Below are 107,982 nucleotides of genomic sequence, written 5' to 3'. Positions count from 1 at the left end.
TTCCTTAGTAAGATGATTCCATCTGTGCTTATACAGGGACTCTTTATTTTTAGGACAGTTATTGCTATGGTTACTGTGAACCACAGAGTTGGCCTTCAGTACTGTGTCCCTGAACAGTTAGTATTTTCCACAGAAATTCTGTAGCAACAGAATAAATGAAATAAACTGTATCATACATACGGTGCAAAAAAGCTATCATCACAAAACATTCACTTGATTGTGTGATTCATTTGAATGCGTAATGCAAAGATTTAAAAGAATCTCTTTGCTCTTCTACAATAAGGTAAACAATGTCTGACCAATGCATTTAAAACAAATGCATTTAATTCAGAGCCATTTTTTTATTAACCAAAATAGGAAATAATCTGAATGTCCATTAACAATAGACTCAGTGTGTACATTGTGATATATTTGACAATAAAATACTGTGTATCTATGAGAAAGAAACTAGTTATGGGCCTAATCAGGCATCTTGCAAATGTAACATTGAATAAAAGAGGAAACTCATCCAAAAAAAAAAACAAAAATAACCAAAAAACTAAAATAAATGCATTTAGAAAGATGTTTGATTAATTACCAAACGAGCAGGAGAATGTAAGTTGAATGTTGTTATTATTTCCAAATCCAGATTGGGAATTGAGCAATTAAAATTAAAAGACATGGGAGTTCCCATTGTGGCTCAGCAGAAAAGAACCTTACTAGTATCCATGAGGATGCAGGTTCAATGCCTGGTCTTGTTCAGTGAGTTAAGGATCCGGTGCTGCTGTGAGCTGTGGTGTAGGTGGGAAACGTGGCTTGGATCTGATGTTGCTGTGCCTGTGGCATAGGCTGGCAGCTGTAGCTCCTATTTGACCCATAGCCTGGTAACCTCCATATGCCGTGGTTACAGCCCTAAAAAGACAAAAAATAATAATAAAATAATAATAATAAAATTAAAGTATATAGAACATTTGCAGGGGATACTGAATGCTTTATTCATAATGATATTTAATTAATGATGTATGAGTACTATAATTGGTAAAAATATAAAAGAAAATTTTTCTTTTAAGCCATAATTTGCCTTGCAGAGCACTGTTTGGAACATTATTAAGAATTATTATTTCAGTTTTCAAACACAAAGTAAAATGTATGACTTTTCCAAATGTCACAGAACCTTCTGACTTACGTCATAACCACATATAATAATGTTCTTATTTTGCAATGGATTTCCAGAAACATAAGTCTTTAGCAATAACCACAATCCTTTTTAGTTAGTTTCATAATTTGGGGCCACATTTCAAAAGAATTACTTTAAAGTAAAACTCTTTGCCCCAGATCCTTTCAAATAGAGTCATTGGCAGGTAATGCAATTTTCACTAGGTGGTCTAGTTTCTGAGTTCCAAAGCTGATTTTCAGCCCCAAAACAAAAATAAAGACAAAAGGGGAAAAACCCTGTTTCCCTCTGCAAACTGGGTTATGGAGGTAAGTCAGGATTCACATGGAGGATTCTACTCTCAGTAGTACAACTGCTTCAAGTGAATAACTTGAAACTCTAGAGATCCTGAGAACTCATGAGGATTATATCAAATTTTGAAACTCATCTTGCCAACTGAGTAAGAGGCCATTATGAAGCAACATTTAATTTTTGTTGCTAAAACTAGCTGGAAGTTCCTATTGCAGCTTAAGAAGCTGACGGATTTTCTGTGAGGATGTGGTTTCCATCCCTGGCCTTGCTCAGCGGGTTAAGGATCTGGTGTTGCTGCAAGCTGCAGCATAGGTCACAGATGCACTTGGATCCAGTGTTGCTATAGGCTGGCAGCTGCAGCTCCTATTCAAACCCTAGCCCAGGAACTTCCATATGCCACAAGTGTGGCCATAAAAAGCAAAAAAAAAAAAAAAGTATAATTAAAAAAAAGAAAAAAATACACTTTAAAAATCTGGTGAGTCTTTTGTTTTCTTTATTTTATTTTATTTTAATTGGAGTATAGTGGATTTACAGTTTTGTGTTAGTTTCAGGTTTACAGCAATGATTCAGTTATACATATATATATATATATATATATATTCATTCTTTTTCAGATTCTTTTCCTATATAAGTCTGATGAGTCCTATGAATGTTTTTTTTTTTTTTTTTTTTGGCCATGCCTGTGGCATGCAGAAGTTCCCAGGTCAGGTATTGAACCTGTGCCACAGTAGTGACCCTAGCCACAGCTGTGACAATGTTCGATCCTTAACCTGCTGAGCCATCAGGGAACTCCAAATGCTATTGAATACTTTGAGGAGAAAGTACATTCAATCCCCATCCTTAACATTTTATATGTAATATATAAATATATCATCTACATTAAGTACACAAATATAGAAATTAAGGGTAATACAAAAATTAAACATAACTTTCAATGTTTTCCTAATCATGATGACTACATGCCATTTTTTCATTAATATATCAGATTTATACTCTCTTAAGACAATACAGGTGCATTACACTGATAGTGGATCCAAGTCTATATTTTAGTCTTTTTTTTTTTTTGGTTGAATATTTTCATGGTTAGATAACTGTATTTACCTGGTAATGTTGCTGACAAAGAGTTCATATTTTATTTTCTTCTTGTTTTTTTGCTCTTGCATATCAGTATTAGCTCCAATCAGCAGTTTCTTTGTAAAAGTCTTTTTAAGGCACTTAATCCACTCCACAAAAGTTAGTTAAAGCAAATTCCACAAACCCAAATACATATAAATTACAATCTGTAGCAGTTCACTGAAAAGTCCCTTTGTTCTCATCTTTGGAGGGTGGAACTCCTGCTTTCCCCTGAGGACACCTTAGTTACCAAAAATTCTATGTGATCATTTGGTATGCACCAAATAAAGGAAAACTCTGCTATCTATACATTAAACATTAGGGCAACTGAATTCATTTTTTTCTTTTTCTTTTTGTCTTTTTAGGCCCGCACCCACAGCATATGGAGGTTCCCAGGCTAGGGGTCAAATTGAAGCTATAGCTGCCAGCCTACACCACAGCCACAGCAATGCTGGATCCAAGGCACATCTGTGACCTACACCACATTTCACAGCAATGCTGGATCCTTAAGCCACTGAGCAATGCCAGGGACTGAACCTGCATCCTCATGGATGCTAGTTAGATTTGTTTCCTCTGAGCCATGATGGGAACTTCAAATTCATTTTTATTAAACATGAAGATATGTTGAAATATCCTCTATTCTCACATCAGTGCATGGTCTGCACATCACCTGTGTTGTGTGTATCTGGGATACCACCATGCTAGAAAATGAACCTATTCTCTGATATCCAAATTTACTTATTTATTTTTGACCTTGCCCAGCATCCTGAAGTTCTTACACCAGGGGTCAAACTCCTGTTGCAGCAGCAACCAGAACCATAGCAGTGACAATGCTGGATCCTTTCTCACTGAGCCATCAAGGAACTCCTCTGATATTCAAATTTTAAAAAAAGAAAAAGAAAAATGGCAAATATGATCAGGAATAGGAAAGAGAAAGGGAATGATGAAGGGTAAGACTATTTCTACTGAAATAGTTCAATTTTTTTTTTTTGTCTTTTTGCTATTTCTTGGGCCGCTCCCGCGGCATATGGAGGTTCCCAGGCTAGGGGTCTAATTGGATCTGTAGCTGCCAGCCTACGCCAGAGCCACAGCAACGCAGGATCTGAGCCACGTCTGCAACCTACACCACAGCTCACGGCAACACCGGATCCTTAACCCACTGAGCAGGGATCGAACCCGCAACCTCATGGTTCCTAGTCAGATTCGTTAACCACTGAGCCACGACGGGAACTCCTGAAATAGTTCAATTTTGTCCCCAATCATACAGGCCTTGCCAATGTCCTCTCTCTCCGAAGTTTAACAAATTTATGTTAATGTGCAGACTGACTGTTAAAACCCAGTATAAAGTGTCTTCCTTTCCACAGTATCACTGAGGTCTATATTTAATTGAAGCAGCAAGTGGATGATTGCAAATACATCCTATTGTGTAAATTCGGCTCTTCTCTGCTGCTTCATCACATCCATGTCCTGCAACCCTTCTCTTCCTTTGTCATTTTCTCCTCATTGGTCTCTTCCACCATATTAACAGTCCACATGGATAAATTCCAATTCTTCCCATGTTTTGGTCTTTGTATATTTTTTTCTGTGCCAAGCTGTTCCCCCAGTGTGCTCACGTTACCTTTTTTTTTTTTAAGGGCCGCACATGTGGCATATGGAAGTTCCCAGGCTAGGAATCTAATCAGAGCTACAGCTGCCAGCCTACACCACAGCCACAGCCACCAGGATCTGAACTGCATCCGCCACCTACACCACAGCTCATGGCAATGCCGGATACTTAACCCACTGATAAGGCCAGGGATGGAACCCGCATCCTGATGGATACTAGTCATGTTCACTACCCCTGAGGCACGAGAACTCCCCTCATGTTACTTTAAAATGTCTCAATTTGTTCCACTAGATATATCAAAACAGAATTCTCTCCAGAGCATAATAAAGTGGCTATATTCATTATTCCTGCTTTTAAAAAACAAAATATTACTTGCCATACTTTAATTTTTTTTTTGTCTTTTTGCCTTTTCTAGGGTCACTCCGACAGCATATGGAGGTCCCCTGGCTAGGGGTCTAATCGGAGCTGTAGCCAGCGACCTATGCTAGAGCCACAGCAACATGGGATCTGAGCTGCGTCTGCATCCTTCACCACAGCTCACAGCGACGCTGGATCCTTAACCCACTGAGCAAGGGCAGGAACCAAACCCGCAACCTCATAGTTCCTAGTTGGATTCGTTAACCATTGCGCCACAGGGGAACTCCATACATACTTTAAAATTTTTAAAAATTCCTATTTGCTTCACATATAGTTAGAAAGTAGCTCTAAGATCCAAAAGGATAATTTTATAATACCTATCATATACAGCATGGTAAGTAATGTAATATAGTTACACTGGTTTTCTATGTGCTGTGGAGTCTGCCCTGGATTTTAGGAAGCTAAAACTCACTAGCTATGCCATCTTAGGCTTTGTTACTTTACTATGGACTTGGACAACATAAAAAATGGGGTTAATGATACTTTCTTATTTTTTTGTTAAATACATTTAATAATCATCTACAGTGCTTATTCATGAGGCTAGCAGATACATATATAGTATTATTTCCAAATGTACTTTGGTCATCCGTTTTAAGAATTAGTATCACATTTAATTGGTTCTAGTTCAAGTAATGGCAACAGCTAAAATGAGAGTGGTCTGTATGCTTTGCAGCTCCTAAGGAATTCAGGCAATAAATTTCAAATTAAAATATAAGGAAAGAAGTTCCCTGTTGGCCTGGAGGTTAAGAATATATGATCCTACTTATATGACGTACTCAGTCAAAAATCAGAGACAGAAAGTAGAATGATGGTTAGCAGAGGCTGGAGGGCATGGAAAATGAGGGGCCATTAATTAATGGGCATAGACTTTCAGTTTTAAAAGATGAAGATTTATGGAGATGGATGGTGGTGATGGTAGCACTACATTATGAATGTACTCAACGTCACTGTTCACTTAAAAACAAGACGGTAAAATTTACAATTTAAAAATTAAAAAAAAAAACTTACTAGAACATATCCATTTGTTCAAATACATGTTGGTTATCTGCTATATGCACAATGTACTGCTGCCAGTACTCAACCCCTCCCTGTTTTCTAAAGCAAATCCAACATGGCTCAAGATACTTTTTAAATTTTATTATTATCTTTATTTTATTTTATTTTACTTTATTTTATGTTGCATTTTAGGGCCATACCTGTGGCATATGAAGTTTCCCAGGCTAGGAGTCCAATTGGAGCTACAACTGCTGACCTACACCACAGCCACAGCAACGCAGGTTCTGAGCTGCGTCTGAGACCTACACGACAGCTCATGGCAAAATTGGATCCTTAACCCACTAAGTAAGGACAGGGATCGAACCTGCAACCTCATGGTAGCTATTCAGATTCATTTCCGCTGCACCATGACGGGAACTTCAAGACACTTTTTTTAAAAGAATGACAAAGCAGACTGATACAACGTGTATTCTTATTTTATTAAATCTTACTAGTATTCTTTAAGGAACAAACACACAGGCGAGTAGGCTACAACGAAGAAATCTTTCCATAAGAGACTTAAGAAAACATTAAAAGATACTTCCAGATGTTATCTTCAGTGATGCTTCTTATCTTTGTTCTGGGACTCCAGGTAATATTCAGCCCCTACAGCTACCACAAATGCAGCAAACCCCCATTTGAATCCTTTTAATAATGCACCAACAAAGGAAACATTGTTTGCAAAGCCACCAGAGTATCTCCAAGCTTCATTGCTGGAGGAAAAAAAGGGAAAAATTATAATCACATATGACTTAATGTACATTCACTGAGTAAAATCTATTTGATTTTCATCTTTCTAACAGACTTAAATTCAACCTTATATAAGATAATCTAAGTGGATCACAATAGGAATCTTCCTGGGGCATGACGTAATTAGGTCTATATGACCACATTTCATACATGAAATACAAGAAAAAAACACGATGATTTCATATTTCACAGTCATAATAGTCAGGATTTTACAGACTTCTCAAATGCAAGACTCATTTTGGCCTGTCAGAGGTCAGCCGTGTAGCTTTGCCCATACTAGTCATTACAGCTTCATGGAAAGAGGAAGCTAAGAAGTTGGGTATTAATCTTTGCTTTGCCGCTTATACTCGATACACAACCTTTTGGGCTGGGCAAGTTACTTAACCTGCCAGGGCTTGTTTCCTCGTCTACAATGATTACTATCTACCTACCTTATAGTGTTATTATAAAAATTACACAGGGTAACGTACAATGTATTTTGGCACAAAGAGTATGTAAACACTTGATAATACCATTACTATTCAAGACGATCATTGCTTTTTCCTGTCATAAAAGTCTGGACTTTAGAAGACTAACTTCCTGCTCTGGCAATCATTCTTCTGAGAATCCTGAACAGAGGAGGAAACAGAAATCTGAGAGCTCTAGGGAAAAAAAAGTCTCCTCTCATGGGTAAGGAGGATAAATGAGTGGAAAAAAAATGTAATAAAGAGAAAAACCCACTTAACTTTGAAAATCTGACTTATGAGAGCTAATCAAATCTATTTTAAGATACCAACAATAAAGATGTTAGAAGAAAACTACAGATTAATATTCCTCGTGAATACAGATGCAAATATTCCTAACAAAATTTTAGAAAACTGAATCTAGCAATACTTAAAAGCATAATATATCATGAAGTAGGGTTTGTCTCAGGAATACAAGATTAGTATAATATTTGAAAATCAATAAAATTTACTCACCATACTACAGAATAAAAAAAACTATGTGAGCATCTTAATAGATGTAGAAAAAGGATTTAACAAAATTCAACACCCATTAGTAACAGTAACAATAATAATAGTAACTCACAATAATCCATGAATAGAAGAGAAATTCCTCAACTTGATGAAAGGCATTTATGACCATCCTACAACTAATATTACACCTAATGACGCTAGACTGAATGCTTTCCCCAATTAGAGACAAAGCTAGCATGTATGCTTACACCACTTTTATTCAACATTATGTTAATAGTGTTAGCTAGTGTAATAATGCAAGAAAAAGAAATTGAGGAGTTCCCGTGGTGGCGCAGTGGTTAATGAATCCGACTAGGAACCATGAGGTTGCGGGTTCGATCCCTGCCCTTGCTCAGTGGGTTAAGGGTCCAGCGTTGCCGTGAGCTGTGGTGTAGGTTGCAGACGTGGCTCGGATCCTGCACTGCTGTGGCTCTGGTGTAGGCCAGCAGCTATAGCTGTGATTCGACTTCTAGCCTGGGAATCTCCATATGCCGCAGGAGCGGCCCAAGAAATGGCAAAAAGACCAAAAAAAAAAAAGAAATTGAGTATATTTAGCAAGGTAACAAGATAAATAGTCAATATATAAAAAACAATCATATTTTTATATATTAGCAATGAACAGTTGGAATTTGAAGTTTAAAACTACCATTTACAATAGCATTGGAGTTCCTTTGTGACTCAGTGGGTTAAGGATCTGGTGTTGTTGCTGCAGCAGCTAGGGTCACTGCTGTGGCACAGGTTCGATCTCTGGTCGGGAACTGTCACATGCTGCATGTGTGGCCAAAAAAAAATTTTTTTTTTAATACCATTTACAATAGTATAAAAAATATGGAAATTTTCAGGATAAATTTACCAAAATATGTACTAGACTGTATATGAAGCAATAAAACACTGCTGAGAAAATTAAAGAGGATCTAACTTGTCCATGGACTATAAGACTCAGTATTGTTAAGACATCAATTATCCCCAATTGAACTAAAAATTCAAGGTGATCCCAGTTAAAATCCAAACAGGCTTTTTGTAGAAACTGAAAAGCTCATCCAAAATTTAAACATAAGTGCAAAGAACCTAGAATAGCTAAGACAATTAAAAATAAAAAAGTTGGACATCTATTTTACACCTGATTTGAAGACAGTGGGGTACTGACATAAGGATAGACATATTGATCACAGTAACAGAATTGTATCCAGAGATAAGCCCTGTGGATATTGTCAATTGATTTTTGACAATGGTATCAAGGTAAATTAATGGGGAAAGGTGGTCTTTTAATATACAGTGCTGGAACAACTGGAATAACTGGATGTCCACGTGCAAAAACACTAGCCTCCATCCTTATCTTATATGACAAAAAATTAACTCAAAAAATGGATCATATGCCTAAATGTGAGAAAGAATACATTAAAAGCTCCCAGAAGAGACATTAGGAGAAAATCTTACAAAAAGCACAAACCATAGAAGGAAACAAATGGTAAACTGAGACTTAATCAAAATTTAAAACTGTTTGAAAGATATTGTTAAGAAAATGAAAAGATAAGCCACACTCTGGGAAAAAATCTGCAAAACATATCTGATGAAGGACTTATATTAAAAATATACAGAGAACTCTTACAGTTCAATTAAATAAAATGGGCAAAGATCTGAACAGACATTTCACCCAAGAAAATACATAAATGACAAATAAGCAGGCACATGAAAAGATTCTCATGATCTTCACTCTTCATGGACAAAAAACCTAAAGAAGTATCACTATCCTACTAGAATGGCTAAAATTAAAAGGCTGATAAAACCAAGTATGGATGAGGAACATGGAGCAACTGAAATTCTCATGCATTATTGATGGGAATGCAAAATGATACAGCCACTTTGGAAAACAGCTTGGCAGTATTTAATTAAAAAAAATATATATATATATACTTTTCTAATGATTCAGAAATCTCACTGTTAGATATTTACCCAAGAGAAATAAAAACATATGTTTACACAGACTTGTACTTGAAAGATTAAAGCAACTACCCATGAATAGCCAAAAAGTGGAAACAACACAATGGTCATTAACTCGTGAAGAGTAAACAAAATGAGGTATGTGCATACAAGGGAATATTATTCACCAATAAAAAAGAAAGGAACTATGGATACAAGTTAACAATGTGCATAAATCTCAAAAGCATTATGTTAGCTGGAAGTGGCCAGAACAAAAGACCACATACAATATGATTCCAATTGTACAGAATTCTAGAAAAAGCAGATCAAGAGTGGCCGAGATCTAAGTGTAGGACAGCAAAGGGTCATGAGGGAACTTCCTGGTATGACAGAAATATTCTGTATTATGATTGTGGGTGGTGGTGGTCACAAAACTGCCTACATCTGTCAGCACTCATGGAATGATACACCTAATGGGGTGAATTTTACTTTGTGTAAATGATATTTCAATAAAGCTGATTTAAAAACTTACATGGAAAACTACTTTCAATGATTTTTTAAAAAAGGGAATACATTGAAAAGGCACATAAGAGACTGCTTCTCTAGGCTAAATTCTATTTTATTTCATTATTCTTACCGGCCCCATGGATCCCTTAGTCCTCGTGCAGCCAGCTTCTCCTGGACAGTTTCTAATGGTGTCCCTTCTATCTTCCACTGTTTATAATCTGGAAGTTCCATTTTACTATGACCATGTTCATGTCCATGTCCATGGGCCATGTCTATAGGAAAACTTTAGTTTAGGGAGAAATACATAGATTGTAGGTATCAAAGAACCAAGTTTACTATTTATATTTTAAGGTGAAACATTTAAAATTAACATTTTAAAAAGAGAGCCAAATATAAAATCAAAAGTTCTAAGTTAAGAAATTTTGTAAAACTGTCTTATTATATAACTAGTTCATGTTTGCAGTTAGGAGATATACATATGTAAAACATAAAAAAGAAAAATAGGAGTTCCCGTCGTGGCGCAGTGGTTAACGAATCCGACTAGGAACCATGAGGTTGCGGGTTCGGTCCCTGCCCTTGCTCAGTGGGTTAACGATCCGGCGTTGCCGTGAGCTGTGGTGCAGGTTGCAGACGCGGCTCGGATCCCGAGTTGCTGTGGCTCTGGCGTAGGCCGGTGGCTATGGCTCCGATTCGACCCCTGGCCTGGGAACCTCCATATGCCGCGGGAGCGGCCCAAGAAATAGCAACAACAACAACAACAACAAAAAGAAAGAAAGAAAAATAATCAGTTAACCCCACCGCTAAAAGATAACCATTTATTGGAGTTCCCATTGTGGCGCAATGGTTAGCAAATCCGAGTAGGAACCATGAAGTTGCCGGTTCGATCCCTGGCCTTGCTCAGTGGGTTAAGGATCTGGCGTTGCTGTGAGCCGTTAGGTTGCAGATGCGGCTCAGATCCCAAGTTGCTGTGCCTGTGGCATTGGCCAGTGGCTACAGCTCCGATTAGACCCCTAGCCTGGGAACCTCCATATGCCACAGGAAGCAGCCCTAGAAAAAGCAAAAAGACAAAAAAAAAAAAAAAAAGAAAAAAAGAAAGAAAGAAAAGAAGAAAAAAAGATAACCATTTATTATTCAGTTGCTTTCTTTTTTATAATAATAGCAAACCTTCATCATGCCCTATGTGCCAGATGCACTATGTTAAAGTGCTTTAACTATCTTGACTCTGTTATTCCTAAAACAACTCTTTGAACTTAAATTGACAATGAAACTCCAAGAAGGTAAGTAACTTCTGAAAGTAACACAAATAGTTCATGGTACAATTGGGTTCTAAACCTTGCAGTTTCATTTCAGAGCCCTTGCTCCTAACTTTTAAGCAATACTGTTTCCTTCTTTTGTATCCTTTCATAATGCGTGAATATGTAAAACAAAAATGTTGTACATACTGTTGTTACCTGCTTTCTTCAGGTGATTCTTTTATTATGTAGTACTACTGTGGTTAATACATACGGATCGCATGAACTTTCTGTAAAGAGCCAGATAAGGAAGTAAATATTTTAAGCTTTGTGGGCCAAGAGATACAACCAAAGACATCATGTAGGTACTTATAATAAAGGGAGAGAAAACAAATCTCCAAAAGTATTTTACTGAAAAAATTCAAAATATAGTAATTGAGTATACTTTTTTGTAATATAGGTCTTTTTAAAATGATTTTTTCAAAGTTTTATTTAATTTTAATTTTTGGCTCTGCCGCGGCATGAAGAAGTTCCAGGGCCAGGGATCGAACCCATGCCACAGCAGTGACAACGCCAGATCCTTAACCTGCTGAGCCACCAGGAAATTCCTGTAATATAAGTCTTCTGATGGAAAAAATGCAATTCCCTGCTTGAGGGATAACATTTCGGTTACCTGGGGCTCAAAGTTTAGTATGAAATTGATTGAAAATATTCATCTTTAAAAATTCTTCTTGGAAGATCCTTTGTGGCACAGCAGGTTAAGAACTCACAGTCTGCAACTGTGACTTGGGTATAATCCCTAGCCCTGGCCCTGGAACTTCCATATGCTGGAAGTAAGTGGGGGGTGGGGTGGGGGGGTGGACCACCACTACTGAAAACCCTTCTTAGGAGTTCCCGTCATGGTGCAGCAGAAACGAATATGAATAGGAACCATGAGGTTTGGTGTTCGATCCCTGGCCCCTCTCAGTGGATTAAGGATCTGGTGTTGCCATGAGCTGTGGCTCTGATTCCACCCCTAGCCTGGGAACCTCCATATGCCGAGGGTGCAGCCCTAAAAAGCAACAACAAAACAAAACAAAACCTCTTTAGCTCACTGGCCACATAAAAACAGGCAATGGACTGAATCTGGCCAGCAGGCTACAGTTTGCTGATTCCCGAACTAGATCAAAAGAGATCTTAGGTCCCCTCTTTAGGCGATAAGTTTGCTTAAATAAAATATGTCCTCAGTAGGTACATAAAGATTTCAGTTTTGAGAGTTCCCATTGTGGCAAAGGGAAATGAATCCGACTAGGAACGATGAGGTTATGGGTTCGATCCCTGTCCTTGCTCAGTGGGTTAAGAAGCCAATGTTGCCGTAAATTGTGGTGTAGGTTGAAGACTCGGATCTGGCGTTGTTGTGGCTCTGGCATAGGCTGGCAGCTACAGCTCTGATTAGACCCCAGCCTGGGGACCTCCATATGCTGCAGGTGGGGCCCTAAAAAGACAAAAAATAAAAAAGATTTCAGTTTTGCAGTGTTCCTGTTTTTGTTCCCTTTTTTTATGGCCACACCCAAGGCATATGGGCCTGGGATTGAATCCCAGCCACAGCTGCGATCTGCCACAGTTGTGGCAGCGCCAGATCCTTTAAACCATTGTGCCAGAGACTGAACCCGGCCTCTGCAAGGAACGGAGCCGCTGTAATCAGATTCTTAACCCACTGCACCACGGCAGCACCTCCTCTAGTTTTGTTTTTGTTTTTTTTCCCTAGGGCTGCACCCGCGGCATATGGAGGTTTCCAGGCTAGGGGTCTAATCGGAGCTGTAGCCGCCGGCCTACGCCAGAGCCACAGCAAGGGATCCAAGCCACATCTGCGACCTACACCACAGCCCACGGCAACGCTGGATCCCTAACCCACTGAGCAAGGCCAGGGATCAAACCCGCAACCTCATGGTTCCTAGTCAGATTCGTTAACCACTGAGCCACGACGGGAACTCTTCATCTAGTGTTATTTTAACAGATAACACAAAAATAAACTTTAGCTCAATCCCCAGTTAAATTGTTATGAATTTCAAATTATGAGTGTATGAATTAATAATGCTATACTGTAATTTGTATAAGGTTAGCAGCAGCAATTCTATAGTCACTGCTTTCCAGAAATAAAACCAAACTCAATAATTATTACCATTTTGTCTGCATTTATAACTATAAACAAGTCCAATAATAAAGCAGATTTCTACACTGCATTTCAGAAGACAGAGATAAATCATCAGTGTATGCTAAAGATAAATTATGTGAAGTGCTCATTTCATCAAACAATATTTCCCAGAATACTGCTCATAGTAATTTTGACAAACTAGCCAACACTTAAGTATTTTTATTTTAGACACGTTAAGATATCACAAAACATTATATCGATGATTTTCACATATAAAAGAGAATACAAATCAATACTCGCTAAAAAAGTTAAAACTACAACATTCACAACTTTGAAGGAAACATATAATCCATTATTTCATTACTATTTGGTGGATTTAATATTATAAAGGAAATAAATTATGGTTTCAGAGTTCAGTCTGACTTGAGATTCAATATACTATCACAGAAGATTTTTAGAAGCATTTAATTATAATGATAAAGTGTTGACCTCTTCAAACTGTTTTCAAAAAAATTTTTTTTAAGTAATGCTTAATTCCAAAATTTTTAGATTACTAAACAAACTCTGGAGTTCCCGTCATGGCTCAGTGGTTAACGAATCCGACTAGGAACCATGAGGTTTTGGGTTAGATCCCTGGCCTCGCTCAGTGGGCTAAGGATCCGGCATTGCCATGAGCTGCTGTGGCTGTGGTGTAGGCCAGCGGCAACAGCTCCGATTTGACCCCTAGCCTGGGAACCTCCATATGCCACGGGAGTGGCCCAAGAAATGGCAAAAAGACAAAAAAAAAAAAAAAGATTACAAGACAAATTTATTTTGACAAATGTCAAGTCTAGAATACTAAACCTACTGGAGTATCAATGTACTTGGAAGAGAATACAAATTTTTTTATTAAATAGTTTGATATTTAAAATGAAAACTGAAATATTACCATGGTATGAAGGCTATCTCAAAGTTACAATATTACTATGCTCAAAATATTAACTAATTTGGAAGATGAATCTTTGGAAAAAAACACAAAAGTATACATACATCCATTTCTCCTAAACAAATGTCCTTCAATAAATTCAATGTATTTTCTTTTCTATCTAATTAAAATATGTCAGAAAGGGCTCCTGTATATTTACTAAATATAATATTTCAATGACTTTTCAAAAAGAAAAAAGTTGAACATCATTTTTAGGGAGTCTTCGTTTTCTTTTGAAAATTATTTCTACTTCAGTATAGCCATTAATCAAACAATGCTATGATGATCACTGGAAGGAGGAGTTTGGAATTCTATGTAAGTGCAGACTTTGATGCTGTACAGATCTGGCATCAAACCCTGCATGCACCATTTTTAGCTGTAAAATCCTGGGCAAATCATTTTAATCTCTCTGAACTTCTGTTTCTTCATATAGCATGAGGTTAAAACTACTTTGCAAGACTGTGAAAACTGGAGAAAACACATTGTGATGATATGCCTTCCACTTTTACACCCAGGTGGTGAGAATGTGATTTAGCACAACCACTGTAAAAAAAAAAAAAAAAAATGTTTGGCATGACCTAGAAAAGTTGAATAGCTGAAATACTTTACGGTCTAACAATTCCAGTCAGAGGTACTGTATATATACTCTAGATCGGTACTATCTAGTATGGTAGCCATTAGCACCTGAAATGGGGCCTGTGCAACTAAGGAACTGAGAATTTGCGTTTAATTCTAATTAATTTAAATTTCAAAACAGATTTTCAAACCAGTTATGGGAAAATTTTAATGTGTGTTTGGAACAAACTGGGCATCCAAATCTAGTTTATCAACTGTAAATTTTGTGAAATATAAATACAGATTAAGTTTATATTTATGAAAATTTAGCATAGTCTGTAAGTGTAAAATATACCAATTGAAGACAGCATGAAGAAAATGTAAAATATTTCATTGATAACTTTTAATACTGGCTATATCTTGAAAATATACCTTTTTTTTTTTCTTTTTAGGGCCACACCTGCGGCACATGGACATTTCCAGGCTAGGGGTCGAATCAGAGCTGCAGCTGCCAGCCTACCCCACAGCCACAGCAGTAAGGGATCTGAGCCACATCTGTAACCTACACCACAGTTCATGGCAATGCTGGATCCTTAACCCACCAAGTGAGGTCAGGGATCAAACCATATCCTCACCGATGCTAGTTACAGTCGTAACCTGCTGAGCCACACAGGAACTCCCTTGAAACTCTTAATATTTTGAATATACGTACTGAGTTAGATGAAATACATTATTAAAATTAATTCTGTTTCTTTTTACCTTTTTAACATGGCTACCAGAAAATTTTAAACTACGAATGTGGTTTGTATTATATTTCCATTGGACAGCACTGCTCTAGAGAAACTCACCCATCTGTATAACAAGAGATATTTTATAAGAACATTTTTAGCCATATTATTTATGCCAGCCCCAAACTTTAAACAACTCAAATGTCCAACAGTAGAATGGATTAATTGTAGAATATTACACATTGAAAACCACGTGCAAAAGCATGAATGAATTTCACAAATATAACAATGAAAAAGGGGTGAATAGAAATGGAAAAACCCAACAATCCATTTTCTAGGAATGCATCATAGAAGGAAAAATTTAAGTGAAACAAGTAAATGATTATCACAAATTAGGATAGTGGTTACCTCTTGGCGGAGGAGATGGAATCAGAAACTCATACAGGGAGCTCCTAAGGCAGTGTTTTTTCAATGTATTGTAATTACCATACAGGGGCTTTCTGAGACATTTCTTTTCCCTACCACGTTCTCACCCTACCCCACCCTCCATGAAATTTTAATACCACAGTTTATGTACTATGGCTCTTTGGAGGATTTCAAACCATTATATCATCCAAGGGATTTTTTTTTTTTTTTTGCTCTCTCACCCCATCTCCACAAGAAACAACTTTTACCTCCTTGAAGGCCAATCACCTCTGTTGAGAATACATGTTTAAGTTTTTGCCAATGCTTTATTTTCTAACCTGAGGGGTAGTGACCAAGTGTTTGTTTAATTATAATTCTTAAAAATGTACTTATGTTTTATACACCCTTCTGTTATGCATATTTCACAATAAAAACTAAAATTAGATAAAGTGACTTAAATTGTGCCAAGGACTTAAGAAGAGGTGATTATTTCAGTTTCAGAGCTGTTCAAATAAGAACAGCAAGGAAATTAGTTCAACAGGAAAAGAACATGTAATCACGATTTTTTTTCACCTAATTCTATCTAAAAGTTTGGTGGAGATCAACTTTCACTAAATAAGGCTGGCATACTTTGCCTAGAAAGGAAATAAAAAGAGTAATTCCACTTACACTATAAGTATTTTCGCAGTTTGCTAAAGACTTTGAAGTATATATCCTAACTTCCCCTCACTTTAAAAACTGTGAATACGGGGAGTTCCCGTCGTGGCGCAGTGGTTAACGAATCCGACTAGGAACCATGAGGTAGCGGGTTCGGTCCCTGCCCTTGCTCAGTGGGTTAACGATCCGGCGTTGCTATGAGCTGTGGTGTAGGTTGCAGACGCGACTCGGATCCCGCTTGCTGTGGCTCTGGCGTAGGCCGGCGGCTACAGCTCCGATTCGACCTCTAGCCTGGGAACCTCCATATGCCGCGGGAGCGGCCCTAGAAATGGCAAAAAAGACAAAAAAAAAAAAAAAAAACAAATAAACAAAAAACAAAACAAAACTGCGAATACGGTAGTAACATTAGAAAACAAAAGACAAATTATCTATTTTCACATGTGATGTCTCTTCCAGCCCCTTTATCTGCATATATGCAATTTAAAAATAGTAATCACTGTAGTTCCCGTCTTGGCTCCGTGGAAACAATCCGACTAGGAACCATGAGGTCGCAGGCTCAATCCCTGGCCTCGCTCAGCAGGGTTAAGGATCTCGTGTTGCCATGAGCTGTGGTGTACGTCGCAGACGAGGCTTGGATCTGGCATTGCGGTGGCTCTGGCCTAGGCTGGCAGCAACAGCTCCGATTAGACCCCTAGCCTAGGAACCTCCATATGCCACGGGTGCGGCCCTCAAAAGACTAAATAAACAAACAAATAAATAAAAATAGTAATCACTACAAAAATTGATGTGGTTTTGTACCCTTTTTTTTCACTTTAACATTATGTCATAAACATTCATACCAGAAAAATCTTAATCAAATCTATACTATACATGACGGTAAGGCAGGTATTACAGTTATTCCTATTTTACAAATATTCAATTTGAGAGCTGGTAAACCAAAAAACATGGGGCAAGGGGGTACTGCAAGTGGCAGAAGTGGAAAAATAGCATCTGTACCTAGCAACCACAAGGATTCTCACTACATCCTTCTACAATCACCTCTCACAACTCAAGGACTTCATAGTTCTCCGCTGCTAGTTCTTCGATCTCCTTCCATTTTGAGTTACATATTCTCATCATTTCCTCATTTAGTCTCTCCTTTTTGACAGTTCCCAGGATAGAGTCTCATTCTTATTCTCGATCAACAGATCTCCCACCAAATCCCCAATTTACCTGACAGCAATCTGACCTCTCAGGACACTCAACATTCAACCCTCCAGCGGGAGGCAACCGGAAACGGAAGTTGTCACCTCGAGTACCTCACGGCAGGAAAGCAGAGGAGAATTTTAATACTCTGGTCCTGGGGGCACAGATTCCTGGTCCAGGTGGAGATGACAAGAAGACGGCTGGAAGTGGGAAATTTCCCCGCATATCTGTGCATCTGGAGTCTGACTGATGTAAGAGAAACAGTGGAGGACCCAAGGGCGGGGAAGAGGCAACGAGTCTTTGTTGGGAGACCGGAATCTTTAGACACTGCACAAAGGGAGGGCCGCGGCCATTTTTCTCCAATCAACGGAGCGGTTGTTGGAGCGTGGACCCACCCAATGGGAGGGCCGGTTGTTGCGCTGCAGTTGGCAGGCTGCTGCGGGAGGCGGTGGCGGTAAGAAGCCGGAGGCAGCGGGGTGACAGGTAGGCGGCGGCGCTGTCTTTAGGGGACACGGAGTACCAGAAAAGAGGGATTTTCTTTTTCTCTGGCTGCAGGGAGTATAGAGAGGATCTAACGTGGGTGGTTCGGGAAGGGCGGTAGCTGGAGTGTTTGTGGTTCCGGAACCTTTCAGAGACCAGGTAGCAGCTTGGGAGGGTCGTGAGGAAGAGAAGGCAGCCGAGGCGGGTGGAGGCTGAGCCCAGTGGCGATGTGGGGGCCTCGGGCGTGGGGGGCTGCGGAGGCGCCGGCGGAGACCGGAAAGAGGCGGGAGCAAAACGGTTTAATGAGGGCTGGAGGACTCCTTGCATGAAGCTCCAAGAGAGAAGAGGACGCGGCATTGCAGGCACCTGAGAGAAATCCTAGGGCTTGCTTCGTAGGGCCATTTCTCCGGGTGGGGACGGAGGGAGCGGAGAAGAAATATTTACTGGCGGTCAGATCCTTGAAACTCTTCATAGCTGTGCATTATGTAATCCATGGCTGTTATTTACCCAAACAAGTAGGTTGCCCTCCTGGAAGAAGAGATCTTGCAACCTATTGATATGTCAGAATAGTTTTTTTCACTGCTTTGACTGTTTTCTACCCTGGCAGGCTCTGTGGGCGAGGAAGCATGAAGGATAGAGTAGTCACGAAGAGCTCATCCCAAATATGGACTTGGGCTGAGAGATAATGTTTGTTTGAGATGAGCGTGGCCAGGTTCACGTTTTGTAGTTCGTGAATTTGTTTTGAGGGTCAAGGCTAATTAAAAAAAATTTTTTTAAATCTTCAGGAAAGTGGAGAGCCTCAAGAACTTATATATACTACGAGGTAAGTGCAAGTTGGAAAATGACTAGATAATTAGTTGGTAGATTTTTTTTTTTTTTTACCCCCTAAATATTATGAAAGTTAGAGACTGAAAATAAGGTGGTGGTCTGAATTCGTTTGGTTTTTTGTTTCTGTTTTTTTTTTTTTTTGCCGGGGGAATCACCTTTTTAAGTAATTTGCTCTGTAAGTTGAGAAGCTATTTATGAATTATTTATTTCTTGGGTTTAAAAAGTATGTTCTTTGTATCTCTCCAGTAGAGGTAAAATGCATTTATAGACGTAATTACTTGTACATCATCGTGGGTTTTTTTTTTTTTTAGTTTTTTAATTCATTTTTTGCACAATGAAATGTAGAATTAAAATAGGAATTCCATTCAGTGTGTATTATGAAGTGACAGACTATGAAAAACTTGATTTTATAGCTCACTGACTGTTTTAAAGGAAGCATTATAAATGTCTAAAATGTAAGCTGATTGAAAAGTTGCTTTTAGCTTGGAAGATAAAGACTAATGTAGTATTAGCAAGTGTATCATTTTCCTGAGCTTACTTTAATACTGCATGTCAGAAAAACTTTCTAAGATGTGATTTTTTTCTCTTACTAATAAATTATATTAATATAACCCAGAAACTAAATCTAAAAATGCCTTTATGAATGTCATTTAATAAAGAAGTGGATCATTAGAATTTGTTTTTAAATGTTTAGAGTGCTGAGATATTTATCAGTGTTTCAGATAATAATTTTGACACTTGGTGTTTTCATTCTTTGTCTTTTTATCTTTTGGCAAGAACAGTACTCTCAGTCACAGAATAGTTCTGTTTCCATTTTAGGTATAGGTCTTTAGTGTGAGTATATGTGAATAAATCTCTGCTTTTATGCTGTGTGGTATGTATGTGTGTCTCTATGTGTGTATGTGTTTCTTCTGATTATGTAACCAGCCTACTAGAGCTGTCTTAGAGAACTAATGGTTGATTTTGAATGGCCAGTAGGTGTCATTGTGGAATGTAATAAAGTTGAACATTGAGTAGGAAATTACTAAGTGGTTTAAGGAACACTAGTCCAAATTAGAACATAATAATGATTGGCTGATTATTTATACATCATTAGAAATCCTCTTTTCTGGTGCATTCCAGTATTGGAGTTGATTATAAGGAATTTGAAACAAAGGCTGTAAAGAAGTATAGTTGTTTGCTCTAAAATGGACCTTGAAAGTTTTTAAATCTAACTCTTAAGCTATCTTGACATGCAGTATGGATTTAGGATTGTTTGATTGTTTTTTTTTTATATAGTTTTGGCATCTTATTGTAGTTTATTAGGTTCTAGAATGATTAAAATTTTCAGCTTGACTGAATTTTATAAGAGAAAAACCAGTGCTACATAATGAAATTCTAAAATGATAAGATAGGGGCAAAAAGTCTTCAAACAAGTTATCAGCTGCACCAAATAGTACTTTATTATTGTTCTTTTAACGTAAGAATAAAAGAGTATTTTTCTTTTTCTGTGGCTTATTTTTGTTGTCCAAAATAGCTTTTTACATTTTTATCTGACTAGTAGACTGTGTGCTTTTCTCAGGATGATGAACTGAACATTCGTCATTGACTAAAATGTAATATAATGGATTCTGGAGGGAGCTGGCACAGAAAGCTCTAAAGGTAGCTTATAGCTGCTGTTAGTACATCCCTTGACCTGCAGAGCTTTCTGCTGTGCTCTTGTCACTTTGTAGCTCAGTTTCTTTTGCCTGCTATTGATAGCAATGTTAAAAAATAGAATTGGACCTGATTCAGGAATTCTCCATGAAAGTGGAGAATTACATATATATCAGAATAATCTGAGTATTTTTTAAAAGGCACACATACATATCCATTATATCATCTCCACTTCTCTGCAGAATAGGGGGAATATGAAAAGAGGTAGATATATTTTGAAGGACAAAAAAAATCCCCTAGATAATATGGTCCACCATGGCCTGCCACTTGAAAATCATTGATCTAACTCAAGGCTCTCATACTGTAATGTGAACTAGAATAGTAGTTTTAGCTTGAGAAAAAGGGCTTCTAAATCGATCAATATTTTTATAGCTCAATAACATTTCATCATTTAATGTCATAGCTAGGATGGATTTTCTAGCCAGGAGCTAAAGTTGCCAGAAATAAAAATTGTGCTGAATGTTTTGGTTGGGATTGGTTTTTACTTGGCACTTAGCTGAATTACATAAACCAAACTAAATTTCTTTCATGATTCAGACCTTTGCTTTGCACAGATATTTACTCACATCTTGTTCTTTTAATGTCTTTGAAAGCTATCTAGATCTAGATTAAACTAGAATTGGAAATTAAGAAATTTTCATGATAAAAGTTTTTCTTAAATAATATTGCTGTGATATGGAGTTCCTGTCGTGCCTCAGCAGAAAAGAATCTGACTAGTATCCATGAGGACGAAGGTTTGATCCCTGGCCTCACACAATGGGTTAAGGATCTGGTGTTGCCATGAGCTGTGGTGTAGGTCACAGACATGGCTTGGATCCCCTGTTGCCTTGGCTGTGGCTGATTCCACCCCTAGCCTGGGAACCTTCATGTGCCACAGGTGGGGCCCTTAAAAAAAAAAAAAAAAGAAAAGAAAAAAAGGCAAAAAAAATACTGTTGGTGATATGTTGAAGATAAACATTTATCTTTTGAAAACAAATAATATATATGAAAACTTTTGTGAAAGTGTTGACACAGGCTCTGTTTAGAAAATCAGAGTTCATCTTTATGAATTCTAGATTTCTGTTTGGGTATCAGTCTGTCATAGAGACAAGTATGAGAAGAAGTGTGAATGAGTAGACTTCAATTTTGGAGAAAGGAATAAAACTCAATTGTGTAATGTATTGAGATGTGACTTGATTATTTATAGAATTACAGTTCTTCCCTGAGGAGTTCCCTGGTGGCCTAGCAGTTAAGGACTTGGTATGGTCAGTGCTGTGGTTCGGGTTTGATCCTTGGTCCAGGAACTTTCATGTGCCCCTGGAGTAGCCAAAAGAAAAAAAAAGAATTATAGTTCTAAGTGTAAAATGCAACTGCCAAAAATGTAGGCATAAAATATGGTAAGTGACACTTAAAATGTTAAGTGGTAAAGCATGAGTTAAAAAATAGTTATTTTCTTCAATCATTAAGATACTGAACTCCAAAAAAGATTAGAATCAAACTTATTTAGCAGCTTTGTCATTATGGATCCTTGATTTTTTTAACTCAAGTATAATTGACATAATCCCTTGGCTCTTGGTAGTGCTTGATTGTTAATTAATACAGACTTTTGTTAGCTACTAAGATTCATCAGTTTAACTCCTTAAATTCCTTTCCGTGTGTGTTTCTTTAAAAAATTAGTGGAAGGAGTTAGATGCTGAGTGCAGAGTGAAACTTATATATGCTTTTTATATATTCTTTTGTATGGAGGCTTAAATTTTTCTTTTCTTTTTTTTAACTAGACTTTACTTTTTAGAGCAGTTTTAGGGTCACTGCAAAATTGAATGGAAGGCACAGAGATTGCCCATGCACCTCAACACATATACATAGTCTCCCCCATTATCAGTATCCTTCACAGAAGTGTACATTTGTGACACATTACCACCCAAAGTCTGTAGTTTACATTAGGTTTCAATTTTGATATTTTATACTGTATGGGTTTGGACAAATGTCTCATGACATATATTTACTGTATAGTATCATACAGAGTGATATTAAGGCTTTTTAAACATTTTTTATTTAATTTTTTTTTTTTAATGACACCCACAGCACATGGAAGTTCCCAGGCCAGGAATTAAATCTTAGTCCCAGAAGCAACATTAGTTGCAGCTGCAGCAACAGACCTTTTAACCCACCTCCCTGGGCCAGGGACCAGATCCGAGCTTCCATAGCAACAGTTGGATTCTTAAGCTACTGCACCACAGTGGGAGCTTCATAGTAATATTAAGGCTTTTTTATTTTTCTTCTTTTTACAATCAGCCACAAAAACTGGTGAAGTTCCTAGGCTAGGGGTTGAATTGGAGCTGCAGCTGCCAGCCCACGCCACAGCAACACCAGATCCAAGTCACATCTGCGACCTACTCCAGAGCTTGCAGCAACGCCAGATGCAGGGATCAAACCTGCATCCTCACAGATACTGTGTTGGGTTCTTAAGCTGCCGAGCCACAACGGGAACTCCAAGACTTTTTATTTATTTATTTATTTTTAGTTGTATAATGATCATAACAATCTAATTTCGCAGGATCCAAGACTTTTTAATCCGCATGTATTCCTTTTGTAGTTCTTTCTTTTTAAGTGAAAAAGGAAGTAGGGAGGAGAGAGTATACTACTGTCTTTTCTACTTTATGATTGTAAAACTCACATAACATGAAGTACTATAAAATCTAAACTTAACATGAATTTGCAGCCTGTCACAGTACATACTGTTTTGTGTGTGGGAAAAAAACTGGAGGAAATGAATGTTTCTATTCTTCAGGGCTCTGTTGTCAAATATCTTGTCATTCGGTACCCAGTCCCTCTGATGTTATTTATTCAACTAGCATCTAGATGTGGTGATTTTCAAATCTCTGTCCCTAGACCAGAGATTTTTTTGATCTCTGGCTGTTAATCCTATAAATCTAATTGCTGCTAGGCGATGATGACTTGCAGATCCCTCTAATAGAGTATATCTAAAAGTGAATTCATATTTTATCATCTACCTAATATGCTAAAGCTAGAACCTGGTGTTGTCTTTGACACTGTTCTTATACCCCTTATCTGAGCTTGCTGGAGTCTGTTGATTCTTCCTTCTATTTCTTTAATTCCATTCACTTCTCTCAATTTGTACAACCACTAGAAACAATATGAAGAATTAGGATCTAGAAGCAGATAAGCTGGATTAGAATCCTAGCTCCACCATTAATAGCTTCAGTTTCTTTATCTTTAAAAACAGAGTCGTACAGGAGTTCTCTGTGGTACAGTGGGTTAAGGATCGGGTATTGTCACTGCAGCAGCTTGGGTCACTGCTGGGGCATGGGTTCAGTCCGTGGCCCAGGAACTTCCACATGCCACAGGCACAGCACAAAAACAAAACAGAATTGTACAGTCCAGCAGTTGCACTTTTAAACATTTATTCCAGAGAAATTGAAACTTAAATTCAGGAGTTCCCGTCGTGGCTCAGTGGTTAACAAATCCAACTAGGAACCATGAGGCTGCGGGTTCGATCCCTGGCCTCACTCAGTGGGTTAAGGATCCAGTGTTGCCATGAGCTGTGGTGTAGGTCGCAGACATGACTCGGATCTGGCATTGCTATGGCTGTGGCATAGACTGGCAACTGTATCTCCGATTCGACCCCTAGCCTAGGAACCTTCATATGCCTTGGGTGTGGCCCTAGAAAAGACAAAAAGACCAAAAAAATAAAAATAAAAATAAATTAAAAAAAGAAACTTACAGTCACACAAGAACCTTCAGAGCAGTTTTAGCCAAAAGCTGGAAACAACCCAAATGTGCTTCAACAGGTGAATGGTTAAACAAACCGTGGCACATTTATACTAAACAGCAGTAAAAGAGTGAGCTATTGATACATGCAACAACTAGGATGGGTCTCAAGTGATAAAAGCAACTCTCAAAAAGTTAAATATTCCTTTTGATTCCCCTTATATAGCATTCTTAAAATGTCAAAATTATATAGTTGAAGAGCAGAGTACTGTCTGCCAGAGGTTAGGGATTAGGGTGAAGGAAGTAGGTGACTACAGGGGAGCCTCTTGGTTATAGAACAGTTCTGTGTCTTAATTGTGGTAGAAGTTATGCAAATCTACATCTGTTATAAAATTGTATAAAACTACATACATACACACACACGGAGACACATGAGTGCTTATAAAACTTGTGGTATCTGAATAATCCTCTGTGGACTATACCAAGGTCAGCTTCCTGGCCTTGCTATTTTACTGTAGTTATGCAGGTGTGTTACCATTGAGGGAAACTAGGCAAAGGGTACGTGGGACCTTCTGGTACATAGTTTGGGAACTGCTTATGAGTGTATAATTATTTCAAAATAAGATGTTTAAAGGGTCGTATTAAGGATTAAATGAGTAAATACATATAAAGTTCTTATTGTAGTACTTGGTGCATCATAAAATATATAACGTATATAATAGTAGTAGTAGCAGCAGCAGTAGTGATAGTAAAGGCCCCTAACCTCTTACTGGACCTCTCACTAAGGACCATTCCAACAGTATTCTTATTGGTCACCCTGCCCTCCTTCTGGTCCATTCTACAATTTCTAAATTGCCTATTACATATTACTCATTTCATACAAAATCCTTTAATGGCTCCCCATTGTATTTTCATACATTAATTTATTTTTTTTAATTGGTTGTGGAGTGAAGCATTGGAATCAGCATGCCTTACAGGTCCCTATAATAGGTGAATTAAAGATAAAAATAGAAAAATCTCAAGTAATTTCTCTCAACTTAAGTATTGTTATCAAAGTTTATTTGGTATTACTGCCTAAAACACTCCCTAAAGTTTAATGACTCAGAACAAAAAGATTATTATTTTTCATGATTCTGTAGGTTGGCTAGACTGTTCTTTTGGTTTCACTTGGCTCTCTCATGCAGCTAAATGCACCAGGAGGGTAGATTGAGTTAGAAGGACCTTGATGTGTTTGCACATGGTGCTAGCTGTCCATTAAAGTGCTACAGTTCTTCCCAGCGTGGCTTTTCAGCCTCTAGTAGGCTAGTCTGGTATCCTTACACAGCATTTCTTTTTTTTTTTTTTTTTAGGGCTGCACTCTTGGCATATGGAGGTTCCCAGCCTACCCACAGCCACAGATCCAAGCTGAGTCTGTGGCACATACTAAAGCTCATGGCAATGCCAGATCCTTAACCCACTGAGCAAGGCCAGGGATTGAACCCTCAACCTCATGGTTTCTAGTCAGATTCATCTTCACTGTGCCATGATGGGAATTCCCTTACATAGCATTCTTTGGTTAGCCTTCTAGCAAGGTGAAGGTGGAAGCTATAAAGTTGCAGGGCATCTCTGAGGATTAAGCTTTGGAATTTATATAATGGCCCTTCCACCACATTTGTTGGTCAGAGCAGCTCACCAGGCTAACCCCAACTCAAGGGAATAGAGAAATAGAAAGGGACCTTTCTATTGTCTCAGTCAGTTCAGGCTGCTGTACCACAGACTGAGTGGTTTAAACAACAAACATTTATTTTTCACGGTTCCTAGAACTTGGGATGTCCAAGATCAAGGTGCCAGCAAATTTTGTGTCAGCTGAAGATCCACTTTCTGTTTCTGAGATGGCTGTCTTCCTACTGTGTTATAACATGAGAACTCTCTGGGGCTCTTTTATAAGGGCACTGATGCCATTCATGAGAGCTCCGCCCTCATGACTTCGTCACCTCCCAAAGGTCCTACCTCTTAATACCATCACATTGGGGGTTAGTATTTCAATATATGAATTTGGTGAAGACAAAAATTCAGTCCACAGAGAAATCAGATTATTTTCTATTTTCTTTCTTTCTTTTTTTTTTTTTTTGGTCTTTTTGCCTTTTTCTAGGGCTGCACGTGTGGCATATGGAGGTTCCCAGGCTAGGTGTCGAATTGGAGCTACAGCTGCCAGCCTACACCACAGCCACAGCAACTGGGGATCAGAGCCATGTCTGCGACCTACACCACAGCTCACAGCAACGCCGGATCCTTAATCCACTGAACAAGGCCAGGGATCGAACCCGTAACCTCATGGTTCCTGGTTGGATTCGTTAACCACTGAGCCACAACGGGAACTCCTGTTTTCTATTTTCTTAATGTAAGGATGAAAAACAGTCTGAAAAATGACATGATCACTGTAAGAATTTGAAAAATTTTGGTGAGATGTAACAAAAATAAAAACACAAGTACCAAAGACATTAAATGGCAAGCCAAGAAGGACAGGTTCCAAATCTTTATGAAGTATACTACTTAGCCATAAAAAAGAATAAAATAATGCCATTTGCAGCAATACGGATGCCGCTAGAGATTATCATACTAAGTGAAGTAAGTCAGAAAGAGAAAGACAAATACCATATGATAGCACATATATGTGGAATCTAAGACATGGCATGGGTGAGCCCATCTACAAAACAGAAACAGACTCACAGACATAGAGATGTGGTTGCCAAGGGGGAGGGGGGAGGGAGTGGGATGGACTGGGAGTTTGGGGTTAGAGGCAAATTGTTATATTTAAAATGGATAAGCAGGAGTTCCTGTTGTGACTCAACAGAGAGGAATCTGACGAATATCCATGAGGGACTAGTATCCATGAGGATGCGGGTTTGATCCCTGGCCTTGCTCAGTCGGTCGTGGATCTGGCATTGCTGTGAGCTGTGATGTAAGTCACAGACTCTGCTCAGATCCTGCATTGCTGTGGCTGTGGGGAAGACTGCCAGCTGTAGCTCCAATTCGACACCTAGCCTGGGAACCTTCATATGCCATGGGTGCAGCCCTAAAGGCAAAAAATAAAATAGTCTACTACAGCACAAGGAACTTTATCCAGTCTCTTGGGATATTCCATGATGGAAGATAATATAAGAAAGGGAATGATGGGTCACTTAGCTGTACAGCAGAAATTGGCACAATGTTGTAAATCAAGTATAATAAAAAATTTTTCTAATTTTAAAAATCTTTATGAAGTAGAATAGTGTGCATAATGTGGGAGAATCAGCCTTATCTAACTGTTGTGCTACATTAGTGTTACTTGCAAGCTTAAAGGAGGTTAATCTGTAGAAAATTCACTGTTTCTTTATTTGAACACATTTTATTTTATTTTATTTATTTGCTTTCTTAGGGCCGTACCCACGGCATATGGAGGTTCACAGGCTAGGGATCAAATCAGAGCTGTAGCTGCTGGCTTACACCGTAGCCACAGTAACACCAGATCCAAGCTGCATCTGCGACCTACACCACAGCTCTTGGCAACACTGGATCCTTAACCCACTGAGCAAGGCCACAGATTGAACCTGCGCCCTCATGGATCCTAGTCAGATTTGTTTCTACTGCACCATGACAGGAATTTCTGAACAGGTTTTAAACAGCTGATTTAACATCTCTTATTAAAATGTTTATTTTTTCCTTCTTATTTTCATATAATTTGGTTTTGGCCAGTCACAGTTTATAAGCCACATTACTTTTCTAGAACATAACTCCCAAATGTTGGCAAGAAATTATAGTACTGTGTTAGTAAATCTTGTCAGTGTACTAAACTCCTGTAACCACGCCTCTACCTGAACTATATTGGTGATTGATGTACCTTCACAGAGTATAGATTCTTCATTCAGTTTTACTTTCTACACCTCCCCCCATCCTACAAATTTCAGTGAAAGTATCTTAAACACTTTATCAGCATTCAGTTGAAGCATAGGTGAAATGACTTGTTGATTTCTTAGACCATAGATTTGTTGCTAGAGTCTCTTTCTTACCTTATCAGGTAGGAATTATGTTTGGCTGCTAGAAACAGAAAAGAAATAATGATTGTGAATTTCCTGTTGTGGCTCCTCAGGTTAAGAACCATATCCATGAGGATGCGGGTTTGATCCCTGGGTTCTCTCAGTGGGTTAGGGATCTGGCCTTGCCTCAAGCTGCTGCTTGTATCTTGCTGTGGCTGTGGCATAGGCCGTGGCCTACAGCTCTGATTCTGCCCCTAGCCTGGGAATTTCCATATGCCGCAGGTGCGGCCTGAAAAAAAAAAGACAATAAAAAGCAAAAGAAATAACCATTGTTATAAGATAGTACATTTCTTGGTCTTATAAAAAAATTCAGAAATGGTAGTCTAGAACTAATATGGAAACTCCATAGACTTTTCAATTACCCAGCCTCCTTCTCTTTTTCCTCTGCCATCCCTAGCATGTGGCTTCTGTTCTCACAGAATGGTTGCTGGCTATCTAGCCATTACATCCATGATCTAGGCTGAAGAAAGGAGGAAGAAAGGCAGAAGACAAAAGGGGACATACCTTTCATCTTTTAAGAAACCTTTCTAGAATTCCCTACACAGTATTTCCTCTGATCTCATTGACCAGAACTTAGTCATTTGGTCATACTTGTCTACTACGTAAGGTTCAGAAATGGCTTTAGATGAGCATATAGACTAGATCAGTGGAGGCGTGCATCTGTATTGGATGGGAACTAGTAGTCTTTGCCTCTGCTAAGTCTGCCGTTGACTGCTTTTTTGCTGTTAAGCCCTTCAATGATCATGAACTAAGTGCTAACTATGTGCAGGGCCCTGTCAGGAACTGGAAGTACAAATACATCTGAGACGTACTCCCTACCCTAGAGAAGTTATGGACCTTATAGCTTTCCTGCCCCAGCCCCCAGGCCAAGCAGTCAGATCTCTCCCGAGGTGTTGGGCTATCCTATTGTTGATATCTTCTTCTGGTCTCTGGCTTGACTTTTCACTCTCTGAAATGTCTTTTGATGACAAGTTTAATACAGTCCAATTTATCTTTGTTGTTATGGTTAGTGCTTTCTGTGTTTGCTTAAAAAATACTTGCCTGCTCTAAAAGACACAAAGATGTTTTGGCTGTGGTTTTTTGTTGTTGTTTGTTTTTTACTTTCACATTTAGATCTACATTCTTTTTGGAATTTACTTTGTGAGTTATGTAAGGTTAAAGATCATGATACATTATTTTCCGTAGGAATATCCAGTTGACCCAGTGTCTTTTATTTAAAAGATCGTCTTTTCCCTATTACACTGCTGTTTGCCTTTGTCACAAATCAAATAGTCCTATTTGTGTGTGACTATTTCTAGGCGTATTGTTTTCATTGGTAAGTTTTAGTTTCTATTCTTGTATAGTTTAATTACTATGGCTTTCTAACAAGTCAATATTTTGGAGCATAACCCTCCAGTTTCTGTTGTTTTTCAAGACTGCTTTAGTTATTCTTGGCTCCTTGCATTTCCATAGGGATTTCAGAATCAGCTTGTCAGTTGCCTTTCAAAAGGAGATGAGTGGGATTTTGATTAATTGTTTTGAAACTAGAAATAAATTGGGGGAGAATTGACATTTTTTACCTTGAATCTCCAACCTGTGAACATGGTATATATCCTTCAATGTATTTAAACCTTTAAATTTTCTTAAAATGTTTTCTAGTTTTCAGTGTGATGGTCTTGCACATCTTCTGTTAGATTTCTGTCTTTAAAATGCTGTTGGAAGTTGTGTTTTTTGTTTTGTTTTGTTTTGTTTTTGTCTTTTTGCCTTTTCTAGGGCCGCTCCCTCGGCATATGGACGTTCCCAGGCTAGGGGTCTAATTGGAGCTGTAGCTGTCGGCCTACACCACAGCTCACCGCAACGCCAGATCCTTAACCCACTGAGCAAGGACAGGGATCGAACCTGCAACTTCATGGTTCCTAGTCGGATTTGTTAACCACTGTGCCATGACAGGAACTCCTGGAAGTTGTGTTTTTTAAAAACACTGGTTTACAGAAATATAACTGATCTTTATATGTTAGCCTTATATCTAGAAACCTAGATAAATTCACTTATTAATTTGTAGAATCTTTTGAATTTTCTTGATACATGTTCATATTGTCTATTAATAATCATATCATAAGTAAATAATGACATTTCTTCTTCTCTAGTTATAATTCTTATATCTTTTTCTTGACTTTCTGTACTAGCTAGACCCTCCAGTACAATGTTGTTGAACAGAAGTGCTGATAATGATCATCTCTTTCTTGTTTTCAACCTCAGAAAATAAGTTTTCAGTATTTTACCATTGACTGTGACACTTTGTATAGGCTCTCTATTGATACCCTTTATGAGTTTTCTAGTAGGTTTTATCATGAATGGGTATTGAATTTTGTCAGATGGTTCTTATTTTTAATGTCTCATATATGGTGCTAAATTTCATTTGCTAATACATTGGTATAATTTTTGCGTCTGTGTTCATGAGAACAGTTAGTCTATGATTTTCCTTCCTTGTAATGTCTGTCAGTTTTTGACATCAAGTTTTTGACATTCCAGTTCTTGGAAAGAATTGGGAAGTCTTCTATTATTTTCAGTTCTTCTGAAGACTTTGTACAAGCTTGGTTTGTTTCCTCCTTAATTGTTTGAAAGAATCCGATAGTGAAACCATCTGCAATTGAGATTTTCTTTATGGAAAGAGTCTTACTAATAGATTACATTTCTTTTACAGCTATGAGGTTATTTGGATATTCTGTTTCTTTTAGTATTTTTCAAGAAATATATTCATTTCATGCTAAGTATCACATTTATTGGAAGGAAGTTGATCTTATCCTCTTTTTGATGTCTAAAATTTCATAGTAATTTTTGTTTTCTCTAATCATTATTACTAGGGGTATGTCAGATTTTATTAATCTTTTCAAAGAACTAACTTTTGGGTTTGTTGATTATTTTCTCTGTTGTATGCATTTGCTCTTCTATCTGGCTTCTTGAGATAGATATCTATCAGTAGTTAAAACCATTGATTTTTTTTGCAGCCTCTTTGCTAGTGTAGGCATTCTTAGCTTTGCAAGGTACCAGGTTAACTGAAACTTTTAAATGCATATAAGAACTATGTCTTTGCTTTATACATGAGAGTGAGAACTTCCTGTATATGCCATTAGAGCCATAGCTACACCCCACAAGTTTTAATATGTTATATCTTTCTTAGCATTGAATTTGGCGCTTTTACTAATTTTTGTTTTAATACCTTCTTTGATCCATAAATTACTTAAAAGTATAATTTAAAATTTCCAGGTAGTTGGGGTTTGTCTAGGTTTTTATTTACTGTTGTTAATGATCTCCAGGTTAATTTTGTTGTGGTTCAGGAACACACTTTGAATGGCTCAGCTTTCCTATCATTTGCCCTGTTGGATTATCTTGGGGATTTTTGTTTTTTGTTTTCTTCAGATTGAGAGCCTGTTGAGTATCTAGCCTTAGCCCCCAAAGATTGTCAGAGACCTGTCTCTGAGAGGTTCCCAGCATAACTCTCAAGTCTGCCTGCCTGCCTTCACTGTCTGCCTTCACTGCTTCGCAATCTGGCAGTTATTTTGGTGGTTCAAAATTCCCAAGGTACAAAGAAACACTCCCCTTGTCATCAAGTGCCCCTTTCCAAAGTATTACCAGTTCCTTGTGTATCTTTCCAGAGATATTCTGTTAGTACTTTTCAAGTTTTTTCCCCATGGCAGAACTTCCCATGGAATAAAAGACTAATGTGATAGACCAGTATATGAGACAGAAGTCAGCTGCTATGGTTGAAGTAGCAGGTCCTGATACATCTTCAGTTTGAAAAACATTGGAGACTTGACTAGTTAATGTAATTTAACTCCAAGAGAATTTTATTGCATATTCTTTGTATTAAAAGTTTTTTTTTGTTGTTTTTTTTTTTTTTTTTTTTTGCTTTTTAGGGCCACACCCTTGGCATATGGAGGTTCCCAGGGTAGGGTTCTAATTGGAGCTATAGCTGCTGGTCTGTGCCACAACCACAGCAGTGCAGGATCCGAGCCGCCTCTGCGACCTACACCACAGCTCACAGCAAGGTTGGATCTTTAACCCACTGAGCAAGGCCAGGAGTCGAACCGGCAACCTCATGGTTCCTAGTTGGATCCGTTTCCACTGCGTCATGACAAGAACTCCTACAAGAAAATTTGTTAATGAACATATTTTAAAATGTTAATTTTCTTTTGGTGTTTTTGATTTTAAAGTTGTGATACAGTTTTGAATCAAAGAGGTAGAACATGATGTGATTAGCAACTACATAATAATAGTTATTACTTTATGAGAAAAGTATACTTTTAGCAATTGGAAAATGATTCTCTCTGATGAAAAAACTTTTAATATGTTTCTGTTCAAGTAATAGCATTTTCTGTGTTCTTTCCCCAAATGATAAAATATTCAGTTCTGTGAAACTCAGCCAGAATCATAATGTAGTCATTGGTACTTATTATTTAAGCTTGGTCTTATACTGCATATTACAATTTTAATGATGTGTATGTGAGAGAGAGATCATTGTAATGTGTTTCAGAAGTTTATAGTGGAGTTCTCTAGTAGCCTTGTGGTTAAGGATCTGGCATTGCCACTGTTGTGGCTCAGGTCATTGCTGTAGTGCAGGTTTGACCCTTGGCCTGAGAACTTCCAAATGCTGTGGGCATAGCCAAAACAAAACAAAGAAAGTTGGAATCAGGATTTTGGACTGGAAAGTACTTATTTTTATAGACTATTCAGATGAGCCTCCAGAAAAATGTAAATAATATATTCAAAGTCTTTACAGATATTTAATGGCAGTTTTGAAACTAAAATTCAGACTTCTTTTCTCCAAATCTAATTTTCGTTTTTGTTTTTATTTTGTCTTTTTGCCTTTCCTAGGGCTGCTTCCCTCGGCACATGGAGGTTCCCAAGCTAGGGGTCGAATCAGCTGTAGCCGCCAGCCTACACCAGAGCCATAGCAACCCGGGATCCAAGCCGTGTCTGCAGCCTACACCACAACTCACTGCAATACCAGATCCTTAACCCACTGAGCAAGGCCAGGGATTGAACCCACAACCTCATGGTTCCTAGTTGGAGTTGTTAACCACCAAGCCATGACGGGAACTCCCAAATCTAATGTTTTTTAGTTTAGATTTGAAAATGGTGTGTAAGTATATCCTAGCTATTATAGAAATTTAGAAGTAATTCTAATTATTTTTATATTAGGTAAACTATTATAAATCAAAATTGTTCTTTCTCCTTTACATTATATTCTTGAGAATAATATCTCTCAATATTTCACAGGTTTTCATTTTCATTTTTTATAGAATTGGAAAATATTTGTCTCAACAAATGAATTCCACACTTGAACTCTGCTGCATTCCTGTGCCACCTCCTCCATTAGAACACTGATCTTAGAACAGAGGTAAAATTACAGAATTTAACTTTTTAAAGGGTAAAGAATGAACCTCTCATTTAGTTAGACATGTTAGAAATATTGGTAACTTTTGGTGGGTAGCTTCTATTTATTAAGCAATTTTACTTTGGAGACTTGAAATAATCACATCTTAATTATTGCCTTTAAATTTTACTTTTGAAAGTGTTTCCTTTTTAACAGATGTATCTTTTAACTTTTTTGTTATCTAGATAGTACAGCTATTGAATTATTGAATTTACTCAGCATTTTATTTCCTAGTTACATCTAGATTAGTCCATTTCTTAGAATTTCTTTGATAATGTCTTGTGTTCTACATCTCTGCTGTCCAATACGGGAGACACTAGCCACATGCAGCTACTAAGCACTTGAAAGGTGCAACTAAAGAATGCAACTAAGGAATTTAATCTTTGAATTTTATTTTATTTTAATTAACTAAAATTAACTGGACACTACAGTCCTAGGCTTTTCCTTAGGGAAATTTGGTATTTATAATAACAGTATGTGTTACGTGCTTTGTTTCAGACTTATATACCTTGAAATATCTTCAGAGTTGTTGACCTGAAAGTTTGCAGTAGTAAAACCATTTTTTACTATCATGTATCACCCTGGTAATGGTATAACTTTGCTTATACAACAATATTGGTCCATTAGAAACCCTTGAGAGCAGTTATCAGTTAGTTTTGCTTGCTGATGTATTAACTTATTTAATCTTTTAAAAAAAACAACAACATAACTTTGGAATGGATACTTTTAGGGCTGCACCTGGAGCATGTGGAAGTTCCCCAGGCTAGCGGTTGAATTGGAGCTGTAGCTACTGGCCTACACCACAGCTCATGGCAATGCCAGATCCTTAGCCCACTAAATGAGACCAGGGACTGAACCTTTGTCCTCATGGATCCTAGTCGGGTTCATTACCATTGAACCACGATGGGAATTCTCATAGGTACTTCTATTATCCTCATTTTATAAATGAGGAATTTTAGGTTACAGATTAGTTAAGTAATTTTCCCAAGGAGACATAACTTGTAGGTCATGTAGCTGGAATTCAGACTCAGGCAGACTAGATCAAGAGCCCATACTCTTTAATCATTAGGCCATACTGCCTGTTATATTCTGATTCTCCATAAATCAACAATTCCTAGAAAAGATTTATGCTGACTATCAGCTAAGATATAATTTCTATCTGTGTAAGAAATGGAGAGCTTATTACTTGAGCAAGTACTGTGAGTTTGCTTCCTGGCAAGTTATTATTGACCTCTTTCAGATCATGACCTAACACTTTATTATTTTGTTCATTGTATTTTATTCAGGGCTTGCTAATAAAGGTTGCCATTACCATAGTCACCAAAAAATAATCATTTTCTGTGATATCCTCTTTTCTTTGTTTTCTACTCTGGCAGTAAGGCAATATGGGCCTTGATTGCTGGAATATCAACTTTAATTTTGTTTTTAAATATAGCTTTGATATACCAGGTGATGGGATGGGTATAAATTTACGTAGAAGAAATGATTTTCAGAATTCTGTATTGTCTATTTGAATAAAAAGAGAACTTGGAAGGGAGTTCTCTTGTGGCACAGCGGGTTAAGGATCTGGCATTACTGCTGCAGTGGCTCGGGTTTGATCCCTGGCCCAGGAACTTCCACATGCCACGAGTGTGGCTAAAAAAAGAAAGAGAGGGAGATGGAGTTCCCATCGTGGCGCAACAGAAATGAATTCAACCAGGAAGCATGAGGTTGTGGGTTTGATCCCTGACCTCACTCAGTGGGTTAAGGATCTGGCGTTGCTGTGGCTGTGGCGTAGGCTGGCAGCAACAACTCTGATTAGACCCCTAGCCTGGGAAGCTCCATGTGCCATGGGTGCAGCCCTAAAAAGACAAAAAAAAAAAAAGAGAGAACTTTCAGTATATTCATAGATACCTCTAAATACTAAAATATGCCAAATTTAGTTAGGAAACATATATTTTAAAAATTTCTCTGTAACCAGTACTGTTCTGTTTTCCAAATGAAAGTACTAAAATATATTTATTAGATTTTAGATTTAGAAAGTAGCTTATCATTGTAGAAACCTGAAGCCCAAAGGGTTTGAGTGATTTGTCCAAGGTCACGTAAGCTATGTGGTTCATTGATTCAACAAATATACATTAAGTACCTGTTATACATACCATAATATACTTGTTAGCTTTGAGTCCATAGTGAGCACTCAGATGTGAGTAAAACAGAAAAGGAACCTGTTCTCATGTAATTTATCATCTTTTTTTTTCTTTTTAATGATTTTTATTTTTTTCCATGATAGCTAGTTTACAGTGTTCTGTCAATTTTCTACTCTACAGCAAAGTGACCCAGTCACGTATGCATGTATACATTCTTTTTTCTCACATTATCATACTCCATCATAAGTGACCAGGTATGATTCCCAATGCTGTACAGCAGGATCTCATTGCTTAGCCATTCCAAAGGCAATAGTTTGCATCTATTAACCCCAAATTCCTAGTCCATCCTACCCCCTTCCCCTCCTCCTTGGCAACCACAAGCCTGTTCTACGTGTCCATGATTTTCTTTTCTGTGGAAAGGTTCATTTGTGCCATATATTAGATTCCAGATATAAGTGATATCATATGGTATTTGTCTTTGTTTTTCTGACTTACTTCACTTAGTATGAGAGTCTCTAGTTCCATCCATGTTGCAGCAAATGGCATTATTTTGCCCTTTTTTATGGCTGAATAGTATTCCATTGTGTATATATACCACATCTTCTTAATCCATTCATCTGTGGATGGACATTTAGGTTGTTTCCATGTCATGGCTATTGTCAATAGTGCTGCATACGGGTGCATGTGTCTTTTTCAAGGTAAGTTTTGTCTGGATATATGCCCAGGAGTGGGATTGCTGGGTCATATGGTAGTTCTATATATAGTTTCCTAAGGTGTCTCCCTACTTTTTCCCCTAGTGGTTGTACCAATTTACATTCCCACCAACAGTGTAGGAGGGTTCCCTTTTCTCCACATCCTCTCCAGCATTTGTTATTTGTGAACTTCTTAATGATGGCCATTCTGACTGGTGTGAGGTGGTACCTCATTGTAGTTTTGATTTGCATTTCTCTAATAATCAGTGATATTGAGCATCTTTACATATGCTTGTTGGCCATCTGTATATCTTCTTTGGAGAAATGTCTACTCAGATCTTTTGCCCATTTTTCAATTGGGTTGTTGGCTTTTTTGCTGTTGAGTTGTATAAGTTGTTTGTATATTTTAGAGATTAAGCGTTGCATTGTTTGAAACTATTTTCTCCCATTCTGTCAGTAGTCTTTTTTTTTTTTTTTTTTTTTAGTGGTTTCCTTTGCTTTGTAAAAGCTTGTCAGTTTGATTGGGTTCCATTGGTTTATTTTTGCTTTTATTTTTGTTGCCTTGGGAGACTGACCTTTGTGCAGTTTATGTCAGAGAATGTTTTTTCTATGTTCTTTTCTAGGAGTTTGATGGTATCTCATCTTACGTTTGTCTTTAAATCATTTTGAGTTTATTTTTGTGCATCATGTGAGGTTAGATTCCAGGTTCATGATTTACATGTGGCTGTCCAGTTTTCCCAACAGCACTTGCTGAAGAGACTGTCTTTTTCCCATTTTATATTCTTGCCTCCTTTGTCAAAGATTAATTAACCGTAGGTGTCTGGGTTTATTTCTGGGTTCTCTGTTCTGTTTCATTGGTCTGTATGTCTGTTTTGGTACCAGTACCACACTGTCTTCATGACTGCGGCTTTGTAATATTGCCTGAAGTCTGTGAGAGTTATGCCTCCTGCTTGGTTTTTGTTCCTCGTCATTTACAATCTGATGGGAAAGGTAGTAAGTAATAAGTTCTACTAAAGTATAAAATCCAAAGCTTTAGAAAGGAAATGAATCATTTGTTGGAGTGGAAAATATTGGAGAAGGGAGGGTTCCTATTTAGATAAAGTGGTCAAGAAAGGCCTGCTGAGACTAATAGGATTGGAAGGAGCCAGTTACCTAAGTAGTAGTTATAGAACAGCATTCCAGGCTGGAACAGCTCACACTGGATCCCTGGGATGAAGATGTGCATGAAGTTATACAGAGAAATTGAAAAGAGAGTATGGCCAGAACATACAGACACATCGGGGGAGAAGTATGAGCCATGAGAAAGGAACCACATTACATTTTTTTTTTTTTAGGGCCGCACTGGTGGCACATGGAGGTTCCCAGCTAGGGGTCGAATTGGAGCTATAGCTGCCGGCCTACACCACAGCCACAGCAGCACAGGATCCTTAACCCACTGAGCGAGGCCAGGGATCGAACCCGAAACCTCATGGTTCCTAGTTGGATTCATGCAACCCCAACACATTACATTTTTCAACCATAGATTTTAGAGTAGGCATTAAATTCACGTTCCAGCTTTGCTACTTAAACTGTGTTACCATGTGTGGGTCCCTTAAACTTTACATTTTAATTTTCTTATCTATTAGATGAGGATAACAGCAGCTATTTTATAGTATGTAGTATCCTGAAGATACTGAAGATTAATTATATAATACTTGTAGCAAACACTTATGTAGTGTTTACCCTGTGACAAGAACTATTCTAAGTACGCAATAACTATATGAAGTAAGTGCTGCTATTACCTCTTCTTTTGTTTTTTTTTTAAATTAGGTGAATTTTATTATATTTATAGTTGTACAGTCATCATCACAACCTAATTTTAGAACCTTTCCACCCCAAACCCCCCAGCCCCTCCCTTCCTCCCCCGCCCCCCTCCCCACCCCAACCTGTCTCCTTTGGTGACCATACGTTTTTCAAAGTCTGAGTCTGTTTCTGTTCTGCAAATAAGTTCATTGCATCCTTTTTTAAGATTCCACATGTGATAGCATGTGATGTTTGTGTCTCACTATCTAACTTTACTTAGAATAATTTCTAAGTCCATCCATGTTGCTTCAAATGCCATTATTTCATTCCTTTTTATGGCTGAGAAATATTCCACTGTGTATATGTACCACATCTTCTTTATCCACTCCTCTGTTGATGGACATTTAGGTTGCTTCCATGTCTTGGCTATTGTATATAGTGCTGGAATGAACATTGGGATACGTGTATCTTTTTGAGTAACAGTTTTCTCTGAATAGATGCCCAGGAGTGAAATTGCTGGATCATATGGTAATTCTGTTTTTAGTCTTTTAAGGAATCTCCATACATTTTCCATAGTGGTTGCACCAATTTACATTACCACCAACAGTGTAAGAGGGCTCTTTTCATTTGTTTTTCAATTCATTATTATTTCATTTATTTTATTTTACATCTCTGCTTATTTAATCTTTAATCTATTTCTTTGTTCATTATTTCTTATAAATTATCAATCTTTGCCTCCAGTTTATTTCCAAGATCTTGAATCATCTTTACCATCATTAAAGTCTTTTTCATGAAGATTGGTAATCTCCAGATCACTTAGCTATTTTTCTGAGCTTTTTTCTTTTTCTTGTTTCTTTATCTGAGTCATAATTCTCTGCCTTTTCATTTTGTATGGATTTTTGGTCTGGTCTATTTTTTGCAGATGTTAGGGTTGTAGCCTCTCTTCTTTTGATGTCTGGCCCCCTTGTGGCTGAAGTTGGTACAGGGGCTTGCTGCAGGCTTCCTGACTGGTGCCTGCCCACTGAAGGTGGAGATGATTCTTATCCCACTGGTAGGTGGGGCTTTGTCTCTGGGTGTGATTAGAGGCTAGACTGTGTGCCCGGGAGGTCTTTAGGCAGCCTGTTTGCTGATGGGTGGGGCTGTGTTTCCACCCAGTTTATTGTTTGGCCTGGGGCTTCTCAGCCCTGATGGGTGGAGCCAGATTTTTCCAAAATGGTCACCTCCTGGAGAGTTCGCCTTGATGATTATTCTCTAGACCTTTGCCTCTGCCTCCAATGTCCTTCCCCCACAATGAGCCACAGTTGCCCCCTGTTTTTCCCAGAAGATCCTCCAAGATCCCCAGACAGGTCTGACCCAGATTCCTCTTTGAGTCTCTGCTTTGCTCTGGGACCCAGTGCAAACTCCTGCACACAAGTCCTGCTGGCCCTCAACGCCAGATGCTGCAGGGCCTCTTCCGAGGCGTATGGCGGTTCCCAGGCTAGGTCCCAGGCTGGGGTCGAATCAGAGCTACAGCTGCCAGCCTACGCCACAGCCACCGCAACACCAGATCCGAACCGAGTCTGCAACTTACACCACAGCTCATGGCAATGCTGGATCCTTAACCCACTGAGCAAGGCCAAGGATAGAATCCTCATGGGTCCTACTCAGATTCGTTAACTGCTAAGCCACAACGGGTACTCCCCTCCTACCATCTTGATGTGGCCTCCTCTTTGTCTTTTGGTGTAGGATACCTTTTTTTGGTAGTTTCCAGTCTATTTTGTTGATGGTTGTTCAGTGGTTGGTTGTGATTTTGTTGTTTTCATGAGAGAAGGTGAGCTCCAGTCCTTCTCTACTTCACCATCTTAATCCCGTCTCCTCCCTATTATCTTTTTGAAATGAGAGAAATGAAGCACAGAAGGTTTAAGTATGGCTAGAAAGGGGGTAAGAGGATGTACAAACTTCCAGCTCTAAGACAAATAGGTCACAGGTGTGTGATGTACACATAGGGAATATAGTCAAAATCAAAGGATCTCTCTTGTGATGCAGTGGGTTAAGGATCCAGCATTGTCACTGCAGTGGCTTGGGTTGCTGTTATGGTGCAGGTTCAATCCCTGAGCTGGGAAATTCCACATGCCATGGGTGAGGCCAGAAAAAAAAAAGTGCATTAAAAAGCCACAGTAATTAAAATATTATAGTCCTGGAGTTCCCATTGTGGCTCAGCGGGTTCAGAACCCAGCTATTATCCATGAGGATGCAGATTCAATCCCCGGCCTCGCTCAGTGGGTTAAGGATCCCACGTTGCTGCAAGCTGCAGCAGTGTAGGTTGCAAATGTAGCTTGGATCCAGCGTTGCTGTGGTTGGTTTGGCATAGACCAACAGCTGCAGCTCCAATTTGACTCCTAGCTTGGGAACTTCGATGTGCTGCAGTCCTAAAATAAGTAAATAAGTAAAATATTATAGTCCTCATACAAAATTAATGGGAAAAATGGCTCAATAATAGTTCCCAATATGTGTAAAACCTCTAGTATACAATAAAAAAAGCATTTTAAGTTAGGAAAAAATGGACATGCAAACAGTGTATTATAACAACTGAGAACTATTGGAGAAAAAAATTGTTAGATGTTTTTCATATCACATTCTAAAATAACTTCCAGATTGTTAAAGAGTAAACTGTATTTTTTATTTTATTTTTTTGTCTTTTTGCCTTTTCTAGGGCCCCACCCACGGCACACGGAGGTTCCCAGGCTGGAGGTCCAATCAGAGCTGTAGCCACTAGCCTACGCCAGAGCCACAGCAACTTGGGATCTGAGCCACAGCTCACAGCAACACCGGATCCTTAACCCACTGAGCAAGGCCATGGATTGAACCTGAAACCTCATGGTTCCTAGTCGTATTCGTTAACCACTGAGCCACGATGGGAACTCCAAAGAGTAAACTGTAAATGTGGCTAAACTTTAGAAGATTCAAGCCTTTACTAAACAAAAAGCAATTTTTAAAAAAATACTGTAAAATACATTGTTACATCATTTTTGCCACATCCCTTTCAAATACAGTATAGCATTCTGTGTATTAAATTTTTTTTTTTTTGTCTTTTTGCTATTTCTTGGGCCGCTCCTGCGGCATATGGAGGTTCCCAGGCTAGGGGTTGAATCGGAGCTGTAGCCACCGGCCTACACCAGAGCCACAGCAACTCGGGATCCGAGCCGCATCTGCAACCTACACCACAGCTCATGGCAACGCCGGATCGTTAACCCACTGAGCAAGGGAGGGACCGAACCCGCAACCTCATGGTTCCTAGTCGGATTCGTTAACCACTGTGCCACGACGGGAACTCCTGTGTATTAAATTTTTAATGCTCTGACAACTGGTACTCACTTGAATGTTTTGATAGTGATTTTTATTCTCTCAGGTTTTTTTTTTAATTAAAATTTTTTTTCTTTTTCAGCTGCACCCATGGCATATCAAAGTTCCCCGGTCTAGGGATCGGAACTGAGTTACATCTGTGACCTACACCACAGCTGTGGCAATGCTGGACCCTTAACCCACTGTGCTGGGCCAAGGATCAAACCCACGCCTAAGCAGTGACCCAGGCCACCACAGAGACAACGCCAGGTCTTTAACCCATTGCACCACAATGGGAATTCCTGTATTGTCCAAGTTTTAAAAGTCATACATATAAAATTAAACGAATGTAGGAAAATTGCAAGTTTTTATATTTAGATTTGTTAAGATTTCTTTATTTTTTTAATTAATTTATTTTTTGCTTTTTTCTTTTTAGGACCACACCTGTGGCATATGGAAGTTCCCAGATTAGGGGTCAAATTGGAGCTGCAGCTGCCAGCCTACATCACAGCCACAGCAATGAGGGACCTGAGCTATATCTGCAACCTACACCGTGGCTCACAGCAATGCCGAGTCTTTAACCCACTGAGCAAGGCCAGGGATCGAACCCACATTCTCATGGATACTTATCAGGTTCATTACCGCTAAGCCACAACAGGAACACCAGATTTGTTTAGATTTCTATGTTAAGGTATAAGCTTTATAAGAAGAGGAGGTCCCGTCGTGGTGCAGTGGTTAACAAATCCAACTAGGAACCGTGAGGTTGAGGGTTCGGTCCCTGCCCTTGCTCAGTGGGTTAACGATCCGGCGTTGCTGTGAGCTGTGGTGTAGGTTGCAGATGCGGCTCGGATCCCGCGTTGCTGTGGCTCTGGCGTAGGCCAGAGGCTATAGCTCCGATTCAACCCTAGCCTGGGAACCTCCATATGCCGCAGGAGCGGCCCAAAAAATAGCAAAAAAAAAAACTTTGTAAGAAGAAATTTTTTTGTACACGTAATGATCTATGCTCTCTAAAAATATATGATGGATTATGGTTTTGATAATTTATTATATTTTGATATGTTATTAATAAATATATATATATATATTTTTTTGTCTCTTCTAGGGCTGCACCCGTGGCATATGGAGGTTCCCAGGCTAGGGGTCTAATCGGAGCTGTAGCTGCTGGCCTACACCAGAACCACAGCAACGGGTGATCTGAGCCTCGTCTGCAACCTACACCATAGCTAACGGCTACACCAGATCCTCAACCCACTGAGCAAAGCCAGGTATCAAACCTGCAACCTTATGGTTCCTAGTTGGATTTGTTAACCATTGAGCCATGTCGGGAACTCCCTATTAATAATATTTATATCCTGGAACCTTAAAATTTCAAACTTGAGTTTTAGAATTTATACTACAGAAGATAACAATGCAAATACATTAAAATGTATAATGATATTTATTGCAGCTTTTTTAATATAAAAAAGTTGAAAACATCTATTAGTAAAATAGGAATAAATTATTGGATTGTACTAATGATTACTGTATAGCTCTTAAAGAGATTGAGCTTGAACTATATTTGAGTTGATTTTTCTTATTCATTTGTGTATCAATTGTAGATTTTTGGTTTGCGGTTACTCTGAAGTTTTGATGTAAGAGTCTATATATATATATATATATATGAGATTGTTTTAAATTGTTGGTTTCTTAATTGCAAGTGCATCTCCATTGCCCTGCATTTGTACTTTCCTCTTCTCACGATTTCTGATTTCGGTGGCATAATCGTGCATGGATGATTTCATATCTTTACTGTATATATACCTTTACTGGTGAGCCTTGTCATTTGTGGAATTTTTGTTTCTGGTTGTGGCCTTTTCTTTTCTGCCTAGAGAAGTTCCTTTAGTATTTGTTGTAAAGCTGGTTTAGTGTTGCTGAATTCTCTCAGCTTTTGCATATCTGTGAAGCTTTTGCTTTCTCCTTCAAATCTGAATGAGAGCCTTCCTGGGTAAAGTAATCTTGGTTGGAGGTTTTTTCCTTTCATCAGGTGAAGTATATCATGCCACTTCCTTCTGGCCTGCAGAGTTTCTGCTGAAAAATCTGCTGATAACCTTATCGGGGTTCCCTTGTCTGTCATTTGTTTCTTTTCCCTAGCTGATTTCAGTGTTTTCTCTTTGTCTTTAATTTTGGTCAGTTTAATTAATATGTGTCTCACACTGTTTCTCCTTGGGTTTATATTACGTGGTACTCCTTGCACTTCCTAGATTTGAGTGAGTGATTCCTCTCCCATGTTAGGGAAGTTTTTGGTTATTATCTCTTCCAAAATTTTTTCTGTCCCTTTCTCTCTCTCTTCCCCTTCTGGCACCCCTGTAATACAGATGTTGGTGTGTTTTAACATTGTCCCAGAGTTCTCTGAGACTCTCTTCATTTGTTTTCAATCTTTTTTCTCTTTTCTGTTCCACATCTGTGATTTCCACTGATCTGTCCTCTACCTCACTTATTCATTCTTCTGCCTCCTGTATTCTGCTATAGGCTGTTTCTAATGAATTTTTTATTTCAGTTATTGTATTTTGCATCTCTTCTCGTTTAAGTTTTATATCTTGTATCTCTTTGCTCAGTGTTTCCTGCAAATTATCCATCTTTGCCTCCAGTTTATTTCCAATGTCTTGCATCATCTTCAGCATCATCAGTCTAAAACTTTTTTCCTGGAGGCTGATAATCTCCAGATCACTTAGCTGTCTTTCTGGGTTTTTTTCTTTCTCCCTCATCTGAATTATAGTTCTCTGTCGTTTCATTTTTATAGGTTGTTGGTGGTGACCTTTTTACAGATAATAGAGTTGTAGCCTCTCTTACTTCTGGTGTCTGCCCTCCTTGTGGCTGAAGTTGGTACAGGGACTTGCTGTAGGCTTCCTGATGGGAGGGACTGATGCCTGCCAGCTGGTAGGTGGAGCTGATTCCTATCCCCTCTGGTGTGTGGGGCTTTGTATCTGGGTGTGATTAGAGGAAGCTGTGTGCCTGGGGTGTCTTTAGGTAACCTGTTTGCTGATGGGTGGGGCTGTGATCCCACCTGGATTATTGTTTGCCCTGGGGCTTCTCAGTGCTGATGGGTGGGGCCCAGATTTTCCCCAAATGGCCACCTCCAGAGAATGGCAGGCTGATGAATATTCCCAAGAACTTTGCTTCCAATGCCCTTCCCCCACAACAAGCCACATTCACCCCTTGTTTTCCCAGGAGATCCTCCAAGAACTGCAATCAGATCTGACCCAGATTCCTGTGGAGCCTTTGCTTTGCCCTGGGACCCAGTGCACATGAAAGTCTGTGTGCACCTTTTATGAATGTGGTCTCTGTTTCCCCAATTCTTGTGGAGCTCCTGCGCACAAGCCCCACTGGCCTTCAATGCCAGATGCTCCAGGGGCTCTTTCTCCCAATGCCAGATCCCTAGGTGTTGGGACTTGATGTGGGGCTCAGAACTTTCATTCCTATAGGGGAGTCTCTGTGAACCAGTTACTTTCCAGTCTCTGGGCTTCCCTCCTGGGAGGTATGGGGTTGCTTATATTGTGTAATTGCCCCTCCTACCTCTTGATGTGGCCTCTTCTTTGTCTTCTGGAGTATGGTTATCTTTTTGAAAGTTTCCAGTCCATTTGGTTGAAGATTGCTCAGCATTTGGTTGTGATTTTGTTGTTTTTAGGAGAGAAGTTGAGCTCTAGTCCTTCTGTTCTGCCGTCTTAATCTCATCCTCTCAAGAATGAGCTTGAACTGTAGATTTTTCATTATTTTTCCCAATTGAAAAATCACATTGAGAATACTACCTAAAGGAGCTCCTGTCGTGGCTCAGTGTTTAGCAAATCCAACTAGGAACCATGAGGTGCGGGTTCGATCCCTGGCCTCGCTCAGTGGGTTAACAATCCGGCATTGCCATGAGCTGTGGTGTAGGTCGCAGACTTGGCTAGGATCCTCCATTGCTGTGGCTCTGGCGTAGGCCGGTGGCTACAGCTCCAATTGGACCCCTTGCCTGGGAACCTCCATATGCCATGAGTGTGGCCCTAGAAAAGACAAAAAAAAAAAAAAGAGAGAGAGAGAGAATACTACCTATGAAGTTCCCATTGTGGTGCAATGGAAGTGAATCCGACTAGGAACCATGAGCTTTCAGGTTCTACCCCTGGTGTTGCTCATTGGGTTAAGCATCCAGCATTGCCATGAGCTGTAGCATAGGTTGCAGTATGGCTTGGATCTCGCATTGCTGTGCCTGTGGCATAGGCCAGCAGCTGTAGCTCCGATTAGACCCCTAGCCTGGGAAATTGCGTATGTCGCGAGTACGGCCCTAAAAAGTGAAGGAAAAAAAAAAGAGGGAGAGAGAATACTATGTATGATGAACACATGACTACATTTAATGATACACACACACACACACATATTCACACATAAATATATTTGTGAAGAAAAGTACATACTGAATGGTTGACTCTGTATATCTTTGTGGATGGAATAGGTAGTTAGGGTAAGTTCATATTTTTACAGGTGTATACTATTTATAGTAAGTATTTTAAAGTTTTTACTGAAAAGTTGAATATCAACTTTTTTTTTTTTTTTTTTGCTTTTTAGGGCTGCAGCTGAGGCATACAGAAGTGGCCAGGCCCAGGGGTCAAATTGGAGCCGTAGCTGTCGGCCTACGCCATAGCCTTGCCAGATCCGAGCCTTGTCCATGACCTACAGCCACAGCTCACGGCATCACCGGATCCTTAACCCACTGAACGCAAGGGATCGGACCTGTATCCTCATGGTTACTAGTTGGATTTGTTTCTGCTGAGCCACAATGGAAACTCCCTGAATAAAAGCTTATTAATAGGAATAGGAATAGCTTTTTTTTTTTTTTTTCTTTTTGCTATTTCTTGGGCCACTCCCGCGGCATATGGAGGTTCCCAGGCTAGGGGTCGAATCAGAGCTGTAGCCACCGGCCTACACCAGAGCCACAGCAACTCGGGATCCAAGCCGCATCTGCAACCTACACCACAGCTCACGGCAACACCGGATCCTTAACCCACTGAGCAAGCGCAGGGACCGAACCCGCAACCTCATGGTTCCTAGTCGGATTCGTTAACCACTGCGCCACGACGGGAACTCCAGGAATAGCTTTTTAAGTTTCCAGTAAATAAAAAGCAAAAATTGTCCAGTGTGGGTTACAGGATTTGGCGTTGCCCCACCTGCAGTGTAGGTTGCAGCTGTGGCTTGGATCTGGTCCCTGGCCTGGGAACTCCATATGCTGCGGGGCAGCCAAAAAAAGAAGAAGGAAAAAAAAAAAAGCAAAAAATCATCAGTCATTATTAAAATCCAGGAACAGAGATATAGGAGATTTTCTTTTAAGTTCCTATGTTGTTTATATTGGGAGAAAAGTCCTTTCTGTCACTGCTATAATGAAATTGTACTTTTTTTCCTTACGTGATGATATCTTTGTTAAAAGTGTTTACCTCCTTTTTTGGAGTACTTCTCAAAGAGGATGTAAAATTTAGTCTTTTTTCTATTAATCTTGTGGTCCACTGAACTCATTAGCAATAACGAGGTGTTAGAAAGAGAAGAAGTTATAAGTGATATTAACAAGTCAGCCTGGAGTTCCCGTCGTGGCGCAGTGGTTAACGAATCCGACTAGGAACCATGAGGTTGCAGGTTCGCTCCCTGCCCTTGCTCAGTGGGTTAACGATCCGGCGTTGCCGTGAGCTGTGGTGTAGGTTGCAGACGCGGCTTGGATCCCACGTTGCTGTGGCTCTGGCGTAGGCCAGTGGCTACAGCTCCGATTGGACCCCTAGCCTGGGAACCTCCATATGCCGCGGGAGTGGCCCAAGAAATAGCTAAAAAGACAAAAAAAAATACATGCTTAATTTAATTTAATTTAATTAATTTATTTATTTTTGTCTTTTTGCCTTTTCTTGAGCCGATCCCTCGGCATATGGAGGTTCCCAGGCTAGGGGTCTAACTGGAGCTGTAGCCACCGGCCTACATACACCACAGCCACAGGAACGCGGGATCTGAGCCACGTCTGCGATCCACACCACAGCTCAGGGCAACGCCGGATCCTTAACCCACTGAGCAAGGGCAGGGATCGAACCCGCAACCTCATGGTTCCTAGTCGGATTTGTTAACCACTGATCCACAATGGGAACTCCTTAATTTTATTTTTTTTAATTCAAAGTTACATAATTAGAATATTCTCAGTAATCCTTCCCTCAGAGGCAAACACTTAATAGTTTGGTATATATTTGTATGTGCTTCCAGGCTTTTTTCCCATCTTACATAATTTTTAGTGGAATTATAGCTTATGTACTGTTTTACTGCTTGCTTTGGCTACCAGGACATTTTTCCATTTTAGAAAACATAAATCTACCTCCTTCAAAGGTCTTGTTTTGAACAGTATATATACATTTATAATCAGTTTTCTGAATATATGACCCTCGATTTCTAGATTTTTCCCCCATTTTTAAAAGTTTTATTGAATCATAGTTGGTTTACAACGTTGTGATAGTTTCTCTAGCTTTTTTATCTTTGTCGTTTATAATCTGTCACATGATTTGTTCTGTCATGTATAACTTATTCCAGTTGTATGTTTGATAAAAACTTCAAGCATAGGTGATGCCTTTGTCTTGGGTAATGTGCAGTTTGATTATACTTAGTTAACTTGTTTTTGCTACTTTGCAGTATAATTGTGGGGAAAATAGAAAAGCATTAGGAAAATGGGTTTCAAACATATCATTAAGAATAGAATTTTTTTTCTTTTTTCTTTTTTTTTTTTTTTTTGCTTTTTAGGGCCACACCTGCAACGTTGTGGAAGTTCGTAGGCTAGGGGTCAAATCAGAGCTGCAGCTACAGGCCTACACCACAGTCACATCAACACAACATCTGAGTTGTGTCTGCAGACTACACCACAGCCACATCGACACAATATCTGAGCTGTGTTTGCAACCTACACCGCAGCTCACGTCAGCACCAGATCCTTAACCCACTGAGTGAGGCTGGGGGTCGAACCCACATCCTCATGGATACTAGTCAGGTTTGTTACTGCTGAGCCACAGCAGGAACTCCAGAACTTACTTGCTCTCTTTTGGTCTTTTTAGGGCTGCACTAGCATCATATGGGGGTTCCCAGGCTAGGGGTCCAATCAGAACTGTAGGTGCCAGCCTACATTACAGCCACAGCAATGCCAGATCCAAGCTGCATCTTCCACCTACACCACAGCTCGCGGCAATGCCATATCCTTAACCCACTGAGCGAGGCCAGGGATGGAACCCGAGTCCTCATGGATGCTAGTCAGGTTCGCTAACCACTGAGCAATGACGGGAACTCCAGAAGTTATTTCTTATAAACAGTTTTGTTTTATTTGAACACTAGTTTAAAAGTAAGGAGTTCCCGTCGTGGCGCAGTGGTAGTGGTTAACGAATCCGACTAGGAACCATGAGGTTGCGGGTTTGGTCCCTGCCCATGCTCAGTGGGTTAAGGATCCGGCGTTGCTGAGAGCTGTGGTGTAGGTTGCAGATGCGGCTCGGATCCTGCGTTGCTGTGGCTCTGGCATAGGCTGGCAGCTACAGCTCCGATTCGACCCCTAGCCTGGGAAACTCCATATGCCGTGGGAGCGGCCCAAGAAATGGCAAAAAGACAAAAAAAAAAAAAAGTAAGCCTCCTTTTCTAAAATGTATACTAGATGAGTTTCTCCTTTAGTGAAAGGCACATATCATTTATCTGTAGTAGTAAGTAATGCTCCCCTCAAGTTCAGTGCTTTTTTCTTTCAGAGAGAAAAGAGGAATAGAAGATAGAAGAAGATGCTGGGATCTGAACGTGCTGTTGTGGAAGAATGGTTATCAGAATTCAAGGTAAATTGGATTGCGGATAAGAATGTGTCGTTTGATTCTCTATGTCAGTAATTCAGTGTGTATGTATTCATGTAGAAACTGAAACAAAAATTATGATATGAACTGGGGGTGACGAAATATAAAGTGACATGTTTCTATGTTAAAACACTAAATCAACTAGAATTTTTTAAAATATGAAAAAAATTCACACAAAAAGAACGTATTTATGTAGTTGCACTCTTTAAAAAGGCACTAATGTGAATAATGATTAGAAGGTAATATATAAAAATAAAACTGTTAGGATTGATAAGGTGATATGTAAATTTTAAGATATAATTCAGTAAAAGAGAGGAACCTCTAAACTTCAGTAAGGCATGGAAATTGGATTTGTGCCTTATGTTTTTATTCCCTATGATTAAAAATCACTCTTTGATTTGATTGAAAACTATCTAATTTATGAACACTATGGAAATAAGTGTTTTGTGAACATAAAATACACAAATTGAAGTATATCCCACTTGGAGTTCCCTAGTGGCTCAGTGGGTTAAAGATCTCCGATTGCTGCTGTGGCATGGGTTTGAACTCTGGCCCAGGAACTTCTGCACGCCTCGGGCATGGCCAAAAAAAGAAAAGAAATGCATCCCATACTGTTTTTTAGACTAGATTAGTTTAAGGGGACTTATTCACCTTAAACTTAAATCTTGGTGTAATATGTGATTTCTAATCATTTTTCATGGTTAAATACTTAGAATTGTAATACGTCTTAACTAGTTTATTAACTCTGATGGTTACTTCTTGTATTAATTTTTTTACTTTTCATAGTCGTTGCTATTATAAATCTTTTCAAGAAGAACCCAAGTAAAACAAAGTTCCTCACTTCTCAGATATTAATTTCACTTTTGTTTTTCTTTGATATTTCTTTTAGGCATTACCTGACACTCAGATCACCAATTATGCAGCAACTTTACACCGGAAAAAAACACTGGTACCTGCCCTCTATAAAGTTATTCAGGATTCGAATAATGAGGTAAGAGAGTTTATAAGAAAAGTAATTTCTGTCTAGTACATAATGAAATATGTGTATTAAAGCACATATGTAAGTTTTGTAGTTTTCCCTCTTTTTTTTTCAATCCTTCTTATGGAACTGGAAAACTTTCTTTCTGCTGTTTTTCATTCTGATAGTTGCTTTGGCTTTCCCCAAGACCTCCCTCTCCATATTTTTTAACGTTTTGATCAAATTTGGTCCTATTAAGGCCACTATGTTTTGATTCTTGATTTGAGTGACCACCATTTTAGTAGATTATTCATTTAATTTGAAACTTTTCTCCATTTCCTATACTGGAATGTTTCCTCTCCCGGAAGTCAAATTTTTAACCTTGCAGTGATTGAGAGTTACCTATTTTAAGTATGGTTTGTGTTCCTTTTATTGACAATATAGAACTGTGTGTAACCACTCTAATCAGTGAATCCGATCAAACTGGTAACATGAAATGATGCTGCTTAGCATTAGCTTGAAAATGATCAGAGAAAGCCTAAATAGTCAAGAGCAAATAAACTGAGAATAAGAGGTTACTATTATTCAGCCTTGCTAGACGGGGAAAAAGAAATGCAACTATTGCCTCTCTATATTAATTTATACAAAATACACACATTATCTTTCCATGAACACAATAGTATGACATATAGTTTTATCACCACTGGATTCGTGTATGCTTTAAAATGAAAATGAAAGGAACACACAGGAAAGTAGCTTCTTATCTTCCCAGATACAGCCTCCAAGAGTGCCTCTGCTGTGTACTGGAGTGAGTTTGAAGAAGTTCAGGTAATCATCTCCTAACCAGCAGCTTAACTTAAAGTGCATCTTCATTTTTGTCCTATCACTAAAAGCTTGCTTATTGACCTCTTTCTTTCTTATCTCCTAAACTTGGATTGGCTCTCAGTTAGGCTTGCATCTGTTGCTATTTGCAGCAGCAATTGCAGGATTCATTTGCTTCTTTTACTCTTGCTGTGTATTTATGAATGTTTTATAACTTTAGGTGTGTAATGGACATATATACATATCTTTCTTGGTCAGGAGTTTTCAAAATTTTGTGTGAATATTGAATGTATGTATTCCCTATCCTTTGTTTTGCACTGTCTTAACATTAAGCTTTGCTTATTAAAATGTATTTGTTTTATGGTTTCTCTTTCAATTATAAGCTCTTCATGGGCAGTAGTCATATATTGTATATTTGTTAATTCTCCAGAATCTAGTATTTTGTCATGTGCATAATGAAAACTTAATAAATACTGATGAGAAGAATAGTGAAATACAAAATGAGATTCTGAAATGCTGTATTTTCATTAGGACTCACAAGTCTATAAAAAGTATTGACTTCCTTTTTTCTTTTATACTTTGCTTTATAATGTCATACTTCATAATATTAACATGTGAGACTTTGTCAAGGCTAGAAATGGAAAAAATTACAATTTAAGCGACTCAGGCTCAAGACCCAACAATCATTATAATTAGCCAGTTGCTAGAATAGGTCTATCTTTCCATCCTTTCTCCTGTCAGGTCATAAATATGTGTTCATACTTCAAAAAAACAGAATGTTAAGCTCTAGAGAATCTCAAAGTAATTCTGGACTTTAGTCCTGGAAGGAGGGCCCTTTTAATCCTGATTTAATAAGAAATTATTTCAGAAAATTGTTACGTGCTATACATTGTATTAATTAAAACTCATAACAGTCTTAAAAGCAATTTTGCTTTAAGTACCATGAAAGTTAAGAAAGTATATTTGCTCAAAGTTTAATATTGCATATCATGGCCAACCTGTACTATAGCTTATTTTAATCTCTAGACCAACATGTTGCTTTATTTTTCTCCTTTCCCTCATTCCAGCTCCCTTAGTCACTCTAGCAGTTCTTCCACTTAAAGGAGACCAATAACCCAGTCACTTTTTCATGATTTGATTCCCCCTCTGAATCCCCTTCCTTCTTTTCTTAGCTAAATTTTCATGGTCCATCATTACAGTCATGCCGTTGCAAACATTCTCAGCTCCTTTGCCTCTCGATAATTCATATTCTTTGGGCAAAATCCTTTGGATATCCTTTGAATAAAACCTGGCCATCCATCTATGTCGTATCTGTACCTGAGCGGCTGAACATACCTAGAGAAAACAATTTTGTTGACTTTCTCCATTTTAATTGCAGGACTACAAATCCTAAGTGAGCATATGATACTTCTTGGTACACTGTCCCACTGTTCTTTTTAACCTTCTTTTCCCACACACTCTCACTGTCCTTCCTCATTTTCAGTGCTTTCTGGTGTCATTATAAAAGAAGAAAATAGGGAACTCCCTGGTGGTCTACTGGTTAGGACTGAGTACTTTCACCCCTGTAGCTTGGGTTCGGTCTCTTTGGAACCTACATTTGTCGGAGATCCTACATTTGTGCTGCATGCCACAGCCAAAATAATTTTTTATTTTTATTTATTTATTTATTTACTTAGTTACTGCTTTTTAGGGCCACACCCTTGGCATATGGAGGTTCCCAGGCTAGGGGTCAAATTGGAGCTACAGATGCCGGCCTACGCCACAGCCATAGCAATGCAGGATCCAAGCTACGTCTGCGACCTATACCACAGCTCACGGCAATGCCAAATCCTTAACCCACTGAGCAGGGCCAGGGATTGAACCCATAACTTCATGGTTCCTAGTCGGATTCATTTCCATTTATTTTACTTTATTTTTAATTTTTTTTTAATTTTTAAAATGTTTACAAATTTTTTTTAAATTAATGGAGAAAATAGTTGCAAACTCTATTTTCCCATTCAAATTTACCCCTCTACCAGCATCTCTGCCCACACATTCCTCCCATTTCTCCTGTTCAGTGAATACAGTGTCCCAGTTGTATCAAAGGCCATCTCTTCTGTTTAGGCCTCCTGGATCCTCTCTTCTCTAACCACCTCACAGATTGCTCCTGTAATATCCCCACTCTTTCCTCTGTCATTTCCTGATGAAAGGAATATGATAAACAGCCATATTCTATTTATTAAAAACCTTAGTTTTGCCTCCTATTTTATTATCCACCCCATTTTTGGCTCCTTCTTCCCAATGAACTTTGTAAAGTATTGCTTATTCGTAGCCTCTGTCTACCTGTTCCCACTTCCTCACCTCACATTTTTTTCTTTAACCCACTCATCAGGTTCAGACTCCATTACTCCGCCCAAACTATTCTCAATGCATTCATCATATAGCATGTCTCTTAGTAATTATCTTGTTAAAACTGTTTGCTAAGTTTGGGAAAGGTTTCATTTATTCTTAAGCTTTTTTTTAAAACCAAAAGATAATGATTTTTAACATCTTTTGATGTACGTGATAGCACCATTTAGGAGAGGTCGTTTATGATAGAAACAGAATACGTTGGCATGATTCATATGCTTAGAATTAAAGATTTTAACTGAACATATTGGCGAGTTTTTAACAGTCTCATTTTGCAGTGGTATCTGATTAAAATTTACTGGATTGCCAGCCGTTCTTCCTTCTTCCTTTTTAAAAGAAGCAAGAGTAATAATTCTAGTAACTCTGTATTTTGCAGTGATTATTAAAATATAGTCTCTAATGGCAGTGTACTTGCTGCCGAGGAAGAAATGTAAGGTATAAATAAGAGATAAAAATTACATGGACAAGTTGTAATTGTACCATGGCTAATAAAATTTAGAGGAGGGAATTTTAGAGTCTTTTACTAAAGCGGAAAGTAGATTTGAAACATGGACTTTTTAAAAAAATTTTTATAGCTGTACCCATGCCATATGGAAGTTCCCAGGCTAGAGATTGAATCCCAGGCGCCTGTGACCTATGCTGCAGCTGCGGCAATGCAGGATCCTTTAACCCAAGTGCCAGTCTGTGGATCGAACCCACGCCTCTGGAGCCACCCGGACTGCTGCAGTCAGATTCTTAACCCACTGTGCCATAGCAGGAACTCCCTGAACATATATTTTTAATACATAAATTTATGAGAGCAACAATGTTTAATTCCCCTAAAGAGCCAAATGTTGTTGTCAGTACTTTTAGAAGTTGCTAGCAATTGGCCATTTTCAAAAGTTTATTGCTTCATTATTGGCACTGCATGGAATATATCGCTTATAATTAAACAACACTCACCTCCTCCTCTACCCCATTCTGGCTTATAAAATTCAGTTTAGTGAGAACGTCACTTTGGTGTCAAAAGACCTGAATTCTAGTGTCTTTCTCCAGCACTGATTTCTGTGACCTTGGGCAAATTGTATGACTAGTCTAGACTTCAGTGTAAAAGGAGAGAATTTTTTTTTTAAGATTTTAAATCCTATGATAGTAATTTTATATAAAGGATTTAGTAGTTGCTAGACAGGGGAGATGTTAATTTTTTTAGTACAGAGTCATTTATTAAGCACTAAGCTTAGCTCATCTAAATATGTGGGTTTTTTTTAAATTAGAGTATAGTTGATTTACAGTGCTGTCCATTCTTATACAGCATAGTGACCCAGTTATACATATATATACATTCTTTTTCTCATACTATCTTCCATCATATTCTACCCCAAGAGATTGGATATAGTTCCCTGTGCTGTATATAGGACCTCATTGCTTATGCATTCTAAAGAAAACACTCAAGTTGAGGAAGCAGAGAATTCCATCCAGGATAAATAGGTTAACTATGCAGTCAGCATAGGATTTGTTGATTTGGGAGTAGGGGGCACAGGTTCAGCACATGGAAGTTCCCAGGCTAGGAGTCGAATGGGAGCTGCAGCTGCTGGCCTACACCACAGCCATAGCAACACCATATATCCAAGCCTCATCTGCGACCTACATCACAGCTCGTGGCTCAATGCCAAATCCTCAACCCACTGAGTGAGACCAGGGATCAAACCCACATCTTCATTGATACTAGTTGGGTTCTTAACCTGCTGAGCCACAACAGGAACTCCAGATTTGTTGATTTTTAATTTACAATTGTGAAAGTAATGACTTTGTTCTCAAGTGTTAGGTATTACCAACATATATAACTACATTCAAGCAGATTTCTCTGTGTGTGTGTGTGTGTGTGTATGTGTGTGTATACACACATTATTATTATCATTCAGAATAGAGGTAAGCATATAAATTATTGAATTATTCCTTTTTATAAAAGCTAATGTTAAATTTTAATTTAAACATTATTTTATAGTTTCCTCTCAGTGTTTTATCTGCACTTTAAAATCATAGCCAGTTTTGTACTCTGCAGTTATTCTAACAAAACCATTCCAAATTAGCAGTACATGTTTAGGGGAAAGGGGGAGGTTTATTTAAACTGCTTTTCTTTTCTTTCTTTTTTTTTTTTTTTTTTTTTGTCTTTTCTAGAGCCACACCCATGGCATATGGAGGCTCCCAGGCTAGGAGTCAAATCAGAGCTGTAGCTGCCAGCCTATGCCACAGCCACAGCAACATGGGATCCAAGCTTCGTCTGTGACGTACACCACAGCTCAGGGCGATGCCAGATCCTTAACCCACTGAGCAAGGTCGGGGATCAAACCCATTACCTCATTGTTCCTAGTTGGATTCATTAACCACTGAGCCACAACAGGAACTCCAAAACTGCTCACTTTCTTTAGTTATTGCAATTATGAAGTTCTCTTTGAGTCATGTTGGAAAAGCTGTTTCTGTATACTTATACCTCCTCCTTTTCAAAATATTTCCAATAAATATATTTAGTAGAATTTGTCAGATTTAAAACATAAAAGTAATCTATTTTACTTGTATACATTTAAAATATTAGCTAGCATTTTGGATGTCCACATGTTACGTATTGCCAAATCCCCTTTGTCTGCTGAGTGGTATATAATTTAAATAATAATCTAATTTGAGATTTAAAGTTTATTTCTAACAAGGTCATTTGAATTTATTTTGTTTTCTTCCAATAGAAACTTTAAAAAATGAAGGACAGTAAGGGTTGGTAAGAACAGAAAAGGAAACTCACTAAATATAAAGTAGTACATTGGTTAAAGAACTAATAAGTTAAAAGGATAGTTTATTTAAAGTTATATCGATACTATATAAGCACAAAGTACGTCTTTTTTTTATTATTTTTTTTTAATTTTAGGGCCACACCTGCAGGATATGGAGGTTCCCAGGCTAGGGGTCGAATTGGAGCTGTAACTGAAGGTCTACACCACAGCCACAGCAACACAAGATCCAAGCCACATCTGTAACCTACACCATAGCTCATGGCAACACCGAGCTGGATACTTAACCCACTGAGCAATGCCAGGCATCGAACCTGCATCATCATGGATACTAGTTGGGTTCCTTACTGCTAAGTCACTATGGGAACTCCTGAAGTACTTCTTAGAGCTAGTGGATTGGTCAGTTTTATGTGTAGTCTGTGTGCATAGAGGTTGAGGTTTTGGTTCCATTGATTCAGAATAAGTAAAAATTAATATTGACTATTTTTTAAATATTATACAAGTATATGTGCTTTTAAGAAAATACAGTCACAGGCAAAAGAATGGAAATAACTGATGCATTTTATTTTCTTTTTAGCTCCTGGAGCCTGTCTGCCACCAGCTGTTTGAACTTTATCGTAGCTCTGAAGTTCGACTTAAGAGATTCACACTGCAGTTCTTGCCAGAATTAATGTGGGTTTATTTACGGCTTACAGTTAGCCGAGACAGGCAGAGTAATGGTTGCATTGAAGCACTTCTGTTAGGAATTTACAATTTGGTAAGTGGAAAATACGTAGTTTGGGAAAATTAAATATTTTTAAAAGCCCTCTGAAATAATACTTAAAGAATATTTAGAGAAAAATAAATTTAAATGTCTGTTGAATAACTTATTTGAATTAATTAAATTGAGTACATAGGTGTTTAATAAGTAATTGAGGGTAACACATTTTATAAAGTAGGTGAAATTATTAAAATTGATAACATTACTAATATTTTATGGCTTATTTTTTTAGATTATTTGACCAATATTTATTAATGCCTTGCATTTAAAAACTTTTTTTGTCTTTTTAGGGCTGTACCCATGGCATGTGGAAGTTCCCAGGCTAGGGGTCAAATCTGAGCTGTAGCTGCCAGCCTACACCACAGCCACAGCAATGCCAGATCCGAACCGCATCTGCGACCTACACTGCAGCTCACTGCAATGCTGGATCCTTAACCCACTGAGTGAGGCCAGGGATCAAACCTGTATCTTCATAGATACTAGTCAGATTCTTAACCCACTGAGCCACAATGGGACCTTCTAAAACTTTTACAATTTATTTATTTATTTGTCTTTTTTTATGGCCATAGCACCTGCGGCATATGGAAGTTCCCGCGCTAGGGGTGGAATCAGAGCTGTAGCTGCTGGCCTACACCACAGCCTCAGCAGTGCAGGATCCAAGCCCTGTCTGTGACCTATACCATAGCTCATGGCAAAGCCTTATCCTTAACCCACTGAGCAAGGCCAGGGATTGAACCCATATCCTCGTGGATACTAGTTGAGTTTGTTCCCACTGAGCCACAATGGGAACTCCTAAGTTTATTTTTAATAATCATTTGATAATACCTTAGGTATCTGATACTATATGTTTATGAAACATTTTTCTTCTAAGGAGTTCTTAAGTATCTTAAACATTAACATTATTATTATTCTGGGTTTTGGTTTTTTTCTTTTTTTTCTCTCATGGGGCACAGTTTAGGGGTGTGGTATTGAAATTCCTGCCCTTCGAATTCTTATATTCTATGTATTCACTGTAAACAAACACTCCATGTAATATAGTTTATAGTTGAGATAATAAAGTACCCCACAAAACACTGAGTCTCACAATAAATAAATATTCTTTTGCACCAGTATTCATTCCTCTAAGTATTATTATACCTTTTTTTTTTTTTTCTTTTTGCTATTTCTTTGGGCCGCTCCTGCGGCATATGGAGGTTCCCAGGCTAGGGGTGGAATCGGAGCTGTAGCCACCGGCCTACGCCAGAGCCACAGCAACGCGGGATCCTAGCCGCATCTGCAACCTACACCACAGCTCACGGCAACGCCGGATCGTCAACCCACTGAGCAAGGGCAGGGACCGAACCCGCAACCTCATGGTTCCTAGTCGGATTTGCTAACCACTGTGCCACGATGGGAACTCCAAGTATTATTATACCTTAAAAAAATCATTAAAATCATTTCCATCACTAGAATACTTATCTGAAGGAAGCAGCCTGATCTTTGGAATCACATATTCTCTTTCAGACAGGCTAAATCTAGGCAGGTTACTTAATGTCTTGACTTCAGTTGTGCTCTGTAAAAGAAATAAAACATTGTTAATAGGATTAAAAAAATAGAGAGAACCCAGCATGTTGCCTGAGGTGTTTTTTAACTGTTTACCATTATTAGTAGTAGTAGTATCACAAAAGTGAGTTTTTAAATAAAAAGCTGGTCTAGGTATAAAATTCTTTATTTTCCTACTTTTTTTTTTGGGTCTTTTTGGCATTTCTTTGGGCCGCTCTCTCGGCATATGGAGGTTCCCAGGCTAGGGGTCTAATTGGAGCTGTAGCCGCTGGCCTATAGCACAGCCACAGCAAGGCCGGATCCTTAACCCAATGAACAAGAGCAGGGATCAAACCTGCAACCTCGTGGTTCCTAGTTGGATTCGTTAACCACTGTGCCATGACAGGAACTCCTATTTTCCTGCCTTTTAAAGTAGGAAATTATTTCATATATCACTGTGTCTTTAGTGCGTAGCACAGGCACTTAGTAAATGTTGTAAATTATCGAGTTTAGTGTTTTAGATTATGTTTCACATTAAGCTATCATTTTTATTGTTTAGTGTAATAAAACTCGGTAGTGGTACAATGAAGAAAAAAATCTTGCATAGTGGGATGCCTGACAAATTATTGACAGTAGTTGTTGGTGCTGTGGTTTAATTATCTTTTGGCATCTCAAAAATGGTATGCTATTTAAAAATTACTCAATTATATATCAGAAATGTAACCTCAGGGTTCTGTCTTCTTTTAATTCCCTTGATATTTGTGCTCTCTCTTCTCTGTGGTGCTTGGTTTTTCTTACCACATTGGATTTCTTTCATGTATTTATTTCTTTTTTCTTCTTTCTCTCCCCAGCACTTCTCCTTTGCTTCCAATACCTCCAGGGAGAGTTTTTGTTTGTCTTTTTGCTATTTCTTTGGGCCGCTCCCACAGCATATGGAGGTTCCCAGGCTAGGGGTCTAATCAGAGCTGTAGCCGCCAGCCTACTCCAGAGCCACAGCAACAGGGGATTCGAGCCGTGTCTGCAACCTACACCACAGCTCACGGCAACGCCGGATCGTTAACCCACTGAGCAAGGGCAGGGACCGAACCCGCAACCTCATGGTTCCTAGTCGGATTCGTTAACCACTGTGCCACGACGGGAACTCCTCTCCAGGGAGAGTTTTATATTTCCCTCAACTTAAACAAATTCCAGAGCATCTTTCTCCTTAGATATATACAAATGTAAATCAAAAGTGTTTGGCTTACTTTAAAATTTTGTTACCTAACTTTAATCAGGTCCATTCAGTCTTAGCATAGACTTTCTCTGATGCACAGTGGCCCAGATGTGGTAATTAGTATGACTACAGAGTAGTTAAATGATCTCTCTAGGGATTTTTAAACTAGTTTCCTGCCACAATTAAGAGTTTTGGCCACTGCTCATGTGTAACTGTTACTCTCCTTTCTTATATTAAATTCAGAAACGAGCTCTAGAGGGAAGTTCGTTTGGCTTTGTGCTTTGGTGACAATAGTTGTTTTATTGTTTCTGTTATGCTATGCAACTTCTCACTCTCTGATTGCCTTCTAGGTCTACTAAGGGCAATCTTCTCTCTCTGGATTTTATGGCAGTTATATATACTCTTATGAGTTTTAAAAGAAATAGACTAAGACAGTGGGGAAAAGGAGCAGTGCAGGAAGAGCATTTCACCCCTTTAGTTGCTGGCATCTGTAGGTAGATGTTTATTGGTACCTCTAGAAAATTGGAGATGCTAGAGAGTGTAGAAATGGATGTCAGTGAGCTTTTCAGTGAAAAATAGAATTTTTTTTTTTTTTTTTGCCATTTCTTGTGCCGCTCCCACGGCATATGGAGGTTCCCAGGCTAGGGGTCTAGTCAGAGCTGTAGCTGCCAGCCACAGCCACAGCCATAGCAGCACAGGATCCGAGCCACGTCTGCAACCTACACCACAGCTCACAGCAACACCGGATCATTAACCCACTGAACAAGGCCAGGGATCGAACCCTCAACTTCATGGTTCCCAGTCGGATTTGTTAACCGCTGCACCACGACGGGAACTCCCTTGAATGCTTTTTAAAATCACAAGATGTTTTTGTACTTAAGTAAAAATGACAAAAATATGAACTTAGGTTTAACCACTCAGACTAGTATTAATTATGTTAATATGTAGCTGATTACAGGTCATTAGTTTATTGCTGAATAATTCTTAAGATTTTCTTTTAGTCAAGATTCTTTCTGTTTTAACAGAAAACAACAAAATAATAAGTGTGTACCTCTTGGCTAAGATGTTTAATTTTAATCTTTTAAACTCAGCCTTGTATTCTACTAAAAGATCTGACCTGCCCTGTATGTAAATTTAACATAAAGATTTATTTGTGTGCCTGCTTCATGTCTTTGTTCTCATGGTGTATTTGATTATAGTATTAAATCTCTTGATAGCTGTCAAAGGATAACTACCAAAGTTTTCAAATTTGCTAATGGGTTATAATAATAACCTGTTAATAGTATTTTTATATATTACTGTTTCTAAAACTCTTCTTCAATTGCCACTAATATATTTGTTAAATTAATAAAGTATTATTTCTTATAGTGCAGTCCTGTATCCTGTATTTATCTTTGCTTTTTTTTTAACTGTAGGAAATTGCTGATAAAGATGGAAACAATAAAGTTCTGTCCTTTACTATCCCTTCCTTATCTAAGCCTTCAATATACCACGAGGTAAGACTGGAAAGGCAGAATTTTTTAAAAAATTATTTTGAGTAATACATCTTTACACATTTGTCTCTTAAAAGTAGATGTTTGTTATTAGTGATATAAAGTTGAGCTGTTTTCAAGAGAGAGTAATTAATGAAGAATTTTCCTCTAGTTCCTTTTTTTTTTTTTTTAACTTTTTAACTTTTTTTTAGGGCCACACCCATGGCATATGAAAGTTCCCGGCTAGGAGTCAAATTGGAGCTGCAGCCTCCTACCTGTGCCACAGCCAGCCACAGCAGCGAGGAATCTGAGCCACGTCTGTGACCCACACCATGGCTCCAGACAGCGCCGGATCCTTAACCCACTGAGTGATCGCACCCACATCCTCATGGATACTAGTTGGCTTCAGTATTGCTGAACCATGACAGGAACTCCCTCCTCTAGTTCTTGTTTATTTCTTCTTCATTTTTCCACCAGTATCATTTTCAGTCTTTTTTATTAGTCTTTTATGAATTTTCAAAAATATTCCTCAATTTTTTCCATGTTAATTATGAGTCATCTATGTTGGGTTGATTTGTTCTTAGGAAAATGACTAAGTAGAAGAATATTAACATTGTAATTGTTTCCACTTAAAAGGAGTTCAGTTGATGCCCTCTAGCTGTTCAGTAACATTACACTTCTGATTTTACTTATATTTATTTGGTTGAAGAACATGAAAACATTGATAGTTATATAGGTAGATGACTCCTGTTGAGCAAGCTCCTTCTGTCTCTCTTTAAGTATATATGTTATGAATCAAGCTTCTGACCTGTAGTGGCCTTTAGTACATAAAGTGGTGAGGAAAGCATTTAAAGGAACTTCACCAATAGCCTAAAAATTATGTTCTATTTTCTTATCAACAGACAGTATTCACTTGCCTCATAGCTCTATGCAGTTTTTATTTTCTTAATTAATTTTCTTGGGACTTCTTTGTGTGTTGGAAATAGAATGCCTCATATTTAATCAAGAGTCATTTTAGCATAGAACATTTCTGAGTAATATATTTTAAATATATTCTGTGTTATCATATTATAAAATAGAAGATAGCGAACATTTACAAATGGACAGTTCTAACTGTAGAAACATGAAATCAATTATGTCACTGTTAAAGAGACATTTGATCTTGGTTTTGTTTGTATTATAATTGTAACTCTACACCTTGCTTTCTTCACTGTAGAATGGGATTAATGAGAGTACCAAGCTATCTGAAGTTAAACCTCCAAGTTTGAATGCATAGACCCAAGGAGTGCTCTGTGTTCTGGAAACAAACAAATTAGAATTGATGTATTTACAGACTTTAGTCTTTCCTTATTCTATGTCCTAAATATAGATTCAGTCTGTAATATTTCAAAAAATAAAGATGTTTTTAGTCTCATATGTTTATATATAATTTTTTAAAAAGAGCTATAGAATGTATATAATTGAAAAATGGAACTGGAAGTTCCTGTCATGGCTTAGCAGTAACAAACCTGACCAGTATCCATGAGGAGGACATGGGTTCAATCCTGGCCTCGCTCAGTGGGTTAAGGATCTGGCGTTACCGTGAGCTGTGGTATAGGTTGCAGAAGCGGCCTGAATCCCGAGTTGCTGTGGCTGTGGCTGGCAGTTGCAGCTCCGATTCGATTCCTAGCCTGGGAACCTCCATGTGCCACGGTTGCGGCCCTGAAAAAAAGACAACAACAACAACAACAAAGAAAATGGGAGTTCCTGTCGTGGCTCAGCAGAAATGAATCTGACTAGGAACCATGAGGTTGTGGGTTCAATCCCTGGCCTCATAAGTGTTGCTGTGAGCTGTAGTGTAAGTTGCAGGCGTGGTTTGGATCTGGTGTTGCTGTGGCTGTGGTGTAGGCCGGCGCCAATTAGACCCTTAACCTGGGAACCTCCATATGCCATGGGTGTGGCCCTAAAAAGCAAAAAAAAAAAAAAGAAAAATGGAAGAGGTTTTAAAAGAGGAGAATAAATGGTCTTAAACTGCCTTTTGTTGAGACGGAATTAAGTATACTTACATGATAGAGATTTTTACTTCCTTTAGGAGACACAGTCTCATACTTTACCTTGTTTTTGTAGCCCTCAACAATCGGATCCATGGCTTTGACAGAAGGGGCATTGTGTCAGCATGATCTCATCAGGGTTGTTTACAGTGATCTTCATCCTCAGAGGGAAACATTCACCGCACAAAACAGGTAATAATTGTTAATCTGTGCTAAATAGTTAACTATAATTACTTTGGTTCAGGTTTGGTATGAGAAGAGGAAAAATGTTAAATATGTCATACTAGTGAGGTACAACATAGCAGTGAAATACTCATCCATCTACTGCTTGGTACTAAGTTTTGATCCTCTTATATAAAGCAGTGTAAAAACTGAAGGGTGGGCATGAAGTCAGCCAGGTCAGGGTTTTGTGTGTTCTAGCACTGCAGCTTAGAAGCTCGCCCTCTCTAGCAGTTTACCTGCTCTCTACACCTTGCTTTTGTCATTGTAGAATGAGTTAATGAGAGTACCTACCTACCTGGAATTAGACTACAGAGTTTGGATGCACAGTTCCCCATCTGCTCTCATTTCTAATACCAACTGTAAGTTTAGGGGGAGGGTATCCCATTACCACTCTTAGATCTGATAACATGCTAGGTGGAACTCACAGAACTCACTGAATGGAAGTTGCTATAGTCACAGTTACGGTTTTTATAAGGAAAAGATATGGATTAAAGTCAGTCAAAGGAGGTATTACTGATTTCAGGTTCATCCACAGTTCAAAAGGAAAGGTTGCTTTATTCAGGAGCTGTAAGAAACCTGGGAGAAGGTAGACTCAAGTCCAAAAAACCCAACCCTGACATTTTTTTAAAGAGGGAAAGGGGAAGCTAATCACAGTTAATCATTTGGGGAGGGGATCAGAATGTTCATTATCTTCCACTTTGTGCAGGCTTTCTTCTGATAGGTTAGTGGTGAGGGCAGGGTTCTGTAAATTCCTGAGGAGGAACCAGGACTCTGCTACACTATTGTTTCTTGACTGCTCCTTTCTTGTTTCTACATTCCTTCTCTTCCCTTAATTAGCAACTATTTGAATCTACTCTTTAGAACTCAGGGAAGGTCATGGAGCCTAAATGAAGCCTGTTTCCTACAAACTAGAAACTGAGAATGCAGAAAGAAACAGGGACCCCAGAGCATCCTGTTCTCTATCAGAGAGATGTGTAAGATGGAGGCTAGGAGTGTTCCAAACACAGAGCTTCCGTATCCTAACCCATGGAGTCAGGGTGCATTACGACCTCCTAGCATCAGTGTGTGACAGTATGCATAGAATCAGACTCAGGTGAGCTTTGGTTCCAGAGTTTTTAGTGGGCTCTGTAGTATAGGATTGATTATATTCATTGCTCACCTCTGGGTTGACTGATACCATGTAGCCCAAAGTTCTACCCTAAATAACTTGATGGTTCTTTCTAGTGTGGCCAGCCACAACCTAAGAATGTGAGATGTGGCCAGTCCTACCCTTAGACATGTTGTTAACTTACTCTGAACATTCCTATCACTGATATGGGTCACTTCCCAGCAAGGGAGCAAAGGACAGACCCCTTTGGGCAAGGCCCAGTTCTTTACTACACTGACCATCCCCTGGCCTTTAGCCAGGGTTCTTTTAAACAAAAACAATCATGTTTACCTGGGCATCTTCATTTAGTATAGTATTTATGTGACACACGCAGATAGGAGTATGATCGTTTTGAATATGCCTAACATTTGAGGAGCCAGTGTAACCTAGGGGTATGTTTGAGCAAACAGAAAATTCGTTTTGTAAAGCCATTACACACATTTATTTATTTATTTATTTATTTTTTATTTTTTATTTTTTTGTCTTTTGTCTTTTTGTTGTTGTTGTTGTTGTTGCTATTTCTTGGGCCACTCCCTCGGCATATGGAGGTTCCCAGGCTAGGGGTTGAATCGGAGCTGTAGCCACCGGCCTACGCCAGAGCCACAGCAACGCGGGATCTGAGCCGCGTCTGCAACCTACACCACAGCTCATGGCAACGCCGGATCCTTAACCCACTGAGCAAGGGCAGGGACCGAACCCGCAGCCTCATGGTTCCTAGTCAGATTCGTTAACCACTGCGCCACGATGGGAACTCCATATTTATTTATTTTTGTACCAATTTGATTACTCCTTCCCATTCTACCCCAATCTGCTGCTATTTCTATTTTGTGATAAATTTAAGCAAAACTATTTATGATATGAGTTCCCATTGTGGTGCAGCAGAAACGAATCCTACTAGGAACCATGAGATTGTGGGTTTGATCCTTGGCCTTACTCAGTGGGTTAAGGATCTGGCGTTGCTGTGAGCTGTGGTGTAGGTCGCAGAAGCGGCTCGGATCTGGCATTGCAGTGGCTCTGGCGTAGGCTGGCAGCAATAGCTCCAATTGGACCCCTAGCCTGGGAACCTCCACATGCTGCAGGTGCGGCCCTAAAAGGACAAAAGACAAAAAAAAATGCTATTTATGATAGAAATTAGCTGATGATTAGCTAAATCCAGTTCTTCCTTCAGACTGTTTTCCATTCCTCGCCATCCTAACAATGCTTTAATTCAATTTACCAGTACACTCTCAGTATTATAACCTTACCAACAATGCCAGTGTTATACCATATCACAGAAGGGCAGTAAATGCAACCTGAAAAATAGGAGTCAAAGATACTGGCCTACTACTAGAGTCTCAGTCTTTAACTGTTATCCTAATTCATCATCATATCTTATCACCAAAATGTCTCCCAGGGCAGTCCATTCATCCTTGCAGGCTTCCATTTGACTTTATCAGGTTCTGAAAGCAAGAATGGTCTCACCAACATATTGCTTTCGGGAACCTGATGTAATTGATCCAGGATGTTTCAGGAGAAGGGGAACAAGGGAATGGTCATGTCCCAGGTCTTGAGTGAGTCCATTGGACAGGCTGCCCAGTGAGGGTCCTTGGCTTCATACAGGAAAGAATTCAAGAGGGAGTCATTGTAAAGAGAAAGCAAGTTTATTTAGAGAGAGACACATCCCATAGGTAGAATACAGTCCGTCTCAGGAGGCAAGAATGGCCCTGGGGTATGGGGTTATTAGTTTTCTTGAGCTGGGTCATTCAGCTATTCTGGGGAAAGGAGTGGAGATTTCCAGGTAATGGGACACTTTTTGGCCTTTTACAGCCAGCCTGGGAATTGTCATGGCGCCTATGAGTGTGTCATTTTTCATATGCTAGTGCATCACAGTGAGTGTGTGAGGGCTTAACTACACTATCTTGAGCCTACTTGGTTCTAATCAGTTTTTGTCGTATCCTCAGTGGCTGTGTTATTCTTTTAATGGTTGTGTCTTGCCCCCTTCCTTCCTTTCTCAAAGAGACAAAAGACAATACTGTTTCCTTTTTTTTTTTTTGGTCTTTTTAGGGCCACACCCACAGCATATGCAAGTTCACAGGCCAGGGGTCGAATCATATTTTTACCTGCTGGCCTATACCACAGCTTACAGCACCGCCGGGTTCTTAAACCACTGAGCAAGGCCAGGGATCAAACCCATGTCCTCATGGATACTAGTTGGGTTCGTTAACCACTGAGCCGTGACGGGAACTCCATGATATTGTTTCTTAATCTGAACCTCTCTCAGGGTAACAATGTGATACTGAATTTCCCTCATTGTATAATCCATGTATTAATTCTTTTATCTCAGTTACCATTCCTCCTCTCCAGTTGTACACAAACTTTTCTGTTGCTGTGCTGTCCAGATTGCTGGCACCAATACTAGTTTAGCGTGTGCTTCCCCTTAGTCCACTCCCATCCATTTGGTGTGGATTTATTTAGGCACAGAATTAGTGGGCTGTCTCAACCACTTGGCAATACATACGAATTCTCTCTCAACTGCAGTTTTGCTAGATGGAATGAAGAAGGCACAACCTACCTCATCAGGCCCTTAGGAATTCTGACATGAAGGTTTAAAGATACAGTTGTAGTTTCTCGCTTAGGAATCATCTCTGCTCTGGCACCTTTGGTGGCAATCCTGGTCCTCAGATCACTGTTTTAGGTAGGAGTAAAAAGTGGAGGTATGTGGAGAAGGAAGAAGAAGAATAGTTGTACCACCATCTTACCCCTTGGGAAGAATTACATAGTCTACCAGCCTTGTCCCCCATTCCACCTTTTCCCAAATCTCCCATAAAAGAGAAGGAATCTACCTAGTGGTGGACCCTCCCTTGGTTCTGCTCATGTTGAGTATGGTGCACACCATGAAGGCATGTAAGCCAGCTTTATTCTTGTCTCCACTAAACCCCCTCGCCAGCCCCATTTTAGATAACAAACGTTTCAACTGCTGTTTCCACTTCTCTGTCAAACCATTAACCTGAGGATGTTTCCTTACCCATTGTTAGACCCTATGGGCTGTAGAATATGTTCCTTGCTCTGAAGAAATGTGACTCAGCAATCCGAATTAGTGCAATATCGTCTGTTCTGGTCCTTGTATAGTACTCTGAATATTTGATCTCCATGAGGTAAGCAAAGCTCAGTGCATAATGTCTATTCCTGTCAGGGCCCATTCGTAGCCTCCAGGGGCTACTGAAATCATTCCAGGTGTTGGACTTGGGCCTTATTTCAGGGGAATCTGCCCCACAGCCATTTGCAGTCTGTTTCTCTTGCAGGCATATAAAAGAGTTCTTTTTGGCATTTTGTGCCTCAGAATGCAAAAGGAATGTGTCTAAATTCAGCCCATCACTGCATTACAGCAGTACTGCCATGTGCACTCATTCCATGGACCTGGATGGCCACCTCCAGCAGGCATATTGGAATATCTGCTCTTTGATACCAGTCACCTTCCATTTCTAGAAAGGATTTCTCCTGGTGGGCATAGACATAGACTACTTTAAGACGCTTCTCAGATTCCCATACCTATTTCCTTAGGGCCATTCCCCATAGGGCACCCCTGTAATAGACCAGTTTTCCATTGCTCTTCTGTCTGACCTTATGACCAGGCCATTGGCTACCACTTATGAGTTGGTTAAAGCCCAAACATAGTGGCAGCTAGGATGTAGTTAAGCCCATCCACCAACCTGATTTATTTTTGCCTTTTTCAGTCAGAGCGACAGCCTTCCAAAAAGAGTACAGTCCATTTATCTTACAACTGCCGTCCATAAAGCAAGCAGCTCTTTGTCCATCAATAGAGAGCTGCTTATATGGTACTGTCCAGGTGATGCTAAAATCTGGCAGATTGTCAGATGGTGCCAAAATTGGCCCTAGGCTCCCTGCCTCCCTACTTATGAGTACTCTGAGTACCTCTTTGCATTCCCCTGGTTGCATGTTTCTGCACAAACCATTTCCATTTTATTATGGAACTTTTCTGGCACAGTCCATGTGTTTCTGACATCACCCAAGATATTATGGATATTGCAGATTTCAGGATTATTTTATGTTTCAGTCATGGGAGCAGCTCACTTGTACCTAATGGTGAGTAGGTTGTCTATCAAATGGAGGTTTTTCTGGTCCCAAATCCCAGAAGTTTTTGCTAGGTGGCATTTACTAGCTTTTGCCATAAGGTCAGGTTGGCTCTGCATGGGGCTGTTGTGCAGCAGTTAATGACCTTGTAGGCTTGGGCAATCTTATTAGTCCCAATTGAACATATCCAGTTAATATTGGAGAAAGGGTAGATTGGCATGCTATTTTATGATACCAGATAAAGGGAAGTGTTTTATGATACCAGATAAAGGGAAGTGTTCCCTAGACATAATATTTGTTCCCATAATACATTCAGGTAAATGAGACAATCACCTCATATAAACTTTATTTAAACTTTCATCTTAATCCTGTCAGTCATTGTATTATATCCTTTCAATAGAGAGATCCTGTCACCAGCCCCCACCCTAAACAAACTTATCAAGTATGACACAGCTTACTTTCTAAAAGCTGAGGTAAAGGCTAGAACTCTTTTTTTATCATAACATTATCCTGCATGGTTATTCCTAGGAATAAATGAGATGATGCCTAAAACATGCCTTTTTTTTTTTCTTTTTTCTTTTTGGCCACCCCTGCTGCATGCTGGTAGTTCCTGGGCCAAGGATCAAACCCTCACCACCACAGGAGCAACAACATCTAATACTTAATTTGCTGAGCCACCAGGGAACTCCCAAAACATGCTTATTTATTAGCACAGTGCCGGCACATAATATATGTTAGTGATACTCTTTATTTGTTACATAATATTTTGTGTTCCTAGTAAAATAGCACTCACTGGTTATAATATTAGAGTTAACCGCAACCTCATGGTTACTAGTCAGATTTGTTATTGCTGCACCATGACGGGAACTCCCTCCTCGTTCTTTTTAAATAACCGCTTAGGATCAAGCAAATTTCCATAGTTACTAACTTTTGATCAAGTGTTTCAATCTGGAATTTCAGTTCTTCTTAAGGTTCTTTCCAGTATTACACATATGATAGAAAATGCAGTGGTTTCTCGTGTTTTCTAACACATTGGAATTCAGCTTTAGTGATCATTTTTTATTAGCCAGCAGGGTATTGTATAACACTTGGAGAAGGTCTTAACTAATTTAAAGTTACAGCTTAATTTTTTTCTCTACAGTTGGGTTGGTTTACTAAATTATTTCATAATAGAAAATGTATATTAGGAGTTCCTGTTGTGACTCAGTGGGTTACGGACCCAACTAGTATCCGTGAGGATGCGGGTTCGATCCCTGGCCTTGCTCAGTGGGTTAAGGATCCAGTGTTGCCACTAGCTGTGGTATAGGTCACAGATGAGGCTTGGCTCCCACGTTGCTCTGGCCATGGTGTAGGCTGGCAGCTGCAGTTCCCATTCGACCCCTAGCCTGGGACCTTCCATATGCTGCAAGTGCAGCCCTAAAAAAGAAAAAAAAGGAAAAGAATATGTATATTAATATAATGGTTCATTAGTATAGTTTGCAGACTAATTTGCATAAAAATCATCTGGTGACTTTGTTCCTTCTTTGTTTTCTTATTTTAATCTTTTGACGTTTGACCTTACATATTTGTGGTACATTTAAAATAGAAGAGTATAAAGTAAAAATAGATGAGTACAAAGAGAAAAATATATGCCCTTTTCCTCCAACTACCCATTTCTACTCTCAGAGTTAAACTGTTAGCAGTTTCTTATGTGTTCTTCCATAAATTTTTGGGTTTTTTTTTTTTTTGGTTTTTTTTAGGGTCTCACTCACAGCTCATGGAGGTTCCTAGCCTAGGTGTCCAATCAGAGCTGTAGCCACTGGCCTACACCACAGCCACAGCCACAGCAACACAGGATCTGAGCTGTGTCTGCAACCTACACTACAGCTCACGGCAACGCCAGATCCTTAACCCACTGAGGGAGGCCAGGGATCGAACCCTTGTCCTCATAGATCCTAGTCCAGTTCATTAACCACTGAGCCATGAAGGGAACTCCTGTCGTTCCAGAAAATTTTAATGCATGTAAAAGCATATATTCACATTAAACACATGCAGGCTCATAAACCCTAGAATCATTTATACCTGTTGTTTCAACTTGCTTTTTAATTTAAGAGTAATCTTGGCCATCTTTCTCTACCCTGACAATATAGAGATCTCCTCGTTCTTTTTTTTTTTTTTTTTTTGCCTTTTTAGGGCCACACCCTCAGCATATGGAAGTTCCCAGGCTAGGGGTCAAATTGGAGCTACAGATGCTGGCCTACAGCCACAGCTATTCAGGATCCAAGCTGCGACTGTTACCTCCATATATTACAACTCACAGAGTGCCAGGTCCTTAACCCACTGAGAAGGCCAGGGATCAAACCCGCAACCTTGTGATTCCTAGTTGGATTCGTTTCCACTGCACCACGATGGGAACTCCTCCTTGTTTTTTTTTAACGGCTGCTTAGTATTTCATTCTGTAGTTGTACCATCAGTTTTTAACCAGTCTCATATTGACTAATTTAAATTTTTTCTATTTCTTGCTAATATAAACAGTATTATAAGGAACACAATTTTTTTGTGTATATATATGTGCATGATAGCACCATAATATCTGTGAGATAAATTCCTAACAGTGAAATTGCTATGCTTAAGAATGTTTGCCTTTTCAGGAGTTCCCATCGTGGCTCAGTGGTTAACGAATCTGACTAGGAACCATGAGGTTGCGGGTTCGATCCCTGGCCTCCCTCAGTGGGTTAAGGACCCAGCATTGCCGTGAGCTGTGGTGTAGGTCACAGATGTGGCTTGGATCACGAGTTGCTGTGGCTGTGGCATAAGCCAGCTCTGATTAGACCCCTAGCCTGGGAACCTCTACATGCCATGGGAGTGGCCCCAGAAAAGGCAAAAGACAAAAAAAAAAAAAAAAAGTTTGCCTTTTCAGTTTGAGCTGATATTGCCAAATTACCCTCCTCCAAACCACTATACTAATTGAATCTCCTGCCAGTAGTTTAAGAGTTCCTGTTTCTTCATATTTAACCCCCAGTACTGGATAGTTTCAAAATTTTTAATCTGTGCCAATCTGATCAGTAATAATTGATGTCACATTGTTTTACTTGGCATTCCTTTAATTATGACCAGGTTTTTAATATGTTGATTCATTAAATATTTTTCTTGAGCAGTGCATTACATATTCATATCCTGTGTTCATATTTCTTATTGAACTGTGTCTTTTTTTTTCCCCCAGTGATTGGCAAGCATTTTTTAAATATTGAGAAAACTGCAGTGTTTTATACCTGCAGATTTTCAGTTAGTTATTGACTTTTCAATTTATTTTACTTTGAAATATAGTTTACATACCCTGAAATTCACCCCTTTAAAGTATACAATTTGGTGGTTTTTGGACCATTCACAAGAATGTGTAGCCACTACCACTGTCTAACTCCAGAATGTTTTTACCACATACCCCTTCCTTTCTCCCAAGCCTCGTCCACCATGTATCTCACTTTCTATCTCTATGATTTTGTCTATTTTAGACATTTCATATAAATGAAATTATACAATATGTGACCTTTTGTTGTGTCTTTTACTTAGCATGTTTTCAAGGTTTGTTACATGGTAGTCATTCCTTTGTATGACTGAATAATATTCTATTATGTTAATAGACATTTTGTTTATTCATAATCTATCAATTGATGGATATTTGGGTTATTCCCACTTTTTGGATTTCTATGAATAATACTATTATGAACATGTATGTAAAAGTTTTTATATAAACATGTTTTCAGTTCTTTTGAGTACATACCTTGGAGTAGAATTGCTGAGTTATATGGTAATTTAATAATTAACTTTCTGAGGAGCTGTCATATTATTTTCCAGAGTGAGTGTTTAATTTTGCATTCCCACCAGCAGTGTACGATAGTCCCAGTTTTTCAACATTCTCACTTATTTTCCCTCTTTTTGATTATATCCATCTTACTGGGTATGAATTGTGCTATTGTTTTGTTTTTGCTGTGTGTTTTACTTTTTGTACATTCAGGAATATACACACATGCATGCCTTTTTTTTTTTTTCAAAGTTAAATATTATTAGTTCTACACAGTTTATTAACTGCAATCTCCAACTCCCCCTCCCTTCCATTTCTCCTTTCCCAGATGTAACACGTTAAACCAGTGGTTCTCAACCAGGGCACCTCTGCTCCCCAGGGAACATTTGGCATTGCCTGGGGACTTGTTTGATTGTTAGAGCTGAGTAGGAGGAGGACTGCTATAGGCATCTCAAGTATAGAGGTCAAGGATGCTGCTCAACATCCTGTAATGCCTGGGCCAGCCCACCACAGCGGCACCAAATGCCATTAGTGCTGAGGTTGACAAATCTTGCTTTTAATATTTACCTTCACGTCTTTGAGTAACAGTGCTTCTCAGTTTTTCACTTTGGGTCATTGTCTAATAGCTTATCTTGATGAAAGACTTTTAAAAAAGATAAAAATTTGGCTTGTTACCGCTCTCATTGTCCTATCTTCTCAGTATGGTTGTGTTAAAGAATTCATTATCTGGATTTCTCATTATTATGAATGTCATTGTTTATCAGAGCTATTCAGTGCTAGGCTTTTAATTCATTGATTACTTTTCCTTTCCTGCATATCTTTTTGTTTTCCTTGAAATTCATCTTGGCCTTTTGTTTTGTTTACTATGTGCTTTGTAATTCAACCCCTGCAAATTTTCTATCAGTTTTCTAAATTGCCTTTCAAGACCTCATTCATACCAATTATTCTCTCAGTTTTATCTATCTTCCTGAAAAGGGAGCTTTTTTACTCACTCCAGTCTGGACTGTGTTGCCCTCTTTGCCTTAAATGGTGTACACTTATTATCTTGAGGTCTTCCTTACTCCCGTCCTAGGAATTCTTTTTGTCTTTTTCCTGTGTGGATAGACACAGGAAATAGTCTCACTGTTTCCTGACTCCTATAGCCTCATTCTTTGTTCATAATATTCTGAAATTCCATGGTGATATGTATTTGTGTGGGTTTATTTCCCTGAGCACTAGGTGGACAGTTTTTTTTTCTTTTCATTTTAGGGCAGCACACGTGGCATATGGAAGTTCCGAGGCTAGGAGTCAAATCGGAGCTGCAATTGAAGCTATGCCACAGCCACAACAACACCGGACCCAAGTCACATCTGTGACCCACGCTGTAGCTTGTGACAACTCCGGATCCTTAACCCATTGATTGAGGCCAGGGATCCACCCCACATCCTCATGGACACTGTGTCAGGTTCTTAACCTGCTGAGCCACAACGGGAATTCCTAGGTGGACCTTATGTCCTCTACACTGGGTTTTTGTTAATTTTTTTTTTGGACCGGGCCTGTGGCATGCAGAAGTTCCCAGGCCAAGGATAGAATTCTTGCCTCAGCAGTAACCAGAGCCACAGCAATGACAACACTGGATCCTTAACTGCTAAGCCATCGGGAAACTCCAGCCTCTCCATTTTATCTTTTATCTGGTCTTTTTTTTTTTATTTTAATTTGTCTGTTATTTATCTGGTCTTTTATTATCTGTCTTCTGGAGCTTATATTATTTGAATGTGAGAACTCCTAGAATTGTTCTCTCTCTTCTCCCATTTGTTGTATTTTTTTTCCTTTTGCTTTACTTTCTGTGGTATTTCCTCAGTTTCATCCACTAATCCTAGTCTTTCCTCTCTTTCTGCTTTCTGTCTATCTATATTTCTTTCTCCCTCCCTCCCTTCCTTCGTTTCTTTTTCTTTTCTTTTTTTTTTTTTGTCTTTTCTAGGGCCACACCCACAGCATATGGAGGTTCCCAGGCTAGGGGTCGAATCGGAGCTGTAGCTGCTGGCCTATGCCAAAGTCGCAGCAACTCGGGATCCGAGCCGTGTCTGTGACCCACACCACAGCTCACAGCAATGCCAGATCCCACTGAGCAAGGCCAGGGAATCACACCCATAACCTCATGGTTCCTAGTCAGATTCGTTAACCACTGAGCCACAACAGGAACTCCTCTTTTTGCTTTTTTTCCCTTTTTGGAAACAGCTCATTTTTTAGGATATTAGTGATAATTTGCTTTATTTAAAGTTATTTTTTCTCTTTTATGTTTTCTGTTTCCTCCAAATTGTGCCTCTCCCCCCCTATTTATTTTGATCTTATTTGCATGTTAGTGGAGTTCTTCAGATGTCTGGTAATTCTTTTTTCCCCTTTACATTTAAGAGTAGGAGAATAAAAAATGAGAAGCTGTGACCATGTTAGGGGAGCTAATTGACTATGAAGTTCACAGCTTCTCATTGGGCCATTTAGCTGGGGAACTTCCCAAGTCCATAGCTTTAAGTCTTTCCTCTTAGGGGGGTCAGATTCCCCAAAGAAGACTCTTTTAGTCTCTTAAGTAGAGTGTTGGCTTCTAGCATTCTAGCCAAATAGGGAAGAAGAACTTGAAGTCTCAATATCAAATAAGGACTATTTCACTCAAATTTTTCTATTTTTAGCATCTTCCTCTCCTTCTTCCAACCCCAAACCACAATTGTGGCTGGTGGTTCCTAGGTAGAAATTTCTCTTTTATCCTTTCAGAAAAAAAATCTTCAATAAACCTAGCAACACAGAGAAGGATAAAGGATGTGAAGATATGACTGCTTCCACATCAGACTTTCAACTCAGTTTTTAACTTTTCATTTTGAAGTATTTTCGGACTTTAAAAAAGTTTCAAAAATAGTACAGAGAGTTTCCATATACTCTTCACCACCTCTGGGAAACATTTTAGAAGTACAGCATTCCCATTCTGCCCTGAGAGATTCTAACTGGGTCGGTCTGGGTTGAGATACAGGAATATATTATTCCAAAATGTCCTTAAATAACTACAGTGTGCATCCAGGTTTAGGGGCCACTTTCTTAGTGATTATAAAGATTAGGAAAGCATTCATTTATTCAATAAAAATTTATTGAGCAGTAATAATGTATTAAACTCTGTGCTCGACACTAGAGATAAAAATTAATAAATCAGGGTCTCTGTCCTAAAGTTGCTTGTTATTCAGTAGATGAACAGAGGTAAAGACAGAGAACTGATTCGGGGCATGAATGCTATGTTAGAGCTACATAAGTAAAGGTAACAGTTTCTTTTTAGTTGGGAGAATTAAGAATGACTATGTCTGACGTAAAAATTTGAGCCAGGACTCGAAACCTTAGCAGGAGTTTCCCAAGTGAAAAGTATGTTCTAGTAAGAAAGGAATTATGAAAGGTTATGGCATATTCATGGAATGGTGTAGGAAAATCAGTGTGTGGTATATGTGGTAGGCAGTGGAGAGAAGTAAGGGGAAGTAGGTTCACTTGAACACCATGGTGAGTTTAGGTCTTATCATTACAGTCAGCAGGAACAGTGGATTAATGTAGGTGGGGGAATCATCAGTTCAAGCATCATCATTTATTTTTTAGAGGAAGAAACTGTATCTCTTTTTGGCAGCAAGAGATACAGTTTTTAATAAGGCAAACGGAAATGGGAAATTATTGGGAAGGATATTACAGTAATCTTGATTGAGAAATTATGAAGATCAGTATTAAGGCCTTGTTGTTATAACCCTGCAGCAAAGAAGTTATACAGTCCCTAGCAGAAATAATTGTTTATAATCTTTTTTCCTTGGTTTTTTTTTTTTTTTTCCCCTAGGTTTGAGGTCCTGAGTTTTCTCATGTTATGTTATAATTCTGCTATTGTGTATATGCCTGCTTCATCTTACCAGTCTCTTTGTCGAATGGGCTCCAGGTAAGAAAAATAATTATCATTAACCTTTACATTCATTTATTTGACATATATTTATTGAGCCCATTCTCTCTGGATAGGCATTGTTCTAACTGCTGGTGATATAACAGTAAACACAACTTAGGAAGCTCACATTCTTGTAGGAACCCTTATCATCCCTCATGTGTCATGGCTTTTTGAAAATGTTTCAGTGTTAAAGAAGGATTTTCTAGCTGAACATCAAGATAAGCCAAGATGTTTTAATCTTAGGTGGTTTAGTGATATATCTAGTCACTGCCTGGATGCCAATTTTTTTCTCTCTTTCTTTTTTTTTTTTTTAATTTCCTTTTTTTGGCATTTCTTGGGCTGCTTCCATGGCATATAGAGGTTGTCAGGCTAGGGGTCGAATTGGAGCTATAGACACTGGCCTACGCCAGAGCCACAGCAACACGGGATCCGAGCCACATCTGCAACCACACCACAGCTCACGGTGATAGAGGATCCTTAACCCACTGAGTGATGCCAGGGATCAAACCCGCAACCTCATGGTTCCTAGTCGGATTCGTTAACCACTGCGCCACCAAGGGAACTCCTAGATGCCAATTTTTATAAATTACTTTAAAAACTTTAAATAGTCTTCTGTACAGAAAAAGTCTTAAGAAATGTGAAACTTTTTCCTTTATACATTTCACAAATAACTGTTTCTGCTTTGAATAAGATTTGCAATAGCACTAATTATGTGTATGTCTCATTTATATTTCTATATTCTAATCTTTTCTAAATCAGAATTTCTAAAAATATGGACAGACCTTAGCTGAAATTTAAATTTCCACTATTAAAAAAATTAAGTAGTATAAATTAATTTGGAAACAAAGGAGCAGAATTTTAATTAGAAAAAGAACACCAAGTTTATTATCCTGCCTAACTGAATTTATTTGAGAAAATTGACCCCCTCCCAGAATGTTAAATACTATATTAGTTTTCTGTTGCCTCATAACAAATTACCATGAATTTATTAGCAGCTTAAACTATCACACATTGTGTTATTTATTTATTTATTTAGTCTTTTTAAGGCTGCACCCATGGCATATGGAGGTTCCCAGCATAGGGGTTAAATTAGAGCTGTAGCCACTGGCCTATGCCACAGCCAGAGCAACGTGGGATCCGAGGTGCGTCTGCCACCTACACCACAGCTAATGGCAACACCAGATCCTTAACCCACTGAGGCCAGGGATGGAACCTGTGTCGTCTTGGACACTAGTCAGATTCTTTTCTATTGAGCCAGAATGGGAACTCCAACTAGCATGCATTTATTATTTCACAGTTTCTTTGGGTCAAGAGTCTAGGTATCACTTAGCTGGACCTTCTGCTTAGGTATTATGAGCTGCAGTTACAATGTCTGCTAGAGGGCTTCCCTTCGTGGCTCAGCGGTAACAAACCTGAGTAATAGCCATGAGGACGCTGGTTCAATCCCTGACCTCACTCACTGGCTTAAGAATCTGGTGTTGCCCTGAGCTGTGATGTAGATGTGGCTCGGATTTGGCATTGCTGTGGTTTTGGCATAGGCCAGCAGCAACCCCTAGCCTGGGAACTTCCATGTGCTGCGGACGTGGCCCTTAAAAAAAAGTCTAGATGTCTGCAAGAGCTGCAATCTTATCTGAGTTTCACTTGAGGAATTATGCACTCCTCTTAGCAGAATTTAGTTCCTGTAGTTGTAGGACTAGGGGCTTCAATTTCTTATTGACCATCTGCCAAAGGCCGGCATCAGTTCTTTGCCCTGTGAACCTCCCAATATAGGCAGCCTACAACATGGCAGCTCACTTCTTCAAAGCAGAGAAGGAGTGAGAGGGAGTGACCTGCACTACAGGCTTGTGTAGCATAATTACATAATCATGTACATGTATTCATGGAAATACTGTCACCTTTGCTTGTGTTCTATGAGTAGAACACCTACACTCAGAGGAGGGGATGACACAGGGTCTGAATACCAGGAAGAAGGGGTCATAGGGATCATGGCATGCCCCCAGGAGTCTGCCCACCACAGATGCTTTGGACAAGTTCATGCCGTTTTATTATTGGAAAGAGAGTGTGGTCCTGTTTATAGCAAAACTCAACATTGCCAATTGGAGGAAGGCCAATTTAAACTAGTTGTTAGTTTTTGGCGTGGTCAAAAAATAAATAACTATATTATTTTCATTTGCCTATAATAGTATGATTAATGGCTAACAAAATTGTTGTCTCTAACTTGTTATTGAAAAAAATACTGTTTAAGCACTTACTGCTATCTACAGATAATTTTTTTTTATACCCATGGCATGTGGGAGTTCCAGGGCCAGGGATCGAACCCATGCCACAGCAGTGACAGCACCCAATCTTTAACTGTCAAGCCACCAGGGAACTCCTGTACATTTTTAAGTTAACATTTACATTCTGTATTCTATCTTAAATAGTTAAAAATGATGTGATTTCAGTGTATACATATTGACATAAAAAATAATTTTTGAGTAAATATTTTAGATGTATGTAATGTAAACACCACAGTTATCTGATTGATACCTACCATCTCTCATATGTGCAGTAAATGAACAAGTTTTTCTTTAATAGTCTAACATTTCCTTTTCCTCCTTAAAATTGAATTTCTGTTCTACTTTATCCACATAATTTTATCCTAATATAATGCCATTTTATAAGTCTTTTATTGACCACCTAATTATACATCTCTGCTACAAAAATTTCTATGTAAGAGAAGTTCCTTTGTGGGGTAATGGGTTAAGAATCCAGCATTATCTCTGTATAGCTCTGGTTATAGCTATGGCGCAAATTCGGTCCCTGGTCTGGGAACTTCTACATGCCATGGGTGTGGCCAAAAAAATGTATATAAATTAAAATTTTAAAAATATTTCCTGGAGTTCCCATCCTGGTGCAGCGGAAACGAATCCGACTAGGAACCATGAGGTTGCAGGTTCGATCCCTAGCCTCACTCGGTGGGTTAAGGATCCGGTATTGCCGTGAGCTGTGGTGTAGGTCGCAGAATGCCGCTCAGATCTGGCATTGCTGTGGCTGTGACATAGGCTGGGGCTACAACTCTGATTCAACCCCTAGCCTAGGAACCTTCATATGCCGAGGTGCGGCCCTAAAAAGACAAAAATATATATATATGTATTTCCTGAAACTATAATGCTCTAAACACTGAAAAATTTCTTTTGGAGTTATCATTACAATTGTTCTAATTAATATGTTAAAATAATAGTTGTATAACAGACTTTGATAATTATTAAGCATAACCTTTCTGGAAGCATCTTTTAATGAGGTGAAAAATAGAAAATTATTTATAGCAGTTTGATTAAAAATGGATTCAAGACATGATTGTTTCATTCAGTTTGAGATTTCTGTATCTTCCACTAATTCATTCTGATACAATTTGGGATATATAAAAGTTAATGCATTTCTTTTGTGAAGAGGGAGAAGGAGCAGGATGATTATGAAAGAGACAACTATTTGAGAAACGTTACTCTTTTATTGAAATAGTTCACTAGATTGTATGTTTTATGAGGGCATAGATTTTATTTTTTTATTTTATTTTATTTTTTTGCCTTTTCACAGTTGTATGAATGGGCCCAGGACAGTGACATCACATGGCAAGCACTCAGAAAATATTTGAGGAATGAATAATCGAATAAATGAATTTAGGAAATCAAAAATATTTTATTAATGAATTAGGAAATCATACATGATAAATACTATATTTTCCTAGGGTTTGTGTGAGTGGGTTTCCACGGCAACATGAAAAACACTGGAAAGAACTCTGTGGTCGGATAGTGTTGGATCCCGAATTTATGGTGCAACTTCTCACAGGGGTTTATTATGCCATGTAAGTAGGTAGACTATGAAATTGGGTGAATTCTTTCTAGTGTTTGGAAACTTAATAATTCTCTTTTTTCCTTATTATTTGCACAACACAGAATATTTGTTCCATGATGGTCCCAGTATCTTATTTTTCTAACATGAATTTCTTTTAGTACCTTTTTTTGTAATGAGTTACATTTTTTATTTGAAAACTTTGTAATAACAAAGATAATTATTGAGAGATAATGAAAATGTAAGACTGTATTAGTTTTACAGCATAATGATTAGATATATTTTATATTGCAAAATAACTGCCACAGTTAATTTACTTAACATCCATTGCCACACAGTTATAAATTTTTCTTATGATGAGAACTTTCAAGATCTGCCCTCTCAACAGCTTTCAGATGTACAGTACTATATTTTTAACTGTAGTCACCATGCTACACTATCACATTCCCAGGACTTTATCTTTTTTTTTTTTTTTGTCTTTTTGCTATTTCTTTGGGCCACTCTCGAGGCATATGGAGGTTCCCAGGCTAGGGGTCGAATCGGAGCTGTAGCCACCGGCCTATGCCAGAGCCACAGCAACGCGGGATCCCAGCCACGTCTGCAACCTACACCACAGCTCACGGCAACACCAGATCGTTAACCCACTGAGCAAGGGCAGGGACCGAACCCGCAACCTCATGGTTCCTAGTCGGATTCGTTAACCACTGAGCCACGACGGGAACTCCAGGACTTTATCTTATAACTGAAAGTTTGTACCATTTGACCACCTTCTTTGCCACCCACTGCCTCTGGCAACCAGCAACCTTTCTGTATCTCTAAGTTTAGTTACTGTTTTTTTGTTTTGTTTTGTTTTGGTTTAGTTTGGGTTTTTTTGTTTTGGTTTAGCTTGGTTTTGTTTTAGATTCTACGGAAGTTAAGTGGGATTATGCAGCATTTGTCTTTCTCAGTAAGACTTAATTCACTTAGCATAATGCCCTTAGGGTCCATCCATGTTGTCACAAATAGCAGGATTTCCTTCTTTTTTTAATGACTAAATGATACCCCATCATGTCTGTATATGTATATATACACACACATACATTATATATACATACAGATACATGTGTATGTGTGTATACACACACCATATTTTCTTTATCCATTCATCTATCAACATAAAATTAGATGGTTTCCATGTCTTGGCTATTGTACATAATGTTCCAGTGAACGTGGGTCTGTGCAGATATCTTTTTGAGATGCTCATTTAGTTTCCTTCGTATGTATAGCAGAAGTCGAATTGCTGGATCACATGGTAGTTCTGTTTTTAATTTTTTGAGGAACCTCCATATTGTTTTTCCATAGTGGCTGCACCAGTTTACATTCCCACAGGGTTCCCTTTTCTCCACATCCTTGCTAGCACTTGTTACTTCTTGTCTTTTTGATAATAACCATTGTGACAAGTATGAGATGATTTTGATTTGTATTTCCTTGATGATTAGTGATACTGAGCACTTTTTAATGTAACAGCCATTTCTATGTGTCTTTCTTTGGCAAAAATTCTATTTAGATTATCTGCCCGTTTTTAAATTGGATTTTTTTTTTTCTGTTCACCTATGTGAGTTCTTTGTACATTTTGGATTTTAACCACTTATTGGATATATTATTTGCAAATATTTTCTCCCATTGCGTAAGTTGCCTTTTCATTTTGTTGCTGATTTTCTTAAAGCTGTGCTGAAGCTTTAAGTTTAATATAATCCCACTTGTTTATTTTTGCTTTTATTGCCTTTGCTTTTGATGTCAAATCCAGAAAATCATTGCTAAGACCAACATCAAGGGACTTATTGCCTTTGTTTTCTTTTAGGAGTTTTATGGTTTCAGGTCTGAAGTTCAAGTCTTTAATTTATTTTGAGTTGATTTTTGTGTATAGTATAAGATGTTGTCCAGTGTCCTTCTTTTGCATGTGCTGTCTAGTTTTCCCAGCACTATTTATTAAAGAGACTATCCTTTCCCTATTATATATTCTTATATCTGTTTAAAATAACCATATATACATAGTTTTATTTCTCAGCTCTCCATTCTGTTCCGTTGATCTGTTTTTATGCCAAAAACCATGTTGTTTTGATTACTAAAGCTTTGTGATATAGTTTGAAATTAGGACGTATTATGCCTCCAGGTTTGTTGTTCTTTCTAAAGATTGCTTTGGCTATTCAAGGTCCTTTGTGATTTCATATAAATTCTAGTATCATTTGTTCTATTTGTATGAAAAATGCTATGAGAGTTTGGATAGGTGTTGCTATGAAAAATGCTATGAGAGTTTGGATAGGTGTTGCATTGAATTTGTAGATTGCTTTGGGTGGTATGAACAATTTAACAGTATTCTTTCAGTGCTTGAGGATGGACTCTTCTATTTATCCATGTCTTATTTTTGATCTCACAGGAAAGGCGTCCATTTTCCACTGTGCAGTGTGTCATTGACTGTGGGCCTATCATATAAGGCCTTTATTATGTTGCTGTACATCTCTTAATACTTTTTGAGAGTTTTGATCATGAATGGATTTTTAATTTTGTCAAATGTTTTTTCTACATCTATTGTTATGATCATATGATTTTTATCCTTCATTTTGTTAATGTGATGTATCATAGTTAAATTTTAAGTGTTAAACTGTAGGATAAATCCTGCTTGATCACAGAGTATGATACTTTTAGTAAATTGTTGCCTTTAGTTTGCTAATACTTTGTTGAGGAGTTTTGCATTTATGCTGTGTTCATCAGGCATATTGGCCTGTAGTTTTCTTTTCTTGCAGTATCCTTGGCCGTTTTTGTATAATGGGGATGCTAGCCTTGTGCTATGACTGTGGAAGTGCTCACTTTTCTATTTTTTGGAAGAATTTGAGGATTGGTATTATTTCTTTAAATGTTTGGTAGAATTTACCCATCTGGTCCCATACTTTTTCTTATTGGGCAGTGTTTGATTACCAATTCAGTCTCCTCTGGGCACAGTGATAGGTCTCTTTAGATTTTAATATCTTCATGATTCAGGTTTTATGTTTCTAGGACTTTATCCATTTCTAGGTCATCAAATTTATTGGCATATTACTGTTCATTGTCTTTTCAGTACTTTTAAAATAACCAAAATATGACATAACTACTCATTAAATTGAAGACTAGAAACTGTCAGGTTTTCTTTATGGAAAATTATGTCTTTCTACATTGTTCATAATCCATGTTTTCATGATTGCATTAAATAGATTACCCTGAATATCAACACATGATAAAAACTAATTTATGTGAAGAGACATGTAGCATATTTTAAATATTAGTGTTTGAATATTCATTTTATTCTTATAACCAAAAGTGGAATAGTTAAGAAATGAAATGATAGAAAAATCATGCCAGTCTTATTATGGTACAAAAATAGAACGTGGAACATTAAAAAGATTGTTGTTGGCGTGCCCGTTGTGACTCAGCAGCAACGAATCCGACTAGGAACCATGAGGTTGCAGGTTCGATCCCTGGCCTCGCTTAGTGTGTTAAGGATCTGGCATTGCCATGAGCTGTGGTGTAAGTTGCAGACGTGGCTCGGATCCTGCATTGCTGTGGCTGTGGTGTGGCTGTAGCTCCAATTTGACCCCCAGCCTGGGAACCTCCATATGCCACAAGTGTGGCCTTAAAAAGCAAAAAAAAAAAAAAAAAGATTGTTGTTGAATATTATAGATGTTTGCTAAGGATGGTAAATAATCTGCTTCTCCGTAGGTATAATGGACAGTGGGACCTTGGCCAGGAAGTTCTTGATGATATCATTTATAGAGCTCAGTTAGAACTCTTTTCTCAACCACTATTGGTAAGTTATTATATTTACTGTTTGTTAAAAATACCCCTGCCTGGAAGTTCCTATCGTGGCTCAGTGGTTAACAAATCCAACTGGGAACCATGAGGTTGCGGCTTCAATTCCTGGCCTTGCTCATTGGGTTAAGGATTCAGTGTTGCTGTGAGCTGTGGTGTAGGTTGCAGACGCGGCTCAGATCCCGCGTTGCTGTGGCTCTGGCATAGGTCGGCAGCTACAGCTCCGATTCAACCCCCAGCCTGGGAACCTCCATGTGCCGCAGGAGTGACCCAAGAAAAGGCAGAAAGACAAAAAAAAAAAAAAACCTATGCCTGAAAAGGGCACCAGTAGGTATAAAATTCAAAGAATGAGACAGTCCAAATCATTGAGGGAAAAGGGTTTATTCCATACTAACAATTGGAGAGAAAAAAAATTGATTTAGATCCTGTTTTCTTACAACATATCAAAATAAAGTTCAGATAAATGAAGGAATTAAATGTCTTGAAATTCTGTATGAAAAGAAAGAAGAACCAGAAAACTGCTAGGGCTCATCAGTGAATTTGGTAAAGTTGCAAAATACGAAATCAATACACAAGAATCTCTTGCATACTTATATACTAACAATGAAAGATCAGAAAGAGAAATTAAGGAAGTAGTCCTATATACCATTGCATCAAAAAGAATAAAATACCTAGGAATAAACCTACCTAAAGAGACAAAAGTTCTGTACTCTGAAAACTATGGTGAAAGAAAAAGATTGCACAGATTAAATTTTGCATGTTATTTATTATCGGAAAAATCAGAATGTATTCTAAATTTTCTTATATCAGGGTTAATATGTTAAAAACATGTTTTCTGCCTTTGAAAATCAACAATTTCAAGGTATCCAAGAGGTTCTTGACTCATATTTTTGAAAATAAATTCTCATTTAAAAAGACTACCTCAGAGTTCTCCCTGTGCACAATGGGATCGGCGGTGTCTGGGCAGCACCAGAGTGCAGGTTCAATGCCCATAGCAAGTTAAAGGGTCCAGCACTGCACAGCTGTGGTTAGGTTTGCAACTGTGACTTGGATATGCCATGGGGCAGCCAGAAAAAGAAAAATAAATAAAAATAAAATTTAAAAAATTAAAAGCCTGCCTCAAAGAATACAGACCAGTGAAGATATAAACATATCTGACACATTGTACTTTTATGTTTTATAGTGCGAATTTTAAAATGCATATTCCAAGTAGGGAAACATGAAGTGTAAAATAAGCATAAATTATATATTGAGTGTAAATGTGTATAGACTATATTATCATTTTAGGTTGCCAATGCCATGAAAAACTCGTTACCATTTGATGCTCCCGATTCTTCACAAGAAGGCCAGAAAGTACTTAAAGTCGAAGTCACTCCAACAGTGCCGAGGATTTCTCGGACTGCGATTACAACAGCTTCAATCCGTCGCCATAGATGGAGGAGAGAAGGCGAGTACAAAATCCCTATAGCCCACTCATGGATTAAAGTAAATTTATCATTGTTTTTACAGATTATATTCTCATGTGATACTATAGTACTTCATGTAATTAAAGTAAAATTGTTTAGTTGTTAAAGACAATACTAGAAATGTGGTTTAAATACCTGAGTTCATTTTAATATAAACATTTTTTAATAAAGTAGAAGGCTGTTACTTAGGTTGCTCTATGAATGTTACAGCAGAAAATAAAACCAAGTTAATTTTTGTCTTTTTTTGAACTAGTAATAACAATAGGAAAGAAATTTCTTTAAGTCTATCACCATACTTGGGGGAAAAGGTGCCTGTATGAGCACTGTGGGAGAAAATTATATAACTGGCTAAACTAATGGTATAATATATAAGCTGTTCCATGAAATAATTAATTTTTATTTTTACTTTTCTTTTTTTGGTAAGTGCTGAATCCAGCAGTATTTCTTAGATAACAGATGTGTAATACTTGAATTGTCAGGCTGTCTTGCCTAAGAGATGTTAATTGCCGTTTTAATGATCTCTATTTTTCTCCTATTCATTTGCGAACCTCACATTGTTCATCTGCCGCCTTATGTGTGTGCGTGCTGTGCACACACATGTAACTATATAAATAATGTTTGTGTTTATATCATATCCATATATACTTCTCTTATCTGCCTGGGTCAAAATGCTCAGAAAAGAATAGAGCAGCACAAAAGCACTAAAATGTTATATGTTGAATCCCAGATGGCTTTGACTTCTCAAACGAGGCTGACTCGAGTATTCCTGGCTCCCCGATCCAACACGGCTCCACTGACCTAGGGATCAAACGTGTGCAAGAGGGGGAGGTGCTGGTGCGCAGGACCCCTGAGCACGGCTCACCGGAGCCCAACTCAGCAGCAGCCACAACAGAGGGTAGGACAGAGATGAGGAGGCAGAAGTCAGTAAGGCAGTTGCTGGAGAAGGATCCTGGCTCTCTGTCCCCAAGCAGAACATCTTTCCATTCTAGTGTGTGTTTCCACTACCCCAGGGTGTATTAGCTCCTCCTTGCAAAGCACACCCCCCCATATGCCTAGCACCAGGTCAGGTACAATCTTTAGTTACCATTTGTGCTGGCCTGGAGTCTGCATCCCTGTGTAATTCAAGAACAGCTTGGCATGGCTACTAACAAGGCAGAGCCCTATCTCCAAAAGGTCTGCAAATGCTTGGGATTTTTTCATTACTGAGCATGTTTATTCTAACATCAGGAAAGGAAAAATGCACCCAGTGGATATGAGTTCTTATTAGTCAATATGCACTGATTTCATTTATATAATAATTTATTGTTTTAAAAATATTTGAAGGGAGTTTTAAAATATTAATGTGTTATGTTTGAGAAATTGGACTAAAGTGGAGCTGGTCAGTTTATCTCTAGTCCCAGAGCAGTCAATTAACAAGAATTTCTTTGACAAAGTAAACTGGTATTGATTGGCTTTTTGTATAATCTTCAGTCAAGTTGCCTGGGTGTAATTAGTGAACTACTGACATCTTTCCTCTAGAAATGTGCTGTCCTGGTGCATACTACATTTTATCTTTTATTTAGTGATTATCTTACATGGCTCCCAAACAGAGTTGAAATGTATTATTTAGAGGTCATAAATCCTAGAGATCCTTGTTTCTGTAGTGTAGGTGTCTTAAATGAGAATTTTTTTACACCCCCCCCCCAAAACAACCCTGACCACTATCTGTAAAAGCACACTTCTCTCTGATAGGGAAGTATTTATTTGCTGTTTTACATGCGATGCCATAGCAGTTGGTTTTATGAAAAGGGAACTGTGGCCTAACGGGTTTTTTTCATTATTTAATGTATTGCTACTGTGGAACCTTTATACTAATTTATGAAAGATAGCAAGTAGTTTTAAAATAAGTTACTTAGTTTTACTTATTTTAAAGACCAAACATAAAGCAGTTACCTTCCACCTTAGGAAAATCTCTTGCTCTTTGGTGCATTTGAAATTTGAGCATGCTCAGTAAGAATCTAAATCTACCCTCTGTTCCCTTGCCCATTTGCCCAGATTGACCTTACTTCATTTAACAGTGTTGCATGTGCATGATCTAGGGACCCAAAGAAGTTGGCGCTGTGAAGACAATTGTGTGAAAGATGCAGCCTTCCCTTTGTTTTCTCTGTATCTCTTTATGTTGTCCCTGGGAGTCAGTTTATCTTGTTTAAGGCATAAAAATAAGTATATAAATAGATGTCGAATCCAGAGTTGGCCTAAATCGAACAATAGCCTGTTTTCCCACATTCCTGTTGACTGAATGAACCACTTAAAGTGTATCTGCTGTCATTGTTATAATGGAGTGTTTATGCTACATGTTCATTAACATCGAAATTCTAAAAAGTACAGGATTAGGTAGGAACATTTCTTCCTCTTCATCATAAGTCATACACTTTGGAAAAGGAACTGATGTAGTTCCTTTTAAATGTTAAAATAAGGAGTTCCCGTCGTGGCGCAGTGGTTAACGAATCCGACTAGGAACCATGAGGTTGCGGATTCGGTCCCTGCCCTTGCTCAGTGGGTTAACGATCCAGTGTTGCCGTGAGCTGTGGTGTAGGTTGCAGACACGGCTCGGATTCCACGTTGCTGTGGCTCTGGCGTAGACCAGTGGCTACAGCTCTGATTCGACCCCTAGCCTGGGAACCTCCATATGCCGCAGGAGCGGCCCAAGAAATAGCAAAAAGACAAAAAATTAAAAATAAAAATAAAAATAAATAAATAAATAAATAAATGTTAAAATAGGGAGTTCCCATTGTGGCCCAGCGGGTTACCGACCCAACTAGTATCCATGAGGATGCAGGTTCAATCCCTGGCCTTGCTCAGTGGGTTAAGGATCTGTCATTGCCATGAGCTGTGGTGTAGGTCGCAGACTCGGCTCAGATCTGGCATTGCTGTGGCTGTGGCGTAAGCCGGCAGCTATAGCTCCAATTAGACCCCTAGCCTGGGAGCTTCCATATGCCACACATGTGGCTGTAAAAAAAGTTAAAATATTCTATTTTAATATCTCCTAATACTGGTAAGGTTTCAGTTTGTTGGGATGTAGCCACAAAGAAAAAGAAATGAATTCCTTCAGTGTGTTTGAAATTTCTCAAAAATTATTTTGCTTTTTTAGGGAGTTCCCGTCGTGGCTCAGTGGTTAACGAATCCAACTAGGAACCATGAGGTTGCAGGTTCGATCCCTGGCCTTGCTCAGTGGGTTTAAGGATCTGGCATTGCTGTGAGCTGTGGCATAAGTTGCAGACATGGCTCGGATCCTGCGTTGCTGTGGCTCTGGTGTAGGCCGGCAGCTACAACTCCGATTAGACCCCTAGCCTGGGAACCCCCATATGCCGCTGGAGCGGCCCTAGAAAAGGCAAAAAGACAAAAAAAAATTATTTTGCTTTTTTAATCTAGCATAATTGTAGCTTTAGGTCAATATTAGAAGAAGCTAATTTATAAGGAAGGTCAGACATGAATAGAAAAGGTCATTAAAAATCCTTTTGGTTGGGTTGTCTTGTCTTTGAATCATGAATACATTATCCCCCAGGGAGAGAGTTAGAAAGTAAAAAAAAAAAAGGTCGTTAGACACTATTGCCTTTTTTTCAACAGAAGGATGGAAATTACTAAAACCTATGGAAAGTTTTGGTAATTCTGAAGTCTGCTGGAGCGTTTGGATTAGTGTCGGTAATTGACCTTCTAAAAGAAAAAGAGAACTTTCTGGAGTTCCTGTTGTGGCTCAGTGGTTAATGAATCCGACTAGGAACCATGAGGTTGCGGGTTCGATCCCTGGCCTTGCTCAGTGGGTTAAGGATCCAGCGTTGCCGTGAGCTGTGGTGTAGGTCGCAGACGCGGCTCAGATCTGGAGTTGCTGTGGCTCTGGCGTAGGCCGGTGGCTACAGCTCCGATTAGACCCCTAGCCTGGGAACTTCCATATGCCGCGGGTGCGGCCCAAGAAATGGCAAAAAAGACAAAAAAAAAAAAAAGAAAAGAAAAAGTATGGTGGTTTTTAAATAGTTTTACAATCAAAGTTGTATTTATTATATGTTGAAATTCAAGGGATGATATGAGTCCTTTATCCTGGTTGTCAAGTAACATTTTATTTGTGACTTTTAAAGCTAGATTTAAAATTATTACTAAACTGTAGTTCCCATAGTGGCTTAGCAGGTTAAGGACCCAACATAGTCTCTGCGAGGATGCAGGTTTGATCCCTGGCTTTGCTCAGTGGGTTAAGGATCCCATATTGCTACAAGCTGCAGTGTAGGTTGTAGATGCAGCTTGGATCCAGTGTTGCTGTGGCTGTGGCTTAAGCCTTAGCTGCAACTCCCATTTGACCCCTAGCCTGGGAGCTTCCATATGCCGCAGGTGTGGCTGTTAAAAAAAAAAAAAATTGATTACTAAACTGAGGACAATGCCTATGATTAAAGTATAGTCAATGTTCTACTGTACTGAAACAGCATTTCTTAGTATATAAAATATCAATAGAGTCTCTTGCATGGTGGCTTTTATGTTATCATCATCTCTTTATGGCCATATTGCTTGGGCATCAGATCTGCATGTGGCAAAATTCAGAAGCTAGCACTAAGTCTCTCAGTCTCCTTTTCTAACCATATATATACCCAATGATACATTTTGGTTCACTCTTAGAGTTTTTTATTACTGATATTAATTATGAACCAGTAACTATTTTAATGGGCATTGTGGAGTTCTTTATATTAATTATAAGTAAATTGCTATGGTGATACCATATAAATGTAAAGTTTTTATTTTGATGTCCTTTATATGCTGTTCTCTTGAAGAAGGGGTTGAGAGAAGTGGTGTCAGCTGCATTTTCATATGGCTTTGCATGATGATAAAGACTATTAAACTGCTGGATATAATGACAATGCCTTTTGCTTTAAGGATAGCCTATTTCATTCTTCTTTTGAAGGAAAGAAATAACTAATCCATATGAAAAAATAAAGCTAAGAAAATATTTTTATTTTTCCAGGTGCTATGTTAAATAAAGATTGTGTTTAAGTTTTTAATGTATATTTAACTTAAATAAACTGTATCTCAAAGTAATATTTTTTTTAGATTTCTTTCCTGACATTTTACCTTAGTTATATTGATATCTATATGTAGATTCAGATGGAACTTTCTTACAGATGGGTAAACATTTTTAAGAGGTAGCAAACTGCTATCAGTTTTTGAAAGAAGCAGATGTTCTGTTTTCTAAGAGAGTGTTGATCATACTTTCACTAAAAGAATCGGGCTTTCTGGAAACCCCAAGCTAAACATATATGCTTCTTCCTTTCTTACAAAAACCCAAGATAAGGATTCTTTCGTTAACTGCAGTTTCTGCATGAAATGTAATGAAACACTGTAGTATTTTGAAATCCCCACAAGAATACATCTCAATACTAAAATCTAAAATATTATAGAAATATATAGAAAGTAAAAATTCTTAAGTATCCCTGCTGGTTCTCTACCTTTGCTCTCTGATAATCAGATATTTTCATATTAATTGATCAAGAAAATATGGAAACCAGTAAGTAGACACTTTCATAAGACAAAATATGGATTCGAAGTTACTGGAAGCAATATAAACTTTTTAGTTTAGGGATAGAAAATGTATTAGTTCCGTGTTCAAAGTTTTAAAGTCGTTTAGAAGCACTTGGTCGTTGAATAAATATATAATTTCCTTTGTAGTTAAAAAGGGTTTTGCTTGTAGGGATGAGTCTTTGACATTATTTTGGGTGACAAATTAGAAGGGGGTATCTTTTGCATGATCTATTTTATGGTAGGTTAAGGAAGAGATGAGGAAAAAGATTGTCGTTTTTTAAATAGATATGGTCACCTCAAATTAACAAGGGTATATCATAAAGATTGTTGTTAACAAAATGTTGTATTTTACCTAAAGTAGTTTTGTGTGCCTAAATATCGATAGTATGCTAGGTTCATTTGTGGATAACAAAAGCTAGGCTGATTAAAGCTAAATGAACAGAATAAATAACATTAGAATTCTATATAGATTAAGATTTCGTCTCGCAAATTATTTAGGGGAAGTGTTGATAGCAAGGGCCATTGCTGGCTATAGCAAACATTACCTAGGAGATGAGGGCAGTTGAGTTGTTATTCACAACTGCTGCTTACTTAATGTAGCTGTTGCTGAGTCTGTCTGGTTTGTTTTTTAGGTGCTGAGGGTATAAATGGAGGAGAGGAGTTGGTAAACCTGAATGATGCAGACGAAGGATTTTCATCAGGGGCTTCCCTCAGCAGCCAGCCAGTTGGGACCAAGCCATCTTCCTCTTCTCAGAGGGGAAGCTTAAGGAAAGTAGCAACTGGGCGTTCAGCCAAGGATAAAGAAGCAACCTCTGCCGTCAAATCCACTGAGAGCCCTCGAGATTCAGTAGTTCGCAGGCAGTATGTACAGCAGCCAACTGATCTTAGTGTAGATTCAATTGAGCTGACACCGATGAAGAAACACCTGAGCCTTCCCGCTGGCCAGGTGGTGCCAAAAACTAATAGTTTAAGTCTAATCCGGACAGCCAGTGCTTCCTCAAGTAAATCATTTGACTATGTAAATGGCAGTCAAGCAAGTACCAGCATTGGGGTTGGCACTGAGGGAGTCACTAATTTAGCAGCTAACAATGCTAATCGATATTCAACTATCAGTCTACAGGAAGACCGGCTAGGTCAAGCTGGAGAAGGCAAAGAGCTTCTCAGCCCAGGAGCTCCCTTAACCAAGCAGTCTCGATCCCCAAGTTTCAATATGCAGCTAATATCCCAGGTGTAGTCTTGACATCCTCTCTCATCTTTCCGCTTACCTTTTAAACTGAACATTTCATTGTGAAGAAGACACTTCATCCCATATTGTGAAAATATTGGTCATCTTAAACAGTTCTGATTTAGTTTAGGTATCTTCATACTGTATTTTGTATGGAAACAGCAATAAGGTTTTCTTTTCCCTTCTCCCTATCATCTTCTCTTCACCTATTCCTTGTAAATGTGTTTGTGAAGCAGTATAAAATGTTTGCGTTTTCCATGCCTTCCTTTCTCCTTGGGTGAAGTGCAATCCATCGTAGGCTGATCGGTCCCATTTCAACACTGTGAGACTGAGGATACGTTAGAGGAAATGGTGTATATGATCCCTATGAATGATTCTTTGGCTTTCGTTTAAAAAAACAAAAAACAAAAAACGGGTTCTCATAATCTATAGAACTATGAAGATTACTGGATCATATTTTTTCTGTCTTAACCAGGAGTGCCTCAGAGATTCTGCTATGACTTTGGACTTCTCTGAGTCTGTGCAATCATTTTCTTGAGAAGCGTGGGAAAGGTGGTAGACGGCTGCACTTTTTCATTAAAATGAGGGTGGCTTTTTTCCTCCCATCTCCTTTTTCTCGAGGACACATATGTTCAGTTATTGAGGCATTTAAATCAAGTTGTGGCCACCTCCTGTTGGAGGACAGGCGCTAAGCTGATTGTGTAATTGATAATGCACTTTCTCAATGGCTCTTTAGTCATTATTAACATGTCTTCCCTCCTCCCCACAAGGACATAAGGTCATTTCTGTCCTTCAAGTTGAACAGCTAATAAATCAGAGAATCCAAGGGGCATGTTCTATTTCCCAGGAATGATTGACACTTTGGTGCTGGGGTTTTATGGGGGGAGGGGGCAGTTTTTGTTTAGCTTGCGTGAGATTGTGTGTGTGAGGGGGAGTTTCGATTTTTTTCTTTTCTTTTGTGAGCTGATGATGACTGAAGTAGAACAAGTACGTCTTCAGGTAAAGAGAGGGATTTCTCAACCCACTTTCTATGATGTCAGACTATTGGAGAAACCCTTTCAGCTGCTTTCTAGATGTACCTAAATTCAGTCAGATATTTTGAATTAAGAAACCTGAAGTCCTGATAGATCATATACTCCAAGGAAATATATCAGGGACAGATAATTGGCTGAAAACACTGATGCTTCAATGTGACACATTTTTATAGAACATTTCTACCAGGGGGTTCTGATTTGATTTCTCCTACAATGAACCACACTGCCTTTGTGTTTAATGTAATGCAATTTGTGTACCTTCTAATCATATATCTGCAAGTTTCTCATTTTTATAAAACTTTGAAATCATGCCAGTAAGCTAGATGTTGAATGTATGTAAGTAGCATTTGGTAACTGTACTAAGAGGCTACAAAAATGCATTATTGGTTTTTAAAATTTTTTCTTTTTAGTTCTGATTTGGTTGGATAGAATTTCATTATGACCTCTTCTGGGTCTCAGGCTCTAATGCTTGATTGAAAGAGAAAAGAATATATTGTTTTTTGAAAATTAGTGTATTGTGACTTGAACTGCTGTATGTTCTTCCACACAATATGTCAGAGCTATTAGTGCTTTGTACATTTAGACATTTTTATTTTATTACTGTGAAAGAAAAATATACTGACTATATAGAAAGCAAGTATTCTCCTAATTAACAAAGTTTAAAATTTTATCTCTACTGATTAAAATCACAATAGATTTTGATAAATAAAATAACCAGAAAAATGCCTCTTGTTTTTTTCACACCTAAAAATCCCCCTCCCCCCCCTTTTTTTAATCGTAAGAGGTTTTTGGTTTTTTTTGAGTTTTCTTAAGGGACTTTTCTGTTAGAATCTTTATAAGAACGGTGAGATGCTTGTTTGAATTTGGAGGTGTGTAATGTTTTTCAGCTCATATGAAAATGGAAAACTAGAACCTGAACTATGATCTACAGTGTTGCCAAAGTTGGGGGTAAAGCTAAAAATAGAGATTTATTGAGGTGTGTATGTGTGTATGTGTGGTGAGTGTATGTATATATCAGAAAGACATATTTTAGATATCCCTTTTAATTTAATTAAGGGATGTCAGATAAATGAACTAAAAACAGCCAAATAAGGCGTAAACTCCTATAATATATAAGGAAAGCAAAGTTTCAGGTATGAAGAGAAAAGAGCATTGTACTTAGCAGGGCTGAGATCTTGGCCATGGCTGGAGATCAGTCAGTTTATGGTAGAAATGTTTGATTGATTTAAGAGGTTGAAAGGTTCTTTTTAATTCAAAAGGTTGTACATTTATTGGCATCTAAATCTAGCATGATTTTAGTTAAAGCACAAAAAAATCCCAAATGATACCAAATTAGAGCAAAAACTGTAATACGTACAATAAGATCTCTTTCTGGTTTGTTAGAAATATTATGTTATACCTCAAAAGTTGATTTTGAAAAACTTTCGTCTTAGAGCATTTTATTTATCTGTGTGTATATTCTTATACATTTTGTGCATATCCAGACCTGTTAATGTTTCATGATCCTGTAACACTTACGTTCCATTCTTTTAAGTGTTGTAATTTGGCCTCGATGAAGAAACATTTCATTTAGTTCAGAGTTTGCATTTGGGATCCTAGAACAGATTTCCTGTGCAAGGTGTAGTTAAGCTGAGTTAGTCATAAACCATAGTCGTATTTTCTAAGAGATTTTTAATATTCATTTGCATTATTTATTGGCATCTAATGTAAAATAGTTTCCAGATATACAACAGCTCTGTTAAAAATATATGCCAGCAGTATTCATGCTTTAACCTCTCACAGCCTTTTGTTTTTACACTTCTTAACTTCCATTTTAAAATCCTCTTCCTTCTATGGACAAGCTAGTTAGGTAAAAAATACTTGTTTTCTATAATAAAACATTTTGATGCCATCTATACCAGGTTGAATTCAGAAATACAGAGAAATCTCTGAAAGTCCTGGGGACCCCTCTCTATGACATTAATTTAAAATCATGTTACTAGAATATGTATGTGTTCTAGAACAAACAATGTGTAAGGTGGAAGCTAACTTAAAAGTAATATTTTTAAATATAAAAATATTTTGAGAAGCTGGGTGTTGGGGGGGGGTGATGGTATAATTTGAAATCCTGACCCCTACCACCACTCTTAGCTTTCTGATTACTCTCCTGTGCCTATTATTAGAGTTGGAATTTTTGTACTAAAGAGGCCATAGAGATAATCTAACCTGTCTCCCAACACCCACCCCTCCATATCCATCCTCAGGAAACTGAGGCTAAGAAAGGTTGTAGCGTGATCAAAGTCACATAACTGAGAAGCAGAGCCAGACTCCGTTCTCCTGTCAAATGCATAGTAACACCCCACTGCCTCGTCCCATGGTTAATGTGGTTGTAATACTCGACACTTCTCTGCTTTCTTTACCGTTCTGGTCTAGAGTTGGTGAATGCAGCACATTAAGAAAAGTATTAAGTCCAGAAAAAAAATGTAGAGTAATAAACATTGATGGGGAAGTGTAGGTAATGTAGGTATCTATACCACAGATACAAGGATAGATACTTTTTCTTATTCTAATTTATGCCTTACTATTTTCTGCCACACAACGGTTGTATGCTGCCATTTTATAGTTTATTATATTTCTGGAGATTTATTTAAATGAAAAAATAAACCCAATGAAATGGCTTTGATCAGTGTTTCTATCTTAAAGTAGTTTTTGAATCAGCCAGCTTTCACAGTCACCTTGGTGACAAGTTAATTGTATTACACAATGGAGTTGCAAAGTAAAGAGTGCAAAAATTTGATTCCATAATTTCTAATGTAAAAAGATTGAACCTTGTGCTTAAAGCAGATAGATAAGAGCAATATTTCCTTACGTGGGTGAAAAAGGTTTATAGTGATTCTATAATGGAATGGTGACCATGTCATTTAAAGTGTATATACAGTATAAAATGTCTTAAATGCTGTAGTAGTCTCAGCTATATAAGCTCAATATTTCCAACCTATATTCTCAAATTCCACTAGCTTTAAATTATTTATTAGACACTGGAATACTGAGAATAACTTTCAGATTGTTTTGTTTGCACTATTTTTGTGAATATTTTAACGAAGTGGGGTGTTTTTCTTACCTCACTTTGTGAGGTTAATAATGAGTCCATTTTTGAGTACTTTAGTTGTTGACAATCAGTTGTCTTATTCATTCTCTGCATGTTCATTTGTAAATAAAAATATTAGTATCTGTCTTTAGTGGGTAGAATACTATTTATACTAACACTGGCATGGAGGATCTTGGATTACAAAGTAAATTTTATGTTACTGTTTTTTCAAATCAGTATTTCAGTTACATACTTGTTTTTCAGTTTTAAAATGTTCAATAGGTCATACCAGTGGTCAGAAAATCTGTTAGAATTTTAGAGCAACTTTTCTATACTCTGGCTGTGTTAAAGTCTTAACATGAGACTTTTTATCTTTCAAGCTGAATGATTATTGTCATGTTTCAAACCACTAAGTTGGTTGAGACACTTATTTGTAATACTTTAATTTTTAAGTGCTTTTTAGAAACAAGTTGTTTGAAAACCAGATAGAAATATTTGATAGCTTAAACTTTAAATATTAGAATATTTGCCAGATTATAAGATAGAATGTAGTATAAAATTGTTAACAGTGCTAAAAAAAAAAAAATCGTGAGTCACCAGATTGGTACAGTTTTCCATTGCCAAGGTGGTGGTTATGTTGATAATGTAAGACATAAATTTTAGTATTACATGGGTTGTGTAGCTAATGGGTATATCATATTGACATACACAGAAAATACTGTCTTTATTCATGGGGTCAACCAATGTGCACTTAAACTATATTAGATTTTTGGCAGTGCCAGAAATTTGTGTGGTCGAACCCATTAGAATTAAAGGAGTCATCATCACCCAGTTTTCCCCTACACCTGGTGTAGGCACCTTTCCTTCTGAACCTGACCATGCAACCATGGAATTTTGGTTAACTTCAATCTCTTCAGTATTTTTAAGTCTTAGCCATTAGCCACGTGAGAAACACACAAGAGCAAACAGGATAGAAGTTAGCAGAAAGCTGGGAGGGATGTGAGATAACTGGCAGCATAGTACAGACGTGTAAGCCCTTTGTTTTGTTTTTGGATTTTAAGAAAATGTTTACAAATAAAAGCACATTCAGATGTCTGCTGTTATGTTTAATATGGATTTTATCCCCCCAAATTAGACTTAGGTGTAGCTTAAAGTATAAATGAGTCTCTTTTTCAAAACTGTGTATCTGTAGCTAGGTTTAATAGAGATCTTTTTTTATTTTCAAAGAAAATGAACTTAATTGGACAATTCATCCTCAAAAGCAAGTTGTTGTTTTTTTTTTTTTTTCCTTTTACAGCTGCACCTGCGGCATACGGAAGCGCCAGGACCAGGGGTTGAATCAGAGCTGCAGCTAAGGCTTACGCCACAGCAACACCAGATCCAAGCCACATCAGCAATCTATGCCACAGCTTACAGTGATGCCAGATCCTTAACCCACTAAACAAGGCCAGAGATGGAACCTACATCGTCATAGGGACAACGTCAGGTCCTTAAGCTGCTAAGCCATAGCAGGAACTCCCCCAGCTGCAGAGTTGATACCAGCCTGGTTTGCTGTATTTGTCAACAGCACAGTGTTAATTATAATAGGAAATCCTTTACATCTACATCAATTACAAAATTTACCAAAGAAAATGTATCAACCATATGTAAATTTTGAAATACCTAACTGGAAGTTCACTGGTGTCACAGCAGGTTAAGAATCCAGCACGCTCACTGCTGTGGCTTAGGTTGCTGCTGCGTCATGGGTTTTATTCCTGGCACCGGAATTTCTGCATGCTGCAAGTGCAGCCATAAAGGGGGAAAAAACCTGTCGTGGAATGAGGCTCCTTTAACATAAAGGATTGCTTTCTAGCTCTGGGGGAAATAAATATTAAAAGATTCTTTCATTTGGAACAGATATATGGTACCTACAAGATTCTATGTGAGGCATTCTTATCATGTTGGTAGAATGTCAACATTTATACCAGTTAAGGGTTAAGTCCAAATATTATTATTTTACGGCACATTTTCATGTCTCCTTAAGTTAAGGATTCTGCTCATCAGTATTAAATGTAAAAAGAGGGAGAGTCTTAAAATTGGTATATTGTATGATATTGTGACTTGTCAGAAATAAAATTGAGTGGTAAATCATGGAAATGTATGTTTTTAAGTGGGCAGTGTCAAATATTTCTAGTATGATTTTGCTAAAAGGGTATACTTGTTTACATGATTTATGAACACGATTACTCCGGATATTCTTTGCAGAAAAACATGATTGGGTTAAAAGTTAAAATACTCATTTTTAAATGAGTAGATCCATAAGAACTAAAAGATTTACTTCAACGATTAAATAATGACTTTTTTGAGAAAATATGAAATGTAATTGTGTACTAGCCGATGTTCCACACAGATTCTGTGTATAATTTTTTTTTCCTTTCAGGCGGTAGTTAAAAAGTAATGAATGTATTGATCAGCTATCTTGCAAAGTGAAGAATGGCTTTCTAACAATTACTAAAGTAGGTTTTTGTGGGTTTAAGTTTTATCATCCAAGCTGAATTGAGAGAGATGCTTAATGTTCCATTTGCTGTTTTAAAATATTTGTAATAAATTCATTAACTACAGTGAATCTAAAAATTATGCTGTCTTTACATTCAGTTTAACTAGTTAAGTGAAACAGTTTTTATGGTTGCAAAGATTATTTTCCAACACTTTGTCATAATACTTTGGCTCACCTAAGCTACACTTTCTGAAGAGTTTTTACTACTGTAACAGTATGTAGTCTGGTCTCTGTCGCAATGGACAGGTAAACAGGAAATATCCCACTTTCATAATGTTTGCTTCATAAAAAGATACAGAATGTATCAGTTAGTGTTTCTTTTTTTAAATTTTTTTTATTTTAGAACCAGCATCAACCTATAGCTTGATATAAACTTCCCAAGTATTTAGAGAATAGTGCTGGTTAAAACTTAAATAGGATAGATATGAAGAAATGTGATCTTTATTGACAGATGTCCTTTCAACCTAGGCCTAGTGAAAACTCTTTTTTCAGAGCTGAAGAAAAAAAACAAACGCACATTTAAGATCATATTTATTGGTGCATGTAAGCCATTATCTTAACTGTCTTACTGAACTGGTTAATACTGTTGATGTCGAAATGTGAAATGTAGTCACTGTTGACCTTGTAAATATCTGCCAGAGATGAAAAGATATTTTAAGTTATTGTAAATAAAGTATAAAATTCCTTATCAGTCTGCAATGCAGAAACATATCTAAGATGTTAAATATTGTGTTTTTCGAGAGATGTGTAATTTTCCCTAGATGTATCTAGTTACCTTAAGAATGTAAATTTTCTTTTGTACAGTATAAAATACAGCTTTATTTGGCTTTTAACTTGATTTCCCTGAGTTAATTTTATATCTTACTTAAATTTCATACCTTAAAATGGTCCTTCATTGGATTTTTTTCAAACCATGCCATTTTATTTATATGTCTGAACTTTTATTTTATTTTATTTTTTTTTTTTGTCTTTTGTCTTTTTGTCTTTTGTTGTTGTTGTTGTTGTTGCTATTTCTTGGGCCGCTCCCGCGGCATATGGAGGTTCCCAGGCTAGGGGTTGAATCGGAGCTGTAGCCACCGGCCTACGCCAGAGCCACAGCAACTCGGGATCCAGCCGCGTCTGCAACCTACACCACAGCTCATGGCAACGCCGGATCCTTAACCCACTGAGCAAGGGCAGGGACCGAACCCGCAACCTCATGGTTCCTAGTCGGATTCGTTAACCACTGCGCCACGACGGGAACTCCTAAACTTTTAAATTTATGTTATACCCTATTAAGAAAATTTATAAAATGAAGGCAATATGTAAAATAACATATAGCACCACAAAATAAGAAATAACATGGAGGCACGAGTGAAATTAACACATAAAATGCATTCCATACCTTTATGTTATTGTTGAGAAAACAAATTTACCTTTGAACTGTATTTTATTTGCTTGGGCTACACCTGCGGTGTATGGAAGTTCCCAGGCTAGGGGGTCAAATCGGAGCTATAGCTGCCAACCTACCCCACATCCATAGCAACAAGGGATCTAAGCCACGTCTGCGACCTACACTACAGCTCAGGACAGCAGTGGATCCTTAACCCACTGAGTGATGCCAGGGATCCAGCCTGCATCCTCATGGATACTAGTCAGGTTGTGTGTGCTGAGCCACAATGGGAACTCCTATTTTTGAACTTTAAAGCAGCCAAATGCAATGAGAGAGATTTTTCAGATATTCTAAAGATAAAAACAGTTTATCAGGTGAAGCACAACTGCCTTCAGTACTGAGACTAGAACTGATTTTCTTTCTTTCCTGGGCCCTTATAAGAGAAGCCATCATTATTGCAGTATCATATGTACTCTTCAGCAATATGTGAAAGTGCCTGTTTCCACTATTCGTTCATCTTTTCAGTCTTTCCCACACTCTTTTCTAAAGATAAATAAACTTCAGCCTTCTCTTGGAACATAGGTTTAATGGGCTGAGCCCCAGGCCCTCTTTTCCTTTCCCTTTATATGCACTTTCTAAATCTCTATGCTTTTTTCCCCCTTATTTTCCCTTTTATATCTTGTTATGCCTTAATCCAAAACTACTGGTATAGATTAGCAGTTCTAGGAGAGTAGTTTAAGGTTACTCACCAAGGCTGTTTTTTGGTTTATTTGTTTGTTTTCCATCCATGACTCTAGTTCTGCATTAGTTAGGAAGAATGAGCTTTATCTATTCATGGTTTCAGTATTTTTCTTTTATTAAAAATGTAATACTCGGAGTTCTTGTTGTGGCTCAGTGGGTTAAGGATCCCGCGTTGCCTTGAGCTGTGGTATAGGTCACAGACTCAGCTTGGATCTGTCATTGCTGTGGCTGTGGCCTGGGGTGACAGCTGCAGCTCCAATTCGACCCCTAGCCTGGGAACCTCTATGCCACAGATGCAGCCCTAAAAAGAAAAAAAAAAAAGTAGTACCTGCTCATTTTGAAACCCTTAGAAAGTACAAAGGGGAAAGTCATTTTAAGGTACTGTAATAAAACTGAATATTAATAAGATAGTGGAGGCACTATCCCTCCACACACATACAACTCTGGTCCAGGTCACAACATTTTACAGTACAAAGGTGAATTAGACAATGACAATTTAACATTCATTCAGTGCCAGAATGTATCAGGCATCATTCTAAACACTTTAAAGAAAATGCTGAAAAAAAAATACACGCAATTCAATTCTCAGTTAATACAAGTGTCTGATAAGTACTATTATTTTTTTTTTTACTTTAAAATTTTTATTAAAGTACAGTTGATTTACAATGCTGTGTTGATTTTGGCTGTACAGCAAAATGATTCATATATATAGAGAGAGAGACAGACATAGGACATTGAATATAGTTCTCTGAGATACACAGAGGGATCTTGTTTATCCCATGTGTAATAGTTTACATTCCATTTGATAAGTACGATTCTTCCTTTGTAAGAAAAGGAAAGTTAATCTATGCAAGGTCACAGAGCTAGTAAACGGGAGAACTGGGATCAAACTATTCGAGCTCAGGGTCTTGTGCATTTAACCATCAAAAGATACTGCTTCATACAATGCTGATTGTTCTCAGTTATTAGTACACTTTCTTTATCCCCAAAAGGACACGGCCCTGAAGGGGGTTGGGAAGGAAGAGGAGATTGGATCTCAGTAGAGCTAGGTTACAAATAGGCAAACAATGCATGAAAATCAAGCCCTAATACCCCAGGTATCCATAGTTATAAATTGCCTTTCCTACCTATCCACAATGCTTCTAATTATGTACTCTCCTTAATTATATACCATTCTCTGGAGAAATGAGAATATAGTCTTTCTGTGGTTAATGTGGGGAACCTCAGTTGAGGAAAACTGGTTTAGACTACAATAAGGTAGAAGAGATTCCTAAAATATAAAACTTAATAATATTTTAGTTCCTTTCTCCCAACCGCATTGGGGGAAAGCAGCCAGGTAGCTTGGGAGGAAGTCAGTATTTTGTTGGACTGACTTGCAGTAACTTTGATTTAATGTTATTTTAAACTATGTTGGAGAGGGTAGAAACAAAACCTTTTGTATTTAGGGCCTTTAAAGGTCCCAATCTGACCTTGAGTCATAATCCAAATAGGATGGATATAATCTGTAGTAACAGACCTAGCTTTGTTTAAGATGTTACATCAGAAAGGTGGGGGTGGAGGGACTGATTTATAAAACTAACTTGAAAGACCAGTTATGTTTGGCACTTCATTAATGTTTAATAAACATTAGGAATAGGAGTTTCCGGCGTGGCACAGCAGAAACGAATCCGACTAGGAACCATGAGGTTGCAGGTTCGATCCCTGGCCTTGCTCAATGGATTAAGGATCTGGCATTGCCATGAGCTATGGTACAGTTTGCAGACGTGGCTCGGATCTGGCGTTGCTGTGGCTGTGGTGTAGGCTGGCAGCAACAGCTCCGATTTGACCCCTAGCCTGGGAACCTCAAGATGCCGTGGGTGCCGCCCTAAAAAAGACAAAAGACAAAAAAACAAACATTAGGAATAAACAGTTTTTTTTTAAAAAAAATGTTATGACCACACCCATGGCATTATGGAAGTTCCCAGGCCAGGATTGAATCCAAGCCACAGCTGCAACCTATGCCCCAGCTGCAGCAACTTGGGATCCTTTTAACCCACTGCACCAAGCTAGGGACCAAACCCGCACCACTGCAGTCAGATTTTTAACCCACTGAGCCAGGGTAGGAATTCCAAAAACACTTTAAAAAAATTTTTTTTTGTTTATTTATTTTGCCACATCCCTGGCATATGGAAGTTCCGGGCCAGGGATTGCCACAACAGCAACCCAAACCACTGCAGTGATAATGCCGGATCCTTAGACCACTGCACCACAAGAGAACTCTCAGGAATTAAAACATTTTTTATGATCAGGTCATGTTGACCAGTATAAACTTTAAGTTCTGAACCACTGTATAATTTACCTAAAAAACACTAGTACTTTCAAAAAGATTTTTTATTCTTTCTAATATTCAGTAGGGAATTGCCCAAACATAGGCTTTCCTCATTTCTTCAGAGTAAAATAAATAATCAAAGGATTTTAAGAAATCTATAAACATTAATTTATTATCAGCTATTATAAATAATGGCTTTATGCACACTGTAAAACTCTGAATTGAAGATTACATTCTACAGCTAATTTCCTAGAATTTAAACTCCTGTGTATACATATTTAGAGGCCACTCTGCCAAATCTTTCACTGCTAGTTTGTGTGTGATTTATGAAGCCTTCATCATCCCTGGTACAAGAAAATCCTGGAGATAAAATAGGTTCTGGCTATCATAGTCTCTTTTACTCCTAGACACTCATAAGTAATTACTTTTTGTTTCCAAAGCATGACTGAAATCAATTGATATCTTTTTTTTAAATTATTTATTATTATTTCAATTGATATCTTTAAAAATCTCTGGGTAGAAATTATTTGCTGTGGCTTCTGCTACTGACATTCTAGATCTATTGTACATTTACCCAGTGTATGTTTAATGCATAGCATCTAGGTCATTTCATGTCTGACAAAAATTTTATTGAGGGTGGTTTTGTTTGTTTGTTTGTTTGCTTTTTAGGGCCACACCTGTGGCATATGGAAGTTCCCAAGCTAGGGGTCAAATCGGACCTACAGCTGCTGGCCTACATCACAAAAAAACAGCTCACGGCAATGCCAGCTCCTTAACTGAGCGAGGCCAGGGATCAAACCTGCATCCTCATGGATACTAGTAGGTTTGGTAACCCACTGAGCCACAACAGGAACTCCTTTATTGTAGTTTTTCTTCTCCCTCACTCAGTGGTTCTCAACTATAGCTGCACATTAAAGTCATCTGGGAAAATTTTTTTAAAGAAATTCTTACGAACAGGCTACATTCAGACTCTCTGGGATTGGGATCTGGCATCAGTAATTTTAAAAGCTCCCCAGACCAAAAAAAAAAGGGGGGGGGGGAGTTCCCTTCGTGACTCAGCGCTTAATGAACCCAACTAGGATCCATGAGGATGAGGGTTTGATCCCTGGCCTCACTCAGTGGGTTAAGGATCTGGTGTTGCCATGAGCTGTGGTGTGGGTTGCAGACGTGGCTCAGATCCCATGTGGCTGTGGCTCTGGTGTAGGCCAGCGACTATAGCTCCGATTCGACCCCTAGCGTGGGAACTTTCATATGCAGTGGGTGTGGCCCTAAAATAGCAAAAAATAAAAATAAAAAAAGCTTCCCAGATAATTCTCATGTGCAGTCATCACTGAAAACTCTTTAATCCTATAACAACCTTTTGGCATTCATACCTAAACGTTCCTTCTTCTATCCAGAACCACTGACTCAATGTTTTCCTAGAGAAACATATAAAACAGTAACTGACCATATAAGAAAGATAGTAATCTATTCCATAAATATTAAAAAAAAATAGGTTGATCCATATAATGCTGCAATTTGCCTCCTCTATTACCTTAATCAGTTCATTGAACTCTACGGGCATCAATCAGTACAACTTCATTGGCCCCAAACTTAAGCCCCCAACTTTGAGGTCCTTGTACTTCTTGATCTGACCTCATTCTATACCCTTCAGTTTCTGTTCCAAAGTTTTTTCACTTTAAATATCACTTTCTCATCAAGCAGAACATTCTTAATTTCCTCTTCCCCCTACCACTTCAAAGAACAACTGTATCTACCACTACTCTTCATCCCCTTGCTGCCTGCCTCAGATGAGGTATCTCAATTTCCTGTTGTACTCAACATCTCTGGGCGTTTCTTAATTTTCCCACTTTGACTTTAATCTATATGCTAGTGAGGCCAAGATCGCCATCTCTAGGTCTCAACCTTTTGAATGAATTTCAAACTCACATCCAACTGTTGGCAGGATGTTTGAATATGCCTTGGACACTTCAAAGTCAAGATGCCCCAAGCTAAACTCAATTCTTCTACCGTTTCCCTATATGTGTAATCTCTTTCATTGCACAATTAGGAACTGATATCCAGGGAACCAAACCAGAAACCTGGGAATTATCTTTCCCTTACCTCTATCAACAGCCTCTAAATATTCCTGACTTTGCCTTTTTTTTTCCCCCTTTGCAAATCCATCATTTCTTCTCAAATTTTACTGCCACAGTTCAAACTCAGGTCTTACTTCATATCCGGACTGCTTCCATAGCCTCCTAACTAGACCCCCTGCTCCTCTCAAGTTTATCTTCCTTTAGTGATAGATATAAAACACCTATCAGTCCCCTGGTTACACTTATGCGATGGTTCCATCTATGTTCCTTAGCCTGGGATTTACTTCTCCCATTCCATCTATCATTCTTACACTTAGGTAACATCAAACCGCCACACCCAAGTTTGTATTACTATACTTTCTTCCTGAAATTCCTTCTTCACCTTCATTCTCTACTGTTTGAAGTTGGATTGGTCTTTTCTCTGCAACCCTGTCCTCTTACTCATTTACCCACCAGGCTTAGCTAAATGATGTTTGTGCTAGTAGTTCTCAGTAACCTGTATCTTTGCACTTAACACCTTAGTATTGAAATTATTTGATTCTTTCTAACCAACTAGATTCTAAGTTCCTTAAGGGTACAGGACACACTTGGGCACTAAGTCCCTGGTACAGGTAGGCACCCAGTTCAAAGAGCAAAATATCAATATAAAGCTTTTCGTGAGATTGGCAATAGAATCAAAAGTTAATTGGGTTGCTCAAATTTAGGAACAAATGCAAATATCTCTTAACTTGTCCACATGACCTACCTGGTCCTAGATGATTAATTTAGATCTTTCACTGACATCTATGTAGGTATTTAAATTATATCTTGTGGGGTTTTTTTCATTTTTTTAGTTTTATTGAAGTATAGTTGATTTACAATGTTGTGATAATTTCTATTGTACAACAGTGATTCAGTTATATACATACATACATTCTTTTTCAGAGTCTTTTCCCATGGAGATTACCACAGAATATTGGGTATAGTTCCATGTGCTATACAGCCAGCAGGTTGGGTTATATCTCAATTTGGAATATAGGGACTGATATTCTTGCATTTGATCATATAAAATATGGTTTTGGTAAAAACCCATGTTTGAATATAAAAATAATTAAACTTGAAAAAAATGATTTCACATTTTTTAACTCAGCCATCTGAGGAAGAAATATAAACAGACATTCTGGTTTGTTGTGCTGACAAACGAGATCATTGGTGAAGAAGAGTGTGCAGCTGATACTTTGATGCTGCTGTCTGCTGTGTAAAAATTAATTAAAACATTTTTTTCTTTAAAAATCTAAATTTGATGACCCACATACCTTTTTATATTTTCTTTTATAGATATAAAATCTTTATCTCAGAAGTTTTTTTGAAGTTTTTTTTGTTTTGTTTTTTGGCAAGAAATAGATTTATTAGGATAGGATGCTTGTGAGAGATGCAAGTGGACAGGCATGGAAGCTCTGCCCGGAGTATATGGTGGGTTTTATCCTCAGAGATATTTTTAATTACAATTCAGAATAAATTTTCTTTTGGATTCCACATAGTCTGTTTGCTCCTGGTCTGTTTCTTCTCTTTCAGAATTGAGGCTGTATTCAAGTTTGGAGAAGCCAAAATTGATGGGAAACTATGCCTGCAGGGGCAAGGCTTATCAGCTAGTAGGTTTCAATGTGGATCAACAGATGAACTGTTTTTTTTTCAGTTGGCCCTCCTCATCTTCTGATAAGTCTGTCTGAAGAAGTGTTTAAATTTAAAGACCAGGGCATATCCCGCGTGGCTATGGCTCTGGCTAGGCTGGTGGCTACAGCTCCGGTTAGACCCCTACCCTGGGAACCTCCATATGTCGAGGGAACGGCCCTAGAAAAGGCAAAAAGACAAATACATAAATAAATAAAATAATAAAATAAAATAAAAAAGACCAGGGGATATATGACTACTTGCCAGTGTTCTGAGAGCCAAACAAGAGAGGATTTTTTGTCTTCTACATATTCTATCCAGTTCCACCAATCAATTTCAGTATGACTTCTCATTTTTATTCTGTTGAGTCTAGATCCTCTGGTTCACCTTGTAAACTCCTGCTCTTCTGTTAAGTGCAAGAGATCTAATTGTTCCTTGTTTCAGACTTTGACCAATCCTCCAGGTCTCAGTCCCAGTCTGCTCTTCTGTCTTCAGATGCTCCCGTAGATTAATTCTTGAGACTAACTGGAAATCTGAGAAAGAAATAGACTTCTTTTTGGCATTTCGTTGCTGGCCTGGGTTGCAGCTTACTCTGCTTTGCTTGATCACACCACATCTTCCAAAGCTGTGTCAACTTGC

General features: G+C 38.3%; 2 protein-coding genes across 11 annotated transcripts; one reads left to right on the top strand and one right to left on the bottom strand.

Moving 5' to 3' along the window:
* Window positions 1-6,036: 6,036 nt before the first annotated feature.
* NDUFB3 (NADH:ubiquinone oxidoreductase subunit B3) lies at window positions 6,037-17,833 on the bottom strand. 6 transcript variants are annotated; one of them, XM_047773213.1, is made up of 4 exons: window positions 17,675-17,833; window positions 11,230-11,309; window positions 9,918-10,070; window positions 6,037-6,328 (listed from the first exon to the last, which is right to left on the bottom strand). In XM_047773213.1, exons 3-4 carry the CDS (start codon window positions 10,055-10,057, stop codon window positions 6,172-6,174), a joined length of 297 nt encoding a protein of 98 aa, XP_047629169.1. In that variant the 5' UTR covers window positions 10,058-10,070; window positions 11,230-11,309; window positions 17,675-17,833; the 3' UTR covers window positions 6,037-6,171. The 6 variants fall into 6 exon arrangements, with proteins under 6 accessions (XP_047629169.1, XP_047629168.1, XP_047629171.1 ...); XM_047773212.1 differs by having other exon boundaries at window positions 9,918-10,059; XM_047773215.1 differs by having other exon boundaries at window positions 11,239-11,309.
* Window positions 17,834-18,049: 216 nt separating this feature from the next.
* HYCC2 (hyccin PI4KA lipid kinase complex subunit 2) lies at window positions 18,050-94,767 on the top strand. Of its 5 annotated transcripts, XM_047773206.1 has the most exons (14): window positions 18,050-18,130; window positions 18,913-18,950; window positions 33,699-33,796; window positions 49,505-49,585; window positions 50,490-50,591; window positions 57,105-57,284; window positions 61,437-61,517; window positions 63,600-63,715; window positions 76,577-76,672; window positions 80,403-80,519; window positions 84,239-84,326; window positions 85,616-85,775; window positions 86,522-86,689; window positions 91,965-94,767. In XM_047773206.1, exons 4-14 carry the CDS (start codon window positions 49,535-49,537, stop codon window positions 92,564-92,566), a joined length of 1,761 nt encoding a protein of 586 aa, XP_047629162.1. In that variant the 5' UTR covers window positions 18,050-18,130; window positions 18,913-18,950; window positions 33,699-33,796; window positions 49,505-49,534; the 3' UTR covers window positions 92,567-94,767. The 5 variants fall into 5 exon arrangements, with proteins under 5 accessions (XP_047629162.1, XP_047629163.1, XP_047629164.1 ...); XM_047773207.1 differs by lacking the exon at window positions 61,437-61,517; XM_047773208.1 differs by lacking the exon at window positions 80,403-80,519.
* Window positions 94,768-107,982: the final 13,215 nt, after the last annotated feature.

Source organism: Phacochoerus africanus, chromosome 3, assembly GCF_016906955.1.
Source record: "Phacochoerus africanus isolate WHEZ1 chromosome 3, ROS_Pafr_v1, whole genome shotgun sequence".
Classification (NCBI taxonomy): Eukaryota; Metazoa; Chordata; class Mammalia; order Artiodactyla; family Suidae; genus Phacochoerus; species Phacochoerus africanus.
This window is presented reverse-complemented; position numbering and strand designations above follow the sequence as displayed.

Bases quoted from the DNA above. Each gene is read 5' to 3' on its own strand.
- NDUFB3 (XM_047773211.1), bottom strand. From the start codon at position 17,709: ATGTTGAGTGTCCTGAGAGGTCAGATTGCTGTCAG. The intron at 10,071-17,674 runs GTAAATTGGGGA...CCTAAACTAAAG, and splicing joins AGAGGTCAGATTGCTGTCAG to TTTTCCTATAGACATGGCCC. The intron at 6,329-9,917 runs GTAAGAATAATG...TTTTTCCTCCAG, and splicing joins CTAAGGGATCCATGGGGCCG to CAATGAAGCTTGGAGATACT.
- HYCC2 (XM_047773206.1), top strand. From the start codon at position 49,535: ATGCTGGGATCTGAACGTGCTGTTGTGGAAGAATGGTTATCAGAATTC. The intron at 49,586-50,489 runs GTAAATTGGATT...TATTTCTTTTAG, and splicing joins AATGGTTATCAGAATTCAAG to GCATTACCTGACACTCAGAT. The intron at 76,673-80,402 runs GTAAGAAAAATA...ATATTTTCCTAG, and splicing joins CTTTGTCGAATGGGCTCCAG to GGTTTGTGTGAGTGGGTTTC.